This window comes from Boleophthalmus pectinirostris, unplaced genomic scaffold, assembly GCF_026225935.1.
Source record: "Boleophthalmus pectinirostris isolate CB_2022bp ecotype Guang Dong unplaced genomic scaffold, ASM2622593v1 HiC_scaffold_12, whole genome shotgun sequence".
NCBI classification, from domain to species: Eukaryota; Metazoa; Chordata; class Actinopteri; order Gobiiformes; family Gobiidae; genus Boleophthalmus; species Boleophthalmus pectinirostris.
The window spans coordinates 23,573,030-23,678,290 of record NW_026571018.1 but is presented as its reverse complement, the minus strand read 5'-3'; the positions used below and the strand labels follow the sequence as shown (position 1 = coordinate 23,678,290).

At 39.3% G+C, this 105,261-nt stretch overlaps 2 protein-coding genes and 1 long non-coding RNA gene across 4 annotated transcripts; 2 read left to right on the top strand and 1 right to left on the bottom strand.

Annotated features, from left to right (window-relative positions):
• Positions 1-23,087: 23,087 nt before the first annotated feature.
• On the bottom strand, positions 23,088-24,093 carry LOC129407435 (uncharacterized). The gene is made up of 2 exons (XR_008631536.1): positions 23,749-24,093; positions 23,088-23,339 (listed from the first exon to the last, which is right to left on the bottom strand). It is a non-coding gene; the product is annotated as an uncharacterized LOC129407435 (long non-coding RNA).
• On the top strand, positions 23,926-54,348 carry LOC110158421 (disks large homolog 4). 2 transcript variants are annotated; one of them, XM_055148446.1, is made up of 22 exons: positions 23,926-24,027; positions 33,691-33,852; positions 36,573-36,629; positions 44,335-44,388; positions 45,009-45,059; positions 45,143-45,267; positions 46,150-46,319; positions 46,780-46,916; positions 47,628-47,772; positions 48,253-48,388; positions 48,472-48,628; positions 48,707-48,809; positions 49,350-49,464; positions 50,243-50,419; positions 50,518-50,560; positions 50,643-50,673; positions 51,043-51,090; positions 51,176-51,277; positions 51,411-51,583; positions 52,197-52,309; positions 52,386-52,477; positions 52,905-54,348. In XM_055148446.1, exons 1-22 carry the CDS (start codon positions 23,926-23,928, stop codon positions 53,009-53,011), a joined length of 2,400 nt encoding a protein of 799 aa, XP_055004421.1. In that variant the 3' UTR covers positions 53,012-54,348. The 2 variants fall into 2 exon arrangements, with proteins under 2 accessions (XP_055004421.1, XP_055004422.1); XM_055148447.1 differs by lacking the exons at positions 23,926-24,027; positions 33,691-33,852; positions 36,573-36,629; positions 44,335-44,388; positions 50,643-50,673 and adding an exon at positions 40,087-40,176 and having other exon boundaries at positions 48,274-48,388; positions 50,518-50,553; positions 51,041-51,090.
• Positions 54,349-65,679: 11,331 nt separating this feature from the next.
• ephb4a (eph receptor B4a) lies at positions 65,680-104,842 on the top strand. Its single transcript, XM_020922833.2, has 17 exons — positions 65,680-66,593; positions 85,820-85,890; positions 88,882-89,163; positions 89,845-90,235; positions 92,653-92,805; positions 95,357-95,692; positions 95,773-95,897; positions 96,344-96,509; positions 96,990-97,089; positions 98,308-98,372; positions 98,516-98,629; positions 98,972-99,219; positions 100,210-100,425; positions 100,878-101,027; positions 101,502-101,695; positions 102,123-102,281; positions 102,786-104,842. The coding sequence occupies exons 1-17, from the start codon at positions 66,515-66,517 to the stop codon at positions 102,892-102,894; spliced, it is 2,958 nt and encodes a 985-aa protein (XP_020778492.1). The 5' UTR covers positions 65,680-66,514; the 3' UTR covers positions 102,895-104,842.
• Positions 104,843-105,261: the final 419 nt, after the last annotated feature.

Sequence of the window (105,261 nt, the reverse complement as noted above, 5' to 3'; positions counted from 1 at the left end):
TCCAGTGCATACAAATCCTCTACCTTCAAATCATCCACCTTCAGGGGAGCGATACAGGGTCCCCTAATGTAAATAGCACCTACACCAGTTTCTGATGCTTTTGTATGTTAATATTTGGCACAAGTCCAAGACAAATTTCATTAAGGATACAATAAAGTATATTTATTGTATTATATTGTATCATATACCCAACCTTTGATACAGGGACATACTCTTACCATCATAACACCATGAAATAAGCAGACAAAGATCAATATTAGCATTTATCAGTGTTAACCCAATAGCAGATGGTTTGTCCAAAAGCCTGGGGAATATATCGTCTGCTCAATGACTTGACTCGTCATGGCTGTATTCTGGGAGTGGGCCAGTTAAAACCATCTGAGCCATTTTCACAACCAGCTCTACCCAGTTAGTGGCTTCATCCTTCATTACACGGTCTATCAGAAGCTTAGCCAAGACCTTGAATGTCCATAAAGGTGAGTGGCATGCATTCAAGGCCCTAGCAGGTGGCGAGCATATTTTATCCAAGCAGGGAGTACTACTGACTATTTTTAAAACTACTACTTTCACAATGCAGTGTAGGAGGCACTTGATTTATTATCATTTAGGGTACAGGAAAAACAAAGCCTGCGTCTGCTGTCACACTTTAAACTTTCTTTGTCATATGTCTTTGAAGATGAAGAACTCACAGTGGCAGTTAAGTTGAACCAGCATCTGTCAAGTCCCGGCAGGTGTCTAACAATCAAGAGCAAACTCTGACTGTGTCAAACACTGCTGTATATCACAAAACATGTCTGCTTTCCCCCTTCTTCTGTTAAATGTTTCAATTGTTAAAACAAATATTCATAGATTTCAGCTTCATGTTAAATGTATTCAATAGATCTTTTTTATTCTTAATTGCTATGGCAGCAGTGCTAATTCAAAGATTTTTTAATCAGGTCATACTCACTGACCTGTTTTGGAATTATGTGTATTGTCTTTGTATCCTTTCGTAGTTTCAGTGAGCAATATGTTTTATGTAAAAGCTTAATGAGGGATGGAGAATTAACCTTGGCTACAGTGTTGTACTGTATGAGCTTATGAAATATGCCCCTGTCAAATAAACCTAAATAAACTAACTGTATTTTATGGAGTGTTAAAAAAATGAAACTTGATCATTGAACACACATTTAACGGTAAATAAGGAGGAAAGGAAATTATGGATATGACATCCTCTAAGACTGCAAAAACTCAAACTTTACAAGTGATCAAAATACATGATGAGCTTTTGAATGAATAAAAAAAATTATATTAGATATTTTTTGTAACACATTCTACGACCACGAGATGGCAGTAAACTCCATGTAATGTGAAACCAAGACGACAAGATTGAGTTATGTAATCAAACAGGATGTGGTAGCCTATGGTATATGACTTTTATGTAAATGAATTGTGCTATGTGTTAATTTCCAAATCTGAAATGTCAGACCTGAATTATACAAGTCTGATTAGTCTTACATTTCTATTATCTTCTTCGATCCCCTTCTTTTTTTCTTTTATTATAGAAAATTATCTGCTTGTATTGAGATTTGACATTTATTACAGTTTTGTCTTCCTTCACTCTCATTGATTCAGAAACAAAACAGTTATTAATAATGCATTTACTTAAAAAATACAACTGGTAGCACTTTTATTTTTTGAGTACCTGAGTTTGAATGATCTCTGGTTTTCAGTACAGGTATCTGCATGCTACTTTTTTGGTTCCTATTTTTGTATTAATTATTATATAAAATGACAAAACAAAAGTATATTGCAATTACAGTTATTTATTTTTATTGGCCCTTTCTGATGTGTCTCCCACCTAGACAAAAAAAGGTTGGTACCGGTTTTGATACCAGTGGTACCATAATTTTGCCTTATTTGCCTGATCTGCAAGACTGCATTTTCCCACATTACAGTAAAAAAGTGAATGCATTACCAGGCCTGGAGGTCCCAAGGTGCTTTTTAATTAGTTGGCCGGGTGCTGTCGAGAATAATCATAAGGTTACTGCAAGCAGGAGGGTAAATAGCTTGTGCTGTGAGGGAAGCATCTTGTTTATTCAGTAAAGTTGCCTGACTTCATCAGTATGTCAAATGTTATTTTTCTATCTCCAGTAAGAAGACAGGTCGCTCTGAGACGTGACGGCTGCGAGTGGAGAAGAGGAGCTAAGTATAGCCTACAGAGTGCAGAAAGGTGGTATACAGCCTTGAAAACTCTGAAGTGGTTCATGTGTTGGTAATATTAGATTAGCCTGAGAAAGAGCTAGAATTACCTGCGTTATGTGAACATTTGTGCTGTGTGCATTAGTCACGATGCTGACATAACGCCCACAAGTCTCTGATTTTGTGATGTTTACCGTTCAGTGACGTGCAGAGTCAGAGAGACACAGGCCTATATGAGTTTCATCTCTCCTTCAGTCCGGTGGTGGTGGCACAGAGCAGGACTGCCAGCTCATCTTTGTTTTCATGAACACGGCCTACATAACACTGGCACTTTATCTGCACAAGAAAAATGTTTTTCATTCACTTTTATACAAGAAGGATTCTGTGGCTACTGTACAAGACAGAAACACTGATAAAGGGCTAGTCCAGTTCAATACAACACTTGCCACATATGGGTCTGAGTATGAAATGTGGCTTTCACTATCTGTTTGTGTTGATTCACTGATTTAATGTCTGCCTAGGCATATCTGTCTGTCCTGTAGCTAAATGAGAGCTCCAATGATATTAGTCCTCTACTGTGCTGTGTTACATGGAAAAATGTTAGTTCAAACAAACACGATTTCATTAAGTATATTATATAAAGTAGTAATATGTAATGTGGAATAATAACTGGTAAAGTGCAGTGTTTTCTCATAGAACTGAAGCTTAAGTAAAAGTTCCCACATTGGTTAAGCAGAGCTGCATTGACTTCCTCTGCAATAGTAAAGCAGCAGGTAGAGAGTTACTGTATGGAGCAGCCGCCAAGATTTTTTTTTTTCTTCATAACCATGTCCCAAAACTGCAAATAAAGTGTCACCTACTCAAGAGAATGTGGGTATTCTTGACAACCTCGAGCCTTAGCACCTTTGCCAGCAGAATAAATTTGGATCCAGAGAGGGGAGTCTCGGCTACAGAGAGAATCCAACACGACTAGCAGCACCTGAAATATGTGACAAACAATGCAGCGTGGTGTGTATGTATTTAAAAACACCACCATTCACACCTATTATAAATATGACTACATTCAGTGTCATAAAAATAATTGCTTGAGAATGAGGGATTTACAGTAGAGATTGAATGACTATTGAAGAGTAACTGTAGGTACCACTAAAGACTTAATTAATAATGAATTATGATTTAGGCTTAGAAACATTGTAATTAAGTGGACATAGTTAGGAGCTGGGGTATTAATTAAGTTGTTACTAAGTCTGAATCATTCTTAATAAATAATTTCTTCATTTTGATTTCAGTTTTGTACAGGCTTTGTTAGTGTGTAATGTTGCTGAAGTGTGCCTTGCGTCCAGCCCTTGATCTGTTCCACTTGGGTTTAGCCTGTTTAGATGACCAGCAGTTGTCCTTGGCCTAGTTTCTGGTCAGAGGAAAGCTCAGAAGAAGCCAAAGTCTATAGTCTTTAAAGCAGCACACAGGATGAAGAGTGCATATCCGTGGGTAAGTGCCTTTTGAAGTTTTACTAGATGATAATCATGGAGATGTGTAGTTATACATTGGTGAGAATGTTGTGTGCTGTCCGCAGGGAGATGCTTCTCTTAGCTCTCTGAATGTGATGCATTTTTAACAGCATGTGTGTGTGGGTGTCACCGAGGCGAGCTTTATGATCATGTACTCTCCTCTCATTTACATAATTATAATCAATATGTTTCAACTTCTATGTAGCTCAGCTGTAATTATCGGCTTTACCTGTCACTGCCGGTGCACTGTAAAAATCACAAGTTTGACAATGCCTTATGTCCGTACACCTGAGTCCTACTTTGGGAATAACTGAGTGTAGCTCACTGCTGTCTTTCAAACTCCAGTGCAGTATTACATAATCTTTACAGGTCAGCCACATTAGCATGAAGCTGCTACACTTTACTATGTATAATTTAAGTGTTTCAGGGAAGAAGAGGTGCAACAAATACAGAGTTGTATATTAGGGTGGAGCAAGAAAATGCACTAATTCTATGCTAGTACATCGGTAACTACTTTGAAATAGCCGCCTCTGCATCTCTGCAAGTATTTTATGTTGAATAAATCCAATTGTGAACAGTACATTAGGAATGATGATATGTAGACCTATCAAAGTAGGATTGTCCAATAATAATCAATACCCAGATACTATCTGATACTAAAATAATTATGAAGTATTGATACTTAACAATCATAGAAATAGGACGAAACAGACCTTATCTGAAAAATTATAGATGTTGGATCTATTACAGTGACTACAAAGACTACATAGTAAAATTAAATAAGCAACTGATATTTTGTATTAAAGATTAGATACAACTGCATTAAAAGAGTGTATTGAGTATCAATACACAATCTGTGACAACGCCACTGTATGGCCATATTTTTTTTGCTTTCCTTACTAACAAGATTGCATAGTCTAAAATACTAGTGATTGTTAATATAGTCATAAATCCCATCAGAAGTGTTTCTGTTGCCGTGGTGCTGGTGAGGGCTCTGCAGTGGGGGGACGCTGTCACTATCTGCCCCTGCTCTCCAGCGCCCCCACCATCACAAAGCCACTCAGCTGTAACACTAGCTGCAGGCGCGCTCAAATTGCCTTCACATTTTCCAGTCAGGGCCATAAGCCAGATCCAACAACACTGCTACATCTGATGGAGCCACATTACTAGTGTGTAGAGCCAGCGCTATGCGGCCATTGTAAAACTATAGCAGTAGTCAATGAGTGTGTCTGTCCCATCAGAGAGCACCCCTGGGAGACACAGACCTTTGTTTTAGCCTCCTCTCTATGGTCTATCTCCTCTGAACAAGGGAAGTGGACTCACCCATTCACAGTCAGTATTTGTGTTAGAGTTTATAGAATTTTGACAGCAATATTTAGTATTATTGTAATGAAATGACATTTGATCTAGTGCAATTATCAAATTGCAAAGGCTGAAATCATTTATAGATTGTCCTCTGCAAAGAACAAAATACCCTGTCCTTTTATTGAAAAATCTTTAGGCCTCTGCAAACATGTTCTGAAATGCATGGGATTCTTGCATCTTTCAAATGCTAATATCCCTGGAGTTGTTCAAAGTGCACTCTGAACTGAATCCTTTTTTAAACATAACTTCCAAATCTTTTTACAGTAACAATACAATATAATTTCATTTTTATCCCCCAAATTGTGCAATCCTAGATATGATAAAGAACAAACTATCTGGGCCATTTGTGAAGGACACTAACAGCAGCCGGACAAGTGCAAATCAAATAACATTCAGAAATGATGCAGTCCTCAGATGTAACAGGACTCTGCAGTAACACCGCATTTGGGAAAATCACTTATCATCCATGAGAAACACAAAACTAAACCACATTGATTTTTTTTCCTGAAACCATTAGACCACAGATAGATCCACGAAGAAATGTATTCTAGTTACATACTGGGTGAAACTACATTTAGTTAATAATGTAATTTTCTAATTTGATTAACTAATGCATTGTCAGGTTGATGATAAGCTTTTGATTTATTTCCATGAATGAAAGCAGGGTCTCCAATCTACAATACTGTAGTTATAATAATTAGGACAGGCATGTAGTTTTGATAGAAAGAGGAGTACATTACAGTTTATTGCAATGGCTAATTTGGCAAATAACCAGAAGGATCCCAGCTCTGATCAATACTGTTGTTGTGTTCTTGGGCAAGACCCCTCACCCATTATGTATGTATGTGATGAGTGAGCAGTAGTCAGAAAAGGTTGTGTCAGTGTACCATGTTGCAACTAAGGTTACTGATTTGTCTAGAAAAGAGTTATACTTTACTAAATGATTAAGATGGTTATTCTTTTTACATATACTACCACCATAGACTATATACATATTCTTTATACAGTCACGATTAACACCAATAATTGGCAAGTGGTCATGATCGGTGCATTTGTGATTATTGACTATTGTGATTATCGTCACACAGTTGCTGGAGCTAGTGGGAGTACACATGTGTGACACTGCGCCTTGAAGCTCAGCTGGGGTCTGGATGACCCGCTGTTACAATTACAGTAGATGTGGCTTAATCACATGAGTCCATGGATAATAATATGGTGAGTAATCAAAGCGATAAGTTTGGACCTCAGGGTAAGTAATAGTGAAGTCAGACAGTCAACGCTTAACACTTTTGTTGGTTAAGGCATGAGTATATTTATAACATCAGCCATCTGTGACCATTGAGTCGCGTATGCTACATCAAAGCCTCTTGTTACTTCTGCCAGGAACTAAATGTGTGTATTTTGTGTCAACTGCCTCACTGTTGCACCATTGCTCCTGCCTGTACAGTGAGGAGCACAAGAGTAAGTGGGCAGTAGTGAGGGGGGAGAGTTAGAGCAATTATACAACTGATGGTGCAAAGACGCCAGTCACTGGTTCCCCTTCACACCAGCTTTAAGTGGTACGCTCCACGCTCTTAAAGGTAGAGTGTACAGCACTAGTAAGACTTAACTCTAAACTCTATTATCAAATTATACAAACTGCCAACTGCCAACATCACTGATTTTTTAAACTATAACAAGCTTGCTTGTAAATAGCTGCTGACTCAGGTGCCCTGTGATGTAACACAAAGTCCTGCACAGACTGTATTAAATGCCCTGAATAAAGTTTGTCATTCCCTCAGCTATAAAGAGACCAAATCGAATGGTTGTACACCATTTATCTGTCACATTGTATAAGTTTCTGTTGTTAGATTGTGGAGTAGATTTGAAGTTTGTACTGGGTCTGTACATTGCAACTTTAGACAGCAGTAGGTCATTTATTACAAGCTATTTTGCCCATTAATTCAATCTCTGAGTTATTCCAATCCCATTGATCTGTTTTTGTGCCCTTGGGCAAGGTATAATATTACTAATGACACTGGTTTAGAATTCAGTGGTGATTCAAAAATTTAGCTACAGACTTTTTGGTCTGACCCAAGGCAGTTGTGAAAGAATTTACACTTAAGTAATGCAAAAATCTCAAGAGATATCTGGCATACTATTATTATATATTAGATAAATATGTATTTTACATTTTTATCCTGCATCAGCAACACCCACCACACCTCTACTGGATCCAGTGTGCAGATATGTGAAGTAAAACTTTGTCCATCTTTAGCTCCTCAAAACTCACAACCACCCTACCAAAACAACAAGCCTCTCTATTGCCATGGCAACAACTGCAGCACCATCGCTAAGGCAACAGCTGCAGAGTGCTACAACAAGCAGAAAAACCTCCTTCATGCATCCGGCACTGGTTATTTCACCCCCTGGTTTTGTATGTTTCTTCATCCGTCCCTGTGCTCTAACCTTTCTCTGCTGCTGCTGCTGTGGCGACGGTGATGTGTTTTTCTATAATGCATTTGTAATTCACAATGTTCTCCGCGCATTTGCTCTCGGTCTAATTCCTTCTGTCTTCACGCACATGGACACCTCCTCCGCTGCCCCCGTGCACCCTCCCTCTCCTCTTCTCCGCCTGCTTTATTTTCGCTTCTACCACTGTGACCCCATCTACACTTCTTCTGTCCACATCTTTTTTCATATCCACAAACCCTTTTTGACCATTGAAAAAAAATCCCCCCTTTTCTCATTTCAATCTAAATTCCAGGACCACCACTCACTTCGATCTCCCCCGTCTCTCTATCTTTCTCTTTCTTTCTCACTCCCTCTCTCTCTCTTCTCTCTCTCTCTTGCTCTCTTCCTCCTCCTCCTCCTCCTTCTACCCCCTCCCGTCATCTCTGCGTTCCCTGGCTGCTTCAGTTGTTAGTCAAAGGGAGAGGATCCAGCGCAAAGGCAGGCGAGGAGGGGTAAAAACGGGGCAGAACGGCGGCGGCAGGACCGGAGTGTGAGGGGGAGAGGGGTGCGGGGTCTCAGCCCTCGGTCGTGGGGGGTCGAGGGGGGTTGAGATACACCCCAAATCATTCCTTGCTCCGAGTACCATGGACTGCCTCTGCATTGTGACTACAAAGGTAAGCCACTATACTCGTATGTATCTATGTCTCTTCTGTCACCTGTCACAGTCAACCCTCGCCCCAAAAATCCACTGTTCTGATGTGGTGCCCAGATTTGGGACATTCTTGTGGTATTCTTTGATCTCCTCCTCAGCACTTAGTTGACCCATCTCCCACTCTTTCCGGTTACTATGCTTTTGTGGAGGATGTGTGGCAAGGAGCAACGTGGGGTAAAAAAAAAAAAAAAAAATCGGTGGACGTTGGTTGGTTGGGATGCAGGGGCTTTGTGCCATAGGAGCTGCAGAAGACACCAGAGAGAGAGGCAGAAGACTATGGCAGGGCACTGTGAATGCTAATGTATTTGAACTGCTGTAGACCTCGCCATATGCCCATGTGGACATCACACATCAGCCTGTCACTCGCTCACACTGGCCTTGAGACTGACAACGAGAATCCACTGTATTTTCTTTGGTGTACTACATGGAGAGATAAGGCAGTAATATACTACAGAACCAGTGCACCTGAGTTCAGGAAGTAGTGGCAATGAATTAAAATGGCACAGGAGTCCACGCTGGAGCAGCTGTGTGGAGAGTGAGATTATTCCCACATTTGTGCTGAGAAGAAACGTGCTGCACTGGTGGCTTTTTCACGTATTTTATAAATCTATTCTTAACTGTGGCACATTACATTCATTTGCTTATCAAGCGCTCAGTTTCCGTGGCAACACATCCAATTGGTCACTTAAACAGATAAAGTCAGATGAGCAAGAAGTTTGGCCCTCACATAGCTTTTATACAGCCAGTGATCATGATTTACTTCTAATATCAACAGTACTGTGGAAAAAAGAAAACATTGAATTTAGTACATGCATGTTGACTTCTGTTCAATCCAAAGCTGTCAAAGACAAAACCAACACTTTTACAAGCTAAAGGAGTGTGCAATAATGAAACTGAATTATTTGAAATATTTGTGTTTCATCAGGCATTGAAAAATAAGTGGATTTATATCTGATAAAACATAGGAATACTTTCTTTAAAAATGTTAATTGCACTTGCTGATAATGTTGCAGTGAATCATAAGCAAAAGCTTGATACTTTCAGCAAGACATTGTCCTCAGATGTGTGAGCTCGGGACATGAGTTGTTGTGAATGTTGGTTACCTTCAGTGGGTGAGTCAGAGCTGAAGTGCCCACATTAAGTGGTAGACCACAGTTGCACTGAGTGGAAAGTTGCATAAACCCGCACATCTCCAAGTGAGAGGAGACTTAGTGTAAAGCCGCCGATGAGACACTGCTGTTTGCCAAGAGATTGTGAGGCAGATGGTCACTTTATGAGAAGCTCCATCAGTTTCTTCACACAATTATATTCTACTGTGAGAAGAATACACTTGTTTAGCATTCTCAAACTTAAATAGCTCATATTAATAACACAAATATGGACACTATCAAGTCCTAGGGATAGTTTTCTTTCTGTGAATCAAAAGAATGCCATCTGGAGTTATGATTGTCTAAATGTTGACATACTGCTTAAAAAGTCATAAAAGATTTATGGGTGCTGGCTGCATTGCAGGTGAGTGGGCCATCCCTTATAGTGACAACCCTATTCTCTCACTTACCAACAATGCCTCTGGGTCTTATATGTAAAAACAAACATGTATAAACACAACTTAAAGGTGACTTAACTTTTCAGGCGGAGATACATATAGGCTCGTTTCCATGAAGATGCTTTTGTAGAAGTTCCATTGCATAGCATTAAAATGATCTATTTCCATGGAAACATATCTATGGAGAGGTAACCTTTATCACCATATGGACCTAACCATAACCTTCAACAAAAAAAGCTATGGTAATTTCCAGATAACCAGGTGGCCTCAACCAGAAAAGTTACACAGTAGCCTACATTTAAGACAAGACAAGCCAGAGTGTAAGTCATCTTAATACTCATAAATGACAAGATGTCTGTGCAAGCTTAATACTTAGACAATATCATTTAAAACACCACTTATGTCCCCAATCACATCAGTAATCATCACATACAAAAAAAAACAAAAAAACTTTTTGAATGGCAAAGAATGTAATTTATCTGGTGTGTGCATTTTATAAATTGCACAAATAAGTATCAGGAAAAATTACTTGAATGCAACAGTCAACAGTTCAAATGTAGAGCAACAAGAGAAAATAAGATTAGATTAGATTTAATATATTATGTTAAATTCAACTATAGGTAAAATGTTTTTGGAACTAAGTTACACCAAATAGCATAAATATATATAAATGCTTCTTATATTACTCTCCAAAATGCACTGCTACACTGTAATCCATTACTATGTCTCCTGTGCCTGTCTTGAAGAAGAAACTCCTCATCCAAGAACAAACGATGCAAATGTTGACAAGGTCATGCTACTTGCAGAGACAAACTGTATCAAAGACGGAAATTGCCATTTTTGTTTCAGTGAGCACTTGACGCAAATATTATTTTTTCTTAGTATGAAATAAAGTAATAGATTTAATATTTCCTGCATCACATTAAAATCTGATAGTTGTATATTTGGGGTTACAGTAATTTCACTATGTTTCTAGTCTGATACCAACTCTTACTTGCCTGTCGTAGCTTGTTCTGAGTGGATGAATGGTAGAAAAAAGAAGATTCCATTTCAATCAGTGAAGACAGACAAACACAACCTGCCAAAGGCACATTGATATTACAGTACTGAGGATGTTTGCACTGTTATGTCAACGTGGAACAGCTCCCAATGAAAACATTTGTGTCGACAAGGGGATCACGTGTAATTCGTTTAAGTCACTCACAACAAGAGCTTTTCTATCAGCTAGAAGTACATGACAGAGATACAAATACTTTGATAATATTATTTTTGTCTGTCTTGTTGTTTTTAATGTGTTTATGTGTATCCATAAAGTTGTTGTTTTGGGCAAATCAAACCCCTCTCTCCATTCAATAGTATCTCTGATCCTTGAACAGCAAATGTATCTGCTGAAGCCTTTCAGGATAGATTTTTCAAAGTTCCCAAAACTTGTAAAGTTGGCCCACAAAAAGAAGAGACAGTTCAATATTGAGGAAAACACCATTGCTAGCAGCCAAAACACTGGCAAAAAGAAGAGGAGAGGCTGAGAAGGCTCATAATTCTGTGGTGGAGGGGTTAGAGTAGTACTATACTGTTACTGTATTCTGTATGAATAGTTGAAGAGGTGATTGTCATAGAAGCAATTTGTTTCCAAATACGTAATTTCAGCGGTAAAGCGTGGGCTTCCATAGGTCCACATCCTGAGCCCTCTTTGATTATCTTCCTGGCCTGTCGTCATCCGCTCGTTCCACTTCTCTGCTTTCACATTTCCAATTTGCTCCTTCCACATTTTTGTCCTTCCTGCCTCCTTCACCCCTGTAATCCTCAGCTTGGACTGCTTTCCTTTATCTCTAATTTTTCTACCCCATTTCCACTCCCAGTCTCTTGTCTTCCTTCTTAGCACTTTCGAGGCTTCCCTAGTTAGTGCTCCTTCAAATAAATTATACATTTGACACGTAGTTGAAGTCAGCAGTTGCACATGCACATTACTGCTTTCATGTATGGCTCCCAACAAGGACACTTCAACCTCCTTTTGAGTCCATTTGAGTTTGTGAGGAACGCATTTCAAAGTACATGAATATTTATAAGTGGATGAGGCATATAACTATACGTTCAGTGATTCTTGTTCTATTCAGAGAGATGTTGTTCGGCTCAGTTAAACAAGTGTCTGCTTGCTGTACTATGTCATTGGCTGTATTTGTGAGCGGTATTTGTGAGCTGTACTGTACTATGCTGTGGGCTAGGATTAGGGATCAAGTGGAGAGCTCAAATGATCCAAGCCCAAGGGCACAAGTGGCCGCCTGGCGATGGGGCCCTGAACGCAGCCACACAGACACTGATCCTGCCAAGAGGCTCCCAGGGCACCCAGGCTGTGGAGGGTGAGGATGATGCAGAGCGGATACTTCTGCTGCTACAGGCTTCTCTATCAGTCTAAAACATGATGTGCAGGACACAGCTAGGCCTGTCATGACAAGTACTATATTGACTTATCTTCAATAAATGATAGATGGAATAGTATTTTTGGGAATTAACAAGTACATTTTCTTTGCAACAGTTGGGAATCTTTTTTTTTAGTGCGATAAGATGTTACAGATATAAATAGACAAACAATGGATTCTTGTGCCTTGTTAAGGGAAATTTGTGTAAGATACATTTAAGTGATAACTTGTGGTTGTTAAATTGCTTCACACAGATATATGTTTTACAGGTTTTTAGACATATCCGAGTTTCACATACGACCACTTCTGACAACGTGAGCCGTTTTGTAGACACTGAGCATGTTTCAGAACTTTGTGTATTCATTGACTTCCATTATAAACTCATTTTTTGACAGTAGGGCACATGAAATGTATGTATGAAAATGGGCTGCTCATCAAAACTATGCATTTAGGGACAGGCATAGAGCTGGGAAAACATATCTTTATTTAATGCAATTTTGTAAATCTCTCTACATTCACTAAAACAAAAAGTAACTGCAACAAGAAAATGTGCAGTAATATTTTTTTCAGAAAATTTTAGCAGAGATAATGGAACTGTAATGGAAATCTAAGAGCAATCAGCATGACAAAACTGACAGTATATCAAAACATACCAAAATGCAAGAAACACAATGTTCTCACTTATTGTTCATATGGGTGAGCTAATAACAAGGATAGATAGAATAAAAAAAAAAAAAAAAAAAAGAATGATAGTCCTATTTCTTTTCATTTTATGGAGTTATTATATTTACCAATATATGACAATATAGCAATAATAGAGCTATTAATTGACTGGGATAGGCCAGTTACACTGATCAGATCAGTTTTTAAAAAAGTGGCATCTAAGGGCTTAATAAGTTATGTTAATTTATAATGTCATTTTAAATAGAAAAAAAAATAATGTTTGTTGATTTTATCACAATACACAATTGGTTTGGATTTTTTTTTTTTTTAAACAAGACACAATGCTAAATGTACTTATTGCAGCTCATAATGATTCACTGAGATTATGCTGCTTTAGGGTTATTGTGTCAATGGCATACATTTGTTTCAGTATTGTTGTTTATTGTGACCGTTCCAGTAGCAATATATTGCATTTCAGAATGTGTTATCATGACAAATACATAACTATGTTTATGGGGCTGTGTGTGAACCATGCATGTTAATATAGAATACACTGTCATGATATTACACAGTACTAAAAAACATCTATTTTATGTTTGCCATATGATTTTGACAAATTTTAATAAAACCAGACACAACTATAAGAACACTGTAACATGATAAATTTAATGAGAGTTCTATAATTTTTTTTTTTTTTTTTTTCCCAAAAAGGCCAGCCACAGCTGCACAAGCAAGTGTAAATAATAATACCAGGTAATATAAAAGTTGACATTAACAAACACTGATTCAGAAGTGGTCCATGGTAAAACTAGTTTCATACTGCAAAAGAAGCTTTTGACAATATCTTGTAATATTTGTCTAAAATATTTGACAAACTATAGATAGAAATAGAATCGAAATAATATTCATTGACAGTATGGAGATGATTAGAAAAAAAAAATGTTTTCACCGAAATGAGAACCAAAACCTTACAAATATGTGTTGCTTTAGGCTCTAAACATTATAGCAATAATAATACATTTCGCATTATTGTCCATAATGATTTGCTTGTATTATGTTAGGATAGTGGGCAGTATTTCTCATTGAATAACTGCAGTATATTCATACTGTGTGTCCCATTCTGCACTGTCCCATATTTGGATAAATCGATGCCAAATATTCCCCTGATTTTAATGACAGGAGCATAAGGGTTTGGGTGGTGAATTCTGCTACATTTCTGTTTCATTTTAAGCCCATATTGCGGCAGTCACCCACACAGTCCAGTGTTTAACACCTACAGGAGTAGACTAAACTCTACTGATCGGGTAAAGGAGCCTTGTCTTGTGTGAAATCTCAGAAAAGTATCTTGTCTCCATTGAACAGGAAGTGCTTGTGAATATTCAAAGTGCATCACTGATTGTCAATAATCCTTCAGTGAAATTGTGCCAAATCTCAAATGTAAAGTTGCTCAATGTGGATTTACAAGGATCTTTTCCAATAAAGCCAGACCACCTTGAACACTGTATATCCAAGCATAGGGCTGTAGGCTTTTAGTTGTTTTAGTCGATTAATCTGTCAGTGGACTCCAAGGTTTTTATTAGTCAATTATTTTATTAGGGTTAAGATTTATATCATACTCAGTTTGAATCAGAAGGGTGCAGTGGAGTCTGATAACTAGTCTGATCACTGACATTTCTGAGATCTTTTGCCAGCTCTAATATGATATATTTTACTATTTTACAGACAATTCCCCTACACCAACAATAAGCCAAATAGAAGATTTCTTCAAACAAAACACAATCTGTGCTTCTCTTCCTTAGAAACATTTGTGTTGTTCTGCTCTCATCAAGTGATGAGATGAGTAATGCTTTCTTTTCAATGTTACCTTGGACACCCACTTATAATTTATAAATAATGTCATTTGTCATCCCGAGGACCAGACATAGACTTTCATGTGAGCTTGCTGGTCATTTTTCACCTTTCCCATTGGGGTGAATAGACACTGGGCCGTGCGTACTGGCTCTGCCCTATAATGTGAGTGTTTTGGCTGTCAGCATCGCTCTCTATCCTGAAATTGTCCATATGACAGGTGACAGATTAGATCCATCACAGGATATTTGGGCTGGGGACTTTGCCACCTCACACACAGTGTCATGGGGAAACATGAGCTGTCCACAGTGGAGTAAAAATAGTGGACTAGATATGCAACATAACCCAACTGTGGGTAAAAAAGAATGGTAAAGGATTTATTTGCGTGTGCATCTTATCAAATGATAGGCTTGCATCGAAACAGCAGCTACATCACTGCTTTGTGAGGTGCTCAACAGTCCGAGTGTTATGTAATTACACAGTGTTGTCGTACGAGCGGGGAGGGCTCAGGGTAGAACCGTAAAAGGAGCAGGAAGTGAAATGACAGGAAGCAGCATGACGAGGTTGGCAGTGCTGGGATCATTGATATGAATAGTACCTGCATTAGCCTTGCAAATACGGCCACATTCTCTCTGCTTTGATGAGGTTTTTAATACAGATAATGACATCTTGTGGCATGTAGTCAAACTACAGCTCAGAGGGGATCTGGTTCTAGTGTGGTCCAGTTTTAGGAGTCAACAGTTGGACTGGCATTGCTACATTATCCTAAACACTGCTACATTAGCCTGAACACTGCTACATTAGCCTGAACACTGCTACATTAGCCTGAACACTGCTACATTAGCCTGAACACTGCTACATTACCCTGAACACTGCTACATTAGCCTGAACACTGCTACATTAGCCTGAGCTGTACATGACACAAAGCTTCTGTTCCCTGCAGTCAAGACCTTTACATTTAGTGAAAGTATTGGTTATTCATGAGCTGTGTTTTGTCATATGACCAGTGTCATACGTCATCTGAAATTCAGCTCATGGGTCTAACTTCTTGATAGGGAGAAAGCACAAGTCTTCATTGTCCTGTGTCTTTAAACTTGATAATTCACCTTGTGATGACATTTACACTCTGAACTCTGAAGTTTCCAATGAAAGACACTACAAAACTAATGACATCATGAGGGTTCAACCTCATACTCCAGTCAGTGATGTACTAGTGCACATATTTTGTGCCGTTTGTTTGTCTCTGGCTTTGTATCTTCATGTTCTTCTTATAGGTGATGTCAGTTGCCTAGCAACCGAGCAATCAGGGCCCGATTGTTGCCATGACGACATGGCAGGGGTATCATCACGGAGAGAATAGAGATGAAAGAAGGGAGGGAGAGGCAGATAAGGAGAGATAGAGCTGGCATTGAGGGCTGTGCTGGAGAGAGCTCATAGAGCAGCCGCTCAGAGCAGGTAGGAGGATGACCTCTGGTAGGCGGCAGCACGCGCTCATCAATGCGCACTACAGAAGTGTGCTGCATGAGAGCTGCACACAGCGTTTGACATTAGCACAGCACTACTATAGGGTTACAGCTGTTTTTACTCACAACCCAAATACAGGGGCTAAAGAACCAGGACTGGAGGTGTCTGACCACTGTATGTGCCATATCCATCCATCAGCTGACAGAGGGTTGCTACAGATCTACAGAGGGGTCAGAGCACTTTATTGTGTTAGCCTCTCGCTGAAGGAGTAGCTGTAGGACATTACAAGAGTACAGCAGCACACATGGAGCCTACAACATTTAAAAGCCAATTCTTTTGCAGTCAGCCACAAACTGAGCAGATAATGGATGATAGGTTGTTCTAACTTTCTTTGGTGAAGTTTTTATTTTGGGGAGTAAGGTAAACAGTAAGTTCAACAATCTTTCACCAGTGACTAACATGCTTTAATTGACCACAGTATTTCTCTGTGCATATGATCAGAAGTAGAAAACCTTTATAGCTTCAGAGGCACCAGTAACAGGGCCAGTGATTCATGTATATTATATGAATAGTTACAGAATAAAGTAGGTATTATTGGCATTGAGAAAATTTTAGCTTTTATGAAAGCAGGGACCAGAATGTCACACTCGACAATAGAAGCCCATATGAGTCACATATTGAACAAGAGTCATAGAATAAAAGCACAATGAAAAACATAATTTCTGGACATGTTCTAGATTCCCTTAAGCTTTAATGTCACAACAAAAAAGTGGATGACTAACTATTGATCTTTAGAGAAAATAATAGTAAGTTGTGTGAGTATCTATGTTTGAATGGTGCATCTACTACAAGTAAATATGCATGTGGCTACTAAACATTTTGCCCATCTCTCATTGCTGAAGACCACTGACTGTAGGGCTGAGTGATAAGGTGATGACTTGAACTCTGATCTCATGCATGTTATGGTATGTTATTTTAGTAAACTCGCCATATTGTGATTGTGTGATTTTCTCTTGAATGCAGCTCTATACTCAACAACAACAAAGACAGTTTTTCCCACTTACTGACCAATAGGAGGTGTAAGTGTCAGGTGGATTTAACCAATTGTAATGAAGTTTGTACTTTCAGATAAAGGCAAGCAAGTGAATTTAAGGCAATATAAAGATACAAAGTTACATTGTGATGACATCGAAAATGGTCATCTGAATCCAAAAAAAAATTATTATATTTCCCTTTTTGGTTATACTAATATCATGTCATGAATATAATGACTAATGACAGACATCAAATGAATATTTTTTTTCGTTGCCTGCCTATGAGATACAGCTCCATATTTCTTCAGCTGCTCATTTGCAGATCTTGTTGTTCATCTGTTGTACATCCTTTACACAGTAACTTTCATCAAGTCCTTATATTAGTGGGCAATTCTAAACAGTAGTGCAGATTTTTTAAAACACATCTATGAATTGCAGTTTTCAATACACTTGATTAAAACATTTCTTTTGAAATTGAATGAATTATGTATGTGGATTACTGTGTGTTTCTTCTAAGCAGTAGGCTACATTACGTAACAGTAGTAGAGAGGACTCCATTGCAGACTGTTTCACCCATGACAGAGACGGAGCAGACCTAAGGCAGATGTGTCGCGGCACAGACACTATGCTGGCTGTTGATCTGATTATGGAAGAATAAAAGTGAAGTATAGGTTTTATTGTCAGTGTGAACGACTGCACACCCCCATCCCCCCCCCACGCCGCCTCTCTCAGCGCCACGACAACCATATTTTATGAGTCACGGTGGGAGCGATCTGCTAGTGCTATCTGTTCAGACCCCTGCCTTTAATATCAACACATACCCAACACCAACAACTGTGGCTTCCAGGAAAACTCTCCTCCTCTCTCTCCTCCCCCCCTCCCCGCTTTTGATTCCCCCCTTCCTTCCCCTCTGTCTGGTGCTCCCCAGATCTGTGCCTCTATACTGCGGGTGTCTGCCGGGGAAGCTGTGTTTTTGCTGTCTCTCGCTCATGAAGGGCCGCACTAAGCTCCCTTCTCTCTGCCCGTGTGTGGTAGGTACATGCACCGCGCCGATTCTGTCTTCGTCTCGATGTGCACTCATCTCGTCTTGTTTTGCATGCTAGCTCCAGGTTTGCTATAGCGAGTGACTGCTACTGTGGGGCTGCTACGTCTTCCCCAGAGCAGATTAAACAGATTCTCACGGATTGGATGGAGACGTTGTGTAAAAAGACATATTTGGTGCCTTCACTTACACTTGAGTATCCACATAAATCTGCTCTGAGTGGTGCGGCTTAATGTGGCCTGCACATGTGTGTTGTCTATGTGCCTGAAAGCATGTTGAAGCATTCCACAACAGGGAAACTCCAGGTGACTTGTTGATTACTGATTATTGATCTCTATATACAAAAGTGAAAGCATATAGTATCAACGTATTCAGATGATGTTGCTTTTTAAGCCCAGCAGAACACCAGTTTTATCTTGCGTAGACATGGAAAATCCTCTAAATGACCCCACCGCTAGCACTGAGGATCACCAGGATTCATATAGTTAGGAACAGTGGCTGCAAGGAAGTTACCCCATTATGACAGTACATAGAAACAGGACAAAAGCAGTCCATTTTCATTATTGGAGGAGCTGTGCTGATTGCTCAAGTTTCATGTGCTATTTCAAGTTGTTTGCTACTCATGTAAAAGCTACTAGCTATATTATAACTAATTTGAATAAAAAGTTAATTTTTTGTCACTGAAGGTCAAAAAATTATGTTGGCCCTCGTTCCAGGTTGCTAATATATTTTTTATTAACAACTTATCACTGAAATCCAATATAAATCTAGCAGAAAATGGTACTAAATAATACCAGTTCCAAGAATTTAGACTAAAGAAGAGATTTTCTACCTGGAATAATAGACAACACATTCATTAGACAAAAAAAATCATGGATAAAGAATGTACAAGAATATAATTTGTTTTAAAACAGTCTGTGGCTAGTGGCTAACTCATAACAAGGAGATCCAGATTTAATTGTTTGGTGGAGCCATTCTATGTTGAATAGTTGCACCACAATCTAAAACAAGCGTAATAGACTAATGCTGCGGATAGAAAGTCCTGACCAAACTCAATCTCAATCTGGAGATTCTGGAGACAGGTCAGGTCAGCGGAGTACCCCCACAAACCCAAAGTCAAGTGCTATTTTCTTTTTCTCAAAAACATAACAACAAACCCATAGCTCAAAGACTCAATCCCAGTTCCAAACAGTAGGCTACATATTGCCATTGTGTCTTTGAGCATGACACATCATTCATCTCATTTGAATGTGTGAGTGAGGTATTGGTGATGGCTAGAAGTAGCTCATCACTTTCGAATATGAGAATGAATGAATAACAGTGCTTTGTAAGAGCTTGAAAAGTACTATACACAATAAACGATCATTTCTTACTTAATTCTCCCAAAACTATGACAGTTTTTTCACAGTATTGGCAGTTTATTGGTTGGCTTTTGGTGGGTTTAACAAGTTTAAGACTGGTGAATGTGCATGTTACTGCTCTAAAATCAAATATTGTTTAGTTATTACATGGCAACTCCACAGTGTATGCCCCTTAAATTAAAAGATACATATACTTGGCATTTTTATTCAAATGTAGTATAAATTGTTTACTCTGTTAGCTGACTCAAACCAGAGCCTACTGCTCTGGCAGCAGCTGGGGGGCACAGCCTTTTTGTCATCTTTGATTCAGATGGCTCTGATGGGTTGTCTAAAAGCTTTGAGCAGTCTTGTTTGCTGACACTGTCAGCAGCACATGTCTGTAATGTGTGTATAGAGTATGTATATATTGTATGGTAAAGTGAGAAGCATGTTCTCCAGAAGGCAGTTAGGTAGGAGCCTGGTTAACAGTTGGTGATCTCTCATACATGCAGTTCTATAGGTCTGACACATAGGACAGGTGGTGAAAGGCTGTTCAGAGCCTGCATTCATTCAGTGTGGGAGGATGAGAATACAAGTGAGAGTGGAAGCAAGACCAGTGTAATCAGACCTGTATGTTCATTACGCCTGTATTAGACTCTTGGTCGAGCACAGGTATGCCCTGTGCAGAGATTCACTCGACTAAAAGGACAGCAAGGCAAAGCACTGTCAAAGGTATCTAGGAACTGACCAAGTATCAGTCAAAAACTGCATTAAGTTCATTCATAAGACACAATAACTATACATAATGAGAAGCGTCTTCATATGGAAAATTCTTCATTTACTCCCAAAATTCCAATGAACTCCAAGCCTTCTCCTTTCCGTTGTTGTACAGCTGACTCTCTATTTGTAATAAAATAATTTGTCAATCAATAAACATTTTTGGTTGACTAAGACACAATTGACCAATTAGTTCACTTAATTAGGGGGCGGCAGTAGCTCAGTTGGTAGAGCATTCGCGCACTGATCTAAAGGTTGGCGGATCGAATCCAGCTCTCAACATAAACATCACAGGTTGAGCGGTCAGATCCACTGACCCACAGGTTGGCTGGTGTGATTCCAGTTCCCACAGATGAATGCTGTCGTTGTGTCCTTGGGCAAGACACTTAACCCACCTTGCCCACAGTGTCTGCGTACACTGGTGTGTGAATGTGTGTGTGAATGGGTGAGTGGTTCCTTGTTGTAAAGCGCTTTGAGTGCCTTGAAGGTGGAAAAGCGCTATAGAAAAATGTGACCATTTACCATTTACCAATTAGGGCATACAGCCCTAAACATTCATATGGATAAGTGTTTTGGTCGATTGTAAATGTTGACATGGCAGTGCTATGACAGACAACCCTATAGCACATGGGTTGAGTCAAACGTGCAGCATGTTGTTTAAAATGATGAGTGCGTGTGAGTAGGAGCATGCAGATTGTGGCGTTGAAGTGGCTCAGATGAGCTCTATCAGGTTGCTGGTGGCATAAATACTATAATTCTCAACTCAGGTATTTTCCTGTGAGTAGAGCTGAGTCGGGCGCAGCCTCAGGAGGTTCCCACTTGTTTGCATGTGAGTGCTGCAGGAGGCTGGAGGAGGCTAACGACCTGGAGCGCTTTGTGTAAAAGTGATCCAAAGTGTCTCTCTAAATTTAGCAAACTCACAGCTTCGATCTATATTTAGATTGCGGCCGCTTCAAGTGATATTTGTTTTTATGAAGACAGCTTAAGTTGTGGTAAGAGAACATGATTGTAGTAGTGGAATAGTGCAGGCACATCTGACTGTGTGGCTCACAGTCTCAGTGTGGCACATGTCGTGTGCTGGACACCTCTCTGTTAGAAATGGTGACCAGGAGAATGTTGGCATGTGGACTGTTTGTTAGGGATCTGCCACCCCCTGCAGATGTTGTCATGGAAACACTCCTCTGGGGTGCTCTCTCTGTTTCACACAATGCAGTATTAAGATGTTAATGCTAATACTACTCTCAGTGCTGGAAAACCACAGTTTAGGCTTCCATATGACGCCCACGCTTACATAATGCTGAGTGGAAAGGGGATGCCACCTACGGTATATGATCACCATGGAAATCATCGTCAGAGATGGTTATATGAACAGCATGCAATATTCATTTTGAATGAATTACATTCATTAATACCTATAATACATTCAGTATCAGTATGAATAAAAAAGTCATTCCTTATGAAAGCCACACAGCGACAGTGAGTGGCAATATGAGTGGCAATATGGTTGAATTTTCTTGCCCAGAGATACAAAGGAAGGAAGAAATATAGTTCACTATTTAAATATATGTTCCACCAATTTGCAACCCAGATAGAACATGTGGCTATAGAAACTGAGCTGAGGATGCAAGTGATAAAAACAACTTCTCACATATATGTAATTACCACAGTGGTGTTAGCCAAAGCGGTTACCAGAACGACAGGAAAAAATAGCATTCAGCTTCACAATTTTTTCAGTTGAGTTTCTAAAGAATTTTCTTTGGATATGTGAACACCGAATAATATCCACTTCATTAAATACTCTTCAACCATCAAAAGGATATGCATTGATTTAAACAAATAAGAACCAGCCACATGACCAGCAGGGTTCAGAAATAGGAATCATATTGTGTTGCATACTACAGGCAAATAATGTAAATTTAAAGTGCAACTTTCAATTATTTGCACAAGTTCCAAACAAAGAAGGAAAAGTTAAAGTCTGTTCACCCACCATTCTGCTGGGTGAACTGTACAAACAGTGAACCCATAATATTGCTTTCACTGAATGTGCAAAGTATGCATGTAAGTAAGTATAGACTACATGAGACATTCAACTTTCTTAGCAGGTCCCGTGTACTGTACTTCTCATGCCACTGCTACAAAGTGAAAGCTCTGCAGCCTCATGTCTGCTGCCTCTCTCTAGAAAACACATCAGCTGGGACATCCCTAGTTCTCTAAAAGGTTGTGTGGATAGAAAAAAATGCTGAATTTGGAGCAGTTTCCCTACTCGATTTTACGCTGACATCACTGAGAACGCCGCAGTTGGCCCTGAGATGAATGCACAATATTTAAATCCATCCTACCTGGTTCTCTCACTCCACCCAGTGGGCTCTGAATGTCAGCACAACACAGAGCAGCAGCAGAGCCATCTGATGAAGGTAGAAAAAAATAGTCAAGAAATGTTACATTTATGATTTATCATTTTTAATAATAATATTAAAGACTAGGCTAATATAGGTTATTAGGACAATCTCAAATATCATCAGCCCTGTGTTTGATCAGCTAACCCTTCCTGACCACTTATTATGCTAAAATGCTGCAGTGTGGTTCTGCACTTTGCAGCACATAAAACAAAAACATTGCACTTTATGTTTATACACATTTAATAATAGGTTTGTGGTATTTAATTATAAATCAAATTCTACTTTTAGTATTACCCATTCAAATCATTTTTGCCATTTTTATGCAGCCACATATATAACATATATACATACATAAGCATATGTTTACCAGCTTTATTGTGTATTTAGGAATATGAAAAGATGACCATTTTCAAAGTTGAACATTTTCAGCATGTTAGCAATGCCATGTGTAATGGCATTGCTACTCCAGAGACAAGACAACTTGCGTAAATAAACAGGCATACGTAGTGATGAACGACAGAGTTTTAACTCAGTAGGCACAGCTTCTTTCTGTCTTGAAGTTCAGCACCTTGGACAGCACCATCACAGTTCAGCTCCAACAGGGGGCGTCCTAGACACACAGCAACAAGAGACAGCAGTGGAAGCGGATAGCGCGACTAGATTTAAATAGTTCTCCACTTTCTTCTCCCTTGACTTTTAACTCCGGTGGTTGACTAAACTTTATATTAACTATATATACAATATATCATATACAAATGTATATGCTTTGACTGGTTTCTCTGAGTTTGGCCCGGGAAAAAAAACAAAAGTTTACGTCCTAACTGGAAGAAGAGAGTGTGGAGAGAGAGGAGAGAGGGGAGAGTGAGAGAGAAAGGAGAGGGGATGGAGCACATTGTGAGTAATGTTGCCAGTGTAGCGTCGAAGGGCAATATGGCAATGTATGGCGGCACACGACTGTAAAAGATGCATGATTTTAAACGAAGCATAGGCATAGCTTTTCCTAAACCTGCTGCTCGTACCTCTCCGCTCCATCGGACATCTCTCCCGCTCTCCACCGCCCGTATCACTGACCGAGTCCACCCCCTCCCTGGACTGCTGCTTTCCCGGGTGTCCTTTGATTTGCTTTGACCGGCGAGTCTCGTGGTGTGACCGAGGACGAAGCGGTGGTCTGGTGCTCTCTTTTTAGCTTGGTACCGATGTCTCTGCCCATAAAGAACTTGAAGTGCCTCTCTCCGGTCATGTGCCAATGCAAGCTCATCTGCAGCAACCGAACACTGTCGCTGATGTTCGGATGTAAGGTAAGCGGAACCAGCGGAGCGTGAATGTGTATTGTAAATGTGTAGAAGGCAAGCGGCCCATGTGACAGTTTTGGCGCCTTTAGCCTTCCTGATGTTGCTTTGAGCCGCGCTTTTGTAATTACACATCGTCATTAGCCTAATCGCTTCCACCTGGCTTGCTCTCTTGTCCTTCTGCTCAGGTTGTGGCTTATTCACAGCAAAGCGTCGCTCGGTCGCTCTAAATCACGCTGATTTACTGAATGTGTGCGTGGCTCCTTTCCATTTACACTCTCCAGGTGCTTTGGCAAGATGGTTTGGCTATGTTATGTAGCAATAGCATTGGTGTCCAGTCCACGCTGCTCGGTGTGAGGCTGTGAGCATATGGCGGTCAGATATTCTAGGTTACAGGCTTGGGTGCTTACATGTTGTTTTGCATTCTGCATGCTATGCTTTTGACCTTGGGAAAGGCACTTTTCCCTCTGGAAGGCCTCTTACATATTAGATAAACACTGCACTGCAATGGAGGCTAATCCTCAAATCAGGTAATATGAAGAAGGGCAATGCAGCATTAGACCTAAACCTCAAAGGTAATAACCATTGTCCTAACTATTGCCAAACCCTGGACATGTTATTTTTCAAGCATAATGCAGGATCTTAGACATGTCTTGATTTGGGGATTCATAGAACTTGACCTATAGGTTATTTATGGACACCAATATAGGAAAAGATCTAGATGATGCTGATAGATGTAAATGCAATTGTCTTTACAGTCACACAGTTGTGTGTTTGGATTATACATTGTCTCTGCTGTCAATCTCACACTTGAAAATGCTGTTGTTTAGCTCATTACTCACTGACTAGACAGATTTCTATATTTAAGTGCTGCTGGTGAAGTCATGTGTGGGTTTGAGTGGTTGCTGGTGGTCCTGCTGAGCTGAGCACAGAGTTGTACTACAGCTCCCTGTTGCTAATGTCCTGTGTGTGCCTACACCACACCAGCTCCTGGCACTTACTGTATCTTCCTCCAGATCTCCATATGACACACAATGGCTTCCTTGTCAAGGATATCTTCAAATAGTCCACCCCCACATACCAGTCGCTTTACATTCATCACGACTAACAGAAATGTCAACCCACTGCAAATATTTACTTAGAGGATGTCACAAATGAATTATAGGCACTGCTGCTGACATGGCAGTGTGAAAAGTAATGGATGAGCAACTCTAGTTATAAAGTTGACCTGTCAGAGAGAATTCACAATGTAAATCTTATTGAACTATCTTCTTTTCTTTAGGATAGTTTGCATCATTCACAGCCAGTAAAGATGAACACCAGAGGCACAAAAGAGTACAGAGATACACTTTCATGTATTTTTGTTTTTAGTAAATGTCCACTCATGTAAAGCTTCAGTGTGCTATTATTTAATAAGGCCTTAAGTCTTTCTCTCGTAAAGCCTTTATTAAATGGATCTTTATGGACACATTTAGAAGAAGTGCTCTTCGATGTTCTCTTTATACTAAGCGCTCATCTATGGCCTCACTACGTTTAATGAGGCCTCTCTTAAGTTTCCCCTTACGCTCCGCTACCCTGTGCCTACATATTGACGGATGTGTAAAGTTGCAGAGGGGCTGTGCTTTAAAAGGAGAATTGAGCAATAATGTAATTAATGATTTATGGCTCTGAGATCAGTGAGCCCTCCTCTCACTGTCTGGGTGGGTGACCTCAGCCTTGGGATTGATCCGCAGACGTCTTTACTGGAAAAAGAATAGGAAGCCGAGCCCACTGTCAGCTGCTCCTTCAGATGAGCAGTAGTGCAGAAAATACTGAAGAAGGTGACATTAAAGTTGGGGCATTGCATTTCCACGCTGAGTGATTCTTAGATGAAGCTCTGGGTGTTTTAAGAAGTGCTTTCTTTGTTTTTCCACTCCATTTTTATTTATTTGTTTATTTGACAGGGAGATTGCTGTTCAACATTGCCACCAAATAAGTGACCAATGCTAGGCTAATTTGCTAATCCCTGAAACAAAAACAGATAGAAACAGGTCAATGCAATCAAAATGTAAATCCATGCTATTGTGTTATGTTAATAATTGGAAACAATGCAACTGTAATAGGCCACCCCACAATAATAAAGGATGAGCTAATTTATTCTGTATACATGGACTTAGTGCTGGCAGAGGGACACGTGTTGCTATTGTGATGTTTATGGTTACTACAGTTAGTGAAAGCCACAGTTAAATGTGTTCTCTATATCTATACCTTTAAATGGCCCATATTACGTGATTTTCTGATCTATGTTAAAATGTTGTTTACTCATCACAAACATACCTGGAGTTGTGTTTTGTTTCATTCATACATGTTTAACACACAAACCCTGCATATTTAGTTCTTTCAAACACTCCATTCCACCTTGTCATGTCATGTCATGTAGTAATACAGGAAGTGCTCCAATGTGATTTAAAACCTCATACACCTTCATTAAAATCATTTAGATAATGCTAGCTCTGCAATTGCTCATCTTTACTGAACAAAGGGTGAAAGACAGCTGTTTACTTGTAAACTAACACTCCATGACTTCACAAGGTGGAACAAAACTTTGGAGACATAGACAGGCTAATAATAAAAGACTACTCAAACACGTGTGAATGAAAGAAAACGCAACTCCAGGTATGTTTTAGATTAGGTAACAGCATTATAACAACAACAAACTTTTGAGAAAGATAAATAGCAGTAAACTTAAAATGTGCCTACATGTATTTTGTTTTGCAAATGTCACTACCAGCAAAATTCAGTCTGCATATCATTTATCAGGAAGGGTTGCCTAGTTACAGTGTGCCATTATAAACTGTGAGGTGGGCACATCAACACTGCAGCTGACACCAGTGGATCGGTTTAAAATCAATAGAGGTGTGTTATGTTCAAAAGAGGAGTCAGATTACACGCATCCATAATCACTGAGCTGTTTCTCTGACCAAAAGGCTCAACAGAACAGCTCACCAGTTCACACCACATAAGGGTTTCTAGATTTTGAGTCCATTTCCCTGTACTGTTGGCAATCATTTGTGTAAAATACATATCATTTGTAAAATGCTGACATGCTAAAATGAACTGTCGAACGATATGGGTCTTTTCATGGATGCCGATACCGATTGTTTAGAATCTAGATGGCCAATAAGATCTGCAGATATTTTTGGGCTGATATGTAGAGCTGATTTTCTTATTTTCACTGAAGTAATGCAATTTTCCAGTGTAATTTTAATTTACGACAAACTTACCTTACAGTCCCTTTTTTTGCCACAAATCTTCAAGAGTCACATTTTAAGCAGTTATCTATTTGCATTAAAGTGTTCAAATAAACCTTTATGTGTACCCTTTAGGTAGCAGGTGGGCAAAAACAAAGTATCGGCCTGGAGATTTAAGGCCAATAGCTCATGCGCAAAAAAGTCCAAATATCGGTCAATATCTCTAACATTCTGTATCTGCCCCAAGTCTTGTGTAGTGTTGGGTGATTGTTATTGGAGATTTGCTGATTCAAAATGTCTTGTACTGAATGTTCATCAACTTCTGGCTGTGAAACTAACAGAAAATATATTTTGCTTTTCCCTATTTCAGCGCAAAGGGGAACATGTTATGGACGTGTGGCAATAGTTTTATGGTATCATATGTTTCAAACACTGACCTAAGGGGTTTTGTAATAGTAGATTCATCTGTCACAAATTTTTCTGAGTACATGTATGTAGCACTTACCAAGAAAATACAACTAAATATCAATAATAAGCACTGGACAAACATTTGAGAGAGGCGCTGGGGGGCTTGGCAGGGGTTAATGACACAAGCCCTGGTACAAGTGCAACATACAGAAAAATGGAAACTCAGCATAAAAGGTGCACGCTTGTGTGAGCAGCGGGGGAGGGTCTAACCACCACCATGCTGTGGAAGAGCAAAAATAAATAGCATTTGTGTTTGTTTTCTAATAAATCAAAAGTGAAAGTGTTAAGACAGGTATCAGGACACTTCTTCACTGTCGGGGCAGTAATAACTCTCAGCGCTGCAGTGTTTAGACATAAAGAGAATACAATATGTCAGTGTAATTAATCACCTATTTCTGCTCATCTTTCTTGTCTATTTGACAATTAAGGTAAACAATAGTCAGACATCTTCTAGGCAAAATGGCTCTTCCATATTAACCACTATAGCAACAAGACTACAATATCTGTTAAAATTAGTCACTATAAGACAGTGCTATTGAATCTTGTCAAGCATCAAACAATAAGTTAAAGCACCTGACAAGTTTGCCATGAAGTAATAAATAAATGTTTACAACACATTTTAGATGTAACAATATATCTATATGTAAAGTGTTTTCATCTGCAATCTTCTTTGCCTAAATACATTGTTTTGTTGCAGCAGCAGCATGTTTAAACAGAAAGAACTTCATTGACCATGGGCTCAATTTTTGTGGAGAAATGGCTTAAGCATATTTTAAAGTAATCCTACATAATGTAACAGTAATAACATTATAGGTATACAGATAGGGGCATTTTACCACACTTCATTATCGTTATGATCAGTGTGAGATCTGATTAGTGTAACTACTAAAATGTGTGTATAATGTATTTGTGAGGTTGTGCTGTGAACATTCTCAGGGAATTAAAAGGGTAAAATCTGCAGCAGCAACATTATATAGAGAGATCCTGTACAATGCAGAAGCAGCAAGGTATTTGATATAGTACAGCGTTTTGAAGTACTCACTGTCTGTAATGTAAGATCGTGTTTTTCTTATTTGATGTAGTGACCTGTTTAGATCACTGCCTGTAACAGCTGAGAAATTAGTTGATTTTGAGGCATTTGAGGTTTGTCGACCTCTTTACATAAATCCACTCTTTTCACCAGAGACGGTCTTGTGCTGCATCGAGCTGAGAGCTCTGTGAAGCTGTGTGTTGGAGCTTTTGTAAATTAGCTGGTATTAGCACTGCTGAAATACTGACTGTGCAGTGTGCATAGTATGGGTGATACTGACAAAATTAATATCTTGATTTTCTTTGTGGATGATCTTATATGAACAATAGTATGGCAGCCCGTCAGACATGTGCTAAATGTTTTGGTTAACATCATGCATTGCTTTTAATTAACCAAAGATACAGTGCAGAATGTTGCTTCATATCCTTTGGACAATTGTGAAGTTTCTGTTCTTTTTAAACAATTTTATCTGTTTTATATTCTAATTTTGCATATTTCTGCCACAATTGTGACATTAGCCATTTTTATACATCTCCCACCCCACACATCTTAAAGAGAAATCTCAGCATTTTGGTAGTTCTGCTAATCTTGTGTCTTTAAAGCCACTTTGCCAGTTGTTTTCTCAATTTGCATATTAGTTATGAACAGAATATTAAAATGCTACTTATGTAATCAGACTGTCTACCACCAGTGGCTGTCCTAAATTCTGGACTGAACCTGCCCAACACTTTTAATATGTTCTGTGGAGCATTGTGTCCCTTTGTGAATATAAAGTGGCCTATTATTCCTGCATTAGGACTTCCACTGGTCCAGGACACCAGGAGACATGACCATGACAATCTAAGTATGCAATGGCACAATACACTGACTTTCCTCTCGAATGCAGCAGCAATATTTTGGTGGTAGTTTTTGGTTGGCAGCAGTGATTGTGTGATTCAGTTCAAATGAGAGGAGCTCTTAGGAATTGTTTGAGTGGAAATCAGAGGCGCTATTTTTATTTAGCTTTATACACAATACTGTAGTGTTGTCACAGTACAAAAACTCAAGTTTGATACTTACAAATACAGGCAATACAGTTTTTGACACCACATTGGTATTTTAACAAACCTCTTTTTCTTCTTACAACAGATTGTCATTTTCAACACAATATACCTGTATTTTCTTTATGTTACAGTTTGGTCTTCCTAGTTCAGGTAAATCTCAAGATTATTCCAAAACTGCAGAAAATTTTGTCACATTTTGCCCTGTTTTTGTCATTTTTCCATTGCTGATATTTGAGTCCTGATACTAGTTTTAGTATCTGATTATACTTTTGACTACACTTATACATAATAATTAAACAATATTATCAACACGTGCAGAGCTATTACACCTTTATTTTTAATTTAGCTTTATATATAGTGACACAACAATGTTATTTTGATGTTTTATGTTTTTCACATTATTGGCAACGTCATGATCTCTCCATGTTGTTCTTGAGCATAAGAATGCGTGGTGCAAGGTTAGCCTCTGTTAATGCCCTGATCATTGATTATCATATATTGAGTTCCACAGTGAAGTGAGGCCATGTAGATCTAAAACCCAGCAGCAGCACAGGTAGTGTGTGGATATATGAGATAACAGCGTTATAAAAACAGAGAATAAAGCTGTGTCTCTGTTCACCTGCATTAGTATAAATTTGGAGAAAATAACAGGCCAGAGGAACTGGGCTTGTTATGCTGCTTCCATTACATAATACAAAGTCATTTATATGCTGCAGCTTGATCCTGTAACTGTAAACTGGAGTTAGAGCACTGTAGATAGCATTGACATGAGTGGTGCAGTGAGTGAACTCATTTAGCAGCGTTGCATTGTAACATGTGCACTGTGGGCGAGATCACAAGCTGTGGAGAGCCATTTGTATCAACCTTTGCTGCTGCATATTTCAGCTCATTATGTTATGTTAGTACCATAAAGCCTGGAAACCCCTCAGGCTTTGTGTTAGTGCTTTTCTGGCCCAAATGAACCATTAGAAGAGTTTTAATTGCTGCCAGCTGCTTTATTGAAAATAAGAATAAGCATTAGACGTGTAATAATCTTTAATGTAATTTTTAAACAGATTTTACTGAATTATACATTCAGTAAGTGGTGGGAGGGAGTATGAAGTAAGTGAATTTATATAAAAAATACTATATAATATAATTAAGTACAGAATAAATTGATTAGTTAGATGTTTTCATGATTTACTGAATATGAATTGTGTATTGTTTATTCATTGTCATATTTTTTATGTCTCTTTAATACCCTCCCCGCCCACAGAAAATGTTGATGAATGAACAGATTTTGGCTGTGAGGAGGTAGTGAGTGTAATGGCCAGAGCCCACCTGAAGCTGCACTCAAACAGATGGTGTGCCTCAGGAGCAGGACCAGCCTGCTGGTGCTCACACAAGGACAGACCCAGTTTAAGTTAAACCTCTAGACATTCAGATAGTGTGTTTGATAGGGGTTTTGAAAGTACTGATAATTGTGATCTTACGCTGTGACAATATGCTTTTTGGATAGTGTCATAGTGTGGTGCAGTGCTTATCCGTTTAATGCAAATCTATGCTAAAACCCAGACATTTTTTTCCCACTCACTTCTCCTATTAGTCAGCCTCATGTTGGGAGTGAAGGACAGGTGGATTTAACCAATCACAGTGAAGTGTGAATTCTCAGAAGAAAGAATATTAGTTCCCTTTTAATGGAATTCAAAAAGATATAAATTCTATCAATCGTGATAAATAAAAAATCTTGCCTCTTTGGGAATGTCAACCACACCTATTTGAAAAATGGCATTGTGAATTTGCAGCCTTTTACATGAATACATCAATATTCTAATTTTGCATATCTCTTAAACAACAGTTTCAGTATAATTTATTTCTTTTATAATAAGGGCAAAATAAATTACTCTTATTAATGTGAATCCTCTGTCCTCTACACTGTGCTGCTGTGTCTCTGTTTATTGATGTTCTTTTCTTTTGTCATTTTGGTCCTATCCCTCCCCCTCTCTCCAGAATCTTGCTTTCTCTCTTGTCTTTATGCTGTCTCAGTGTAATATGATCCAGGACCAACGCTGGCAGCCCCAACTGTGGCTCTGCATCCCTGCTCTGGTTGCTAGGCAGCGAGAGGATCAGTGATGCACCCCTCCATCCCCATCCTGCACTCCTCTGTCTGCCCCTCTGTCTGTCTGCCAAATAAATGAGAAGAGAGGACAGGCACGGGGACTAGACTTTAGACAAAATGTACATGCTTTTCCAAATATAAACATTTTGTGACTGTGAGTGTTTGAACATAAGATATTAAGCCTGTCCACCTTCTCATGTGTTTGGATGGGAAGGCTACGAGTGCCTTGAGCCCTACAGAAATCACAATTTGAGATGGTGTAATTCATTCTATATTTCATTCAAAAGCTGCAATTATATAGAATGTTTTCTGCAAATAACAAAATATACTGTGTTTCTGTAGTCAAATATTATTAACTTTGTAGTTCTGACTTATGTTCTGAAATGCATGGGATTCTTGTATTATTCTTGTACTTCTTGTACAGTTCAGACTTCAGACTTCTCTAAAATGTTTATGCTCTTTGATTTGTTTACAATGCACACTGTGAACAGAATCCTACTTGTTAAAAATATATATCACAAAACTAATCACAATCATAATACATACCAATGGCAGAGATAAGGGATGTGAGGTGAGGGATATGGGCAGGGAGTGAGGTAATGAAGAACTACAAGGCCATGATCTGATTCTGTGGAGCTGCTGTGACTCAGAGCTTTGGTGGAGGACACTTTGATGACACACAATGGCCCCATTTTCAGCCCTCTGTTTCTATGATGTCCTCAGTTTGCGCTTGTAGGCGTCACTCTGCGTGTTATGTGTTATGTGATGTACAAGATGACTTTTCAGAGCTTTTAACCATGTTATAGTTGTTTCCCCTCACTATTTACTCACCCGAAGTTGTACTTGGAGTGACTCATGCATGTTTGAGCAATCTTATTTTCAAGGCGCCATTTTGCTTATCAGCTCCTGTTTTCACCGCCACCGGTATACGCCCACTGCTCTGTACTTCATTCTCAAATTTTATTTTAGTAATACATGTAGGATTCATAGTCATGCAGAGATTCGTAGTCATTTTGGTACTAATGAAAATCTGTGGTTTACTTGTGATCTACAGCTATCAGTTGGAGGGGCTGACATCTTCATGGCTCTTTGTTGTGATGACGTTTACAGCAACATCAGCTCCCATCAGTCATTACAGTTTCTAATGCAGCACTCAGTGGATTTGTTATTAAAGGATGTTATAATGTTTCCTCATAAAACATACCTTTTATTCATTGCATATTTAGGCTGAGTTCTTCTCTCAAAACACTCTGTTCCACCTTGTGATGTCATGTGGTAATACAGGAAGTGCTCACCTGTGTTTTTAAACCCCATACACTGTCACAATAATCATTTGGATGACTTTAGCTATGGAATTGCCTATCTCTACTGAACAAAAGGTAAAGGGTAGCTGTTTAACTTGTTTAACTAACTCAAGTTTAACTTGAAAACTACTGCTTCATGACATCACAAGGTGGAACAGAGAATTTTGAGCTTTGGAGATGTAAACAGACTAATAATAAAGTGTTACTCAAATGTGTGAATGAAACAAAACATAACTCCAGATATGTTTTTGAGGAAGTAGCAGCATTACAACATGGCTAAAAGTCAGAGTCAGTTTGACGTAATATAGGATCAGGGCAAGAAGCCTCACATGCTCACCCCCTCTAATATAGGTTAATAGGAAGAGGGTTGAGGGCAGACTCCTTTATCGTCTCGTCGACTCCCTTGGTCCAATCAGTCAATAAATAAAATGTATGTCAATGTAATGTCCCCAAATGGCATAAAATCCTAACATGGATGTTTGTGTTTGTGTTTGTGCAGAAGTACCGGTATCAGGATGAGGAGACGCCCCCCTTGGAGCACAGTCCAGCTCATCTGGCTCCAGGGAAAAGTGCCGAAATGCTTCATATGAGCGACAAGAACCTCGCCGCCATGGAGGCCATCCACGGCTACACTCCTCACACACACATCTCTCCTGTCAAGGTACGCTGCCTGCCAACACACTGTACATCAGTCAATCAATAATGACACAATTCAAGCGGCCTGTACTCCGGCAGCTGTCAGCACCTCGCTCTAGTCACTGTATCAGGCCCAACACAAACAAGAGCTGCTTCAGAGCTGAATGGACTACTGCATTATGTGGTGGGTGTTGCACATCATTATACACTTGTATCCTTAGCGGCACACTGTGTCCTTAATGGCTCTGACTTTAATCGTGTTTCTGACCTTCTGTGAAATCAATTGGATTCAGTATAGCAGCAATTTACTGTAATTGCTGTGGTTGGTTCTTTTGCTTGACTGCGAAATAGACCATAATGTGTAAGTACAAACAACAAGCCTGTCTCATTATTAATTAGGCTGTTTTTATAATCCAAGAGTTTATTCACAATGCAATCAGAAGGTACATACTCTCTAAGTATGTTGCTGCTAGATTTTGATCATTTCTAACTACCAATATGAAGAACTCTTGCTACTGTCGAGGCTCTGCTGAAAACAATGTTAGTATTAGTACTCGAAGTTGTATTAGAGTGATTCATGCACATTTGATAGTGGCACTTTGTTGTGATGACATTTATGGCAGTGTTTTCCATTGGGCCTGCAATTTTCCAACCTGGAAATCAACAGACTTGTTTCTTTTATTAAGTCATTTCAGATCAATATTGCAATTTAAAATAATCCATGGCTGTTATTGATTATAACTATATTGCAAACAAAAACACAAAAATATTATTTAAAAATGTTTTTCCTGCCATTATTGTATTATTGTGATTTATATTGTTATGTCCACTTGTTATATCATGATAAAAAATGTAAGGCCCTCCCTCTAACAGCTAAAATCGGGTGTAATGTGTTTAGTAGCAGCAGACCTCCCTGACAGACAGTGCTGAGGCCTCTGTAGGCTCAGATCCAGCTGACATCAGGAGCAACATGATCACACTTACTTAGTGCACTGCTTTAGTGATGACAGACTGTAGCTGCACTGTTACACTGTACATTTAGCACATGCGTGAAATCATTTTCTTATTTATTTACTTGCTGTCTATCTGTATTTAGTCTAAATTCACCTAATTGTTATTAGTTATCACAATACTTAGTAAAGTTGCTGTAATTTTTGATAATATTTGTTCTGGTCTCGATATACATGATCTAGTAAATGTTTTAATCACAGGGCAAAATAAGAAGTTTGAGTGATAATGACGGACCTCCAGTGACCCCCCTGACCTGGGTCCTAGTGGAGTTTGGTATTAGCCAGCACACATGGGACACTTTGTAATTCTCATCAGTGCTTGATGATAACATTTTGTCATAGTCATTGGCTTCAATGACACACCAATATCCCTTTCTTCTCCCCATACCTGCGTATGCAAATCAAATATGAACAAAACCTGGATTACAAAACACAAGACATTGACTTTTGACGTAAAGTACTGTGTTAAATTGGTACATCTTTAGCCAGTGTAAAATATTATTTAATTTAATTAGTATAACCTGTCAACTACTACTACAGTTGACTTGTGCTTGCTAATTCAAAACTGAGGAACAGCACAAAGTAAGTGAAGTTTGCCTTGCAGTTGCCTAGTTGCTCAGGGTGAGTGGTTATTTTCACTGTATTGTGTATAATGTAGTCCACAAGCAGTATGCCCCCTGCCATTTTCCTAGTTCCATCCTACTTCCTGCTTCCTACCTGCTCCAACAGTCTGTGCCTCCATGTTATTTGGCATAATCAGCCTTTAGTGCCTTCAGCTTCAGAGTCAATAATAGCATGGCCCAGTGTGTTTCTATATTGGGCCGTGTAGGAGCACTGATAGCATCTGCAGATACAAGGAAGTGCACTAATCCACCTCCAGGTACACTGTGAACAAGCAGCAGATAGTAGGTCCATGTTCAGACTTTACCTCTGCTTTCTAATGGAGAGGGGTGCACTGCAGGGATGGACAGGTGTCTGTGTGTGTGTCAAGTGTGTGTGGCTACAGACTTGAGAAGTGCAGCTTTATGATTGTAAAAGTTTTAAAACATGGCAAGGGGAATTACTAGTGTACTATTAGGGCTGCACAGTGTATCGTAATCAAATTGCAACTGGAGTTGACGCTAAATTTCTATCTTCACAAAGGCTGCAGTCAAATTCAGAAACAGAACGTCCTCTGCAAAGAACAAAATATTTTGTCTTTTTATAGAAAAATCTTGTACCTCTGGTTTAAACCTTTAATATGTTCTGAAATGCATGGGATTCTTACATTGGTTTATCAGGTTATATTTCACTCTTCACTGTTAATGCCCCCGGAGTCGTATACAACGTGCAGTTTTTAAACATATATTACAAATCTAATCGCAATGCAATAATTATATTTCACTGACATTTTATTCCACTTTCCCCCAAAATGTTAACCACATCTTATGTTTAATGTGCACTTCTTTGTGGGCAGATAGTATATGTGGGAAAAGTACCAAAAAAGAAAAATTGGATTAGTATATGTAAATGTGCAAAACTATTGCAGCCCTGTCCTGTCTCCTCAAGTGTCTTTGGGGCTGATCTGTGCTGTACTCTGTGGGACAGAGCTGTGACTCCCTGTATGTCCAGAGGGCTGGTGTCTCTATCCCGTGTCCCTCCTCACATCCTCACATCCTCACATCCTCACATCCTCATATTCTCACATCCTCCTCACATCGTCGCACAATGACCCTCTCCTTCTGTTATTTTGCAGCCAGTGTTGATGTCTACAGGACACACCCCAATGTACACCTCTGCTGTTTCCACACTGGTAAGAGCCGAGCCGCTCTGTCCGCCGCAGGACCTCACACTATCATTGTCCTGTGCCATTGTCATTGGTTTGGTTTGGGTTGCCTCCCCATTTGTCAGGGACTGGTTTATAAATTCAAGAGGTCCCACCAACCACCGCCTTTTCAATGTTTTTCTATATTTAATTCGGCTAAACTATGGCAGGTCATCAGTGGTATCAGTGTGCTCATGACCATCAATCATTTTATATCAGACACATCTGTACTGTAATACTGTAATACTGTAATACTACCTTTATTTTGGTCATGTGATGGGAGCATTTTCAATGTGTAGTTTAAATGACTGGAATTTAATTGTATTATAGTGTTAATAACCACCAGTGTTGTAATATTTGACGCCATGAGAGACATAACTTGTATTGAGTAAAGTTGTGTGAAGTAACAGGGGTTGATGATTCAATTCAAATGCTTTAGATGCTTACATAGTGGCTGCACTAGATTCATTGCACAGAACGACTGAACAAATTTTTTGGAAGTAAAGATAATCCCTTTTACCTAATTATAGACAATATAACTTAATGATCTAGCACTTATTTTTTTGCATCGCTGACCCATAGCCTACTTTGTACAACTATAAACAATGTAGAATAGATAATATTTTAGTGCTCAGTCCTGTAGGTGTCAGTGTTTGACTGAACAGCATGACTTCCCTAACCTTGAAAAGATGGCAGAGCTCCTTTCTCAATAAAACATTTTTACGAGCAGACAGGCTGCATTAGCCTCACAGCCCGTGAAATCACTTTCCGGTTTTTGGCTTAAACTTTAGGAACAGACCAAGAAAGCTGCAGAAAAATAGATATTCAGCTTTTACATAAATTGATTTAAACATGTAACAAACTGAGCTATGTAATCTAATAAAGTAAAAAGTGTTTGGATGGCAAGGAATGCAAAAGGACTAATCAAGAGAGATGTGCATTCAAAGGGCCCTCTGTCTCTGAGGGACTCTTAGTTGCACTAATATATTGACCTTGAATACATCCTTTCTAAAAGCCGTCTCTCGTGATCTCTCTTTCCAACTGTTTTGCATATAGTGCAATCACCACTCTGCCATAGGCAAGAGTAATGTCTGCATATACAGTGCACTCATCTGGCCCATGCTTGTGTGTACAAATGCATGCAGTCAATTTTCCACACTGGTAAAATGAAATATGTGGAACTCCCAGGATGCATTGCAGCGTCCCTTGTCCATAGATGTGTTTGCAGCAGGCCGTCCGCTTGTCCATGTGTAGGTGGTGTTGTAAGTCTCTGGCTTTATTGCCGTAACGCTGTGGGCTTTGCCACTTTCACTTGAGCTCAGTGATTTATAGCAGCGTCTGCGCCACAACAGTTTGGCACAATAAGAACAGGTCCAGAGGTTACATAGATGATTCAGCACAGAGGTCATTCAGCAACAAATGACTCCACTTATAATCTGGGGAACAGTGTCATCACACATGATATGACAGGAACTGCATCCAAGTTTTTGTAATTCTTTCTGATCTGTCAAAGAAGACTTTAGTTTTTTTGTGATCACCATAAATGTTCCACATTTGATACTTGCTGTTTCTTACATTACACAACAAAATTACAACAGTCATCCTTTACATTTTTTTTATGCTTTTGAGCTACATTTTTACTTCATCTATTTATCTATTTATCATCTATTTATATTAATTCTGTATAAATTTTTTAAAAAGTACTTTGCATTTTCCAAACTGTATAGACCTCCCCTGTTTGACACTTCCAAACCTGCTTTGAGTATTAAGTATTCAATTACTGGTTGTAGTCTTTTCTCAAGAGCTCTGCATTATCCTGCCTTCACTCTTATGGGCGCTATCACTCATCTTCATTTGCTCTGTCCTCCTGCTTTTCTTTAATAAATGTTTAAATATTTCCCCGCAGCTCTGGTGTAATTACTGAGCAGCAGCAGCAGCTCTGGTCCTCAGGGACAGACGGAGGTGGGGAGGGAGAGAAGGAGGAGAGGAAGAGAGGAAAGAGGAGGAGAAGGAGGAGGGAGAGGAGGAGGAGAGTGGAGTTAATGCTGAATGGTGGACTGAGGGACATGATGGGAAAGGAGATGAGATAGGTAGAAGGAGGATTTTTTTATTGAACAAAATGAGGCTGTCATCTGACAGGCTGTCCTTCAGCGTGCCCTTACATAAGTGTGTCCCTGTGTCACTAGTCTCTGCTCAGTTTCAGATGGAAGAACAACTGTGGCCTCAGCCGTGTGCTGATGTCTCAGGCTGATTTAAGGAAAGGTGGGGTTGTAGTCAAGGTGGTAGACAGAGCAATGTGGCTGTGATTTTAAATAATCAATGTATTTGATATATTATGATTCATAGTTGTATGTTTCACATTGAAACTGGAATATGTTCACATGTTTTCAATGAAGAGGCGTGCAACACCATCAGCAGACTGTCTTATAATCAGGTACGGTTCCAGTCTTCTTAATTTGTGTGACAGTACTTAATTAAAAGTAAATAAATGTGTGGGTTATTTAGGGTTAAATATGCTGTATGAATGGGCATCAGGTTTGCTTGGGTATGTGAAAAATCAAAATTTGTACATAACTGGAGCTGGCCCTCCATAATGTGTTAATTGTGAATTGCACCAGATGCTGTTTTGAGCGTGCACTATAGCCTCAAGCACAGAATTCATTGCCTCAATGGGTTTAAACTAAAGATACTGCCTCTAGAATCACAAGAAGTCAGTAGAGGAAAGAATATGTTTGGGCTTCTATAATTTGAAAAATGACCTGAAGTCAAGTGCTATTCCCAGTTGCTGAAACTGCAGAAATGTATTGTTCTGGTTGACTAGGTTAAGGAAAGGCCCTGAGTCATTTATAGTAACTTGTCTTCCTCTGCACAGCCTAAATTTCCTTCACATGTCCCCACCTCCAGCTCTACACACAAAGACAGCTAAGTAATTGCCATCAAACTTTCCTGCTCCACTCCTTTTGCCTTTCTATGGGAGCGGAGAGGGGAGGGGTGCACAGAGCAGCAGAGGCAGAAAATATGAACTGCATTCTCCAGGAGCACAGAGCCGCGGCCGGGACCAGCCTCATGCACTCCATTTACAGACAGGACAGAGCAGAAAGACCTGTTCACACAAATGATTTTTCTTATGCATCTGAAAGGGGCAAATCTGAGGAACACAAAATAGTGATGAGTCATTTTTCAGACTCCAGCCTTTACTCAGCAGGAACGCACTACTGACTGCCTCATCTGCCATTTGGGATTTAACATTTGTTTTTGAAATTTTGTCTTTCTCCATGGCCTTCTTGCTCCTTTATTGCTGAAAATGATATGTTGTTTGCGTTTATAACAATCAGAAGTCAAAAACCACAATGGATTTGGTATTTTTGAGGATTGACACATAATAAACAGCATGTGTTAATTTTTTGGATTTTAAACAAATTTCAAATGTCAATATTCTGGCAAAATGTTCATGACCGTGTGGTATGCCAAAAAGGTGGGCTCCCGCTTCCTCGAAAACGTACGGAAAGCCAAGAAACGACGACTTTATAAGAGGGTATGCAGAATTTGACATTTTAATTTTAGTCTCAGGTACATTGATTTAGCATTTGCAAATCCTTAAATAGTTTGCTTTAAAACTGATTATGGAGTGCCTGGGTAATCATATGTATGAAATTAAATTCACAAATGCTAATCAGATGTTGCTGTAGCTTCATGTTTGGGAAGAGATGCGTATCTGGCCTTAATCTCCAAATCGAGTTTCTCTCCAACAAACAGTAAATGACCTCACAACGCAGGCTATAATCTTCCTGTGCGCTCCTCCAAATTACCCATGATTCAATAGGAAACAAATTATGTGCGCATTGTGCTTGAATTGTGAGTTGAATTAACCTCTTTTCTTTCTCCACACAAACACATTAGGTTTGGTTTCCTGTTACAAAATCGTCTGTGATCTGAGCTGACTCACTAAACAGCTTTTCTCTCGCACAAGATACCAAAGTCTTGCCTCCTATGCCCCAAATTGCTCAGAAAACCCAGAGGTAGAGGTCAGGCTACTGTTTATACTCTATTGCAGCATCCATCTAAATTCACTACTGCTGACCCAAAGTTGCTGACAAAGCCGAGAAGCTGGACTTTGCATATATTTCACAGAGTACATGGTTTCAGAGTATATAGTTTGCATGGCGTGGCTAGCTTTTATGTATCCCGCCCTCCCCAGTTGCTGTGTGAGGTGCGCGAACACTAATGCAGCCTCTGGGCAGTGTCCAGCTCAGCTCCTTCCTTCTTCTTAATGATATTGGCGTTTTTTTTTCCTCCAACAGTAACAGTTTAACAATCAATGCTGCAGGCTAAGGGAGTACGTTTATGGCATGAATAAAAAGGTGGTTAGTGTTATACAAGCATTTTTATCTCGTGGGCTAAACTGTAGTTGCAGCACACATCTAAAAATAGGAACTCTTTTTGTACAATTCATAGCTCCTTGTGTATATTAATGACTTATCTGTTGAATGTTTTATTTTGCTGACAACAATGTTTAATACTATTGTGTGAGTCATGTATTTATACTACTGTGTGACTCAAATTCTAAAAGGTCCAGATTCACCCACCAATTGTACTCACTTTGTTTTTCCTATTGGCTACTTTACATAATCAAATTCTTTAGTTACTTGTGAGCAAAGATTTGTATGTTGATTTGCAATCATGTTACTTACAGCACTGAAACGAGTACTGAAAAGTTGAACTAAAATAAAAGTAAAAAGCACAATGTGGAAATAATTACTTAGAGTACTACTTACTTTTAAACATGGTTTTAGTGTAATTTTAGGTCAATCTTTTGTACAGAACTTGAAATGAAACCGTTTACTGTGAAATTATGTTGTTTTAAACCACAATCATCATATAATCTTAACTGACCAATCAGAGCAGGTGATGGAGTGCAGATAACTGTACATTTGAACGATTAGGACTTGTACTGTGCTCAGACAGTAACTTGCGTTATTTTAAGTTTTGCAACAAATTACAATTGTATAGTTAGAATTAAGTTACAAGTACTAAACAATACTCAAAAAAGTATAATTACCAAACATTCTGCTCTGCTTAAATGATGTGAGTATTTGTAATGCATTACCCTCCACTTCTGTTTACTTCAGATTCCCTCCCAACCCCTGCTTTTTCAGACTTGGGACCACGATTCAAACCACACTGGCTTAAGAAGCTTTGTGTTTACTGTATATTATGTGCATGAATACCTGAGTATGTCCATAGGCAGTAAGTAAATAATAGTTGGTGTGACATTTAACACTGCATTTAACACTCTGTATGTTAATGAAGCAGGGTGTACAGTATAAGGAGTGGCCGGGATGTGAGTGCTGCCTGTAAAAACACAACAGTGAGGCCAGTTAGCTGAATAGGTTGGTGTTAAAATATAGGTGGGTGATGGCAGCCAAACACAGTAAATCCTTACAAGCCTGATGTCCAATGACTTGACAGAGAGAGGAGGAGAGAGTGAGAGGGGCTTTGTCAAAATCGCTGCAGGAAAACTGCCTGGCACCAGGCTTAGATTTCTGCTGGCTATACTCATTATTTCAGTCTCCAGATAAGGATGAATTTGACGTAATGTTCAGCGGCGTGGCTCATTGGACATTGTTGTACAGTATTGTAACAAGGTTTGGCACAAGGATATTTGGTACCATTTTACAACAACAGCAGCACTATTTACAGCCTTATGAAAGCATGAAGAAAAAATGTTTAAGACACGATATTAAGGGGTTAGGAGCTGGGTTAGGCAAGGGTATAAATGTAGTTACTATGCTTGAATCATTCTTAACAAACCATTTGTTCATTATTTTTATTTTTATTTTTTTCGCATGTTTTATTAATGCTAATTAAGGTGTAGTGCTATGAAGTACATACAAAGTAATCCTGAGTATTAGGGAGAATAAATGTTTTATCAGTGTAACCATGTAAACTGCTGATGACAGGGGTCCATGTTTGTGATATTTGGCAGGCATTTATTTTGTATTTAAAGACAGCCATAGCTGTCCATTGCAAAAGACATTGTTGTATGTGGAAATATGATCATATCAAATTTTATCCCAATCTGAGTGATCAGATCTGATGATCTGGCAATCTGGAGTACTTATTTTAATGTATTTTGCTTGTCTCATCCTGCCCTCTTTTGGCCTGTCATTGTCTGAGTGAATGACAGGGGTTTTCACCCCATCACAGTGAAGGATGAAGTTTATAAAGATATAAACCCAAATTGTGACCTAAGCTGGAAGTAAATCAAGATGTATTTTTGCCCTATTGTCCCTGAAATACATCTTTGGTATGATCTACTGATATCCAAGGGTTTCAGAATAAGTAAATATAACAATTTAAAACAAAATATATATTTTGAATGACATTGCATGTTAGCTGAAAATCCCTGAAGAGTCTAGGCAGAAAACTGTTGCCCAGTTTATTTTTGGTCACAACACAGTTTACCACCATTTACAGCAGCTGTTTGCATCTCATTGTACATTGTACATTGTACATCTCTTTAGTTTTTTCACTATATACTCCACTTTTTTATGTCCTTATATTGTTGGTAGTAGCTCTTTCTCACATATTATACAGATTTTTTTATTTGGAATTATGTTATTGACGTACTGTAGGGTGCAGAGGACCTCTTCCATGCACAGTGCAAATTAGTTTATGTTATTGTTGTCATTATGTTGACCCAAACAGCAGATGTGGAGTATTGTAATTGAGCATCTATGTTTTGGATATCATCGTGTGTGGCTTTTGTGTAACTGTACAATCCATCAACGATAAAATATGGCTGCAAACCACATTGTCAAAACACATCAGTTCTTTCATAGACAAGTTGCTTTGTTCTGACTGTTTAATCATCAAACTGTCTGTCACTGACTTACACTCTCCCGATCTTTTGCTCAAGTGCTAGGAGACTGCCACAGCGCTGTGATGTGAATGTAGTGGGTGGTGAGGGTGACTGTACGTCATATTGATCAAAGAAGCTACACTATTTTGCAATCTAACCCAGAGTTTTACCTAAATGTCATCACACCATTTTAGTTATGTTAGCTTTGTGAATACTCTTTATGAAGGTGACCACTTTAAATTGTAGAAAACAAGGACAGGTTGAATGTAGTGCGACATGTGGAGAGAATCAGGAAATGTAAGTCTGTAGATAATAACTCCAAAAACACCAAATGATTTACAGTTTTTATCAACTGAGTTTGTGCAATTATAGGTGCAAATATATTAGGTAAGGCAAGGCAACTTTATTTGTACAAATTTATGCTCAAAATAATTCAAAGCACTTTACAGATTGAGACTGAATCACAATATTACAACCCTGAATGCCAGTGCACCCAAAATCTACATTTCAGATAGAAAAAATATTCTGTTGAATGTAAATCTAATATTTCATAATTCAAGTGGCTTCAGTGAAAAAATGGGACATTCTCTAAATAAGTGGGACAAGGGACAGGGGCCTAATTGACTGTACTGGATGACCACAAGAGGGACAGATGGCTGTCCTACTCTTCATGGATATGTAACTGTTTTTTTCAAAGCAGGGAGAGCACTGTAACAACTACAGGCTCCCATGGAGCTGTTGGCCTGGATGTATTGGAGATATACTCCAACAATAACCCCATTTCAAAATGATTATTTCTTAATAACTTTTCTCCTCTGTCTGTGTCTCCAGGGAAACACGCCTCCTGTGGTGGTGAACACTGACACACTTGACGGCTCGCCATATGTGAGTATTAGCCCTTATCACACTCACATTATATTAATATGATCCATATAATTTTACTTTATCAACTGGAAAAACTTTGTTGAGTCTGTAGCTTTATACAAAGTTATTTAACATAAGGACAGAAATGCATTATTCTAGTTCTACCTTGCTTCAGACACATAATTTGTATTAAATAGATTAGATTAAAAAGTGCACTGCCTCCTCAACAAAAAGTCGAGTCTCTCTGATCAGTTTTATTGCACCGCTACATCACTACTAAAGTTTGTTTTCTAGGTCAACCAAAAAAAGCATTTGTCTGAAGTTTTCGTAGCTTCTGCTCCTCTGGGACTTTTTTAATTGCAGAGGTATAGCTGATGTGAAGGCAGAAGGCAAATTAGACACAAGGAAAGATGGTCCAAGGAAAGAAGGAGAAAGAATAAAGTTGAGGAACCTTTTAAGCTAAATTTGGTGCTAGTTTATAAATTTTGTTCAACTGTATTTCAGGTTAATCTTATTAGTTTAGGGTTTTTTTGTTAACAGCTCTAATTGTTGAAATTATTATCTTGAAAATTATGTTTTCTTTTCAGTTACCATTGTTTGCATTTGTTGTAGGATATCAATTAAGACTTTTTGTTCTACAGGTAAATGGGACAGAAGGTGAAATTGAATATGAGGAGATCACGCTGGAGAGGGTCAGTGTTAATTTGGAGTATCAAAATAGTTCTGTCATTCTGTTAAAATGTCTTAAATAAATAATTGTCTGTTTTCTTTGTAGGGAAACTCAGGCCTTGGCTTCAGTATAGCAGGGGGGACAGACAACCCCCATGTGGGTGATGACCCCAGCATCTTTATCACCAAAATCATCCCAGGGGGCGCTGCAGCTCAGGACGGCAGGCTCAGGTACACTCTCACACATATCTTAGTAGACTAGTGTTCACCTGACACCACTACATTCTATAATACTTAACAATGAGCAGCTCAGTATTTTATGATATAAGTAGCTGTTTAACTATCAAATTGCAGATTTGTTGACCTGGTTTGTATTTCATATTTCTGCAATACTGGATCTAACCACATGAAACAAAAACAAGCACACAATTTGGCATCTTGTCTGTCAGCGTAAATAAATAAAATGGAAATTATTTTTAACAATAGCTTCACAACGTGACACCATTATTCAACTCCAAAGACAAGATAAGATTAAATGGCAAGCTTAATGTGGACTTTGTTCCTTACAAATTATACTAAAGTTCAGCATTTGCAGACCATAAATTTTGATATTTTTGCTTAAACAGTGAATCTCCCATATATGCTCCTAGAATTAGCAGAGCAAAAACAATGAACAAGAATACACAGGAATATTCAGCTTATAAAACATTAAATTAACAGTTTTCTCTTCACCACTGCCATCGCCCCTCACTCCTTTCATGAATCATAGCAGTTGGCGGTGTGTGTGTTTAGTGATGTGTAGTGCTGTGGACTGTAGTTGTGTGGCTGCTCCTGTCAGCTGTGATATCTGAGGTTATTTTCCAGTTCATTATTGTTTCCCACCTCTCACACACCTGGGCCAGACTCACTGTCATAACCTAATATAACCCGAGCAGAGGTTTCTCTGTGCAAAAGGAGGCAGGATGTCCATGGTGAAACTAGATCCTTGACAAAGCTACTGTTGCAGATTGAGTGCTTCTAGCCTCCTGTGGCGATGTATTACATTCACTTTCTTTAAATGAAAACAGACTTGTTGTTTTTGCTGACTCTCCGCCTGCCTCTGTCTCTCTGCAGTGTGAATGACTGCATCTTATTTGTGAATGATGTGGATGTACGAGAGGTGACACACAGCCAGGCAGTGGAGGCTCTGAAGGAGGCAGGTGCTATAGTCCGCCTCTATGTTCTGCGAAGGAAACCTGCAGCAGAAAAAGTGACCGAAATCAAACTCATCAAAGGCCCCAAAGGTAAGTGCTGACAAAGTATGGCTACTGTGTGGGGAAATGTTTTAAAGGTGCACTATGTACATTTTCAGGTTGCTTGCCTCCATGGAGGTTGCATAGATTTGAGAATGTTACACAGTATGGCATTGTTTTTATCTATCTCCAAGGAAATTGTGTAGCTTTGCTTGGAATGTTACACAGTATGCCGATATATATACTTATTTCCATGGATGCAAGCAAGCCAAGTTACAGGTAAGATCTGTGGTGAGTTGAACCACCCATAGTAAGAATGCTGTTTTTGAATGTATTTTGAGCAATAAATACTTCTATTAACTCATGGTGGGTAAGTTTACTACAAATACTGTGGAACATTCCAGGCAAAGAAATATCACCTCCACCAAGACAGATCCCCAACTTTCTGAATCTGTCCCATCTGAAACTATTCCTACTTTTCTTACAGTCTGCTCTGGCTCTCTGTTCACAGGCTTAGGTTTCAGCATCGCTGGAGGGGTGGGCAACCAGCACATACCCGGAGACAACAGCATTTATGTTACCAAGATCATCGAGGGCGGAGCAGCTCACAAGGATGGCCGTCTACAGATTGGGGATAAGATCTTAGCGGTGAGTTTCTCATGCATAATGCTCCGATACAGAAATGCACCCACACAATATTCACATAGTCACATGACGCAGCCTCAGTCTCTCACTCACTCCACACAGGCTCAGTGTGTTTAAGCACAGAGCCAAGAGAAATAAATGCAGCTTTCATGGCATGGAACTGCTTTCATTAATATGTTAATAAATGAGTGGGATGGGATCAAACTGTCTGGAAGCCATATTTGCAATTAAACCAGCATTACTGCCATCTGGTGGGGACTATATGTAGCGCAATGCAGTCTGTGCTTTCAGTCAGAACAGTTAAATAAATGCTGACTTTCTTAAGGGTGTAGTATGCCACACATTGAAAAATATCTATCATAAGCCTTTTATGATCTATTGTTGCTTTGATCTTAAATTTGGTAGAAAAAACTGATTTATAGAAACAAATTTAAGACAATATTGTCTTCTGCATGTCATAATAGACATATTTTAAAACAGATTGATCAATTCTTGTTTCTAGATGCATTTGAAACTCTGTGGATAGGGTTGCTCTTTGTTTCTGCCTACTCCTTTTGAGCATTGCTGTGTTACTTTTCCAAAGAAAAATTAAATGTTATGAAATGTCAAATCAAAAGTGTGATGGGTATCATGTAATCAGACTATTGTTTATTTTGTCGGTTATCTTTAAATGAATGAGTCCCCTGAAAGACCTGTGTGCTTGTTCTTGTGCAGGTGAACAGTGTGTGTCTGGAGGATGTGATGCACGAGGATGCAGTGGGGGCTCTGAAGAACACAGCCGAGGTGGTATACCTCCGGGTGGCCAAGCCCAACAACCTGTTCCTGACCAACTCCTACAACCCTCCAGACCTCACCAGCAGTAAGCACGCCTCTGCACCACCTCAGGCGTTACTCACATGTGTTCAAAACGTGTGCAGAAATGCTGGTGTTTCATTTCCAACATTGGATGGAAATAGATCTTCTTTTGACAAAAAATCAAAAAATGTCAAATCTGCAAGACAACAAATTACTGTATAGATTCAAGGTTTTCACATGCACTGCATTTTGGGGTTTGTTGTCTGGTTTCCTTGAACAATCAAAGCAGACAATAGTTATGTGTCGAAGTTGCTTGATAAAAGGCTATATTTAAAACATTCTATTTAAAACACATTTGAAGCCTGCAGAATATTTTCAATGTAACAAGTCCAAATAGTGCATAAACTGACAGCTGTGAACAAAAATACACTTTGGAGCTTCTTGTAAAGCACTCTCATTTAAATTCACAGTGAAGTGTCAAGTTCAATTGTTTTCATGATTAACTATTATTATTATTATTATTATTATTTTTCTTTATTCTTAGCGTATTCTCACATGGATACAGACCTCAGCCACCCAAACTATCTAGGATCTGATTACCCACAAGCCCTCACTCCCACCTCGCCTAGTCGCTTCTCCCCGGTGCTGCACAGTATGATGGGAGATGATGATATCCCCAGGTCAGTAATGATCAATAAACCTTTTAGTTCTCTTGTACACTTGCTTTTACACTGTGACCTATTTTCCACTTGTGTTGTCGCAGGGAGCCTCGGAGAGTTTTGATCCACCGAGGCTCGACAGGTCTGGGGTTCAACATCGTGGGTGGGGAGGATGGTGAGGGCATCTTCATCTCCTTCATCCTGGCAGGGGGTCCAGCTGACCTGAGCGGAGAGCTGCACAAGGGCGATCAGATCCTCAGTGTAAGAACTCTTCTTTTTCTCACATGTTGGCCATTTTAGCAGTGCCCTTTGGTTTGACTGCTGTTTGCTGTGTTTCAGGTGAATGGGGTTGACCTGCGCATGGCCACACACGAACAGGCAGCAGCAGCACTCAAGAACGCTGGTCAGACTGTGACAATAATCGCTCAGTACAGACCAGATGGTAAGTACTTTTCAAAACTTAAAATACATCTTTTGACAGAGAAGGGTAGAGTAGACAAAAACTGTAGAAATACAAAGTAGTAGTCCAAGAAATTTACTCAAGAAAGTAAAAGAGTATTTTGGGAAACCACTTCTCAAGTTAAAATAATAGTAAAATGGATGCAACACCTAATTAATAATTTTATGTTTATGCAGTTGGAGGGACAGAACATTAAATAATGCACATCTGGTCAAAGCTGGTATTTTTAAAAGTTAGACAAAAAAAGATGGAAAAATAAATTAATTCAGAAGGAACAGTGTAAGAAACATAAATGTTCAAATCATTAAATATTGTCATCATAAGCTTTTGTCACTTGTGGACTCAATGTGGGAAGAGTAACCAAAACTTTTACTCACATAAGATTACACTTTCTATATGTAAATGTAACTGAAAAAACCCATCCTGTACATCCCACTTATGTATTTTGATAGCATGCATTATATGTATAGTGAGTTTACGTCTTATTCTAGTGCCATAGTAAGTGTAAGTGTTGTGCTTCAGAGTACAGCCGCTTTGAAGCCAAGATTCACGACTTGAGAGAACAGCTGATGAACAGCAGTATGGGCTCTGGGACCACAACACTACGGAGCAACCCAAAGAGAGGCTTTTATATCAGGTACCACCATCACAACACACAGGTCTAAGTCATAATCATCAGCTAACACAACTCAGATCATTGGCGCCTTTCAAAAAAGCTGTTTAAAGAAGATTTAATCACACGCTGCACACTGCTGTTACCATGTTGTTGTTATACAAGCTGCAGCTGTTTTAGTATTTCCCTTCAGGGCTAATGTTAAATTATGAATGTGACTATACACTCTTACACTATACGAGGGAGTTTTAATGTTGTGAACATATTTTTCTACAAGATCTGCAGTTAGTGCAAAGATGTATAATGTGAGTATAGACCTAGCCTCCGTGTTGGTATGCCCATTAAAAATACATAAATGCAAACTTCACCTATCTCATTAATTATAAATGAGCCATGCAAATTCATAGTGTGTGGTAATGGTACTATAAAACAGCACTAAAACAGAAATATAAATGTGAATACAATGTATTCTAAACATCTTCCTCTTATTGTTTTGGGATTGGTGTTATGGTTTGCTCTGAAACAACCCATGTATGTAAAACTCTTGACAGCTTTTTGGTTAAATCTCCAACTGACTAATCTGAGACTGATATTTGTGTAGAGACATCTGGGATAGGGGTGGGGAGAGAGTCACAATGTTTCTACAAACTCAATCTGGACTTTTTCATGTTAAAGTATTAATGTGTTATGTGTTATAAACAATCTGTCTAAAGAAGAGGAAGAGCAAGTTGCGATAATTAGACCTGTACTAATCACCCAATGGACAAGTATTTGCAATAACTAATATGTGTTTTCTTTCCAGGGCTCTTTTTGACTATGACAAGACAGCAGACTGTGGTTTCCTGAGCCAGGCCTTGAGCTTCAGATTTGGGGATGTGCTTCACGTGTTGGACTGTGGGGATGAAGAGTGGTGGCAGGCGAGAAGAGTCAGCCCCCAAAATGAGGCAGAGGAGGTGGGCTTCATCCCCAGCAAACTCAGGTCAGACCAGAGTGTGATTACTACTACACCACAATACACAATAATACTAAATGTTTAACTTGGTACAATGTACTAGAAAAATGATTGTGTTTTTTCAGAGTCGAGAGAAAAGAGTGGTCTCGTGTAAACACCAAAGAGAGGGTAAATCAGTCACTAACACAACAAGGCAACGTCAATCAAATGTTTAAACAAAAAAAAAAAAAATTTTTTTATTTTCTTACAGGACCATGGGCGTGACAGTTTGGGCCCTCAAGGTAATTTGTCTGGATCTTAAAGCTGCTGTACCCGTCTTAAAAACGCAAAAAACACACCAGCTTGCAATGGTCCGAAGTTATCCTTCACTTACCTTATGTATTCTGAACATCCTAAATATGCACCTCGATGAGTTTATAAGCTCTTTTCACAACGTTCAGAGACCAGTGCGGATCTTTGCTGTGAAGGTAAAGCTAACAACTAGCACTTCCTGATTATCGGACAGTAAAATACTTTCTAATTAAATGAAATATTGTGAACTATTGTGAATATTGTATGTATAAGACAAATGATACATGTTATTAAATTTTTATCAAATATATGTAATATATTAAGTTACATCTTGAAATTCTTCTGTGTGTCCTTGGCAGGGAGAGATAAACTCTCACACAGTTATGAGACTGTCACTCAAGTAGAAGGTGAGATCAATGGAAAAGACATTATTGTTTGAAGTGTTTTGAGCTTTTTCTAAATGTTCCTCTTTTGTTATTTTGAAATGCTCAGTCCATTACGCCAGGCCCATCATCATTCTGGGTCCCGTTAAAGACAGGGTAAATGACGACCTCTTGTCCGAGTTCCCTGATAAGTTTGGATCCTGTGTTCCACGTAAGTGTTACTGCTGTCAAATAAAACTCTCTCTCTCTGTGCATGATGTGTTCCTCTGAGAGAAACTGCACTGGCGTAAATCCTCAAAGCGTCAGTGTTGATCTCTATAAACAGTTGTCACTTGCCTTGACAGACACCACGCGGCCCAAAAGGGAGTACGAGGTGGACGGGCGGGACTATCACTTTGTGTCGTCACGGGAACAGATGGAGAAGGACATCCAGAGTCACCGCTTCATCGAGGCGGGACAGTACAACAGCCACTTGTACGGCACCAGTGTCCAGAGTGTGCGTGAGGTGGCTGAGCAGGTGGGCTTTGACTCAGGGATAAGAGATAAAGAAATCTAATCCAATCCACTGGATATTTTGTTTTAAATTGTTAAAGGGCCCATATAATGCAGTATTTTAATGTATGTTATAATGTTGTTTCCTCATCAAAAACATACCCGGAGTTTGTTTCACACATGTTTAACACACATACCCTGCATATTTAGGTCGAGTTCTTCTTTCAAGCTGAAAGCACTCTGTCCCACCTTGTGATGCAATACAGGAAGTGCTCCACTGTGTTCACTCTATACACCCTCACTAGAATCATTTTAATGATTTCAGCCCTGGAATTGCCCATCTCTACTGAACTAAAGGTAAAAGGTAGCGTTAACTTGAAAGCTACCACTTCATGAAATCACAAGGTGGAAATGTAGACAGGCTACATCATCTAAGGTTACTTACATTAGTGAAGTAAACAAAACACAACTCCAGAAATGTTTTTGATGACGTAACAGCATTATGACATGGTTTAAAGCTCATAAGAGTCAATTTTGCACAATATAGGAACTTTAAATTGTTAATTACTATGACTACTGCCCTCATCATTCTGAAACCTATGAGTAATTGTTTTTATTTTGTGTTTTTTCCCAAATAGCAAGGGAAACACTGCATCCTGGATGTATCTGCCAATGCTGTACGCAGACTACAAGCTGCTCAGCTCCATCCAATTGCCATCTTTGTTCGGCCCAAGTCTTTGGAAAATGTGTTGTATGTTAAAATCTTGTCACATGTATGTATTTAAACATGTCACACCTTCCTACGTTGTTAATAAATATGTTTTCAGGGAGATCAACACTCGACTGACAGAAGAACAAGCAAGGAAAGGAATGGATCGAGCCCTCAAACTAGAACAGGACTTCCTCGAGTGTTTTACAGGTACAATGTGCTACAGAACTGATATTTTACGTAGCTTTTTCTCCTTAAATACCCCAAGTCAACTACTTTCCAATTGACTAATATATCTCAGTCCGCCACTTTCCTCTGTGTCAGACATTTGTAAAGTAAAGTAGAATACAATGGGATGATTCAGAGTTGTAAAACATTTAAAGATGGATGTGTGTTTGCAGCAACGGAACTGTTGTGAATAGAAAGTGTCAACAGATGCTGAACATTAAATCTTTTATCGACTAATATGTTCGTATAATTAAACACAATAAGATTTTTTATATTATATGCATGGGGGAACTGAAAGCATTGAGATTGCTGACATTTGTGAATTATTAAGTGTCCATCCCCTGTTGTTTTCTTATGTATCTCTCTTTTTGCTCATTGTTGCTCTCTCTGTTTTCATGCCTGGCTGCAGCTGTGGTGGAGGGTGACAGTTTTGAGGAGGTCTATCACAAAGTAAAGACAGTGATCGAGGAGCAATCAGGGCCTTACATCTGGATCCCCACTCGGGAGAGGCTGTGAACCATAGCGCCCCCACCTACGCTGTCCTGCACCACCTGTCACCCTCACAGCCGGGACAGTCCCATACGCCTGTCCCGCTGTCCTCCAGCAAAGTCAGTGCTTAGGCAATCACCGCGAGTGACACAGACAAACCAAGCATATCAAGACAAAATCGTGAGAGAGAGAGAGAGACCACAGGGAAGCAGAGAGCGATACCAAAACTAAAGTGGACTGAGTCATCATCATGTGTAATTACAGTCTGAGAGAAGACGTCAATATCCCGGTTCAATGAGGCGTGGCTGAGCTCCGAGGCCTTGTTCACACTCTGCTTTAAAATGCACCAAGTGGATATCTTTAAGTACCGCTGCCAAAAGTAGAAAATCAAACATATTCAACATATATGCGTATTTAGATATGCCAAACAATCCTTCAATGTCTGTGTTTGCGACTGTACGATTAGGCATGTTTAATTGGTGCCACCTGTTTCAAAGATGTAAATGGTAGAAGCATTTGGGACAAAACTAAAATATGAAAGTCCATTCTAAAGATTAGTGAAACATTTTGATGCCTTGTGTGAACTCTCCACTTCCTAAAAGGATCCACACACAGCTGTATGTGTTACATGTTGTAGGTGTAAGCAGGGCTAGAGACATACTGTAAAGGGAGCCTTCCAGTGATGAACTTGAGATTCACAAGGTCTCCTCAATCTTCTTGATCTATGATAGTGGTGCCCCAAAAGACGCTGGTCCCTCTTTTTATCACAAAGTTGTGTCATCCTTCTGCCAGCTCTGCCTTGTCACAGGATGGAAGAGGGGTTGTCCTCTTTCTGTCCTCTCCTTTTCCACCAGGAGGCGCTGTTTACCCCTGTTCTCTTGGTTCAGAATGACCACGACTAAACAAAAGCTTCAAAACAAGGCTTCATTCAAGTTACTGTGAGGCATTGCTTCAAGGCAGTTTAAATAACAATAGAGAAATATGCTAAATTTGTGCATGCATTTTCAAATATGGTGGAGGCAGGGAAAAATAATTAGCAAAACTGACACTGGGAAGGATGCATTCCCCTTTCTAATATCAAGGAAGTGTTTTATAGCATGTCTTAGAAAGGACAATGTGAAGCGATGTGAAATTGAATCATGGGGCCATTCCTGTATACTTCTGAGTACTGTAGATGCTCTGGCATATAGTTTAGCCTCTGCCATCACAATCACACACACATATATATGACTCTACGCTCAGCTGTCTCCAGGCACACTCCTCTACAGGGGGATGAATGTTATCTCTCTAGGCACAAGCAGCTCCACAGCCACAACCCCCTCCTTCTGCTCTATCTGCACACACGCACCACTCCCACTGCACAGGCCTGTCACAATAATGAAAAGTCAGATTTATTGCCTAATTTGAGATAAATGATAATACTGAATTCCACTTAATTCCATATATATATATATATATATATATATATATATATATATATATATATATATATATATATATATATATATATATAAATGTGTTTCTCACCTTCCACGGTGGTAGGTCTCTCTCACCCTCATTCAGCTCGGGTCCTCTACCAGAGGCCTGGTATATATATATATATATATATATATATATATATATATATATATATATATATATATATATAATTTGCAGTATTTGCAGTAGTGCAAATAGGTCGATTTATTAATTATTGTGACAGACCTTCTATTGCAACCCCTGCCTTCCCACCCCCTTTAGCTGCAGACACACGTGAGCCACTGCCCCTGCTCCTCCCTGGACAGTACATACACAGTAAAAGCCATGGCATTTGTGTGTCTGTGTGTGTTTGACAAGGCTGTGATCACACTTTGAAGGGGACTCACTGCAACAGTATTTTTGAAGTAGTTTTATCATTCAAGTTTAGACATGGACATTGACATTGTTTATCATGCTCAAATGAATCAAAACAGTAGTGGTTGAAGAGGTTTGGTGAAATTTCAATTGCTACTATTGCATTGCATGTACAGTAGCATCTTTATGTGGCTTAAAATGCCAATGTAACACAGTAACACAAAGATTAAATTGTACATTAATATAAAACGAGAACGAAAGAAGTAAATATATTGATTAAACATTAATATAGCACATTTGTAATAGGGTGCTCTATGTCCCCTCCAAAGTGAAGACTACAGTCATGTGGCGTGAAGGACTCCTCTGTGTGAGAGCAACAGGTCTTTTATTCTCTAACTTCCACTTTCCTGTCTAATTTTCCCTCTACTGTCCACACAAAATAAAGTTAGATCATGCTTATTGAATAAATGGCCTATATATATAAATATATATATAGAAATATATATATATATCTTTTTTATGCCTATTTGTAAGGGGACTGAGTCTGTAAAAATCAACACTTCCAAACTATATCCCACTGATTTTTTTTTTTTTGGTCAAATCGTAGTTTGGTTTTGACTTTACTAACATTCCCATCTTAATGTTGCAGCAGGAAGCTACAGAGAAATATTCATTCTAGTGGAGCCGCCCTCACTAGAGCTTGACATATTAGTCCTTGTGGAACAGAACTCAACACTTGTACAATGCAGCTGTGCGTCTGTGAGACTGTGCGTCTGCTTGTGTGTGCGGGGGACAGGGAAACTGTCCAAAATATATCAATGAAACAATATGTGTCCTATAACATCCACTGTTGGTGATTGTGTACAAACTAAAGGATGGTGTGAGTGTGTGTGAGTGAGACACGCACAGATGTAGTGCAATACTGCTATATGATGTTATGCAATGAAGATGGATTTATCAAGATTAAATACTGTATTTATAATGTTTGCACTGAGAGGCATTTTAAGCTACAGGTATTGACCACAGACAGTTCAAGAACATTGTCATTAGCTTGTTCTGAGACTCATGTTTTCCTCATTTTCTTTCACCTGTTAGAATTCTGTGTTATTTATTTCCATATTAATAATTATAAAACTAGGGCTATAGATGCAATGGTAAAACGTGTTGTATACAAAAAGAAATAAGACCAGATTCATTGGTTAATACCACAAGACTATATTTATTGATTACTACTGGTTTTAAATTTTGGACTAAGTTGAATTAAATTGTCTTTTTTTTCCACCTCAGTTTAGTGGGGCATTCTTCTTCTACTGTCTGTGATCTCCTCAGATCGTTGTATCGAGAATATGGAAAAGGGTATCCACAGTTCTTGAGCATGTGTTTGTATTTACTTATAATTTTTGAATTATAAGCTGGAAGTGTTAACTCAAAGTGATCATTCATATTTACTGTTTATTTATTTCACTTCAGCTGACATGGATTTAGCTGGAGAATGTGAATGGGTATCATTTTTTATTTATTTATTTAAAAGTGTCACTGGTTTCATCTTAAGTATGTATATTTTTGTATTTTTTCACAGACAGATGTTTTGGTCAGAAATGCTGTATATAAAGATGAGTGGATTCACTGAGAGGTGATTGAAGGATTTCAGATTACAGCCCAGTTAACACAAGTCTACATTGTGCACACTATCACACACTCTCCAGCACTATCGCAACATTATAGACACCTACACAAAGAGAAGACCACTGCGGGCGACGTCACCTTTATGAATGGATTTTTATGTTTTTCAAATTTCATTTTTGGAGAGTTCTATGTATTTCTTAATATCTCTCTCAGCCATCCATATCATAGTGTGATATTCCTTATCAAATATATGAATTTTTACAGAAAAGACTGATTACAAAAAGTTACTACTAAATCAACTGAAGAGAAGAATATATTTAACAATGAACAATATCAAGCAAAATAAAATGTTCCAGTTCAGTGAAGCGCTTGTTGTAAATTAGCTATAAAATAATAAAATTAATTTAAAATGCTTTCGGAAAATTGACTCCTGTGATTGTCTTTTCATTGTTTTGATACAATCTTAAAATTATTCATACCCTGGCTGTATTTTAAATGTGGTATTTAACTTATAATTGCAAAGATAAGATCAGTATTTACCCAAAAATACTTATAGCATGTTGATGTAGCTGATATAGAAAATTTTCAAGTCCTTATTTTCAATTATTTGCTATAAATATTTCTGTAATACTATGTAATATTTTGGTGTGTCTCCATTGAGATGTTATTGCTTAGCTTGAACTGTTCTACAGTGTGGCATAAAATCCCCATGGAGATAAGCAGGTGCTGGCACAACGCCAAGTTACAGGTCAGATCTGAAGAGAGGCAAGCTTGCTCATAGTAAAAAGGCATGTGTTTCAAAGTAGCCTACAAGCAATAAAACACATCATTTAATACAGTTAGATTTAGGTTTAGGTTTAATGGTACACTGTGGAACATTCCCAGTAAAACAATTACATCTCCATGGAGACAAGCAAGTTATATAGCGCACCTTTAGATTGTTCTCCAGAGTCAAATCATTTCACCTCTGCCGCATTTCCAGCAGATGGCGCTATTTCTTTGCTCTGAGCAGCTTACACAAGAAGCTGAATTTGCAGTTCCTCTCTGGCCCTCTTTCTCCGGGCGCTCCCCCACCTCTCCAGCTCTCATCAAGGGAACCATTTTCTCTTTTCAAAAACATACAACGAGCCCCACTGCATACACATCCATATTGAATGTTAGTACATTGGCCTATATACAACGAGATTATAATTGTATGAATGCAATGTGGATAATAGGTGACACTTACCAATCAAATATGACTAATGGAGTTGATAACCCTGCTAATTATCACTCAGACTCTCATAGTTTCAAAGTGAGACAATACGCTGACAGATGGGTTACTGGAAGACAAAGCTTTATTGATGTCTTTCAAATAAACTTTTAGTCTATTAATTACTCTACAGTGTAAATGTAAACTCCCTTAAGCGGATCTTACGTGAATGACAAAAGGCTTAATAGCACTTAAGATGAAGATTGATAGCATTAGGTGTGTTTGGAGTTAGTCAGAGAGCTGGAATTAAAACAATTAGATAAATTACTTCACAGTAGTTTTCTAAATTTGGGGACAAAGTAGGTAGTATTAAAGGGCCCATATTATTCTATTTCCTAACGTTATAATGATGTATCCTCAGCAAAATCATACCTGGAGTTTTGTTTTGTTTCATTCGCACATGTTTAACACAAAAACTCTGCATATTTAGGCTGCATTCTTTTTTCAAACAGAAAACACTCTGTTCCACCTTGTGATGGCATGTGATAAAGTGCTCCACTGTGTTTTTAAACTCCATTCACCTTCACAAGAATCATTTGGATAATTTCAGCCCTGGAACTGCCAATCTCTACTGCACAGAAGGTCAAAGGTAGCTGTTAACTTGAAAACTACCACTTCATGACAGATGGAACAGAACATTTTGATCTTTGGAGATGTAGACAGACTAATAATAAAGGACTAATCAAACATGTGTGAATTAAACTAAATACTACCCTAGGTATGTTTAGAAAAGGTAACAGCAGTATAACATGGCCTTTAATACTTTGTTAAGTATAGCCTACTTTAAAAAGGGACTACTGTGCATTGTACTGCCACACAGCTGTTACCATTTTAACCCTACTACAACAATTTAATCTATTACCGCATTTACCAGTTTAGAAAAAATATCTAGAAAAAACATGTCACTTATATTACTATATTCTGTAGAAAGTGCATGATATGTATGCAAATGTATGATATTACAAAATTTACTCTTGTGGGCTTTAAGCCATGTTATAATAGCTAGGCTGGTGCCACCTAGTGCCTCCGCTCAGTTTCATTTCTCTCCAGTGACTAGGTCGGGAATCGAAATACACTAGACTGTTTGCAAGAACCCTGGAAGTGTGAGTCCAGGCACCAGCCACTGAGCGAAGAGCCATACATTCTGTGTTGGCAGAGATTCCACAGATCGAGGATTTAAAGCTGGAACAAAGAGAATGTTTGGTGAATTTTATTAAGGGGAAAGGCATTATTGCCCTTCTTCCAAAGGGATTTGGGAGTTATCCCCGTTAGCAGCGCATTACATACATCACAACCAAATAGCAGCAACTGGTTACATTTTAAAAAGTAATCGCCTACAGTCCAGCAAATGAATCCTAATGCTGCAAAGTCAGACGGTTTCCATAAAGTGAAACCGGCTAATGAATCAGGTTATAATGCTGCTACCTCAAAAACATGCCTGAAGTTATGTTTATAAGTTTTCTATACCTCTAAAGCTCAAAATTCTTTCCACCTTGTGACGTGATGTAGTGGTAGTTTTCAGTTAACAGCTACCTTTTACTTTTAGTTCAATAGAGACTGGTAATTCCAGCGTTGAAATTATCCAAATTCTAGTGAAAGTGCACAGAGTTTAAAACACACACTTCCAGCACTTTGTGTATTACCACTGACATCACAAAGTGGAACAGCATTTTTGTGTGTTAAACATGTGCGAATGAAACAAAACACAACCCCTGATACGTTTGTGATTAGGAAACAGCATTATAACATGGATCAGAAAATAGTGTAATGTGGACCCTTAAAAAATACATTCCCTTCTGTAGCACTTGTGGTGACTACTTTTGGTGTAAGTCATTTTTACAGTGGACCTGGGGCAGAGCAGTGGAAGTGTCTGAAGCAGCAGCAGCATCAGTCAGTCAGGCGTGACATTTTACGGTTTCCTCCCAGTGGCGCTGCAGTGCAAATGTCAATAAAGGAGGCAACATAACCAAACGTGAACGTGTTGTGAAATCCAACCCGCACAAAGGCTCTTAAACGTGCCCTGAGCTTTGAATAAACAATTTTCTCATGATGTCATTCTACAGTTCTGTTCAAATTCTGATGGGACTTTCCTGTATTGACACTTTGCACCTAACGTAATCAGCATTCCCTGGGGGTGTGACGCTAACTGAAAGCACTGCTCTGTTAGATGCTCTGTGACTCAAGTTAGACTTTAATCTCGCTGAGCTGATTTGTGTTGTTAAACAAGTCTAGGGTGACCACATTTTCAAAATAAAAAACTGGGACACCTCTGGTTTGGGTTGGTTGGTAATAATAAAATTGTGAAACAAGTTCATAATTAAGGAAAATTGTTATGCGCTTGGCACTAATATGACTCAGTATAGTCACGTTTTCTTTGTGTTTCTGTCATTTTTAAGCAGCTTTTCTGTATGTTTACCTAAACAAATGACAATTTATGCATTTCTTCACTGTTGGTAGGTATCAGATTGGTCAAAAATAGGGACTCCTGGGACATTTCTTGTAGTGGGACAAAACACTGGTTTTGAATAAATCTGCTGGGACAGGGGACACAGGGCTCAAAACTGGGACTGTCCTGGGTAAATAGGGACATCTGATCAAGTCTCTCATACATACAATTAATTTCAGGTAGTCACTCTCATCTTTCTGTTCATAATCAAACACCTAAACAGAACATTTGTACATTGTTTAATTCCATTTTTGTGTTTTTCTTGAGTTTTCAGGCGATCTTAAAATGTTTTTGACAGTATTTGCTAATGTTTGCATTGTGTCTCTGTGGTAACTGAACACTGCTGCCAATAGAAATGTATGTAGAACAACCCCAGCATGATGTCACTGCAAATTATCAATACCAAAAGTAGCCTACACAAGAGTAGTTGTATATAGTACCTCATACTATGCTAGTGGGTTAAGGTTAGACTTCGAGGTGTCCGGTTATATTACAGTTAGGTTAATGCAGTGGTTATTTTAAATTCAGATTAGTGTAAAATTAATTGTTGCTGCTTTGAATGTTCTAAACAAATATAAATATAAACCAACTTTTATATTATATCATAACAAATAATCTTAAATTAATTGTTTGTTCTCTGTCCCCTTGAGGTTTAGTTTTGGGATCAAATGAAACAAGAACCTAAAGTCAGTCAAGTCGAATATATTTCTTTTCATTTGACAGTTTTATACATTAAAATAATAAATATATATATTCTTCAAACTAACTAGCAGAACTAAGCCTATTTGAGTGCAATCCAACTTTGAGTAACAAGCACCACCAGCCTCTCCAGTGTAGCCCCCATAGTCACGGTCTCCTCTATGTAGCTGCAGAGGACTTTGTCAGTGTCACTTGTTAGCTTCATTACTACATGACAGCTCTGGCCTGCAGTCTGGGATCAAACACATCCTCCATGTTTATACTTTATTATTCATTTGAGCCTGCTGTGTCTTCCACTTCTGCCATTCTTCTGCTCAGCGTTTTGTCCTGGAAAAATGAAGAAGAAAATTCCAGCTGGCATCCGTCAAAATGTTTGTGCTGGACAATTCCAAAAATCTGGGAGGTGCACATTGGTCCCCTTTATCTGGGATGCATAAAGACCAAATCATTCACACTCGGATTGATGCTCAGCAGGGTGCAGGGTGGTTAAGATGCATTTTCTCTATGCTGTTTGAAAAGAGATGCCTTCTTAGGTTTAAAGACCAAGATAATACTGGCTCCTGCGGTTCCCCCCAAAGCTCTCACGGAGAAAGAGGATTTAAGGGAATGGGTCTGGGCACAATCTGATACTGTTTTCACTGCTCTTTTGGGCTGTTTAAGCCAATATTATGGCACAGAAGTGGCAGGACCACCATACCAACATAATGCAGTGCTTCTTAAACAGTAAGAGAGCTAATGGTGGAACATTATCTTCAGCTGGTGGAACACTGTTTATGTCCTGATTTAATTTAACATTACTGCAGTCTAGTTTATAGACATGTTCAGTCCTGATTATATAAGTAGAACTGTAGACTCTTTATTGATCTTGTGATACCTGATTTCACAATGATAATCCAATAGTTAGTTTCTCCAATCCTGATTTTAGGCACATTTGACACAACTTAATATTGCCAAACTGCCAAAAACTCAAATTCACAAGACACATTGCACCAATTGTGTAGACAACCCATTATTGACAAATCTCTATTGGCTCTTGCTTAAAACATAATTCCAGACTTGTGTTATTAACAGACAAAAACAAATTTAAAATGGCAATAATTTTGTCAGGCACCAGGGGGATAAAAAAATAATTTCACCATAAAGCCTGTGGGCGCTGCACATTTCATCTGTAAAAATAAGAGCTTAACCTGACAAAGATTGTGAAGTCACCACCAGGACCAAACTGCTCTCTCTCTCCAAGGGTGTAATAACAGATGATCCCAAAATTGAAATAATTACTTTGCGAAGGATTTGATTCTTTCACAACACATATCAACTTTGTTTTTCAAGTGAAATTATTGACTCGAGGAATCCAAAGTTCCAGGCGGCAAATTGTTGCCAAAATATTCAAAAGTAATGTAATTTCACAGCACAAAAAATAAAATATATAAAAATACATAAATGATGCTTCCGTTACATGAAGACCTAAATTAGTGTTAAAAACACTAGAAATTCTAATGGAATTAAAAATTGTATTAAAAACATATTCTTTAGAACTTTTCAATACTGCATCACTTTCCTCCACTGCATATTTTGCCCTTATGGAAATCGTTGACTTTTATGGTGCACTTTTCTTAAACCCATGAAAAACATGAAATAATCCTGACTCTATCCACAAGTGGTGTAAAGTTTCAGAGTGCGTTGAGCTCCTAAAGGAAATAACTGATTCTTGTGAAGATAAATGCGGTGCCGTGTTCTGCGTCTGTCTACAGGTAGATTGGAAACATGTTGGAGAGGCCCTGTCAAACCAGCTTTCACTAGTCAGTCTCTCTTTCTCTTTCTCTCTTTCTCTTTTTCTCTCTATCTCTCTCTCCATACTTGTACACGATCAGAGCCATGACTGTGACTGTGGGCTGTACTAACACTGCAACAGTTTATACCAAAGCACTCTGTGGTTTTTCACATACTTAGTGTGGAAAGTCATTGGATGTTAGCTGCATTGATTTGATCATTTGATGGTCAGATGAGCCTCACATTTGCCTCAGACACAATCTTGAACTATTACAGCTATGAAGTATTTATGTGAAGAGTTCAAAAGTTTATTATTTTCCGTATGAATGTGTACATAAAATGGAAATAAAACCTGTATTTGAAGAATTAAAATATAGATACATTTTTACAATACTGTGGAACATTCTAGGCAAAACAGTAACACTTTTATGCTAATGGACATTACCAGTGGTGAAACGTAATAAAGTATAAGTAGTAATATTGCGTAAAAATGTTAGGTATTTGTACTTCATTTAAGTATATTTTAAAGTGGATACATTTTACTTCACTACAATTCAGAGAAGGTATCTGTATGTTCTACTCACAAAATTTTTAACACATTTGAGCAAACAAAAATATGCAAATAAAAAGTTTCTGCTGATCAAAATTCAACACAATCTTTACATTTGAAGCTTCATTATATCTCAAAATCAGCGCAAAAATAGTCTTAGTACTTAGTCTTTGAGTACATTTTTAAACTGGTACTTTAATAGTTTTACTTAAGTAGATTTAGTTTGATACTTTTACTTTTACTTGAGTATTTTTTGCTGTAGTGGCTGTACTTCTACTTAAGTAACAAAATTGAGTACTTCTTCCACCACTGGACCCCACATCAGAAAAAAACGGTTCACCTTTAAGTAGCAAAAGCAGTGTTTAGTATGATTGACATTATAGCAGTTACTGTAGAAGTAGTAGTAGAACTGTTATTAGAATTGATATATAGACTTTAGGGTAACAGTCAAGTTAATCCTAGCAGAAGATTTTGGTTTCAATTTAAAAAGTCCTGGGGGCAATGCACCATGACATGCTGCATAATGAAGTCTGGAGATCTCAAAGCTGTAGATGCATACAGTTAATGTGAATTTCTGATAGCTCCATGTATTCTGTTTCTCACATCCCGTTCAGATAAAACTGCACAGACACAGGCACACGGGTAGCAGATGCTAAACAGCGTAATGTTTGTGAAAAGGTTTGCCTGAGCTGATCTTGTATTTGTTTTGACGAAACAATTTCTGTTTTTATTTGATTTGGAGGAAACATGCTCTGTGTGAGATGATAGGAAAATCCTTGAGCCATCTGCAAATGCCTTCAAAAGTATTTGCAGTATCAGTCAAATATTAAAGTCAAAACGTGACACATGAAATTATGTGTCAGTATTCCTTCTAATCACTCTGTCTGGAAATAAGCAGCATGAAGCCATATAAAAAAAGAATAGTCCATCTCATGTGTTCTCAACCCAAATTACGCGTGGCTGTCCTTGTTAGTTTCTTGAATTTCTAATGCTTTATTTACATTTCTGTCATTTAGAAGTTAAATTTGCATTTCCTCTTATTCATGCTGCCAGATATTATTCAAAAGTGATTGCGTTCGGTTCCCCCTTGAGCATAAGACCCACTAATTAAACAAGGAAATAGGGTATGCTGGGACTCTGATGCAACAAATCTGTAATGTCAGGCTTCTCATTTTAATATACCATTGTAGAGTGTTTGTAAGGGGAAAATACAAGGAATTCATACAAAAACAAGTTACATTTAGCAGTACTGCACTATTTGGGATTTCTATTGCCATCTTTGCTGGCAGCTCACTTTCACTTTTTAAGCGTCTTATCAGACTAAGGAGTATGGCAGCAGGCTATGATCTCCAGTCATGTGATTAGCGTCTAAAAGCATATGAGGGTTTTCTATCAGCATTTTGCAGACTTTTACTTTGTAGGCCTGAGCCAAGACCTCTGCTGAACTATTTGTGTGTCCTTTGAAGCTCGGAAAGGACACTTGGAGTCCACTAAAGGTCAAGTTGGTTATCCCGCTGAGACAGACTGATTTGTGGCTCTACCTTTCAGAAGACAGGCTACCTAAGCTACTCCGCTGTGTAAAGCTGCAGGTGACAATGACTAATGGACTAGTCTACTGGTATTTAAAATGGGATAATTAGGGCATGTCATGTAAATTATCGTTTGTGATGCATTCGTTTGGCATAAACTATTTTTAAATCTTCAGAAAAAAGAGAGTCACTAACAGTCATATCTCAAATAACTGAAGTAAATTAACCCATGGCAAGGGTTTGAGGTGCACGCCAAGACTTGTAGATGTGGCTCTTGTTATTTTTCTGTTGTAAAGATAGAAACTATAATCTCCAACTGGAAGTATTCAGTTTGTATTCCAAAATAAAATTGTAGCCTGGTTGTGTTGTGCTTAAATGACACTACTCACTACTATTACTGCGTCATAACACAATATAAGATTACCAGAATGTAATCATATTTTTAATGCATAAATCTTAGCATTCATTGTCATTTTTGTAAATGTATTCTTCCTAAACACAGCGTAGTAGGTCATAGCCAATTTCTGAGTCAAAATGACTACTACTTTAGGGTTGTTAAAAGACCATGACTTTGTCTCGTGTCAATATGATATGACTAAATCCTATGTATATGTATATGTATATGTATATGTATGTATGTAGGTAGGCAAGTAGGTAGGTAGGCATGTATTTTCATGAATCCCAGATGCAAATTCTCCCATCTTCTCAAAACCTAGCTTATACAGCTTAACATTTAAAACCTTGCAGACAATCTAACACTGAATATTTTTAGTAAGGCTCTAAAGGTCATGAGCCACGATGCACTCCAATTAGAGTTTTAGTCAGATAATTGGAGAATTCCCTTTTGTTTTATTGTGAAGGGTCGCGCCGGATGTCCCTCTATCGTATCCTCACGAGCTCTTGATGCTGCTGCTATGGTAACAGTGGGCGGGGTTATCTGGTGCCACTCTGGGCTTGATGCGGAGATGAAGCGCAAGTCCTCGGTGACCACATTACTGTAGAGAGCCGTGCGAGCCGCTCCAGCTTACAACTTTTGCCGTGCGCCGTGCGTCCTCTTCGCGGACTTTTACGCACACCTGGCCAGACATTCCGCCTCAATTTGGAGCAAATTTTGCGTGAAAAAACGGGCCGAGCTGGACCTGTCGCACACATCCACAACAGCAGTAGCAGATTGGGGTGGTTGTGCGTCCATGCTGCCCAACAGTCTGGTGAGTACAGCCGCACCATGATAAGACTTTGGATGATTGTTTGCGAGGCGTGACAAGGCGACGTGGGAGAAGAAAAGAAGAGGCTGATAATGAAGCTTATCTGAGCTACTAAAAGGCATGCAAGAGGTGCCCTACCTGCGGATCCAGTGCAGAGCCCCCGCGACGAGTTTAGCTGAGGGGCAGAGATTGGGGAGAAGTCGTGTGGACAAAGAGCTGATTTAATCTGGGGATAGCCTACTACAAGTTTGGACCATGCTTTCCTTGTGCTGACAGAGGACTCGGTTGGACTAACACTAAGGGACTCTTGTGTTGTTTTATCGGTCACACACAAAGACGAAGTTGGCCACGCACAAGTTTGTAGTAACAACACCACGCTCGTTTACGGGGCCCGCTGTTAAACGTGCTCCGTATCTAACATCGATCTACCGTGTAACATTACCAACGTGCACTTAGCCTGCTGAGAGTGTCCTGTGTTGCTGCGGTGTTTTGATCACAGGCTCTCCAGAACTTTAAATGCGGACTGGTTTGCGGTCAGAGAGTGCACAGCCGAGTTGCCCGTGCCTCTGGCCATTTCATTTAAGCATAAAGTTTGCGTTTTGTCTCTTTGCTAAACCGCTATGGAGCTGACGCACAGAGGCGTTTTCTTGTTGTGGTGCATGGTCTTGGACTGGACTCTTCGGATCTTTGCAGAGGAGGGTGAGTCTGGAAACACTTTATTTGTTTATTTAAGATGTAATTGTTTGGAAACTCAGATAATGTTAAATTTACGACTTCATTTTCTATTTTAAATATATTATGGATTTTTATAAAATTGTAATAGCCTCGTAGTGCAACTTCTTGTATCCAAAATGTGTTTATCTCCTGTCTGTCTAGATAGCAACCCTGATCAAGCACGTCCTCTGTGCTTGAAGAGTCCTTCCTTAATTCACTGGTCTTATTGATTCAACAGAATCATTGTAACTAAGAACCTTGTACCAATTCTGAGCAATGAAGTCAAGACTATTGTATGAAAATATGTGCACATCCATGGAGGCAACAACATTATGAGCCTTCTGTTGTGTCCATATTTCTATATCTTACTTATTTCCATTGGGTTTCATATACCACAGTAGTAAAATGGTAATGCATTTTCGAGTTTACCTAATAAAACTTACAATCATCAGTGGTACTACCGCTGCTGTACGGATAACCCAAATAAAAAGGACCTCCATCTTCCTGTGTTATAGCCATTCTGAGCGCTGACACCCCAGTAATAAAACTGTCCATTTGGCCTCCTGATATGTCCAGGAAATCCATTTCTAAGACCCCACTGCAATTACTTTTCAGTTTGAAGTCATCAAAAGGTTCCCAGGGCTTGTTCCTCAGGGACCCTTAACAAGCTTACCCTAAAATCAATACTAAAACATTCTGGCATTGAGGCTAATACACAAGGCTGATGTGATTGCTGTAGCCTGATGGTGCGTCTCCGGCCTGTGGTCAGAAGCAGTGCACACAGAGAGAACACAGATGGACGTTTAAAAGGCATTTTTAGCCCATGGTATTGACCAGGGGAGGGCCCGCATGTGAAGCCTTGCAGGAGATGCTTAAATCCAGGCCATCATTTGCATTAGCTTCAGACAGCAGACTTGATGTTAATAGTTAGATATAGCCCCGGATCGGCTTTGTGAACCCTGGAAGGACGATTGATAAAGACCCAAATTAGCTGTCATAATGCAAGAGAGAAATGATGATGAATAGACTAAAGTGGTGGGTTTCTTTTAGCTTAGCAGCATCAGTCAGCATGGTGATCATTTGCCTTATTCCACTGTCATCAGTATGTTTTGATATGCTTTGTGACATACCATGTACCATATTTCATTTCAAAACTCTGTTGGTTTTTCAAGTCTCGAGTTATCAGAGCAAATCTTTTAACATGCCGTGAGCAGCATAATGATTGGGCTCAGGTTTTATGCCTGATGCCCTTCCTCTCTCTCACATAGACCAATTTTATTGATCCACATAGGAAATTACCTGGACACAGCATCTTGCACATTGCAATATAATAACAAAGTGCAAAAAATAGATGCTAATAAGATTCAAATTACAAAATAATAAAATTATCAGAAGACTTTTGCAGAATAAGGTACAAATGTTTATTTAAAAGTGAAATAAAATTTTGTAAATAAATGGAAAATATACCTAGGCTATATACATTAGGAGATAAAGTGAGCAGAGGAAATGGTGATTTGACATGATTTAGTGTTAGCTATAAGGGTGAATTGTTTATATGTAAATATGTATATATGTATGTTGTTCATATATATATATATAGGCTTAACAGACACACCTGTTGGATTATTATTGTTTGTATAAAAAACTAAAAAGACTGAACATAGTTGAATATTAGTGTAAAAGCCTCAAGACTTTACACTTTATTCTTAAGAAACTGAACCATTTGTGAAACTTTCTGTTGTACTATCAATTCTTATCATGGCAGCCATTTAATTGAGAATGACACTACATATTTGGAAAGGAAATGGGCTTGCTTCAAATAACAATACTCTCTCAAACAATGAAACAAAGTTGGTCTTTTTGTATTTGCCCAATCCGATCGATGGTGGCAGTAAACAGGAACAGCGTGTGAGCATGCCTGACTTCACATATTCTGTGGCAGGAACACAAATCTGTCAGCCGCGTCTGTTTTTGTGCTGGTCACTTTGTTAGAGCCACACTGGATGCCTTTTCTGCAGGAGTTTTATGACTTCATGCTCTAGACTTTCAAAGCCCATGGGTGTAGTTTGTGTAATGACACCCGTGGATTACTGAAGGGTGTCAGGTGATGGTGGGGTTGGTGTGTGTGCGGCTCCAGTTCAAGATGTTGCGACATGAAGTTGAACATGGAAAGTGTTCTTTTTTGACAGAAGAATCATGGGGATTTTGTTGTGAAAATCTGCAGACGGAGATGAAAAAAAAAAAAAAAAAAAAGCAGAAGTTGGAGGGGATTTTTGGGATTTTTGCTTTCCATGACACATAGAAATGAGATGAGAAAATTATTTTGTTATTGTTGGCTAATACAGCTGTATAATTTCAACTTCTATGACAACTTCTGTTAACTAGTAGCATTGTTTGCATTGCCTGAGAACAGTGGTTCACAATTGACCATATTTATGACTGTATTCTTAATGTTTTCATTGTGAGTAAATAGAAAGAACCATATATTTTATAGCTTTCTAATCCTGTATTACTTCCTGCTCCAAAACAATGCTAGTTATTTGTCAAATACTCTGGGCTGGACTAATGACTTGGTGTAACTGAAACTCCCTTAACAGCTTAACACCTTCTGTGATGGATCGACTTGGTGATGTTTCCAAACAGGTGTAGCTCCAGCACAATGTGGGCCACAGGCGTGAAAAAGGCGGCATCCAAACCAGGGCTTGTACTGCGTCCACCAACCGCCGTGGCATCTGCCTCTCTCGCCAAGTGTGAACAAGACGTCTAGTTTTCATGTCTGGGGTAATGGGCCCCCTCTCCCTCTGCCAACACACACCGGATCGTCCCACCCTCTTGTCCTGCACCTTGTAGGGAATACTGTAATGAACTGATGGGAGGGCAGATGAAGCGCCCAGCTGCCAAATCTCTCCCTCCTTTAGCTCCAACTAAAGGATAAATGAGTCACTTACACACACCACTTGCTTGTTGGTACGCCGCGTGGCTTGCTCTCGTTTCCTTCTGTCTCTGTGAAAGATTAAAACACAGACCTCTTGATCAGATAATTACTTGGCTTGAAATTAATAACAAGCTTTGGGTGGAAATTAGTCTGGAGGACTCGCTAGATCTCACTACACCGAAATGCAGGCACACAGCTCTTGTACCCTGACACATAAAACACCTCCAAAAGTATAAAACCTTTTTAACAGATCCATTACAATTTTTATAGTGCGTTTGACTTGAAAATACGAGCTATAGGGTTTTATTCCACTCACTGCACTGCCTTGAGACTTTGCTATTCTTTGCCTAGTCTCTTTTTATTCTTTGCACATATCCTTTTCCCAAACACTAGATGCAGCATTGTGACAAAAGCTTTGCAGTCTCTAAGCTGTAATGACATTAAAAGCATTGGCAGAGGTGATGCCGAGCTCCAATCTAGACAACACAAAGACAAATTTTCCACCCTCGCGGAGAAGAAAGCATCACTCCTTTTCATCTCGGTGTCTTTAAGGCATCCATGACGGATTTGGGATCACCTTTGTGGTCAGTGGAGGTTTAACAGATGCGGGGACTCAGCCTGTTAATCTGTCACTTCACATAAGAAACACTTATTGCATATGCTAATTACTGGAGAATTAGCAGAGCCTCTGAAGTTTGCGTGACTCTTTGGTGACATCTTTTTGGCTAAGTCATCTTCTTACACACAATAGGATGCTACTGCAGCTGCTGTCTGCCTCTGTTTACTAGTCAGTTTTCTTACCGAACGCAACAGCCAGTATAATTTGTTTAGAGCGCCCCGGTCTCACTGCCTGACAATATTTTGAAGCTTGGGAGTGATGGAGAAGGGGTTGGGGCATCACAACCTGTCTTGCAGTGCCGGCAGCTCCCCATAGCAGTTGTTTATGCTGTCGAAAACCGAAGCCAGCCAAAATGAAAAAGGTTATATAACACCTTTCTTTTGGATAGAGACCAATTCCTCCAGTCTGCTACCAGTGCTGTAGGTATAGGCCAGAGGCAAAGTAGGACTAATGAGCATGAATATGTGCACCATGGCTGATGTGATTTTCATACATACAAAATGTAGTGAAATATTACCTGATATGTTGCACCATTGTAATGCGTTGACAAAGACGCCAACATTTGCCCACAAGCATAACTTTGCTGTAATCGTCATTGCTCTGTGCTAATGCCCCACTGTGAACAGGAATAACTAATATATTCAAATTTTGTGCTGCACTGTTGATTGGTGCTGGTATTTTGGTGAAGGCAGCTGGGTTGGCCGCTTGCATCTGTATGTTGCTTTGCACAAGGGGAGCGGTAATGCTGCTGCTTTTCCTATTTTTGAACCAGTTTACTGTTTAAAATCTACATTTAAAGGACTAGTTTTGCAGACCTAATAATAAGTCTCCCTTTATTTGCAGACTAACAATGACCAATCAACGTTATACTTCTTCATGTGTTCTTTTAAAGATTTTGTTTATTTTGATCACTATATATATCCTTACATATTAAAGTTATTTTTGGCATTGCAGTTTTAGTCACTGTATGAAATGAGGTTATTGCAGTCAGATTTAAAGATACTATATTGCACAGAATCTCTTGTGAGCTCTTGTGAGAAAGTTGTTACCTCCTCAAAAACATACCTGGCCTGAAATTATCCAAATGATTCTAGTTAAGATGTATGGAGCCCTTCCTGTATTACCACCTGACATCACAAGGTGGAACAGAGTGTTTTCTGTTGAGAGAAGAATCCAGCCAGAACTATGTGCTGAACTTATGTGCATGAAACAAAACACAACTCCAGGTATCTTTTGGATATGGAAACTGCATTATAACATAAATCAGAAAATAGTGGGTCCTATGGACCCTTTAAATATTACATACATTTTTATTCTCCATTTGTGTGCTAGTTTTTGTTTTGAAGCCACTGAAGACATTCGTACCCGTCTTGGCCTTGTCATCCCTTCACTTGTCTCCATATAAGTGGCAGCATGACTGGTACATATTTTTCCTTAAACACAAGCTTCTTCAATCAGCAAACGTAGAGAGCTGTGGTTTTATTTCAGAGCTAAGGGCCCAATCCCTTCTTTTACAGACATGTAGTCTTTTCTCTTGCTACTCCTTCCACGTCCTCTGTCTCCTTGATGTTTGACTGGTGCTATGCTGTTTTCTCTTGCTGACTGTCTCCCTGCCGTAGAAATGTGGATCGCTTCCCAGAAATCCTTTTAAACGGAACCGATTTTTATACGAAAGGGATTTGCATTTAAAGCAACACCCCCCTACCCCCACCCCCTTCTCTCTCACCCCGCTTTTTTTCTTTTTTTTTTTTTTTTTTTTGCAAACCCATCATCCACAGCACCTCAATATGATGATTGGCCTCCTCAAGAGTTAAACAGGCGTCTGAGAGCCACAAGTACTCTTTCGGATCCAGCTCGCATCGAGGCAGTGAGCGGCCGATTGCAGGTGGATGGTAGTTACATTGGTGAGAGCAGAGACAACTGCCTCCTCTTCAAACCCCCCCACAGCCCATGCATCCGTGTCAGGCGTTGAGTTTGGAGAGCGCTGGTCTGTCCTCCACCCACACGGTGCTCTGCCAGAGAGTGGGACACAATGGGGACAGGCTGCAGCAGTACAGGGAATGAGGCCACAGCCTATCAGCCATAAGCACCAAGGAGAATGGCACTCGCGTATACAGGGATGGGCCCGGCTTTGAAGTGAGTCAAGGGGAGAGAAGGGAAGGCTCCGAACCAGACAGAGAAAGCACAAGGGGCATTGCTAGGTGCACGTAGGCCTGTCACAATCACACATAACACAGCTGTGGTATATTGCTTAAGAAAATTCAGACAGTAAACAATGATAATAATATTGTTAAAAATATGAACTGCAGTAAGTACAAAATAGCATGAAACACCCCAGTAGTTGGTTTGTATCTGTAATGAGTCATAGAAGTTATTTTTAATCCTCTACTAGTCCTGACACGATAAATACTATATGACCTTAGATTATACTTTTTGGAGGTCAGTATTTATTGTAGGTACTTTTTCTTTGTACTTGTAGAGAATCTTTTGTTATTTTTCTGTACTACAAAAAGATTCGAGCTGTAGAGGGTGGAATAAATCACTTCTATGACTCATAGAGACAAACTTACTACATAAGTGTTTCCATTCTGCTGTTTATTTATTGCCCCCTTTTTTTTTTAAACCATATTGTACATTTACCATCATTTTTTTGGGCGGATAATTCAACTTTAATGTTATTTGTCAGTGGCATAAATTAGTTTCAGTATTATCATTTATCATCTATATTTTCTTAAGCAATATATCGAACTGCAATTTTTTTTATAATGACAGGCCTATTTTTAACCCTCTACAACTCAAGTCTTAAAGAAAAATATCAAAATTCTCTACTTATACAAAGAAAAGGTACCTAAAATAAATGTGTTTTACCCTTTATTGAATGAGCTGATACAGTCATTTTGTTGACAGACCTAGGTGCACGCCACATACTGAACTAAGTATGTACGTCTTCCATTTGCATTTAGTAATCATCCACTTCTGCAGCTTTATGTTATGAGACAGTTTGAGAAAATGGGATCAGGAGGCCTTTAATTAAAATACCAAACAAATCTATATTGTACATCAGTCATTTAAGCTGAACTGATAGCAATGCTTGACTTATACATACAGGTATTATTGTGTGGTGGTGGTGGTTGTTGCTTTATTGAAAATCACAATTACATGCTAATGCAAATTCATCTGAGAGCGGATGTACGAAAAAACATTTATCCAATCTTCATGTAAAAATTCCTCCCCTGCTCCATCAGTAGAGAGCTAGTTTGATATAAGCTTGGGATCTTTTTCTCCAAGCGGCATGACTTGACCTAAATCTTCGTGTTTGATATGCGTGTTTTATGTGGAAATGCAATCACTAGGTTACGGTATAGCAACATCCTGGGTAGTTGCGTGCACCTTTATGCATGCACACGACTCCGGTAAGTCTCTCCGGGCTTGTCTTCATATATATATACTGGTCTGAACCAAGTGGGCTGTCTGCTATATACAGCAGCTCAGAGGCATTCCTGAGCAGGCTGGCCCCCTCCTACCTCCACACATCTTCAGCTGCTCCAAAAGGGAGAGGGTCACCGGTGTTAAAGAACCATTCGACACCTTCTCTGCTTCATATGCGCCAAATCTCCCTGCCTTGTGCTGTTGCTTCTTCTTCTTTGCCTCTATGATATGTGATTGCTTTCTGTCCTCTTCTCGTTCCTCTCAGAGTGAAGTCAGTGCTGTCATGAGCAGGTTTATTTTCCTGATTGGACAAAAGTGATGGGACAAAAGTGTCTACATTCAAACAAGGAGGGGAAATGATGTCGCTGATGTGAACTGAAATCTATCTTTTTCCCCAATTTCAGTAAAGATTGTTGTTGTGCCTTGTAGCAATGCTGTACTACAAGTATTAGCAGTATAAATATAATAGGTCTCAGTCTGATTAAAGGGGGAATCTCACTCAGTGTCTGCTCCCGTGTATCTCTACATAGATGTGTCAATCCTTGGATGGTTTATTTAGCTGGAGTCTGCACTGTTAGCTTCAAGCTGTCCACCTCCCACAGCAGATTAGTCACTGAGCGCTCTGTGTGAGACTGGATACATGCATTTCTTAAGCGAGTTTCTTCCTCCAAAAATGTAGATTGCGCTTAAGAGCTTTGATAAAAGGCTGTTTAAAGTACAACAGTAGACATTTTTGGGGCTCATGGATCACGGTTTGTTAGATGGATCGCAGCAGTGGGTGATGCCAAGTTTCTCCTCAAACGGGATTTGAGAATGCTGTGTCACATAATGTTTGTGATTATATCTAAAAACACACTTCTGTGGTTTGTTTTCTCAAGCAGATGTCAGTTTGTCTGTTCCTTCTGCTGCTGCTTCTGCACTGACATGAGAAGCGAAACATCTACTACATAATTATTGCCTTATTAACCACATTGCAGGTGATGAAACCCAAACATTTCACCATTTCAAAAGTTAAAGTTCGGCTTTTGCAATAAACAGATAAATAAATACTAAAACAGAAGAGGAGTATTATTAGTTACAGGGATGAACCAGTCCAGCTTTTTCAGTTTCAATCCCGATTTCAGTACTAAAGCTTTAAGTATCTGCATTTATTTCTATTAAACAAAAATAAAATAAGACAAAACTGATCCATATGTGTTATGTATCTGTTTTTGATCTCTCAAGTAACTACAGAATAACCTTTATAAATAAAAGTTCAAATAAAAGTGGGACGTTTTTAGCCAACTAACCAGTAAATAGTCTTATTACATCAATTTATATAGCTAACCAGGATATTATCAACCCGATATTTGGAAGCCAATATCTGATCCGGCAATTTTTTCAATATTACCGTATCTCGGTGCATCGCTAATTAGTAAAATTATTATGTAGTTTCAATATTTTTGTTCCCTTTTTAAACCATATCGACTTTTATGTTTTCAGGCTTGTATGCGTCAGTTTAAGTATACCCCACATTGTCAATAATTCAACATACATGATCAATAATAGATGACCCGCATATGCTAATAATTAACTTGTAGTTGTCCAGCTGTCCAGGCCTTGACATCTCATTATTTGAAGCAACCACGAACATAGCCGCCTGTGCATCACCTGCTGCTTAGGAAGATCATCCGGCTTTTAGCACCACAGGGGTCTGCACTATCCACATTGCAGGGAGTCCAAACCATGTCTGACCGTGACCTCTGACCTCTCCACAAACGCCACAAAGGATGAGCAGAGTTTGAAAGGGGAGGCATACCATTTCCCAGGGTGCTTTTGTAGTGATGACACATATAGTAGCGCTGAGTTGCCTTCAAGCCTGCTGTAGAAGATGAGAACAAATCTGACGCTGAGTTTGTTGTTGGCTTGTACAAAGAACCAAGTCGATGGATGCTGCAGGCACAGATCAGGGAGGTTTACCGAAGACTTTAATGAATAGTTTTCCCAGGTTTCCATTGAAGTGAAAGGTAGCACTGTACACCTGATATGCCAATTATCTTGTGGGACTTAAAAAAAAAAGGCAGACAAAAAAACAAATAATGTTACGGCTAAGACTACCATCTTAATATTTTATTTCATAACAGGCCGCCTATGGACCACATTTTGTATATTTATGTTTTACTATCACCATATTGTTGATACCCAGATACTAATATACTAAAACTAGAAACAAGATCCATTTCGCAGGTATCACATAAAACACTGAATAGCTTTAGAATTTTCAGGTTCTGTCTACAAAAAGATATTTCAATTACATTGTAGTTTCTGTTGAAATATCTAAAACGTAAAATCACAAATGTTGAACTTGATCATTTCTATTTGTGACTAAACCCAAGAACTCACTGTATTACAACTAAAATCTGTGTAATTTTAGCTGTCCCCCATCTCTATTAAATAATATTAGCCTATAGAATGCTGTGAGAATATCATCTGAAATTCAACAATGCCAGAGTAGTATTGTATCAGAAGGCAATATTCATTTATTATATTTATTTTTAAAGTCTTATAGCCTAATGTACTAAGCCTTCTCTTTGATAACAAAATCGAGTTTTAAATTTTAGCATGATGACAACACCGCCATATTGAACTTTCCTTTACTGTTCTGATTCTCACCATCTCATCCAGATGGTATAGGTATCCTCTCGTAGTTTCCTAATGAACAGCTCACCTCCACGGATCTGCTGACTGCTTCTGTTTTCCTTCAGCAGTTAGTTAATTGACAGCCAGCTCGACACATAGCAACCTTTTTTACGTCATCTGAAAAATTCGACCTTCCTCAGAACGAGCAAATGCTGCACTGTAATTGTCTTTCATGACCGCATCTGTGCACATCTGTTTACTAATCCACCTGCTTTTAATCTGCAACATCAAGGTCTTTGCTCAAAAGGAATGAGAAGTTTTCAAGCTTTTAGGAGGTTGTGCATTGAATTTCAAACATTAGGAAAACACAATGCTCCCGTATTTAACTAACTCAAAGGTGTCATAGCTTTTATTCAGCTTTTGTTTACATGTCGTACACTGTATTACTTTGATCAATCAAGATGTGGCTCACAAGATACAAGCACACCTCACAGATCTATTTAAGGCTAGAAGGTGGAAGAGCAGCCAGGATTTGCACTTCTTTATAGTTAAGAGTAATGTTACTTTAAAGTACTATTAATCATGCATGTAGAAGTAAAAAGTAGTGACCCAAACCGTAAGAGTACAAAGTATTTCACTACTGCAGGAGTTTGGATATAAAATGTTTTAATAATTTAAGCTTTTTAAAACATTTTTGCACTGTTTTTGGTATTTCCAAAGAATAGGCAAAAAAATAAAAACCTTAAGGTGAGCTGTAAAACATGCTAAACTGTATAACTTACAGGGAGAAGAGTAAACAAAACTTGTACTAAATTAAGAGAACTTCAAACAAAAATATGTCTGATAGTATTGGAAATAGTAAAATATGGTATCAGAACATTACTATGAAAAGTACAGTTTCTCAGGTTACTCACCTGTTCTACCAAACTCTGTTAATGTGAATGTTATAGATTTCACTGTTTAGCAGAGAAATCTGAAGTCAGCAGTGCAGTCTTACAGTTGTATCCTCCCAAATCAAATGATCCAAGAAAATGCTTTTAACTTGCTTCTAATTCATTCCCATCTCAACGCTTCTGCACCCAGGAAGCTACCAGGGAGTCGGTGCAGGCTGCAACATTGTTCTCCTGAAGGCGTTTTTAGTTTTCCATCGAGTTATTTCTGAGGAGCGCAAGAGAAAAGTGCTGGCCATAATTGGAAGTAGCGGGAGGTGAATTCACTGCAAGGCCCGATCAATATCCCAAAGAATAGAAATATGCTCTAAAGGCAACACATTCGAATCAATCATACACAACACAGCACTGGGTATTAAATGTTTAGCCCTCACAATTTCTTATTTGGGACATCCCTGAATAATGAACCGAGAATGACCAAATCTTTTAAATAATGACAGTTTTCGTTTTTTGGCTGCACATGCACGGCACCTCTCTGTCTGGTCTTTTGGGAACAGTCAATGGCCTTACAGTCAGGCGATGTGTGTTTTGTTTGTCTAAAGAAAAATGCAGTTTGAGTCCAAGATGTACAAGCAGCGTTGAGCAGTTGACACTGTAGGTCAAAACTCATTACTTGTAGGCGGTGCTCTAAAAACACCACTGAACCAAGTATGTCTCAAATTCCCCCTCACCCCCAGCTAACCCCATTTTTATACAAAGTTCAACTCCGCTCTCATACACAGCGCTGCATTAGATTTTAGAGCAGGTGTGTAAACATACTGGTAACTGTGAAAGCTTTAGAAAGCACTCATCATTTTAGGTTTTGTTATGAATGTTTGAGCAAAGGTCACAGCAAGGGCATTGTTAACACACCCAATCTTCCTTTTTGTAAATTACGATTAAAAGCAGCTTTATTTTTCTGTACAAAATTAACATAGAATTTGTTGAATTTTGTTAATTGTATAATCATTGTAATTTTTTAGATATTTTTGACTTTACAATTGGTGTTTTGTAATTTTTCAATAATTTTAAATGCCTTACTTGTGTTTGTTTGTATTAGTATTTATTTGTAGTAGCTCTAGATTTACTCACATAACTTAGCTTTACAAATTGTATACTTTGTTGCTCACATTTACGCCAAAACCTCTTTGTTCCACCATTTCCTTTTGTGTAGAACTTGCCTGAGCTAAAATTAGAAAAGATTAATATGGTTGTTTTCCCTGAACTGGAAACATGAATTTTATCTAAACAAACAAAAAAAAATCTCACATTCACCAGTAACTGTTGGCCTAACGAAGAAGAAATCATTTGTATCTGTGCTGCTGTTTTTGACCTTAGAGATTGATGTAGTGGGGAGAAGCAGGCTTTTTCAAATCCAAAACACGGACAGGAAATCATTAAAGGCGTACTGTGCCTATTGGGCGCTCAAACACTGTGTAAACTTGAGCCAAAAAGATCCAGAGGTCAGTTATCAGAGATGTGTACTTAATCCTCTCTGCTTAGGGTCAGCGGCTGCAGGTCCCAGCTGTGTGGAGCTTGGGGCTGTGGCTGTCTTTGGTGGCCATCCAGTTTGAGGCTTCCTCCCTGATCCAGGCCACACATCCTGTCCTGGGACGCTGACCAAGCACCCTCACATATTCACATGCAGAAGCAGAGTGAGAAAGACAGAGTACTGTGACAACTATTAACACCTCCCCTTTAGCTCCCGGCCCCATTCGTCAGGGGGACTTCAAAGGCTTTTGTTCAGATGTTGTTAAAAGGGTTAAGATGTCAGCGCGGTTACATGATCTGAGTAAAAATAAAAATATAAATGTTGTTTACGCTGTATAAACATTGGATATGTCTTCTTACCACAGAGGCAGGAAGTCATAGTACAAGTCCAGCTTTCTTCTATTTTTATGTTTATTATGTGCACTTATCTCTTGTGGAATAGTAAAGTTTCACGTTAAATAATGTCTTTTTATATTTCCATTTAGCACACTTTAAAAACATGGGGTTATGAGAAACATTTTTTCTCTAACTTTTACTGTTTACGACATAGATTTGAGATACTATTTTTACTTGGCAATACCCACTTCTTTACTCGTGTTTTGACTCCTACTAAATTAAGGCTATAGTAGTGAATTGCAAATTGATTTAGAATTTATACCTGGTGCCCTTCCTATCGCAATTCTCAATCTTGGGACTGGCTCAATACTGCTTTATAAAACTTTGATGCTGAGTTTGTTTATTAGCATTTGCATACTGGCCAATACCAAAACTCTCCAGTAGTCAAAGTGGTTTCGGGAATACAGTAGGTCATTTTTGTTTGCTCAAAGTGAATCGTTGCTGTGTGAACTTACTGAAGCTTTCATGACAGTAACCATATCCTCTTCATGTAAATGGCATGTACGCGTCGTCAACCATTAACACCTCTTCTCTCTCTCCTCCCATCTCCACACACAGGACACTTCAAAGAGCCTTTGTTAAACAGTAGTGTAAGGGGTTAAAGAGTGATTTGTGGAGTGACCGCGCTGAGAGATGTGAATATTTGGCTCACAGTCTGACTCTCCACCAAAGACCCCGGAGACAGGAAAGGGACAGCAGAGGCAGGAAACCAAGGTCTAATCCCACTAGACACAACTCACTCTGACAAAGCCATATACTGACCATTAACTTCTAAACATCTCTATCCTCCTGCGTATGCTTCACTCCCAAACAATGGAGACACGTGACGGGAAGGTCCCAGTGCTGGAGCGGGCAGCTTTAATGTGTGCGTGGAGCTAGATAACCCCAAAGGCCAAGGACAGTGGCACATTTTAAAGTGACATTGGGTTTATGCAAGAGAACAGGGGATTCCTTACATCATGTTTTCCCTTGTGTTTTAATTTATTTGGAAATTTAAGGAAATAAACTCACATTTTTAAATAAGACTTACATGATACTGACATGATTCAGTAGATGAAAGTGACATTCAAAACACTATCAGTTGTTAACATATAATTTTTACTTTACAAAGAAATGGGTTTGGTGTTTTTTTCTCTTGTTGGATGTCCCAATAAAGCCAAAATTACCTGAACTAGAGCATGCTCATTAGCTGTATATAGCTGCTTGGGTCTTTTTAATTGGGAGGTCTACAGCAATCCTCTCAGTTGGGAGCAGAATAGAAGAAATTAGACTATTTTTGTGTTAAATGGTTTTGGCTTTGTTTTTTATCTTTAGAAGACCATTATTGAAAACGGTGTATCTGCTTTAAAAATAAAATGTAAAACAAGTGAAAAATCTAGATTGATCAGTGTATATCGTAAGTGCCTTTGGTGGAGGACGGGAATGTAGTCAGTGTATCCATAGTGTGTGTCCATAACTAAACCTATCATTGGGATACAAAGCTGTGATGGTACCTGCGTTCATTGTTATGTAAATCCAACTATAATCAAAATGTGTAAACAATGACCAATGTGAAATCCTTTTAAATAAAGGTTTGAAATCGCTTAAGGCGCCAGAACATCCCAAAGCTTGCGAGGTGTTAGCATATTAGCTTTACAGAATTTAAAACACACGTTGACAATAATCTCCGAGACACTTTTGGGTTTGAATGATACCTTGAGGATTTTTATACTTGTATAAAATATGATTTTACCGCCTCAAGAAATGGGACAAATATTCACAGTGGCATCTTTTGAGTAAAGAAAAATCAGATCATCTTTGGTGAGCTCATTGGAATTGCAAATTTATATAATACCTTACAAAGTCTCATGTCACCTTTTGTATTCCTTCTAGGATCATTTTTCTATCAAGTTGCAAGTTGTGCATTTTGTTTATTAACATTTATTAAACTATAAAGTCTTGGCTATTGTATTGTTATCTAATTTTATAACACTTTTAGGAAAAGCTTAAAATACATAAGTTGCCTTTAAATATAGTTTGTTTGTACTTTCTGTTCAGTCAACTATATGTGGTCTTGCATACACACTTACATGTTATAAGTTAACATCTCCAACTGTCCTCCTCTCCCCTCTGAGTTTGCCTAATTGGCACTCTGTTTCTTTAATTAAAATCTCTTCTAATTGTAGCCAAAGTGCAAATGTTCCTAGGCCCATAATTTCCCTATTGCGTCGCTGAACCATTGAAGGCTGCAGGGGAGGAGTTTCAAGTGTGAATAATACAAAAACAGAGCTTCACTTCAAATAGGTCTGGTTCTGCTGATTGAGGTCAGTCATCTAAAGCCCCAAGACAACTGTATAGAGAGTGATGGTGTTGGATTCAGTGCATAATATAGGCCTTTGTCAAGCATCCAGGCTCAGGTTAGCATTAAAAGAAAAAACTGTACAACACCCGCTATTGTTGTGTCCAATGATTCCCAAAATGTAATACTGTCCTTTTGCATGGGACTGCTGTGACGCTGAGCCAAACTATGTCAACCTGCTTTTGATGGTTTAGCCTACATCAATTATTCACCAACGTTTCACACCAAGTTTCAGAACAGCTTTGGCCTTTGGCCAAATCTAACAAATAAGTACCAAGTAAGAGACTGATCTGAAAATGAATGACCCATTAGGAGGTGTAAAATGATTTATTTATCCCAGAAGTTAAAGGTGTATCATATAACTTTTCTTGTGGAGGGTCCGTCAAATGCTTTTCTTTATGGAGAAGTTATTGCTTTGTCTGGAATGTTTCATAGTATAGTATTAAACTATCTTTATGGAGTCCAAACCAGACCAAGTTATAGGTCAGATCTGCGGAAAGGCAACTCCACTCACAGTCAGAGCGCCTGTTTTTCTAGGTATTTTTGAGCTATAAAACCACCTGTAACTGAATAATTGTAAGGTAGAACTGTATAATGTCATATAGTGTGTAACATTCCAGGCAGAGCAATGACATAGAAACAAGCAAGTGATTGACCCCAACAAAAAGTTACATAATGGACCTTTAAACAGACATGCAGTTAACTAGAATAATTGTGAATGACAAAAGCTGGGAGAAAATGGAACCAAGTCAAGAATAAAACAGCAAAACTTGCTAGTATCATTAGGAGAAGTTTATTTACAACTATTGCCTTCGCTATTACATTTCAAAGATGAAACAAAATACAAATTTAAAAATCTATATATCGACACGAGTTTCAAGTTTCTGTTTTGTCTACTTCTAATACATGAGCAATTGTACTGTAATTACTGTACAGTTGTTTATTTTGGGTGGTAAATATGGCTCCATGACGAATCCTTATTGTTTCTCAGTTTTTCTAGCACTCGGGGCAATTTTCCGGCGGTGGGTGGCCCGCGCTGCTGAAAGAATGCAAGGGGGAAACTGTGACTTCCTCTCTCCTAACTCCAGTCTGTACGCTTGAGTGAAAGGCAACAAGGGCCGAACGAGGCTAGCGAGCACGTAATAAGAAACACTTAGCATCTCATAGACACGCTCTCGTATCCGGACTCGTAAACCTTAATGACAGAGTGGCGATAAACAGTGATTAGGATGCCCCTGGTGCTTTTTACCTCTTCAAAAGCCCAGGCAGGTGTGCATACGAAAGAGTCACATTATAGAGCTGTGTTCGCAAATTTATGTCAAGTGAACTTGATATGCTAAATGTAGGGACGTCATCTCTGGTCTGAATACTGGTGTCCAATTAACTACACCCACCACATATTTTGACCAAACGAAATAATGGTAGTTTGGAATAGACGAAAAATACTGCATAACTACAGTACTATTCAGAGGGAGTAATGAGAGACATTAATTTTGCTATCTGGGAAAAAATAGTATTAAGTATTTCAATAGGCATCAGTTTTGTCATTGAATATTGCCATTTTAAAATAGCAGATTTGTGGCTTGATTTATCTACACTTGTGTGGTGTTTTTATGTCTTTGTCTGCCATCATCACATACTTCTTTAATCTAACTTAAAAGTGCATTGTGTCACTTTTCTGGTGGAGCGTCAATCAAATGCTTTTCTCCGTGGTGATGTTATTGCTTTGCCTGGACTTTTTTACAATATGATATTTAACCTTTCTATTTTCATGGAGATGAACCACACCAAGTTACAGGTGAGATCTGTGAAAAACACCTCACAGTCGGAGTGCCTGTTTTTCTAGATATTTTTAAGATATAAAACCACCAGTAATTTAACCCTCACGCTCTCCTCAGGGTCACATAGACCTGAAGAAATTTTTTTTTCCTTCCCGCTCTCTTGGGGCAAGTCAGTCAGACCCAAAAATGTATTTTCTCGCCAGGCAAGAGGGTTAATAAATATAAGGTAGATCTGTTTAATGTCATACTGTGGAGCATTCCAGGTGAAGAAATGATAAATCTATAGAAACAATCAGGTGAGGGACCCACAACAAAAATTGTGCCTTTAAAATATTATTTTGATAAAGGTAAACAGTATAATTTTTTATAGTATTTGGCTTCATTTTTACATCTGTAGTAATTTCACATGTCCTTTATATTCTGCACAACACCTAGCTCCACAGGCTGGAAAAGTGGAATCCACACTAATATCATATAATTTAATAAGACACATTCAAGTCATTTCAGTGAACAGAGGAGATAAATGGGGGAGAGGCGGGAGGAAGCAGAGTTTGTGTGAAACGTATGAAATTAGCAGGAGATGAGAAGTGAACAGCTGTGGGTGTGATAGAATGATCAGTACAGTCATTATGGAGTAACATGATCCATAGAGTCACATACTTACCATTTCATCTACTGCCATCCTTTACTGTAAATTAGTTGGCATTAAAATGTTTATAGGGAAAACAAAGAGGCTTTTAATATGGAAGCAGCAATGGAAATCAGTGAAGGATCCCAAATTATATTATGAAAGAAATAACATAGGGACAACCATTTTGCAAAAGAAGCCATATTTACCATGAAGTAGTGACCGCCTGTGCTCAGAGCTGATGTTTTACCAAATGAAAGAGCATGTGGCAGGACGTGGGAGGTGGGACCAACACATTGTAAACAGAGGAGAAAAGCAACACTTCCACGTTGTCCAGAATCAATGTAGGCTTTTTTATATCTAAATTTCATATGAATGCTCTAATAAAGGTATATAGGTTGAATTTAGTAGGGACACTGTGATTGGGCTTTTTCTCTTCTGATACTTATATTGATACTTTTGCTTTTGCCAGTACCTGGTATCGGCTGATACTAGAACAGAGACTTAGAATATTATTTATTTTATTTCAACACAAATGGTGTATACATAAATATTATCTAAATGTGTTTTATAACTGTTATTTGTCATTTAAAGTAACTAAGGAACAGTTTTGAAAAATATTGTTCAACAAGTCAAGATGCTTGAGGCCAACATTTGTCAGTATATCGTCTAATTATACCACAATTGCACATTTATAGATCAAAACAAGATATCAACAGAACTGATATCAACTGAACCGATATCTTAGAGCTGATACCTAATCCTTCAAAGTATTCCATATTGGCATGCCATATCTGATACCAGTATCATATCTGTGTATCTCTAGAATTTAGTTTAATATAATTCAAAACTGTATTCTTACAATTAGATAGGAAAATTGGCTCAGGCTGCCGGTATCTTTTTGGGTCACCACTGTAAAACATCTGCTTCTTTCTGCAGGTTTATTGATGAGTTGCTTGTTATAAACGCGGTACTGTAATATAGAAAACATGTTACAAGCTGGGTACTTCTGAACAAGTGTATTTTTGCGATCCATTCAGCAATGGAAGAAAATATATTCTTCATTGAAAATTTGGGCACAGAAATTCATAGTTTGAATGCAGCTGGAAACGTGTGAGACAGTGTAGTGTGAATCTAGGTCGCCAGACTTTACTCCTGAACTTTTTATGGAAGTCTAGTTCAACAAAACATCTTAATAACCTTATGGATAAACCTGCACCAAAGCCCACATTTCTCGAAGCATCCCATTCTCATTCACACAATCTCTCATCACGATGCAGTGGAGGCGTATTAAATCCTGTTTATTGGTAAATCCTAACGGGCCGCCCTTCCAGATGAGCTTTGGAAGGGAGCATGTTGAGGAGCACCATCCCATCAGCTCAAATACGAGTCACAATTCAGCCCAGGCAATCTGCAAGGACAGCTCAGGAAAAAGATGTGCTCAAATGAAAGCAGCCTTTTCACCTCCACCTGGCTGCACCAACTTGCACGCAGTAAGGTCTCGCGTTTTATTGGGATCCTGAATCATAGCGGGACTGCTCTGTGCCAGCAGCCTGCCCTTCAAAAGATTACAAAAATCAATTCTATTGTAATCACACATGGTGACTGGGGAGGGCTTAAATCTTTCCATACTCCTGTCTCCCCTTGTCCCTCTGTCTTTATGTTTGTGTCTGTGTAAGCCTCGTCGATAGCCTGTTTTCACTCGGTCCTCTTTCTGTTGGACAAAAGGCTCATTTTGCAGGTTTAGAGCGACCAGAAGCCTGATGTCACATGGGAGTAGCACAGGCAGAGCAACAGAAACAAATGGATGCAGGGAAGACTTTTTTAAAGTAGTACTGAGCATGTTCCTGTAGATGTAATTGACTGGAGAAACTCCATCTTCTCTCCTAATCCCAGTGTAAGACATGGCACCTACTTGGTATGCAGCTCGGGCCACAAAATATGTTCTCAGAACGACTTTAAATTGCATTTCTCTGGATGTTGTGGAGCTGTGGTTCTGTGTGTCATTTTTACATGGCCTCACATGTGTTTATATCTTTTCTGCAGAGGTCCTGATGAACACCAAGTCAGAGACGTCTGATCTGAGATGGACCATCTTTTCACGTGCCAAGCCTGAGGTATGTAACCCAAGATTCAGTGTGTTATCTGTATTCCTAACACAGGCCTCACGATGGCGGGGCTTTTTGGCTTCCAGCTGTTCCTTTGTTACTTTGTCTATAAAAGAGCTCCATATATGGCAGGTAACTGACAGAGTCAAAGAAACACAGGCCGCGCACTGGGCTCAGAGTGTATTAAAAACAGATGCTTTGATATATCCCATCAGCCTTGGCCTCCATGCGTAGCGCCCACAGTTTTGAACATTTGAGTCAGAAAAAGACATATTTGTAATGTGATCAGCTGAGGAGCGGTTGCTAAGGGTTTGTGTGCCAGCAGAATCAGTGACCAAAATCGCTCCTCTCACTAATGTTTCTAAGGGAAAATGCTTGGAGTGATCCTGGCAAGGATATATCTGAGACAGGACGGAAACACTCGCTACTCCACAAACGTGTCTGTGCCTTTGATTCAAAAAGAGAGGAAGATGATTGGTTTTCAGAAGCCTTTCATTTGCATCAGTATATCAAAAGTCCCATTTGTAAGAGTAAAAATATGGCTTGATTAAATTTCTTAAAGCTGTCCTCGGTTGAAAAATGTGTTGAATGACAGGCGCGATTGGACACACAGTGTGAGCTTTTTGTAATTTAAAAAGTGCTTTCATTTCATTAACATTGTGGGAAGGGGTTCAAGCTTTTGGCACGGTTCATGTCTATTCTCCCTTTTACTTTTCATCGCCATTGGTTTAGACGTGTGATGATAATAAAAACCTGTACACAATGGCTCCATGACTCAGAACTGTTTCTGCCATGTAAAAAACATGTACAGTATCTCTGTGCTGGGATGAGCCTTGGCCCCTGAGCGTTCTGTGTGAACCGCCGCCACAATGAAAGAACATGACGACTGCTCGCTTTCTGTTGTGGTATCTGAGCTGGGACCCTCCCAGCACAGGGGGGCACAACCACAGCCAAATAGCTCCAGGATTAAACATAATGTCTATGGTTTTCAAAAGGTGGTTTGCAGTCTTCTTCTGACTGTGTTCACAAGTACATTACAGTCTTGAACATATATTTTATACCTAGAAGTTTACTTTGTCGTTATTAAAATCCGGGCTTATCCTGGGTCTGTTTTAGCATTTGGCATGAAAAATCTGACAATCCTTTCTGCTTTGCCCAAAACTATTTTTAATTAAAAGAAACATATTATGCAAAATATACTCAAGAGCCTTAAATCTTGTTTTGATGGTTCCCCATTGTGTTACTTACTCAAAATTATATTTTATGCATCTTTGAGTAATTTATATTGTCCTGCATTTGAGGAGCTATTGCCCTCAAAATTCCCATTTCCACCTATCCCCCATTACAGATAGGATAGATGTATGGGCGGCAGTAGCTCAGTTGGTAGAGCATTCGCCCACTGATCTGAAGGTTGGCGGTTCGAATCCAGCTCTCAACATAAACATCACAGGTTGAGCGGTCAGATCCACTGACCCACAGGTTGGTTGGTGTGATTCCAGCTCCCACAGATGAATGCTGCCGTTGTGTCCTTGGGCAAGACACTTAACCCACCTTGCCCACAGTGTCTGCGTACACTGGTGTGTGAATGGGTGAGTGGTTCCTTGTTGTAAAGCGCTTTGAGTGCCTTGAAGGTGGAAAAAGCGCTATAGAAAAATGTGACCATTTACCATTTACCATGGTACAACAGTGCTGCGTAGCCAGTATGGGACACAGACCCCACTCACTACCATTAAGTGTGGCTAACCACTGGCAGGGCCGTCAGCGTGGTCAGGCAGCATGGCACTGTGATTGTGATCACAATTACCTTGACATACACTAAAGGGGCAAATGGCATAGGCTTATTATATTTTTCCTTGAAATGAATGTGTTAAATCAACAAAAAGCTAAAGTTCTCATAGATTACAACCATATTACAGAAAAAAAATGTCAATGTTCAAACACCCTTTACTCTATTTACTCTATAGTAAACCATGTAAAACTCAGTCTACCATTTTGGCATTGGCATTTTATCAAACAGTGTACAAGTGCATTATTGTACCTTGAATGACATGTTTTCACCTTGTACTTTATTTTGACACATTATCTACTTTCATCTATTTCCCTGAAGTAAATCATACATAATGGTTGGTATGAGACCTTGAAAGACCCCCAAAGCTATCTCCTTAAATAAATGTTGTCAAATCCTGCCTATACTTAGTTCCTTATTTGTTTACACAGTTACAGTCGTGCATGTAGGATGAAAGTGAAGTTCCCAGTGCTTTTCTTAAAGAGATTCAGACCTGGCTCCACCGCTGCACAGTAATTCATTCAGACTGGTATCCCGCCTCACTCCACATATCATCTGCAAATGGATTTTTAAAGATTTGCATATTTACATAACTGAATTTCTGAGCCTGAAGTTCGCCAGAACTGCTAAATTCTGTCCTGGCTATGTTAATTTCTTGCTTGTTTGCTCCTCGTGGGAACATAGTGATACAGAATATGTTTGGTGTTGACTCACTTCAAACAAGAAGGCTTTTAATGCTGCTTAGGATTCTTCAGAGGGGCTGCACTTCATGTTATTTGCCTTGTCCCTCTGCATCCGTGTGTTTTTGTTCCAAACATATCTAAGGACCAGAAGCTGTGTCTGTTTTGGAGGTTTTGTGCAGTCGTGTACCCTGTTTGACAAGTAAGGCCTGTATTCCCACTAGTGGAGACGCAGCTCAGCGGGACGAATGATTTAACCACTTAGATTCAAATGTGGCCTGGTCTAGACTCCACAGTAGGCCTCATCTGCCCTACACACACGTGACAGGTGCAGCCCAGACAAGAGCCAACAATACTTTAAAAGCAGTTGAACTATTGAAAGAACTTTTTATATGTCCATTTATTTTTCAGACCCTTGTAAAATTTTGTAAAGATTTGTTGAGAGCGTTGTGAAAAGTGACTTGAATTTTTTAGGTCATGAAAGATGTTTGTTGAACGTGAGCTATGACAAGGCTTTGTTCTCTTTCCTCGCAGTGGGAGGAAGTAAGTGGTCTGGATGAAGAAAATAACAGTGTGAGGACTTATGAGATCTGTCAGATGGACAGCTCATCGAGCCAATGGCTGCGCAGCGGCTTCATCCAGCGCAGAGGAGCGTCTCAGGTGTATGTGGAGCTGACATTCACCATGATGGAGTGCTCCTCGCGGGGAACGCACCACCGCAGCTGCAAAGAAACCTTTAACCTCTACTATTACGAGGCTGACACTAATGAAGCCACTGCCACTTACCCGCCCTGGATGGAGAATCCATACGTCAAGGTACGCCCACCTCACACTCCCTATTGTATGCTAATAGCACCATGTATGAACAAGGTCTTACCCGCTGTATTTGTACAAACATTTCATTTCATGGCTAGATCCGAATCGGATCAGAGTGGTAAAAGCATTTTCTGTTTTTCATTTTTTGCCTTTCAAGGTGTGTTATTGTTTCAATAGATAAAATGCTCGCAGGAATATCCAATCTACTTTGTAAGCCCATTTTCTGTCCTGTGGGTTTCATTTTCACAACAAATGGCTCATGAATGCTGTACTTTTTTCATTAAAACGTTTCAAAAGCTGCAGTGTGTTCTTAAGCATAGTGACAAAAACACACGGCCCTCTCCTCAACTTTACTACCTTTTAATAATGTAACTCTGACAGAGAAATAAAAGTGATGAAATGTTCTCTGTGATGAATCACCCATCACAAGCACGTTTTAGGTCCCCACAAGTTCAAAGCACTCGCTCTCTAACAAATGGGGAACAATGGCTGCCAAGAAGGTAGAGCATCAATCTGAAGTCACTGTGCTTTGCAAAGTGATCAATAATGTAAAACATATGTGTACTTCATAGGATAAGATGACAAAAACATACTGAAGCACTGGTGCTGCTTTTAGACTCAAGCCTGTGAGTTGGACCTCTGCCATTACATAATGATCTTTTGTTCTTCTTCCTGCTTTAGGTGGACACAGTGGCTGCAGACTTTCTCCTGAAAAAGGGAGGGGCACGGAAGTCCAATGTGAAGACTGTAAGACTGGGCTCCTTGTCCAAGAGGGGATTTTACTTGGCGTTCCAGGCACAGGGGGCTTGCATGGCTCTGCTCTCTGTCAGGGTGTTCTTTAAAAAGTGCCCTCCTCTGGTCAGCAGCCTCTCTTCCTTCCCCGAGACCGTCCCTCGAACCCTGGTCCAGGAGGCGCAGGGCGTCTGTGTGGAGCACGCCTCTCTACAGGGGCCCAGACCCCACCCCCCAAAGCTCTTCTGTGGGGAGGACGGCCAGTGGGTGGGCCAGCCAGCCACATCCTGCGCCTGTCTGCCCGGCTTTGAACCATCCGAGGGCGGCACTAGATGCACAGGTAATTGCTCTTATGGTTTAGGTATACACAAGCACGAATGCATTGAAAGGGACAAAACAATGGTGAGATGTGGGTGGGGTGCACTCAGGGGCTAAGAAGGAAGTTAATGAGGCATGGGAACAGATGTGGCTGTGAAAGAAGCTGGAGAGGTCAGATGGAGCTGCACTTATCTTAGAAGGGAAGAGCGGGGTCAAACGCTCGCTGCTGGGGCAACTTATGGTCGGCCTTAGATAGAGCATGCACAGAGGTGGAGGGGGCATGGAGGCTGGTTTGTTGAGGTTAAGATCATATCAGTGTGAGAAGATCAAAGCTAAACAGACAAAAAGAGAAAGAGCCAGGGTGATTCTCTCAGGAGTCACGCTGCAGCTCTGCCTAATGAGTCCAATTAAGAGGCTTGGTGCAAATAAGCCCCCCACATGCGCATCCTCGTGCACAAGCAGCACCAAAACTCATAAATATTAACGACACACAATCTAAACATGAGGAGTGAGAAATAAAGCTACACTTTTAGAGAAACCACTCAGTTGCATCTGTCGCGTCTGAAGGTACGGCTCAGTTTGATCTCCGTGGGGGGTGTAATGATTTTTCATAACAAAAAAATAATTTCCAACATTTTGCTTGTGGTGGAGTAGAGTTGGCATTTCAGTCGTTCTGTCACTTGAAGAGAGCTGCTGGGAAGAAACACGCACACAGCCATAAAGGGAAATTGCCTTTAGAGGGAGATTGAACAGTTAATTTGCTTCTCGCGCTGGCTATTTCAGAAAATGAAATTGACATCTAGGTTTATAATTAAATAATTTCGCCATAATGCCATTATCTGTTGTAGACAATACATTTTTCTGGGTCAAACACAGGCTCTGTCTAATGTAGAGTCTTTAAGTGCATTTAATTGGATAGATGCACTCAGGAAAAAGAAAAAAACATATGTATGATTTTGTGCTTTGTATATAGAGATTTGTTGCTGTGTAGTCTGAGATAAAATATTTGTACTAATTGCTGTCATAGTTATAAAGACAGAAAATTAATATATAAACTTATTTGAAATTTTTTAAAAAGTTGTACTGACAGGTTTATTTTAAGTACTTCTCAGTTTTTATTCAGTAAAAGGTCATTTGTGGAAACACAGTAGTGGTGTTAATTAGCGAGATTGGCATTGTTGGAGCATGTGGGACTGGTGCTTGGTGACCACTATTATTAGGCTGTTGCTTTCAATCATGAATTGTTTGACAGATCAATCTTTTTGTTGGCACTGTGTTTGGCCAAATTACTATTTTGCTTTATAAACTTAACAGCTCTTGACCACCAATCTTGTTTTGAGCAATTATAGCAAGCTGGGGTATCTTGAATCACCCTAATTTTCAGTCTGTCCCAGGGCTGACCTTGCAGAACAGGTCCATGCTAACTCTGCCCCTCACGATGAGAATGAATGTTTATTGTTTTAATCAAAGGCCGTTGCTGCACTGAGTGAGAATGTCAACAAAGCACTTTTTGGTGTGCAACATTCAAACACTGCAATGTTGAAATAAGACACTGACAAAATAGAGACATGTGGTCAACTAAAATCACAACATTTTATAATAGAGATTATAATACAGTTATTGATACCACATTATGATAACTACACCTTAATTAGCCTTAGTAAAAAGTATCAATAAATTAATGTATTAATGTTGTTGTTTTTTTGTTTGTTTTTTTACTAAGAATGATTAAGGCCTAGTAACTACTGCTAATTGAGTAGTTGCTAATCGTAAGTCATTGTTAATATACTTGTAATTAAAGTGTGGAGTTTCCCATCTACTTAATTTTTTCTAATACTTGCATTGGTTTGATATAATATACGAGTTATTAGAGTTTTACATTTACATTTGTTGCCTCCTATTCTTCCCTATCAAACAGGTTTCTCAGGTAGAGTTATTATCTGCACTACATTATCCCAGTGTAAATCTTCTAAATCTTCTCTGCACTTGTTCAGGCCCATTTTTCACCACTGCGTCTGGTTGCTGCGGCTGTTTATTCACTCACTGTCTTGTTTTTGTGGAGTGGCTGGAAAGTATATTTGGATCAATTAGCTAAGGCAGTTCAACATTAGGACTCCCAGATGCTTGTTGATTAGCAGCTCATTATTTAGAATGGGTCAGACACACTTGCCTGATAAACAGTGTGTCAATGACAAGCACATTTGTCCCCTTAATCCACTATTGACAATCAGATTCATTGCTGAGATTGTCTGCATTTTATCGCCCTTATAAGACGTTATTGTTTGTGAGTGTGCCACCATCTGGCAGCGTAATTGCACATTTAGTTTGACCTGGGTCATGCTGGGACACGGTGATCATAAAGCTTTTGTGTCATGTAACTTTGAAGCAGTGGCAAATCTTCAAACGAACTACTGTTTCTTTCTGTGTCATCCTCTTTAGCCTGTCCTGTGGGTCAGTTCAAATCTGGGACTGAGGGCCAGTGCACAGGCTGCCCCGGCTCCAGCTACACCACCATCAGGGGCTCATCCGAGTGCACCTGTCGCCCTGGGTTTCTACGGGCAGAAACAGACTCTCCTGATGCACCATGCACTGGTAAGTTCACCAAAATATATGTGGTGTATAGGCCTGTCACGGTCATCAATTTTGAAGTAAGATTTATTGCTTCATAAAACATCATAATAAACAATAATACTTTACACCAGTGTTTCCCAAAGACTGGGTCGTGGCCCTCAGGTAAGTCGAAAAAGATTTTTTTTGGGTCACCTTGTTACAATCTGCATGTAAGTCTGCAGTATACAAGGCTACATTTAATGTCCTAATAGGCTACATATGGATCCCTTTTATTACTGGTTCAATTACTGTTTTTCATTGTTTAAAACATGAGTAATACCAATTGTTCAGAAAGACACGATCACTGAGTCAACAATAAAATATCCTTATTAATGGTCAGTTACGGTCAAATCCAATTTATTTTGTGATTTACGGATAATGACTATTGACTTGAAGGTTTGTGACTTTAAAAAATATTGGTCCTCAGAAAAAAAGTTTGGGAAACACGGCTTTACACCACTGTCACAATAATTGCTAAAAAACAACAACAAGTAAAATAAAACAAGTACCGGTAGTTCATTTGTGTCTATTATGAGCTATAAAAGTTACTTATTTGGCTCTTGACAGCTAAAATCTTCTTTGCGTTCTCTACAAATGCGATGAAGATTGATTTTAACTCTCAAGATGCATGCAAATAATACTGAGTGAAATTTTTTTAAAGTTCCATCTATTATTCATTTAATTATTTGTCAATATTGTAATTGTAATAATTAATATATAAATAATACATGTCTTTTTATCCCTGAAAGGACAGTCAGAACAGATTACATGAGGGAATCTTATGCACATGATTTTCTACACATGATCGTATGAATACAGAATAAGAAGCTGTAATATGTTTTCTCCCAATTAAGGACACAAAACCTTTTGAATCATTGACCTACTTACTGGCAATTCTGTAGGTGTGGCAATGTCTGTTTCACAATACAGTACATTTAAATTCTGAAAGTAATTAAGATAGTGTCAATCAAAGTAAAACTAACGATGAATAAATGTATTGTATAAAAGATTTATCTGCTAATAATGAAATTGACTTGACACTAATCAGTATTGACACTGTACATTTTCTTGTATAATTTAGCTTTTAAACAGTAGTAGTATTCGTCTACCACCTGCCTCTTGTCATTCTTTCCCCTCCCCTGCTCCTCTTCAGCTTTCCAGCTTTTGTTTTTAAAAGTCTATGGCACATTTCTCCTTTCTCGGGTGTCATTTAGCCAGTCTCCTCTAATCTGCTTTGTGTCCATTGTGGCTCTGCTGGGCATTCAGATGCATTTCTTTGAGGCAGGTTGTTGGGGGCAGGGCTGAGAGTCCTAAGTGAAGTAGGCATTGATGCTCTTAAGTGACACCTCCATGTGGATTCAGGAATTTCAATTCAGCCACATGTTGGATGTGTGAAAGGAAGGCACGTTTTAATGAGCTGCAGTGTTGGAAAGGCCACAAAAAAGAGGATGTGAAACTGGCATCAGATTGTTGTCGGTCTGGAGTCTTAACTGGAGTCACCGGGGTTAACTAGAATTTACATCCGTATAATTCATTTCCAGTTGTATCTGTAATTACAAAGGAGTATCATAATTATTCATCATTTTATACGCCCAATCCTATTATATTTTCTGTTTTTGCTGTTATTATCTCATCCAATTCCACACATAGCTTTAATTTGTAGTTTGCAAAATTGCCAACCAGCACTGCCATCTGTAAATCACAAAGTTATATTTCCCAAGTGTTTTGCTTCAACATGATGTAAAAATTGGTCCTTTCAGAATATTAAGTTGTAAAATGTATCCTACTTCCCAAATGTTAAACTCAGAATTTATATGCACCCAGATTGCCTGTGATTTTGCCCCTCTTGGGCTTCCAATGAGAACGCTATTAGCACTTAAGTTAGCTGCAGGCTCACTGACAAAGCTCTGTCTCCTTGGCAGGAACAGAAACTCATTCACAGTAGCCGAGTGGTAATGCTGTTTAGTTATGCTTGGCTTCAGGCAATAGCCATCTTCTGACAATTTCAGACCGTGATCATTATCATCTGGTTTTAGACAAATGTAATTGCACCAGTTAAACTTTGCAAGACATATGCTCCCATGGATATGCGTACACTTTGCAGGTCTATTGTTGTGCATATGTGTAGCAGTATCAGTAGTAGTAACTAAAGTAAATAATTACAAACAAATAAAAAGGAAAATAATGACTGAGACTTACTATGTTTACTTACGTTTAACTATGGATTAAAAGTCTGTTTAATACAGACACAAGTCATTTTGGATATCTGCAAGGGCCAAAACAAGCAGGTCAAACCAGTTTTAAGATAAGCAACTAGATCCTTCTAGCTGTTGGTCTACTTTTAATTATCGTGTGATGAATCATAGTTTTGTGAAACAATAAAATAAAAAAGATGCGTGCACAAATTGAAATTATTTGGAATTATGTTAAAAACGATGAAAACAGAAAAGGGCCAGCAATAGTCACTTTTACTATTGTTAGTTTTTCATGTGTAACCTAATAGGCTAACTTTGATAACTTTTTGTCATTGCAGTGCCTCCTTCTGCTCCTCGCAGCATCGTCCCAAAGATCAACAACACGAGTCTGACCCTGGAGTGGAACGAGCCGCTGGAGAGCGGCGGCCGCTCGGACCTGACCTACTCTGTGCGCTGCTCAGTGTGCCGCTCGTCCAAAGGGCCATGCCTTCTCTGTGGAGACAGCGTCAGCTACAGGCCTGCCCAGCGTGGGCTGGTGGGCCGTAGGGTGGAGGTCTGGGGTCTGCTGCCCCACACCACATACACCTTTACCATTGTAGCACTGAACGGCGTGTCACAGCTCAGTGGCACAGAACCTGCCAGTGAGAGTGTCAACATCACCACGAGTCACGATGGTATGAGGAGAACCAGAGAAGTGTATATAAGACTATGCCATGGTTTTCATGTGTTTTAATAAACGGTCTGTGGTCTTTAGTGCCGGCACTGGTGTCTGTGATCCGAAAGAGTAACTCGACTGAAAGCAGCCTGACGCTGCACTGGACTGTGCCTGTGCAGCCACACAACACCATTCTACAATACCAGCTCCGCTACTGTGAGAGGGTACGCTACCTCCTCTCTTTACATGCACACAAAACAAGAAGAATTTAAGTAAATACATCTGTTTAGGTATTTTCTCAGAACTCATATAAAGTTCCCAGAAAACCACTACCTTCACAAAAACATTATCTTAAAACGTATCACTATTCCAGTCATCACAACTTAATGTGTTTGAATTGGTCTGAGGAATTAAGCGGAAATTAAACACGCAAGCCTAAATAATGAATAGAAAGACCAGACTAATTTAATTTCATGGGTTTTATTATTTTTAATAAAAATGTTCATAACATGGTCCTGTTCAAATGAAACAAGCATACTTTGGATTCCTTTAAAAGTTATTTATTCTCTCAGTACCTCTTTGATTAGTCTTTCACCCTCTCACACAGCTGTCTGTCCCTGTTGTCCTCTGTCTAGTTTGCAGCATGGCTAACTTTATTTTATCCCTTTAGGAGCGCCGTAGCGAGGATCAGTGCTACTACACAGAGAGCAGCAGAAACCAGGCTGTGCTCACGGACCTGCGCAGGGCCACTCAGTATGAAGTGCAGGTCAGGGCGCGGACCATGGCTGGATACGGCAGCTTCAGCCCCACTGCCATTTTCCGCACTCTCCCTGATGGTGAGAGCGTTTTTCTCATCTCTTTTTTGTTGGTATTTCAATGGCAGAAAGGTTTTGTGGAGACCTTGGACAGTATTTGGTCTGCACTCTGCCTCTGTCCTTGTTAAAAGATCGTGCAGATGGCCTTTTTACATTTTACAAATTCCTCTTGTGTACATCTCATAACCTTTTAAATCATCTTTTTATCTAACTAAACCACGCACGATATTTTAACATAATGCGATATGGAAGATTTTTGTAACTTCAGATCATCTTAAATATGTGTCAGTACTAAGGCAGGCTTCAAATTTGGCAATCATGAATCAAAAGGTTGAAAAAAACAGAACAATTTTAAGAAAAGAATTTTACTAAACAACAGAGGACCTTAACATTGGGTATTGATCTTGCAATGCTGAGTTGATTTGCTATAATTTCAATTGACAGTTTGTGTAGGAAGTATGATTTCTGATAATAACTCACTAAATTCTCCATATTTTCCAGGACTTGACTCTCCCTCTCAGCTCGTTGTGACTGGCATCCTTATCGCGGTTGGGCTGCTGTTGCTCATCGCCTTCGTCTTTGTGGCAGTCTACTGTATACGGTGAGAACAAAAAAAAGGACAGATTTGTAAAAGAGGAAAGAAGTTGGCAGCAAAACAGGAAATGGAGGAAGAAAGAGGAAAATGTAGGGACATGTATGAAAAACAATGATGACCCCAATTTTGTGACTTTGCTCTTGCTTTGTTCTCTTGTTTACACAAATCATATCTAATCTGCATTGGATTTGCTCTCTGTTAGTCACACCAAGCCCAGAAGCACAAAGCAAGATGTCTTCTGCTTACCCAGCTAAAAGTTACCCCCTCTCATTATAAGAGTTTTCCGCATGCTTCATTGTTTCGATAAATACTCTTGGACCCCATCAGACGGAGAGGAGAGAGAGATGAGGGTGGAGCAGAGGGCAGAGAGAGGGGGAGAGAGAGAGAGACAGGATACAGGCGTCCCAGCCCGGTTTCCAACAGGACAGGCGAACAATAGCCACGACCTTGTGACACACGTGCACGCTCACACGCACGCACACACCAGTGGATGAGGCCCAGATCTGCCACTAAACCAAGGGTGGTGCATTACTGCTATTTTAGGCTTATGAGGTGGAGGAGGGAGAGAGAGGAATGGTGGAAGGCAGAGTTCCAGTCGCTACAGGGCTGTTCCAGTCTTGTACCGGGGTGATTTTTGTGCCGCAGTTGAATTGTAATGGAGCAGCTTGTGTGAAAGAAGAACTGTAAGGGGGTTGTGGCTTTTTATGTACAGCCGTCATCCCAAGTCACCGTGGTTTGTATGAAAAGAGCTGGCTGTGGATGGTTTTAAGGTTTTTTTCTGCACCGCGACTGGAGATTCTGTGTCAAAGCATAATAGATGATGCTGGTGTTTTTTGGAGCAGTGTGTTCTTACGGGCTTGTTGACTCAAGGGTATTGCTCTGTCACTGAACCTCACCTTTAACCTTTCAGCACAGTCAGCCAGTAAGAGCTCACGATTCCCTAAAGAGAGATTCATAGTTTAGTTATGACGCTGGCTATCATAAATCTATTTTATATTACCAATAATGACCCAAGATGTTCTGTTTTTGCAATAGCTGCTTACGATGCATCCTTTTGTTAGTTCATCTCAACAGTGGCATTGTGAGACCCCTGATTTGCATTGTGTCGAGCCGATAAAGGATTAGGAAGGCTTGCCACAAAATAATGTCTAACATTCAGCTGAGAGATAAGTGCGCTGCTGTCCTAATCTTCTCTCATTTATCCCGATCTCTTTCTACCTGCAGCAGACACGGCAGAATAAAGGATCCTGAACTGGGCGACAAAACCAGCCAGTACCTCGTGGGCCAAGGTAAGGGATCAAGGGCAAATGTGCTCTGTGATTTGCAGCTCATTCAAGTCAGGAAGAGTCCTTTTTATGCATCTCTATATGATTTTTGTCTTGACGTTTCTTCTTCTTCCTTTCCCACGACTTTGTTTGTCTTTCACTCAAAGGGGTCAAGGTTTATATCGACCCCTTCACCTATGAGGACCCAAATGAGGCGGTGCGAGAATTTGCCAAGGAAATCGATGTTTCCTTTGTCAAGATTGAAGAGGTCATTGGTGCTGGTAAGTCCTATCATTTATAAATGTTTAAAACTGCTACTTAACAGTCATTTTTCTGCTGCTGTTTAGCACTTTACTGCCCCCACTCTTCAATATTAAACTGAGCTGATTTAATACATTTAAATGTTGTTGTTCTTTGATAAAGATCAATACTGTCAGGTAGCCTAAATTAAGCAATTAACTGATAAAAATGTTGGTCATATTAACAGCCAACAATTAAATCAGCAGGGCAAGGGCAGTGCCAGCCAACGGCTATTTACGCTCTATGAAGATAAACAGCTCTTGTTAGTGTTGTAAACAGAGAAAACAGATTAATAATTCTTCTTTATTGTGTTTTGTCATTAGGAGAGTTTGGGGAGGTGTGCCGCGGACGTCTAAAGATTCCCGGAAAAAAGGAAAATTATGTCGCCATAAAGACACTGAAGGGAGGTTACACAGAGAAGCAGAGGCGGGACTTCCTGTCTGAGGCGTCAATCATGGGACAGTTCCAGCACCCCAATATCATTCACCTGGAGGGCATCATCACGGCCAGCTGCCCTGTCATGATCATCACTGAGTTCATGGAGAACGGGGCGCTGGACTCATTTCTGCGGGTGCGTGTAGCTCACTGGGCACAGCACATGGCACCAAATCAAACACACACTATCGTGCACACCATCACACACACCGTCACACACACACCCCCACACACACACCGTCACACACACACCCCACACACACACTAACACACACACCATCACATACACACCATCACACACACATGTTCACACACACCATCACACACAGACACCATCACACACAGACACCATCACACACAGACACCATCACACACACCCCCTAACACACACACTAACACACACACCATCACACATGCACACCATCACACACAGACACCATTACACACACACACACCATCACACACACACACACACACACAACACACACACCATCACATACACACCATCACATACACACCATCACACACACACTATCACACACACACACCATCACACACACACCATCACATACACACTATCACACACACACACACACCATCACACACACATGTTCACACACACACACCATCACACACACATGTTCACACACACACACCATCACACACACATGTTCACACACACTATCACACACACACCATCACATACACACCATCCCACACACACACACACCATCACACACACATGTTCACACACACTATCACACACACACCATCACATACACACCATCACATACACACAATCACATACACACAATCACACACACACCTTCACACATGCACACCTTCACACATGCACACCTTCACACACAGACACCATCACATACACATGTTCACACACACTATCACACACACACCATCACATACACACCATCACACACACACAATCACACACACACCTTCACACATGCACACCTTCACACACAGACACCATCACACTCAGACACCATCACACACAGACACCATCACACACAGACACCATCACACACACACCGTCACACACACACCACCACATACACCATCACACACACTATTGTCTTCTCCTGCTCAACTGTTTCTCTTTCTGCAGCTGAACGACAGCCAGTTCACTCCCATCCAGCTGGTGGGGATGCTGCGTGGCATCGCCTCCGGCATGAAGTACTTGGCAGAGATGAGCTATGTCCATCGAGACCTCGCCGCCCGCAACATCCTGATCAACAGCAACCTGGTGTGCAAGGTGTCCGACTTCGGTTTGTCACGCTTTCTGCAGGAGAACTCCTCAGACCCAACCTACACCAGCTCACTGGTGAGGAAATCCACTAACACTATTTGGATCATTTCAGTGTTTTATACATTGTATAAATACATAAATTTATATAAATAAATAATAAATTCTAATTTATTATGATTAGACATAAGATGATTGTCATTAACCCTGAAACATATTAACTGACATGTCAAATGTCAACAAAAAGTGGCTGTTTAAACATATGGACGGGTGCCTAAAATTACATGTACAAAGCAAACACATTATAGGAGACTATTGTTTTAGAATACTTGTATTCACCTTATTAGGCCAAAGACAAAGACCAGACATTTGGCAATGTGTATCTTCACTGTTATCTCCTTCTCACATGACACATTTGTTTCAAAAGGGATTATTTTACAACCCCACTTCCTCACCATTGTACTACTTCAGCTCTGTCAGACAATGAGTGTATGTGTGTATTATTTCTCACTATATTCATGTCCTTATAGGGAGGTAAGATTCCCATCCGCTGGACCGCACCAGAAGCTATCGCCTTCAGAAAGTTCACCTCTGCCTCAGACGTATGGAGCTATGGCATCGTCATGTGGGAGGTCATGTCCTTTGGGGAGCGGCCATACTGGGACATGAGTAACCAGGATGTAAGTCTCAGGGGGACTGTAGCTTTAACACAGTCTGTGGAGGGCTCAGCAGGGGTGCTTCTTTCTGCAGGTCGTCACTTTTGTAGACTGCTGATTCTCAATCATAAGTCAATTAAAAACATAGTTTTCAAATGCATCTGACAAGTATTTAGCATTTGAATATAATAAGAATATTTTTTAATATGGTATATTATTTATTATTTAAAAAAAATACTAATGCGTAAGTTCCTGTTATAAAAAGATGAATAATAATAATATCAATATATAGAATTGACTTATAATATTATATATTATTAATGTAACTACTGAATATGTGCAGCCATTATTACTGAAACTCCCATCAAGTGCTACATGCAGAAATAAACATAAATAAACAGCCAGTTATCAATACAAACAACATAAAATTATTTTCAGACTAATTTACAAATATATTATTTTTTAACAACCCTAATAATCTTGCATCCATTGTCCCAGGTAATAAATGCCATAGAGCAGGACTACCGTCTGCCCCCTCCCCCTGACTGCCCCACACACCTGCACCAGCTCATGTTGGACTGCTGGCAGAAAGACCGCTCTGCACGTCCACGCTTCTCCGATCTGGTCAGCGCTTTGGACAAACTCATCCGCAACCCAGCATCACTCAAAATAGTTGCCCAAGAAGCTGCAGGGTAAGAATTGGATGATTGATTGACAGAAAACTCAAATACATTTGGTCAGGCTTTGAATACAAGTCTATCCTTGGAATGTAAAGTATGGATGTGGAATGTGTGTCCTTTCCAAATGTCCTCTTTATCAGAGCTCTGACAGTTACAGGACAGGCATTGCACTCATACCATCCGCTGTTGTGGACCTTCACGTCCCGCTGGGAGCCTACAGACTCTTGCTGGGCCCATTTCCCTTCCTCCACATTGTCCCTGTGTGCTGATGGGACACAGCAGAGGACACTCCACCCCTGACAAATCCCATTGTTTGTCTCTGTCAGTCACAGCTCAGATTATACCTCTGCGGCCCACTGGAATGTGCTGCAGGATACGTATAAGCTAATGCTCTTGTTTCTGTGTCTCTAAGAAAGTCCTTTGTCTTTGCCCCCTCCAGGCCAGCATACCCCCTGCTCGACCAGCGTGCGCCTCTCGCCCCCTCGTCCTGCTCCTCGGTCGGAGAGTGGCTCAGGGCGATCAAGATGGAGCGCTACGAGGACAGTTTCCTCCAGGCGGGTGTCACCTCCGTGGACCAACTGGCCCAGATCAGCACACAGTCAGTACCTATCTTATCTAGAGGCACATTCGTCTTACACCTGTCACTATGCACTTAATCTATCTAAAGCTTTCAGTACCGCAATCAGGCTCAAGTCAGGACCTCCGATTTCAGTGGTGAAAACTAGGCCTAAGAGGCTTTTTGAATGTAATTATAGAGTAATGTGAGAGGGGATGTATTTGCTGGTCTAATAATTCAGTTCCTGTCAGCAAAATTCATTAATCACCTCTAGTACATGTTGTGTATAATTTAATAATGTCTGCTGGAGATGTAACAGAAATACATATTCACTCCAACATTTTTCCTTGTTGACATAACTGTATAATGTCCTGTCATTTCAGTTTTTCAAGTTATCATTTAATGTATATTACTACTTTTGACTATTTTAGCATTGTGTACTTGGTTTTATTCATGTGTTACCAAGCCTTAAATTCATTCAGATTTAGTTGGAGGCTGAAAATTGCTTTACTGTTTTTCTAACTGTTGCACGTTCTGTCTGCACAGAGACTTACTGCACATGGGGGTGACTTTGGCCGGCCATCAGCGGAAGATCCTGTGCAGCATCCAGACTATGACTTTTCGAAACAAGAGCACTACCACAGTCACCTTCTAGTCCCAGCGCAGCTCACCTGTCTCCCAACTCGGACACCAACACTGGCACACAGGTGCAGTGTAGCGAAAGCCCACTCAATCATCTCCACTGACCCACTTTGAGCATGGACTCCGGGAGAGATTGATCGAGTTTACTAATGACCAGAAAAAACACACAAAATGAATACGGATGACTTTCCCGTCAGCTCGGGGAGTTGTCTGCGGACCAGAGCGTCCCTGGAGGAGCGACTGGGATGAAACCGTGCGGACTGCCAGCTTTTTTACAGACATTTTGTATCTTCCTGAGGCTTAGGATTCAATAAATGTGTAAAACAAAGAGAGAGGAGACAGAATTTATAGTGTTTGTATTTTATCATGTCACATTGTCTCAAAAGAGAACTAACTACTTTTGCCAAAGGAGACAAAAAGCAAATGGAGGATCTCTGTTTTATGTTTTGTGCTATAATTGTAAGGACTTTGCTCATGTCTCATTTGAATCAAGCTAAACATTTGGACTGTTTTGATCATCTCCATTACCTCGTTTACTCAGGTGTGATTTTGGAGACCACTGTATTAGTCATTAGCGACTCTTCCTTAGAGCTGCTCTCCTCATCCTCCCAGCAGCAGCGGCAGCAGCAGCAGCAACAGTGTGGGTAGAGGAGACAGACTAAAACGTTTAGCACTTTTGGTGAACTGTAGTCTTGGGTTGCTCCACTTGTTTCGCTTGGTTTGTGGTTGGGTATTTCCACTGCCGGTTGTTTCTGTTGGCAGCTTTTAACTCTGATTGAAGGACCAAGTGGACACACACAGAGACCAGAGAACACTGTAGTATTTCTCTGTTTTCCTATTCTGTACTTAATCTCCATCTTCCAGTGCCAGTCGGTCATGTACTTGCCAATTTTACGAGTGATTAGATTTGTCTGATTTGAATGTACTATTGGGGATACTTTGACATTTTAATTTATTCTGGTTCCATGCTTTAGATGCACACACAGTTAATAAACATTTGTAAACCATTAGGAATAGCATAGCGGCAAACATGCTAGCCGCCAGTATCCAGTGGTTTCCGAGAGGAATGCAAACAGTGCTGGACTCCTATTTGATTAGTAGCACAGACCCACGATTCTTCACTTTATTACAAGTGCTTGTTGCTGAAGAATAACAGGCTGCAGTTCAAAATGTCAAAGTATTGCTCTAAGACTTTGCATCTCTTAAGGATAATACCAGCCTTTTTGACATTTAGGTGCTGTATAATTTGCTCACTCTAGTGTAACAGGAAAAATAGTAATGTCTAACACACCGAGTTTAATCTGTTTCATAGTGCAACAGATCCGCACCAGACAGCGCTTTCCTTCCAACTAATTTATGTAAACGATTATTACACTTTAATATAAAGCTTTATCTCCTTTACAAAAATGTCTAAGGTAGAAGTGTATTTGTATTTTTCTAATATACAAAAAGCCACAACAATGTAACAAATAACTTAATATTAATATTTTTTAAAATCATTTCATTGTGTATTCTCTCGGGTTTTCTGCCTTTCTGCCACTGTTCAGAGATTTTAAAAGGGGTTTATTGGCACACTGGTAAAGCTAAATATATGCCCCTAATAATGTTGATAAGGGTAAATTGTAATTTGTGTATGTCTGTTAGCTTTGTGCCTTACTGGCTATTGTCCATTGTGCATCCAAAGGCACATAGCAGCTGGTTCATGCTTTAGACCAGCTACAAATAAATTAATAACTTTTGTCAAAAAGATTTCCCACAACATTTATTTCCTGTACTGTATAATTTATGCCTTAGACAAAAATCCTGGTGTTATCATCCAATGCCATATAAGGGAAAACTGAAGCTAAATGTGGTCTTCATATTGAAGACCTCAATACAATAGCATTGAATGGAAAACTAGACAAAGTATGTTTTGAATACCATCTTGTGTGTAGACAACTGTGTACTCAGTATTCATAATAAAATACAGCAGTGTTCTCATGTAGTCTTTCTTTTTCAGTTAATGACGTTATATTGACCAGGCCTTATCTCCATCTCTGCAGCTGTGTCTATCATTGATGTCAACTGGAAGTCAATGCGATGTCCAGATTTTAGAGATTAGTCCAGATTCTGATTCCTATAACTTGGTCTTCTGTGATAAATCAATATGCATAAATATAATGGTTTGTTTTTATAAGGCCTATACTAAACTTTAAATATATTTGGAATGTTTTGTTATTAAGATGCAATTTCAGTGAATATCATTTTAATTTGTAGAACTATGTTGAAATAGGATGAAATCACTGAACCTAAAACAAAATATACTTGACCATTAATATGTTATAATATGACTTAGTCTTTAGGCAAGTTTAAATAGAGATTGTCATTAATATGCATTGTG

Excerpts from the sequence above, each read along its gene's own strand:
- LOC110158421 (XM_055148446.1), top strand. The coding sequence starts at position 23,926 with ATGTCTCTGCCCATAAAGAACTTGAAGTGCCTCTCTCCGGTCATGTGC. Across the intron at positions 36,630-44,334 it reads CCTCTGCTGTTTCCACACTG|GGAAACACGCCTCCTGTGGT; the intron begins GTAAGAGCCGAG and ends CTGTGTCTCCAG. Across the intron at positions 49,465-50,242 it reads AAGAGAGGCTTTTATATCAG|GGCTCTTTTTGACTATGACA; the intron begins GTACCACCATCA and ends TTTTCTTTCCAG.
- ephb4a (XM_020922833.2), top strand. The coding sequence starts at position 66,515 with ATGGAGCTGACGCACAGAGGCGTTTTCTTGTTGTGGTGCATGGTCTTG. Across the intron at positions 89,164-89,844 it reads TGGAGAATCCATACGTCAAG|GTGGACACAGTGGCTGCAGA; the intron begins GTACGCCCACCT and ends TTCCTGCTTTAG. Across the intron at positions 95,693-95,772 it reads CATCACCACGAGTCACGATG|TGCCGGCACTGGTGTCTGTG; the intron begins GTATGAGGAGAA and ends TGTGGTCTTTAG.